Source organism: Pagrus major, chromosome 9 (assembly GCF_040436345.1).
Source record: "Pagrus major chromosome 9, Pma_NU_1.0".
In the NCBI taxonomy this organism is placed as follows: Eukaryota; Metazoa; Chordata; class Actinopteri; order Spariformes; family Sparidae; genus Pagrus; species Pagrus major.
Genome location: NC_133223.1, coordinates 11,809,421 through 11,936,397, shown reverse-complemented (window position 1 = coordinate 11,936,397; position 126,977 = coordinate 11,809,421). Strand labels below are relative to the sequence as shown.

The following is a 126,977-nucleotide window of genomic DNA, read 5'->3' as shown; positions in this document are numbered from 1 at the left end:
CAGTTGCTGCTCTCTGAGAGATAATTTGGAAGAGATATCACCATGTGACATGATACATGAATCAAACTTTGATCTCAGATGGAATCAGAAGTGTATCAGGCTGTTTGTACACGCACATCACTGCCAATCATAGCAGCGCTGGGCTGTTAGTCTGTATGGATATAGAAATCAGGATTTGTTGTTATCCTATTGAACGATGAGCAGAGAGAAATCAGAGTGTTTACATGCATATCATTGCCTTCCATCATACACTGCAGGCTGTATGAATTAGGGCCTGCAAACACAGTCTCATTCTCCTTGCATCACGCCAAGAGTCACTCCATTGATTACCCTTCCCCGCTCCCAGGAAATGGCTCATGCATCTCGTGTACATTATAACAAATGTTCTCTTTGCATTACAATTGAATTGTGATTGTTATGTTCAATCAATGGGGAAAGGTCACGGGATCGCTCCTGCCAGCGCTTTAATGGAGAAGTCGATGAGGATTCATTTTAATCACTGCGGCTGTGGCAGAATGAGCACAACACTGAGAGACTGTCAATGGCCCGGTAATTACCGCTGTTTATACAGGTTTCTGCTTTAGCAATTTAGATATCCACAAATCTCTCTGTTTCTTGCACCACAGTTATATTGGAAGCTGCGTGGCATCAAATGAAGTACTCTAGGATGTGGGCCGTGACTACTCTAATTGTGGGACTATTGGTGAGGCAGGCTATTTGAAAATGAAGTGAGCTCCATTTGCTCCTCTTTTGAGCAGTTACATTACCAGAAAGCTGTTGCATACTTTACATACTTTATGTGAAGGAGCGTTCTATTAGCTCAGCTGAATCCAAGTCCTGCCTGTAGCAGCTGTATTAAGAAGTGGGAGATTGTGTACATCACCCATATTTACAGTGCATGTCTGTCCAGGTTAACCCTACTGTTAGTGTGCAGATAGCTACTGGTACTACATTTCTTATTCATATTCTCTTGAAGACATTGTGTTTGTATTTGGGGTGTGCTATATGACTATTTTAGGTCGTGACACGATCTACTTTTCAGGTGAATCGTAGAAAGTGTGGTATTTAATTGTGGCCCTCTTGTTTTTTCAAACTTAACAGAACCTCATTGACAAGCATATCTGCACTATTTAAACAAACAAATAGAGTGAGGGAGCCAACTAGTTGGCTATGCTCCGCTAGCAAGTGGCATGGCGGATGGGGAGCTTGTGCCAAAGTATTGTGTTTCAATGGTGCAAATATAGAAATTGGCAAAGGCTATTTTCAAGTCTGGCTTTAGTCTGCGAGGCATTTTGAAATTGAGAAAAAATTATGCAATTTACAACTTGGATCAAGATTGCGATTAGAAAGACTGTAATTGTATTTTTTGGGCCAGATTGCCCACCCCTTGTTTGTATACATAAGCACCATACCTTAAAGACACTGCTGACACTTTATTTTCTGTTTCCCTGAGATCTTTGGTTGCTATGGTCATCATGAGATGCTTTAAATATGCTTTACACATTAAGTGACTTGACTATAAGTTTTTTCTTTTTTTACATAAAACTTGACCATAAAACTGGTCAAAAGTAGTTGGCAAATTACGTATAAGCAACAACTATGGAGCAGAAATGCAGTTTTATGTAGACTAGTGCTGCACCTAATGATAATTTATTTTATTATTAGGGATTAATCTGCTGTTTATTTTCCTGATCAATCATTTGGTCTATAAAATGTCAGAAAGTTGTCCTAGAGTCCAGGGTGGTGTTTTCATATACCTTGTGTTGTGCTTACCTTGCAAGACGAGTCGAGATAAGGATCACATGAGCAGGTGATCTCACAAATTCATCTGGCCAGACTTCAAGCTATGTGCTTGTGGCCAAAACACAGTGGTTCCAACCAATCAGCGTACTATGAGGAACTACTGGCAGCTATGGGTGTGGTTAAGGTGCAATGATCAGGGAAAGAAGAACTGTTTGTTTGAAAACAACAATAGCAGCTTAAGGAGGTAAGCGTAGAGACTGCTTTAGACCCACTAAAGGATACTAGCACAGGATGCTGAATCAGAGCCAAAGCCACATTTTTAAATTAGTTCATTTTATCGGCAATCTGACAGAAAAAATCTCTGATACTGATAATCAGAAAAGTGCTGAATATTGGCCCGATAATCGGTCTATCCCTAGTAACAAACCTTCTGGCACGTCAGGTACATGTTGTACAAAACCGAAGAGGTTCAATTTGCAATGATATAAAACACAGAAAACAGCAAATTCTCTAATTGGACAAGCTGGAATCAGAGAATGTTTGGAGTTTGTGAATAAGAAAATGACATTTTACTGCCGATCACCTAATCAGTTGCAACTTGCCTGTCACATTTCGATAGTGACTACAAAATGTTAGTGGTTGTCATCAGCAGAAAACACTCAACACTCAAGTTAACATCATGAGAGTAGTTATATAGGCTGTGCAATATGACAATATATCGATAATAAAAAAAACATCTATCATTTCATATAGCGCACTATTGTTTATTTTATTGTGTTGCAAATTACACTCTATTTTTTGTGACGCCTTGCGTTTTTCGGCATGGAAAAGATGCAGACAGGAACTTTGCATGAAGGCAACACAAACAAACCTGGAGGCGAGTGAATGTTACACAGAACAGAGTTAATTATTGTGAACAAGTAAGGGACTCTGACCACCAAGACAAAACATGGAGGTGGTACCTAAAAGAGGGGCTTCTTCTGTATAAACTAGTAATTTATTGAATTTTAAGAAAATGTGCTATATATAGTAATATGTGTCGTATCTGAAAATGAAATAACCTAAAGGTATATCGGATATGAGATTTTAGTCATATCGCACAGCCATAGTTATCTGTAATTAATAAGAAATTGATGTGGCCAGTGTAGAACATTATCACACAGCCTCCACCATCAGTGTGCTCTCTGACATCTCCCCTTCACCCCAAGTGGCATGTTTGTGTTGGACGGTGACTAAGAATAGATGGGGTCAAGGCAGTGTAACCTTGGAGAAACAAATATTCATGATCAATAAGTGCTTTATTCCAAGCATCTAAATGATTCTTATGTCTGAAGTGGCTTTTCTCCCCCCATGCGGAAAAGCAGTTTGAAGATTTATGCGGCCTAGGTAAAAGGACATTTTAAAAGACTACACAGTATCATTGCTTTCAAATGTCATGTAATCATAGGTTAGGGGAGAGTGCTGGGCACAGAGAGCTAAGTGATGTTACGGATAATGAATTGCCTCTGAAATATAATACATCGTGAGTATGATTCTTTGTTCCAAGCTCTGTACACCAACTCTGTTCAATTAAAGTTATTTATCTCTCTTGTTTTTTAAGTTCATCAATTATATTGTGATACACTTAATGTCCATAAGAGGATGATGTATGATTGGTCTAATTATTTCTTATTCACCATGCTTTCTAAAGCATATCAATTTTGTTAATACCATGTAATTAAAACACGTCAGTGCGCTACAAGTTGCTGGCTGTATTAATGACTATGAAAATTATTTTAATTAAATAGCCAATTATAGAAAAATCCTAACCATGAGAATTGACATTTAAATGAATTCAATTTAAATTGCTTTTCAACATTGTTTTATCAAAGCTTTATGGGGTGAATAAATTATTACATCAAACAATATACTGTGTCATTGATCATACACAAGTCTTGTCCCATATCCATACATTTTGAAACACTTTCCTGATGCCATTCATCATCCTGGGTGATTACATTTTGACATAGTCATTTGTTTACCGCAATCTCATCCACATGTACTGTACTTCTGTGTACTTTCAGGAAAACTCTGTAAACTATTTATTTTACTAAGGCGAATCACCCCAGAAACTTCATTCGTGCCACTGATTTCCAACTATTTTAACATGAGCGATTTGAAACTATCACTTCTTACTTCCACCATGCCTTAAGAAATATATTACATTTTTGTCATAAGTAAACAGGCATTCTCCCGTTGTTTCTCCCAGGGCATGAGTTTTACATGCAGCAATGATTTTTGCATTTGTGCTGAATTAAATCAACACAGTATTGTGGTGTAGTGTACAGCACCAGTATACAGATGTTATTTTTGTGTTGCACTGTGTTTTCATAACTGGGGTCAGGCACATGCAGCCCACCCAGTTTGTTGAAAGGCCTTTGTATCTCAAACATCATACATATCCTGTGGTGCCTTTTAATACCTATTAGGCCACTCAAGCTCATATATTTTCCCTTTTTCCTGCATAATGTTAATGAAAGTCATTTTTCAGACATTACAAGCACAATGATTTGCAGTTAACCCATGCAAACAAGAGAAATAGTGGGCAAACTGTTGTGACATTCATTGTATATAATGAAATCTTAATATGGTGCATATTTAAGTGAAAGGTTAGCAACATAAAGGGCAAATGGATTGCCTGGCAATGAATTTTAAGCAGCTATTGATTTTACACTACAAGCTACCTCTTTCCCTGAATGATAATTTTGAAATGGCATACTGCTTATCTTAAAGCTGATCTGACACAACAGGACAACACGAATACACAGAATATTAAGGCGAACACAGACTGTGATAAGCAAGTCTTTTCTTGGTGTGCGCCACACTTATTCAACCTAAAGAGAACACATGGCAAGTGATAATGCTCTCCACAATTCAGGTAATAAAGATGCACCTGACAGCAAACAGACACTCCTGATAGAAACTGTGCAAAACTCTGTTAACACTAGGAAAGCTGTGGCATACACTTTTCTACATGTCAACAAGAGCCACTGGTCATTTGTGAATCACATCTAATCTGATCAGTGCTCCCAAATTGGGGAACGGAAGGTAAAAACTCTTACAGTTGTGCTGACTCAAAACAATTTTTAAACATCACTTCGATTTCTGCAAAACTTCAAACAAGCTTCCTGCAGGTCCACTTATGTTTTGTTTTTTTTGCATACCTTCAATAATAAATAAAAGCTTTTTTTTATCTCTACAATCTAACACATATAAATCCTTATTACAATCTATTAGTGAATTGTCTAAATGAGGATTATCTAGATTTATATATTTCAGTGTTTACAGAAACTGATGGTTGACTACAGTACATGTAAAGCCTATATGGGCTTACTGTACATGAACTTGACCCTGAAACACAGTGCTTTATCTCCTCCCCCTCTGCCTTTATCACCCTTTCCTGTACTGTCTGAGAGTGAGAGGAAGTTTAGGAGTTCATCCTCTACCTAGGTTAAGCTTAGTTCAGTATGCAGCATAACAAAACAGCACAACTCTTCAACAAGCTGGTGTTCTGTCTGGAGGTATCAGTGACTAAAGAAGCATCGCTGTGCCAGACACACGAAAAAATAGACAGTTTCCATGTTCGAGGGCAGTGTTTTTAGTGTTCACTTAGTATTTGCCAGTTTAAATTCTTTCATGTACTGGGCTCAGGCATAAGAAGGTAGTGCCTCTTTATCTACAGCAAATTTGAGCTCAGTAACACTTTAAGCAGTGTTGATATAGGTCACATTATTTGACATGTGTCCCAGCTCACCTGTAATTCTAACAAAATAAAGCCATAGTTATGGGTATTCAACCAGAAATGGACAATCAGTGGAAAACAAATACTGACACTGAGATTTTGGAGATTAGTAATTATAGTCAAACTTTAATTAGTAACTGTACTTTCATATATAGTATTTGCAGTATATACTCACTGAAATCTTAAGTGTGATTTAGTTTGAATACTAAAACAACCATTGTTTCATGTTGTGTCAGGCTGTCTCATCATACAAAAAGCTGTAGTCCCATTGGTTGTGTAGATACAGTAATCAGAGAGGACTAATTAAATGAGACATATTTTCCTTTCTCACAGACAGGGTATACTTTGGAAAGTGACTCATACTGGCATGCTCAGTCAGAAAATATGACAAATCTGATATTAGAATAAAAAGTTTAGAGCAAGGTAACCCTTTACAATAAGGGTACAAATCATATTCTTCTGTAATGCTTAACTAATGCAAGATTCATGATGATTTAGTGCAGGATGTATGGTGAATTCTTATTGCTAACCACTGACAAATGATCAAGTTACAAAGGTTTTATTAGATTAGTTCACATTTAATAGATCATCAGTGTGTAAGGAATGTTAATTCACATTTACTTCATACATTAATTCCAGTAACAAAGAACTTTATATCAGACCCATGTCTGAAATAGGAACAGTACCAGTTCTCATAGAAACATTCAGCTAGTTTTTTTTAATCAAACTGGGCATCAGATTTTAAACAATAAAAAGTTACATCAATAAACTTTTAATGTAACTTCAATCCAGCTAACCTGATGCATATCAATTAATGTAACTGTGAATTAACATTCCTTACATACTGATGATCAAGTGCTTAATGATCACACAAATTCACAGTAACTTCATTATTTTAACGGTTAACGACGAGGAATTTATGATACCTCCTGCAGTAATTCATGTATTTATTCATCATTATTCATTACAGAGTGTTAAAATACAAGCTTTGCAGTTTGAATGCCTGAATGACAGAAAAATTACAAGTCTGCAAAAATGCTTTTAACAGTTGCTGGGATGTAAGCACACACAAAGAGCACAAGTTTTTCTAAGCATTTTGGTCTGATGGCGATGCACTCTCAGTGAGATCTGTGAGACAGCAGGTGTAACATGTTTGCCTGTTTAGAGTCAGAACTGACTGTTAACTGAAACATCAGATACACCTTGTGTGAGTGCATTTTTTTTTTAACCACACAAAAAATATAGGCCTATGCAAATTTGCACACGATTATGATCAGGCTCAACTGGGTTTCTCTCGTGTGGATTAAACGATGCAACATTTAACAGACCTGCAACATTTCAGTGGTAGTCCAAGCCCAGTTATCTGTTCTTCAAAGGCTTCCACTGTCCCCTAGCTCCTCCCTCTCTGTACCGTGTGACAACAACAACTCATCCACAGAGCGGAGCTGCACTTTTCAGCTCATTTTCCTCCTGTCATTCCTCCTCCTATCTTTGATCATTGTCCCGCTGCTCAGCCCCCCCAAAACCCTCACTCAGCACGCCTTTTTTCGGCAGCTCTTTTTACTTCCCAACTTATCTGAGGAGCTAAACTCTCGTGGATTCTTTCATTTCGGGGTGTCTCGGCAGGCTGGGTTTTATACTTTGAACTTCGGCTACTCTCTTCCCCTCCTGTAGGTGACCATGGCCGTACCGGCTGCTCTGATCCCCTCAACTCCTCTTGTCCCACCGCCTCCGATCTCGACTCCCTCCGCGACGACGTCCCCGCCGTCGACAACTTCATCACCGTCTCCATCCCTGGCCCCCCCATCCGGACCCGGACAGAACCTGTTCAGATCAGAGCTCCTCGCCACCGGCAGCCCGGGCATCCCGACCGCGGGTCTTCCCCCCGGCAAACCCGTGTACTCGACCCCGTCGCCTGTTGAAAACATACCGCAAAACAATGAGTGCAAGATGGTCGAGTTGCGCGGTGCCAAAGTGGCGTCTTTCACCGTGGACGGCTGCGAGCTCATCTGCCTTCCGCAGGCTTTCGACCTGTTCCTGAAGCACCTGGTCGGCGGACTGCACACGGTCTACACCAAGCTGAAGCGGCTGGAGATCACGCCGGTGGTGTGCAATGTGGAGCAGGTCCGCATCCTCAGAGGGCTCGGCGCCATCCAACCCGGGGTGAACCGCTGTAAACTCATCTCCAGAAAAGACTTCGAGACTCTGTACAACGACTGCACCAATGCGAGGTTAGTGCAGAGCTCTGTGCGGCATTTTGGTTTAAATGTCTTTACGGACAGGCGTGCGTAAAGGCGCGGGAGCAAGGAAGGGGGAGACATTTTTCCCTTTTTTTTATTAAACAAGTGGTTCAGACGATGTGATGAACTTATCAGGCCAATTTTAATTGTCGCTTGTTACAGATTGTGTAAGCGTGAGAACATGCGTGAGCGCACATCCAGGCAATGTGCTCGTAGCGGTGAGTTGGACGGGAAGAGGCCAGCGCGCAACATCAGGGAAAAAGTTCAGTGAAAGTTTTTTAACACGTGCAGGGCAAAGCTGTGCCATGATGGATAGCCTGTCTGCCTCAGGACAAATGAATCGATAATGTAGGCTACACCTCGGCTGAGTCTCACCATGCTGTTGAATAAACTTCAGGTGTAGAGGTGCCACTCCAAAAAAAAAACAATTTCAGAAACAAGAGCCCAGTCATCTATTACCAGCCTTTTCTTTTTCCGTAATTCCCCCTAATTTGAGGAAACTTTTAGCTCAACTTTATTGTGAAATCTCTCTGGAATAAAACTAGGTTATGCCTTGGTTTATGCCCTTGCTACAGGGGGAATACAACTTCAATTATGACAACTTTGATTTTTCAGAAAGTAAACAAGGCAAACCCAGATTATCATAATTAGATGACATGGAATAATTTTTGCATGAACTGTTTTTTCATTTTTTAACAGCCAGCACATTTCTTAAGGAGGCTACAGAACACTCACGGCTCCTGTTGGAAAAAGAGTGTATGGAGCCATTTTTTTTCCCCACACTGTAAACGCTCAGGATAATTGTCACACACACATGAGAGGATGTGCCTTAATCAAACATCCTTGATTTCTGTTAGACAAGGAAATTAATATAAGTGAGGGAGGCAAACAACCACACGTGAAAAATGATTGCATTAATAACACACATTGCCAAATCAAATATTTTGAGCTTTATATGTTTTAATATAGAGTGATTTAAGTGGGGATCAATATTTGATTAAAAGCCATTTTTTGCTGTCCTGTTGCTCCTGGCTTTGATGTATCGCTCAGTCTCACAGGATGGTTCAGCCTGGTCAAATTTACCATCTTACCTGTCACTATGATTGATTCCATATTGATCTCCTACCCAGAAATGAGCTGGAAATGCAAATATGATGGAAAGGCTCACATCAGTGGGGAATAGCAATAAACACTTTGAGTCACTTTGGTTATCTCGGTTTAAAAGCACACAGGGAAATTGTAGTGCGAGATTAAACTCAATTCTGACTTTTAGGTGCATGCTTGATATCATAAGTGAATAAAACACTCAAGCATACATACAGAAGTTGCTGTGGAAACAGACATTATTTATGTACCATTAAGTATGTATATATATATATATATATATGTGCATAAGTATTGCTTTATCTGCAAAGTGCTCTATTAGGCCTGGTGAGAAAATGCAAAATCAAATAACTCACAGAACATTTTGAGGAAGACTTTGACATGGATGTTATTACATTGAAACATTTTTCTGAAGCTTTATTTCAATTTTTAGTAGCCTGCATTTTTCTCTATCAGCAAACACAGTTCCTCTTCCCTTTATGCTTGCTGTGCAACAGTCAGCCTCACACGTCCTCATACAATATTTGGAGCTTATAAATATGCTTCAGCTCCATATTTCCATTGCAATGGCAATCGTCTCAACAACTCACCTGTGCACTTTGGTGCTTAAGCGTCATTTACATAAAGCATCAAGGGAACAGAACAACCCCCCCTCGTCTCTCCCTCTCTCTATAGAGAAAGACATACAGTGCGGTGATCCTCCTCTCAAGCCTGGCGTGGGGCTTCAGGTGACAAAGTATGTGGTTGAACTCTCCGGGTTGTCAATGGGGGGATGGCCAGCGATGGGGTTAAAGGATAATGCAGTGCCTCGCGTCGCTTTAATGACGCTAAAGTGCTGGGCTATTACGGGCACATGGACAGGACTGTAATTGTCTCTGAAAGCAGCCAGGTACTCCCGGTGCTGGGCTGAAATCAATCACTCAGACCCGGCCTGCCCGCCTGCCTGCCCCATTTGGAGAATTACATCATGGAACAGTGAGGCATCCGCTGGATAAAAGGCTTCTGTTACTTAGAAAGAGTTGATTTTATTTGCGGGGATGTGTGTGCTTTACACCGTCTGTCATTGAATTGCTGCTGACAAAATGATCAGTCTGAGTAAACAGGACGCAGGTTGCCCTGTAGGTGAAAACGAGTTCCCTCTTCCAAAGTCGATGCTCCGTTTTGCAACGACTCACTGTCAGGGAAAAAGTATCTGAGTTCACCGGTTAACCCGCTCAGGTTACACAACAACAGCCTGCTGCCTGAGATAGTTTAGCTTTTCATCTCGCCCTATTACCACAATGTCACTACTCTTTTTATACAGTGGCGGAGTGGTAACAATGAAGTGAATAATACTGAGTACAATGGGTCTTACTATTTCACATGCTGTTTTTTTCCCCTCCCGCGGCCTATTGTGTTAAAACAACACTACTCTCATTTTGCACACAGTGTGAATGTGAATAGCATCACAGAGCACTGCTGCATCCCGCTGGTTTAGTTTTGATGTGGACACAAACAAAGCTCCAACCAAATTGTTCCCTACCATGCTTACTTTTGCATAACACTATTTGAACACATTAAAGGTGCAGAATTGTAGTCTCGGATAGTTTTTGGTGCTGTGGTGATGCATTCAAAAATGCGAATTTATAATTAAAATTCCTTCTACATACTTTTCTGTGATTGAACTATGTGTGCTTGTCTAACAAGCATTACAGTATTTTAGTAATTACTGTTCATCTTTAAAGATACTAGGAATACAGTCATTCTTGACCCCTTCATTTTCTTAAGGACTCTCGTGCCAGATTAGCAGTGTTCACTCTTCGCTCCCGCACTGATCCAGGTTCAGTAATCTCCCCTACATTATGACTCTGGCCCTCCAGGAGCCCTCCAGGAGCCCCCCTGTTCCAGCTACTTGTTTTCCTTTTCATTTTCCCTGCGGTGGGATGGAAAAGGTTCTTATTGCTTTGTGACACTTGAACTCTCTGAAAGGTTATTATAACACAGGGGGCGGTGCAGAGATATCGCATATCTCTCATTGGTCTGCTTTGTGGAGGCAGGCTATCCGATGCTGGGGCGCAGAAACGCAGCAGTTAATTGACAATCATTGTCTACCCTTGAAGGTTAACCACACGCCCCAGACAATGTCCCACCACTGGGAATGGGACGGCTTTTCACTTACATGCCCTTCTTAAATAGATTTTCCCCGGCTCGTTTCAGTCAAACAGATCTGACTCCGAAAACGTTGCGAGTGACAGGTCACAGTGGAACGACTTTTTTCTTTAAAAGATATATTTAATTGATAGTGATATGACAGAGAGTGCTACGAGAGCTATCACCTCTTTTGTTCCCATTTCAAGAGTGTTTATGCCTAAACACACATATTTGCAAATGACGGTAATTGTTTTGTTTAGCGCTCAGTGTGAGCTGCCACTGAGGGTGCCAGCTTGTCTCTCTCCCTCCTCTCCTCTGCTGAGCTCTCTTATAATATATTTGTTTTCTACAAGGCACGGATGTGTTTACAGGTACTCAGGGGAGATTTCTGGATTCCATTCAAATCATTCCCAGTCAGAGTGGGTGCTAAGATACCCGTCACCCAGCAACCACATCCAAGAGGGAGCTTGGGCGATAATAACTTCAAAAACAGAGTGACAGATGCCTGATTAGAGAGAGAGAGAGGGAGCGAGAGAGAATGGTATACAAAGCTGTTTAAAATCCAAATCTATTCAAGTACTTTCTTGAAAGTCAAATTGGCCCTCATATTGTGTGTTGTTTCTTTATTGAAGGGAGAAAAAAAGCATTTTAAGTTCTTTTTTTTTTTTTTTTTACATTTTTAATCCTTCAGTGAGGCTCTGCTAAATTTGATTAGGTACAGTACATGTGCTCAAGTCAACTGTGCAGTTGGCAGATGGCGGCAAGGTGTTTTTTTTTTTTAGCAAACAAATAGTCTCCTTGAAAATCAGAATTGCTTTATTGACTTGACATTCATTCAGCTGGAACAAGTGCAAATTAAAACATTTTTTAGAAAAATCTACACACCAGCTCAGTGGACTAAAGTAACATTAATTTTCTCCTCATTTCTTTTAAGAGGAGTTATTTTGCAGCTTACAATGAAGCTGAGCCAAGACGGTGGAAATCACAGATTTCACTTGTTAAAGAGGCTTTGTTTGACACTGTCTAATGTCATTTGTGGATTTAGAGGCTATTTGCATGGCAAAGAGGCCTGTATTGTTAATTTGCCTGTTGGAAGCATTAGTTGTCCAAGCTCCTATCTTATTTGCATGCCTTTACTGGATCCGCAACAGCAATTGAATTACCAATTAATTCTCCTACCAAATGAAATGGTTCGGAATCGCACATCGACATCAGGTCTTTCCACGTTGATCAGTGTATTAAAATGACCTAATTTTACTGTGTTCACCAACCATAAAGGGGTATTAGCTTTGATTTTTATAGACAACAGACGTAAGCTGTTTAAAATCTATCTGTCAATATGACTTATCTGGCATATTAAACTAGATTTGTTAACAGTGATTTTACCGGATGATTTTGCACTTGAGACTGATTGCCTGACAGGCCAGCAATAGATTTTGGGTCACTCTGATTTCCGCTCTCCCCTCTGCCCAGTCAGAGCTCCCTTGCTTGTCTTTACTCACGGGCTCCTTCACATTAAAGCACATTTAGGGAGCATGGCGGAAGTCACTGACGCTCGTACCAGGATGTTAAATGCTACTGACAGAAGTTAGAGGGAGCAGATGAGATTTCCTGATTGGAGAAGGAATGCAGGCCCTTGCCTGGCTCTGTCTAATATGGTCACATAGAGAAATTGATTTTCCTCAGAAATTAATTAATTTTTCATATAGCCCAAAGCTGGAGTTTAAAAAAGAGTGCACACTTGCTGGTTTCCTATTTTCCCCCTTTTTTAAAGAATTATTGCCTAATCATATTAATACTTTTGCCCCAAGGATGAAAAGATAATTGTACAAATGCATTTGGAAATATGTATCACTGAGTATTTATGATTAAATTATGCAAATAACTCCGCTCCCATCCTTCGTGGGCCCAGATTGTCTAATTAGGATTGATATGGCGAATAGATGTTGGGGAATCTGAATACAAGCATGTCCAAAGAGCAGAAAATTGAAAATGACAAGGCTGGAATCCTTAAAAAGTGTGTAGGTTTTTTTCTCCCCTCTCTGTCTAATTCAGCGTAACTGTATCAGGAGTTAATTTTCCCCGGCTTCATTTCTCGTCTGAGCTGACAGGAAAAGGAATCCATCAGGGAAGCAATCTCAGATGGGATTCCACAAATTTCCTCCACTTGTTTTTTCTCCCCCTCTTCATTTTCGTGGAGGCTATCAGGGATGAATCTTCTCCTGAGTAAACATGCAGATGTTATTCCTCCAGTGTCGATGTTTTTGGAGCTCTCTACTCAATACAAATGACTCCCCCTTATAATTGAAGTATATTAAGAAAGGAATGTCCTTTCTTAATAGCCCTTTGTACTTTTGGAATTTGAGTGAAGTCATGCACATCATATTATGATAGCACAACTTTCTTATTTCACTCAAAGTTAAAAACACTGTATGCAGATGCATCTTCATTTATAGGAAGAAAATATCTGTCCCTTATCATCATGCAAATGAAATAACATCTCTTGTCAAGTTTCATATGACAGTGTTAGGAGTAGAGACTCATTATTGGTTTGGCAGATAATCAGATCCGATATTAAGCATTTTTCCAGCTATCAGAATCAATGTTCTTTTTGTCTGATTGCAGATAAAATAAATTAATAGCATTAATCTACAAAAAAAATACTAGTAACTAAAGTTCTGATATAGATGTAGTGCACTATAAATATTCAATACTTGCCACCAAAATTTAGCAGAGAGGTAGAAAATAGAATGAAAGTACAAGTGGCTCAAAATTGTAGTTGAGCACAGTACTTGAGGTAATTGTACTTAGTTACATTCCATCAATGGTTATTCTAAATTTTGACAAGGTTTTCATTTTTATGGCTAATGTATATCGGTTCCAAACAGAGCTGCATCTCATTATTTTCATTATCGATTAGACTGACGATTACTTTCAGGATTACTACGATTCGTCATTTAGTCGACAAAAACGTCAAAAGTTATGAAAAATGCTCATCACAATTTCCTAGAATTATCCAACCAATATTCAAAAACCCAGAGAGTCTTCATTTACTCTTATAAATGACAAAAAAATAAGTAGATCCTCACATTTAAGATGCTGGAACCAGCAAACGTTTGACATTTTGGCTTAAAAAATGACTTTTGACAGTTGATCAGTTATCTAAATAGTTGATAACAGATTTTCTTTCAGTCGACTAAACAATTAATAAACTAATTGCTGCAGCTGTAAATCCAAATATTGGATATTGGTTCCTGTGATTACTGATAATCAGTATTGGGATCGGCCCTGAAAAAAACATCAGTCAGTCCCTTGTTAGTGGTTAGTGTTTGTGGCAGGCGATTGCACTTGATGCATGCAAAGACTTCATTTCGTCAAGACCAAAGTAATCAGATATTTCAAATAGATGTTCAAAATGTCTTCAATATATTGCAGTATATTCCCATTTAATAAACCCCACACTAGACTGTGCCATTTTTAAATTCTTGTTGGACCTGCCCACACACAGACAGACACACTGTACATTGACACTAGTTTGAGCCAACAGTTACATGTAATTTAACAACAGCCGTGTTCCTTGCTGGGCTCAGCGGTACATCACAGAGAAGAAATCAGGGAGGAAATGACATCGGTTTCCACTCTCTCTTCTTCTGTTGTTAGCTTCAGATGAACGGCGCAGCACAGGAACGGCTCCGGTGCCTCCAACAGTATCTATTAAAGGGCTGATTGTTATCTAATCTTTACCTGGCGCTAGCTGGAAAAGCCCCGAAGCTAATGACACTTGAGACTAGCAGCACATTCTATGGTGGTTCAAAGCATCTGCTCAGTCAATACCTTCTGATGAAAAACTAAGAAAACGGCCCCACAGCTATTTATGTGAAGTCTGAATTCACTTAAAACACCAGAAACACTTTATGCAGTCAATTTGTTGCATTGAATTATAACTAACAACGTGCATAAAATGAGTTCCTGTTGAGCCAGCAGGCTAGACACTGAGCTGCTCTCCTGTGCCTGGGTCTGGAGCTTATGAGACTCTGCTGTTCAATCAGGTTTTAGATTATCTGCGAAAAAAGAATTTTAAAAGTAAATAAATGAAGTTAAAGTATATCAGCATAAGTAAATAATTATAATGTGAACAATGCTGATGTCAAAGTAAGTGATTCATTTTTAATTTACTCAGAGCAGCATGCTTCTTTTCATTTTTACAATTTTTTGTATGATCGTGTTCTATAATGTCTGTCACAAATGCTAAAGTACCAATTTAGATGAGATTGTTCTCGTAATACATTTATGGGTCATATCTAGACGATTGGTTGGAGCTACAGAATTGGACACTGATCAGCAGATTGTTCCAGATCTGTCTTTCAAATTACGAAAAAAGAAAAAAAGAAAGACATCACTGTAACCTTGCTAAATCCACTCAATCAAAACTCATTCATTAATCTTAAGGTCACTGTCAGCTGAATATTTCTTAAATTAGAAAAATCAAGAAAGAAGTAACAAGTAATAATCTCCCTCTTAAATCGTTTTATTAGTGGATATATTAGCTTTCTTTAAACAACCTCATGGTTTAAAATAACAAAAGGAACATGAATGTTTAAGACTGCGTATGAGTGTGTTCAGAGCAGTAGTGCTATTTTCAATACAGAATCATTTCAGTTGTCAGCAGTTCAAAGTGAACGAAGCAGCTCATTCGGTGTACTGTAAAATGATAAGGTCTGCAATTTTGGCTGTTATCCATAGAGATAGCCACACCCAGAGCTGCTTCCTGACGGCATTGCACACCTGTAGAGGTTATGAGCGGGGTATCAATATCACCAGGTCAACACATTTTCATCTAACACTGACATCTCTCTTTGCCTTTCACCCTCTCTGTCTCTCTCCCTCTAAGCCTAGTGAGAATATTGGTGGGAGTCTTTATTGGTTGCAGCGCTTGGGTTTCTCCCCTCGTAGACTCAAATGTCACCGTCTCCCTGATGTTTCTTTAAAATCGCCTGTGCCACCACTTGCTGTGGCGCCCGGCTATTATTACCCTCCTCTTAAAGAGTGACAGTCGGGTCCTCGGAGACGTGACACAAACCTGTGTGGATGGAGCTGTAGTGCTGTGTCAAGCCAATGCTCGCAGCCAATCAGATAGCACGAGACAGAGCACTGTACACCTGGTATGCGACGGGGTTAGCAGACAAGTCAGGAGTCAGCTCAGTTTTACACATTAAAACATGACTTTTGCTCGTCTTAAAGATACACATTGAAATCACAGACCTGTAAATATAAACGTAATCACTTCCACTGTGATGTTAAATCATCAAACTTAAGTTTGTGCTATTGTCTTGAAAGCAATGTGTTGTAGTATATGTTCCAAGTAATTCCACAGTAGTGCAGTAAATACAGCGAGACACGTTCTCTATGGAAATAAACATGGTTATGATAATAAAGCAGCCCCTGGCTGAAATGTCCACATACATTAACCCTCTGTAACTTTCACATGAAGAGTGTGTGAGTGTGTTTTCTTGTGTGCATGTGTGTGTGAGATGCTCAGTGAGGGAGTATGTGAGTGAGTGAGAGAGAGAGAGGCAGAGAGAGAGAGAGAGAGAGAGAGAGAGACACCCTCGCACTACTTCACATATGAATGGTCTTGTGTGAAAAGGAGGATGAATTGAGTCAAGCTGACATAGCATGCCAATAAGCTTTGTCTCATTTCCAATGCCGTATTCATTTGTGCCACAGAGAGATTTATTGCATGATTGACAATTATGAGAGGGTGACCTAGTTCTTTGTGATGGAACAAAAATGGTTTTCATCAGTTGCCTTTGCTGTCTTTTGCATTGTGTGTGCGTATGTGACGCTCCCTGGTAAAGAATAGGGATAGCCCTCCGTGCAATGAAATTCTTTTCCCCCCTCTAACTATTGAAACTCGTGCATTTTTCTCGTAATGGCTTCATATATTTTGCATAGAATCACATCATCCACTATGTCTGTTCCACAGCAGAAAAAATGAATTTCCTACCCCATTAAGCAATGTGAGCTGTCCAAATGGATCACGTTAAAGTGACGTTTTTACGAATGCTCTTCAATCTCCAACTTTGGTGTGGAAATAAAAAGAAAAAGGAAGTAATTTCGCTGTCTGTGGGTATCGTCAGCACACGCTGGGCCATTTTCTATCACTACTTACTGCACTGTATCACTGGCTGTATTATTATTATTGTTACCTGATCACCCAAATCACAAATGCACTCATATTTTTACTGTTGTGACTGTCAGTAAAGGGCTTCATTTGTGCCTTACATTTTCTGATTCCTTTATTCCTTTATGGTTCATTCTACCTGTCTATTAGCTGTGTGTTTTCTGTGTGTGTGTGTGTGTGTGTGTGTGTGCGCACCCAGTCAAGCTTAGATTACTACGACTGTGAGGAGGAAGTCTCTGCACCTCCTGGGACTCCTGCTTGACTGGCCCCACAAATGATACAAGCCAGGGTTTAGTTGGGAGTTAATATCCTGCAAAATTGTCCTGCACGGCCTCGGCAGAATGTGGATGATTAAATGACACAAGCATATCAAAAACATTTTTCTCAGACTAGTGGCTGTTAAGTGTTGCGCCGGTGCAGCCCGTCTCCCAAGGTTACCATTAAAAAGAAAGGAATATTCAGTGGGAAGTGGGTGTCATTGAGCTGTGATTGTGTGTGTCTGCATGTGTGCACCTGTACGAGCGTGTGCGTGGATGCTTTAGATGTTTTGTGTAATGCCCTGTTTGAGTGGTAATAATATCTCAATAGGATTTCAGGGTCTCATTGAGAGGTTTGGTAGAAGGTTGAGAGGACATATGCTAATTGTGCCTGAGAAGACTCGCCTCTCTCAGAAACACATCCCACCAGAGTTTTTTTTCCTTGTACACTGGATGCCAGACTTCCCCCAGTGACAAAAAATAAAGGCTTGAGGCTCCAAAGCGATCCATTTTATCCTTTCTTTTTCAAAGGATGCAATGCTTTGTTTTAACCTCTGCAGGAAAGGAGATGAAAGGCAGTGTAATAAAGCCAAAAGGTCTTTCTGTAGTTATCAAATGGCCTTTCACTCCTGACCTTTAAGATGCCACAGTAGGAACTGGAGACAATGCTAGAAATACAGATCGGATTTCGGAGATCAAACACCTCTTTGTATGGTTTACTTGCACAGAGAAGAAAGAACAACCTTTCACAGCCCATCATTTGAACGTAGGGAAAATAAAACCAAGAAATATTTGGAAAAGAATGAACTGCCGTGTCAGCGCCTGCACTCATCAAAAAAGTTAAAGTAACGCTGCAGCAACATACGTTCAGGTTCTGAGGCATTTCTTTACTTCTTCCTTTATCTGCTTTGTTCTTTGCCACAGGAATGGGCTCTGTATGAGTCACCTGGGACTTAGCTCCTGAATGTGTGTTCACATGTATTTACAGTACAGTGTGAGTTGTTCTTTATATTACATGTCATTGACATATTATAGAAACCTTTTCACACAGCTGTGCCGTTTGCTTTTCATGTTGTTGCATGTTATGGTAATATTGTTCCAGTTGACGCACCAGTAAGCCTTTCACAAAACAAAGGATGGTAAAGCTTTAGATTAATTTTCTGAGCTGTACATACTTCACTCAATACTCAAATTACACATATAATCATTTTTGCTTTAATATGGCTACATGTCACAATTTATAATTGATGGCTGTAGGTTTGACGTGGGAGGTTCAGGTTGGGGTTATTTGAAAGCGGCTCCATTTGAACTGACAGGCCTACGATACCCAGCAGCCCATTTTTTCAATCACGTCTATAGACGGGTTGACTTCAGAGAGCGCTAATCATGCTCTTAGACGTAGAACGTTATCAGAATCCATGATGGCACCCAGCATTCCTGTCATTCTCCACATTCTACCGTGCGACACTCGCACTTAGAGCGTGGAGTGTCGGTGCCTGTGGACCCTGAAGGGCTCTGTGTAAGAGGCCCGGTCGGGGCCCTGCTGGGCCCAGCCTGTTGACAGTTCCTTGGCACTGTTGTCTCAGCAGGAAGACATCAGTTGGAGCAACAGAGGCCGTGGACGAAGGCCGTCTGGTCAGCATGGAGAATGGAGTTGGAGAAGATTAGGCTTCACCCACGGGTCATTGTGTTCCCAGAGCAGGCCCAAGCCCGTCGGCCTCAGTATTGTTAAAGGGAAAGGTCAGGTCCTACGACCAGGCTAAGCCTATTAAACAACCCGCACCGCTTCTTCCTGGAAACCTGACTGTGCTTTCTCTTAACTACCGAGCAGGGGGAAAAATCAGCTTTGAACAGCTGAGGTCGGCCATATCCTGATGCGAACTGGAGACCACAGCTAATTGAAAAGAATATAACTGTACACTCATATGAAAGCATTGCAATCATGCTTCTTTATAACACCAGGCAGCAATTTCATATTGCATGTTTCATATTTTAAAGCACCTCTAATTGTTTTCCAGAGCCCTCAAGTTGGTATGCTGTGCAGTATGTGCGCTAGGCTGCCAGAGGTTTGCTCTGACAGATCTTACCAGTGTCGAACAAATCCTCACATTTATATCCTCTCAGTACTAAATGCTTATGTACCGCATTCATAAGGTCGTCTGAGCCCCAACACACTCCCATAAGTCTCCTTTAGCTGTAGTGATGGCTGATGTCAGGGATGTCTGCTGAATGAAAGGAAACACAGGCAGATAGCGTTTGATCCGTGATGGAGATGAGTCCACATAGGAGTAGAGCGAGTGATTAATAATGGTGCATCTGGGTAAAAAGGATGTCATCCCCTGGACGTCTAATGAAAGCTCTTGAACATATCTGGGAGAGGCGATATGTTGACAGTGGATGATGCAAATGAGGCTAAATGTGAGAGGAAACCTGAAATGAATCACCCCGCTGTCTCCGTGGCGTTTGTGTGTGCGTGCGTTGGCGCGCGTGCGTGTGTATGTGCCCCGACTAGCAGCCAGCCGTTTACACCGTACAAAGCTCGGTGTGACACTCTCCCTCCTTTGTCTCAAACTGCTAACTGTATTTAATTTCACATCTTATCGGGCCGGGCTTTGTCTGTCTGTGAGTCTCTGCACAGTGGAGGCGACCCCCGGAGATAAACTCTGTCAGGCTCTGGGGTGATTTATTAAATTCTGATTTCTGTGAAGGACTTTAATGTCGAGGGGGTGGGAAGAGCGGGGAGGGTGGACGGGGGTGCGGGGGGGGTTGGTGTGGGGGAGAAAATATGTCGCAGGTGTCTCTGCCAGCCCCGGGCACTGTTCTCTCTCCATTACCAGCATTGTTAGGTATAGAGAGGCAGGAGAAAAGAGAGAAGTAGGAATCTATGCTGAATTTCCTGTCTTTGTTGTGGCAGTGGGCTTGTTTTTTCCCTCTGTTCCAGGCCAGAACAGCGGTATCAAATCTCACTTGTTTGGACTGGAGATAGCGACTCGAGTGTGGAACGTGGGTTAGTTTCAGTGAGGGCTCGAACCCAGCTTGCTTTAACGCTTATATTTTCCCCGTGACACCTGAGTGGGGCTCCAAATCTATTAGGTAAATCCTTTGACCTTATCGGGTCCTTATCCCCATCCCCTGATATTTGAATAAAGCAGCATGTCAAGACATGTGTGACACTTTTTGACGAGTTCAGCAGATTTTATGGGCAGCTATTACAGCCTATCTGGACCCAGCGCTTCAATTTAAAATATTTTCTTGTTAAGCACACTTCATAGGTCAATTGTGACCGCGCCGCAGCTCAACATGTTAATTTTAATATCATTTTATTCATCTCAAATGCATCAGCTCCTCCCCCTTGAAACCTGTTTTACATTTCTCTTTCATATCACCTTAATCTAAATTGATGTGTTATCATACATGGATCTCAGAGGAGGGGATCAAATAATGGCTGTCAGCCGTGCACAGTGAACTGTGTTTTTGAACATAATTTGGTCCTCTACATTATAGAACATGCTTTAAAGCCAAATCACAAGGTGATTTTCATGTGACCCCTCCCTTTGTGAGAATTGTTTTTTAAACAGAGAACAGAGCTGTAAAAGTGATATGTTGCTTCCTCTGATTTCTGTGAAGCAGTTTGATCAAAAGGTAATATTGGTGAGGGGCGCTCCTGGTTCTTGTCTCCTGCACGTTACTTCCCAAAGGGCTCTTTTCTCTGTGACACCTCGATTCTCTAAAGCGATGAGTGGATGATAAAGAGTTGTGGATTCCATATATTTATTTATTGCTCGTATTGAAGAAGTTAATAGAAGACTGTGGGGCTGTGATGCGTGAAGGGCTGCACGGGACAGGACTTCTTGTCTTAGATGCAGAAGTATAGAAAGCCAGGCTGAACGCATACATCAAACCACACAGACGTGCGTGTGCACAACTACCCAGACACACACAAGCACCGATGCTCTATATCAAATAGTTTACCCCCTCTCTTTCTTCTCTTCCCATTTTTCTTCTCAAACCAGGGCATATCCCATTCTGAGGGTAGCTTTTAAATCAAACCTAGAAGATGAGTTCGCAAAGCCAGAAACTCAGTCCGACTTCTACAAAACTAAAAAAAACATTCAGAGCTCAGGAGCCCCCCCTCCCAAAAAAAAAAACAAAAAAAAAAAGGAACCTCAACAAGATCAGTTTAAATACACTTTCTCTCCTGCTGAAGCAGAGTTTGTTTGACCTAGTATGCAAACCCTGGTTAGCAGGTTTGATTGAGCGGAGCCGGGGATCTTAGGGCCGGCTCCTCTGATACCTACGTCTCCCTGTCTCCATTGTTCTCTGCAAGTCAGCATCTTTTGTCTTTGCCACTGATTTGTCTTTTGATCTGTGCGAGTGATTTATCTGCATGGAATCGTTTTTCTCTCTGTTCCCCCTCAGGAAATTTGGAATGAGGCTGGCCTAACCTTGCCAGGGCCAAACAAAAGCCCGAGAGCTGATCTCATGTATTTTGATGCTGTTTGTGAAAACGACACACACACAGAGCTCAGACTTTGAGAGGGATGAAATAAAAAAGAGAGAGAGAAAAAAGCAGCCGGATGGTGTCCGTTGTTTTGTGTTTTGCTCCAACAGATGTAAGTACCTCCAGCGAAAATTTCCATTTAGAAGTGACATGTTTTTCAAACTCGAAATTATTAAATGGTAGTAAGTGGATTTAAGTGGATACTTCTCATGCAGGCTACTAGACCGCTCCACAAAGACACCCTGTGGGAGCGTAAGCTCTGCTCGCTGTGGCTGAGATCACCAGGTAGGGCTAATGGAACGGAGACCCTGATGTCTTCCGACTGCAACAGTTTTCCCTCTGTTTGCCTGGTTAAAAAACGCCAGAGGTTGGGGGGATTGGAGTTGACAACCCTGAGGGGATTGGAGCTGTTTGCCTTGTGCGCTTTTTTTTTTTCCACCCGCCCTCATGTGCAGCTGTTATAGCATCCTCCCTCCTCTTACCAGCTGCCAGAGAGAGAGACACACACATAGAAAAGACAGAGAGAGAAAGGGAAAGAGAGCCTCAGTGAGAGGGAAGGGTAGGAAAGAGGCGGGGGGGAGTAAACACAACCACTCAACACCTGCTGCCCGGTGAAGAGAAAAGGTGTGTGCAGGAGAGAGGGAGAGAGGGGGGGGCAGAGATAGGTGGTTAGGGAGAGGCGACATGAGTACAAAAGCCTGAGAATGTGTTAATGTGGGAGTGAGGATTGTGAAAATACAAAGATTAGAGGAGAGACAGGTGGGAGGATATGCAGGTAGGCTACAGTATCACACTCTAAACCTTTGGTATTCTAAGTGCTCCCTCATGCGCGCAGTCTGGTTATCTTTAGTGGTAATCTTGGAAAAAAATATAAATAGACATCTTTGTTCCGAAGGCTGTAGTCTCGTCGCTCCAGATGTTTACGTGCTTTGATCAACATTGTTTTGGGGTTGAGGCCCAGCGTGTTTGTCTGAGATCTCGGAGAGAGGAAACTTTTCCTCAGCAACGCTAATTATTTTTCCATCACCACGCCGTCACCAGTGAGAACTCTTCACGTCCACATCGCCCTCCCGGGCAGCAAATAGAGCACGTAACACTAGGAAAGCATAAAGCTGTTGTGAGCGTGTTTGCACAATTAATGATTTGGGAGATAGCTTTCTTTCTGTAACATTTTACTCTCGAATTTAACAAATACTACGGCGTGATAGCATTCAGACATTAGCGATAAGATCGGCAGTGAGAGTTTGTGCATGCAAAGGTATTTGATTCCTGTCCAAAATATGCATATGCATTTAAATCAAATGAAGTATGCAATCTTTTTAATCAGCTATTTTCTCTGTATCAGAGAAGTGCAGAGTTCCCCCTCCTGTTCCGTTTGGGACCAAATTGTCAATTGGCTGACATTATCTAAACAAGAAATATTAAAACTAATTAAAGAAATGTCTCTGTAAAATCTTGATAAGGCGGAGGTTATTTTTTTTCTCTTTCTCCCTCTGACTGCTGCACTGTGCTCTGTTAGGAGACTTGCCACAGGCTTGTCTGAGCAGAGGAAGTTATGAAACTCCTACTGCCATATCATTTGCACAAGGAAGTTTCAGCCTGTTCCTCTGGCTCTGTTGACTGGAGTCCATAAAACAGCTTTATTAAAAATGACACCATTCCACTCTGTATTTGCTCAGTGGCTGCTCATCTAGATTAGGTCACATGTTGCTGTGTAGTGTGGCCAACAATAGCCAGAGTTTATGACAGATAGCAGCTGTCTGGGCTGACTGTGTTGTGATAACATATTGCATACTGTACATCTCTAAATCTGCTGCCTTCCCATCGAGATAATCTGCTTCTGTTTTCAACAGAAAACTGTCCCGACCGCAATTCAAAAGCAAGTCTGCGCTGTTCCAATTTCCTGTAACCAACTGCACATGATAGTAAATCATGAAGCTGAAGTGACTTGGCAAACGCTGTACCACCAGCTCCACAGAATGTGAGGCTTGTTCTGCAGAATTGATGTAACACTGTTACTTTGTATTGCTCAAGTTCAATACTTCAATGGGGAAATACTCCTGTGTTTCTCAACCAAAGCGCAGTTTCATCTTGATAAAAGGCCCAAAATCTGTACAATCAACGTGGCACAAAGCATATCATGTGTCTGCATTGTGCGCGCTTACAGGAGTGCTTGTGTGTGCATGCCCATGGATGTATAACATAACACCACAGAGGGAACACAGAAAGGGAGGGGCGAGCATTCAGAATTATGTTATGGCTGCCTCCTGTTTAGCTTTTTCCCAGAGCCCCAGGCGACTGGAAGGCATCAAGGACACCTGGGTGCGACTTTATTAAAGTATGAAATGAGAGGTCAGTGACGCGACGGTCCCACACATGACATCCTGCTGCTGGCCCTTTCTTCCCCGCCTCCTCCCCTCAGTCCAGGGCTCTGATGACTCCTCTATGAAAGTCTGTTTCATTAATCCCCCTGAGGGACCCCTCAACTGCTCTTTCTGCCGCTGATACAAATTTAATTCCTGATAGGTCTGTTAGATGGAAGCCGTGTCTATCAAGGCTTTTAATTAATGTGGCACTACTCTCTGTGTATCACAGTGTTTATCTGAAATTCATGACCAGGGCGAGGACGGACGGGATTGTTCAAAGATGGCTTGTTTTCCCTTTTTGGTTGAAATGTGAATTTTAATTAGACACGGTTGTTACTCTGAGGGGCTGTAAAAGGGGCTCTGTGCTTGTTACAGGGAGGCATGTATGTGCGTCGTGTGTGTAACTGAGCTTCATCTATTCACCTACTGTCACACCTTTCCAGTGTGTTTATTTTTCTTTATTAATGCTCCAGTATTTTGAAGCAAAACAATGTCGTTAACAGGTTCAGGAAACTACCTACAAAGGTGCAGTTGACTAAATTCTTTGGGCTGCACTGTAAATCCAGAGGCTGACAATGGGCTGGCCCGACAACTGTTTGTACTGGCAGCCTATTTCCAGCCTAATAGCTGTACAGCATCATTGTCAGCCTCTTATCATGGCAGGCACAGCCCTTTCTGACACACTGACACCTCAATGATGTGTGTGTGCCTGTGTGTATCTTTGTGTGTGTGCACTTGTTTGCATGCATACATCTACGCTACAAATTATTGGAATGTTTATATGTACTTTGTTGTTTATATTTATGTCCACTGCCAAAATCTGTTATTCTAAGAAAAAAAGATTAAGAGATTTTCTCCCCTCGTTAGCAGACTTGCCCCTCAGAGAAAGTGTCACAGAAAGGAGAGAGCATGAAAAGCCCATCTCCAGCTGTATATTCAGTCTCTAATAGCATGGACGGTGCCTTGAGATGGTTCTGATGGAAGATTATCATTTGCGCAGCACACTTCTTAGCACTCTTATCCTTGTCCCTGAGTCTAATTCGTGTTGAGGCTAATTTGTATGCTGTCCTTAATGGTTGTGTTTGGGTTAGTTCTGAGTAGCACAAAGCCTTTAATTGTGAGGTTTAACATTTTGCAATTAAAATCTCCCCTCATTGCTCTGAGGAATGAATGAGCCGTCTTTGATGTGCTTTAATCAGCCGAGATGTATTGTAGTTTAAGAAGCATAAAGATGCCAGATACATTTCTGATTTTAAATTGACACACTCTTCCACCTTTGAAGATGATATTTTTTTTTCTCTCTTCCCCCCGCTGGCTGAAAGCAGCGAAAGCTCGGTCCCTTGAACCCCGCTCTCAGATTCTGGGGCGCAGATCTCTATCTCCCATTCTAAAGTGGCCAAACAGGATTAGGAAGAGGAGCGCTTCTATTTCACCCAAGACCAAGGAAGCGTACACAATGATTCACCAGAGCTTGACTAAAGATCTTAGATGCACGCTGTGACTGTATCAGCTGTTATTTTCTCACCTGTTACAGGGGCTTTTAGGCATCCTCTGCAAGACATGCTGATGGGATCAAAAGAGCATTTTTAAAAAGCAAACTCCTATTTAGATGTTTCTATTTCCTCTCTGTGTTTTTCATTGCTAATTTCTGTTGCACCATAAGGAAATTCGGGAGAATTTAGATTGTGGCGCCACTCTCCAGAGGTACCCTTGTTTTGCCGTATTGTTGTCGAACAAAAAACCTCATTAGGATCAGAGGGAAAAAAAGAAAAATATTCTTATTGGGGAAAAAAAGAGGTGGCAGTTTGATGACGGCTGATTGGGAGCATCTGGAGGCTGTTTTCAGAGGACGCAGCCCTGAGTGAGCAACCCTGGCATTTAAGTACGGGCCCGCTCCTAGAAACTAAAAATCTCCCAGCAAGCAAATTAACGGGAGCAGGGATTTGGTAATAATGGAGGTTCTCGGCTTTTGTTTCACCGTGACAGATGGACAGTGTGTGCTCAAATTGAATTTGGCTTTAATTGCATTGTGGCGTTTATAATTTATCTGCTCCACAGATTTTGTTTACAGGTTTATGGGGGTCTTGAATGCGTGCGTTTGCTCTCTTTCCCTCTCTTCTGCTTTTCTTCACTTTTTTCTCTCCCTCGTTCTGTGTGTGTGCGTGCGTGTCTGTGTGTCTACGTGTCGGCCAGATCCTTTTTCATCCTCCACTACAGCAGGATAAAGGACACTGTAATTCTCTGAGAGTGTGGTGTTCATTACCGTAGCAGTTTGCCCTCCAGGGTGAATGTGTTCAATAAGCGAGATTGTCTTTTTTCCAATATACACTTAAACGGTATAAGATTGCAAATGTAAGCTCCGTAGTGCCCGTCTGCTCCAATGCTCAATGTTCAAATCATTTGGATCACTTGGATAGGTGAACACAATATAATCAAATATCTCTCCTTTTGAATAACTTCACCACGTGCACACAAGGACACGCATGTTAGCAGACAAGAGGGCACACACTGGCACATGTATATGCACACAAACAGACCCATTCAGTTGCACTGAACAAGAGAAAAAGAGCCCTACTTGAGTTATTTTTCTCCTGGGTGCCTGAGTAATTCTACATATGCTGAAGTGCTTCTTCTGTATCCAGGTGGGCAGGGTGGCCGCTTCCATCCCTTTCATGCAAATAGAGAGCTAACACTCGAGAAGTAGAAAAGCCATTTATGTTTCTTGAGAGAAAGGGACACATGATAGTTTGATAATGGATTTTTTTCAGCCTATACCAGTAACTGATGATTACCTGTTCCTCATGGTCAATACTGATAAGATAACCAATAATTTGTAAAACCTGACCAACACTCGATTCTCGGGGCCGATGCCAATACCCATATTAGGGAGTAAAAAATTCAGATATCGATATATTGGCCGATATACCCGAATATATTGCAATGATCTCTCAAATGTTGTTATCAAATACTTGTAAATAAACTTCATTGCCTATAGTGACATCTGTGCACTGAAACAGCAAACTTCACAAGGAATTTAATGATTACAAATTACCCCAAGCAAAACAGTCTTCTTCTGAAACTAAAAAACATCCACACCAGTAATGACATATTTGGCTCTCTAGTCTACACTCAGTCTTCCCAGCGAACAGTTTGACGTTATGAGTGCAACATCAGAGAGCGTGATCTTCTTCTCTTTCTTCTTCTACTCTTGGTCTATTGGTGGGTCGAAAACCAGCTTTAAAGGTGCTAATTTGTTCAATATTTTTAGCTTTTTCTTTGTCTTTTTTCCTTTGGCCAGACCTCCTGCAGCATCTCACAGTGGTGATAAAGATTATATGCTTGTCTCCTGCTCCATCTAGCTCTTCTCTCCTCTCCTTATCCTAGCCTCTGCCACCCTCTAATTGATGCACCCCTGCCAATTTACACTTCAGCCCTGGCTCTGACCCCTATTAACTACCTGGCCTCACTCTCCCAGGGAAAGCACTGTGTTCAGGGAGAACCCCCCCCCCCCACCACCACCACCCCCCCACCAATCAACTTCTCTTAAGACTGCTGCTAAACACATTTCCATACTTAGCCAGCGAGAGAACACCACTTCACGCTCTGGCCAACTTTTATCTGGATGAGTGAAAAGGATAAGCCGAGCTGTGCTGTTTCTTTTTCTCCCTAAACACACAGTGTCCCACAACACAGCAGTTTATCATGGGCAAGCCTCACGGTCATTTGACAAAGGTTATTTATTTTATTTTTTTTCTCTCCTGTCCTCAGATTACTGTGTTAGTAACACTGCACCAGCCACTTGTCACTGTCTGTTTTTCACTTGTCCTAGATCGGGAGTATTTTGAGGAATGTCCGCTCTGTTCCCTGTACCTGTCCCAGAAGTCAGCCCATGTGGGTTGTGTGGAGAAAAGAAGAGAAAGTGGTCTGTGTGCTCCTCCAGCAGCATTCAAGCTGTGTGTCTCTATCAGCCGTGGCTTATTTGTGGTGGGCTTAGCCTGGCATATATACTCCGGGTTTCACTTGACCCGATGTTATGTCATCATGAACATTCTCCGGGGGTCCAGAGACTCTGTGCTGATTAAAGGACAGCAGATAATCACGTGAATGCGCTTGTGTGTGTGTGTGAGCTGCTGATTGTCTGTGTTTATATTTAGATGATATGGCCAACTGAAGTGGACATATTTAGAAAAGGATTTGCAGGGATGGGGACACTTCAGAGGGGTTAGTCACGTAGTTAAATTTTTGCAGCAGACATGGTATGTGTACAGGGTAATGAAGTAGGGAATCATTCTGTGTTCTCGATTAACAGTAATCACAAAGCAATTGAAGCGTGAAAAATGAATTTGTTTCTACCAATGCAGAACAGCTTCAGAACACACACACACACACACAAACTTATTAATTATACAGCGCTGTTGAGCTAGCAGAATAATATTTTTAAATGCTGTCATGTTTTGTCTGCTTAATTGTAAGGTATTGCACATGCTTTCTTCCTGTTAAAGTTGAAGAGAGAAAGAAAACCCGGCACTTGGTTTTTAGCTTTTTTTCTCCTCCCCTCAGCTCCACTGAGTAGCATTGCGGCTGTTTAGCCACTTTTCTCCGGGCAAATTGTTTTTGTGACCCATGGAATGTTAGAGGAAATGCTTCTTTCTCATTGGCGGTCCCCCGGGTGTGGAGGCCATGGCCCCTGTCATCGGCCCCAGTGCACACACACAGACGCACGTGCACGCAGAGGCACACACACACACACACACACACACACACACACACACACACACACACACACACACACACACACACACACACGGGATCACTCTTTGCAAGAGGAAAGCAATCCACCACAGGAGAGGGACCTCCAGGCCTTTTTATAGCACCAATGCCCCCCCTCCCCAGACTCCCAGACGTGACATCACAACAATCAGAGATCATTTTCAGTGGTATCATCATAACGCACACACACACTCAGAAAAATACCCACATTCTCTCTCATGATTTCTTTCTGTATCTTTATTTGCTGCATTTTTTCTTTAGCTCTCAGTGTGTGTACAGAGTTATCATTAATTAACCCTTGCTTTGCACAAATAAACAGACACCAGACAGTGATGATTTTTTTTTTTCCCACCCCCCGTAAAGAGACGTTAAAAAGTAATCATGAACGGTCCCAATTCGAAAAGGATTTCCCTAGAATGTGCGGTGAAATATGCTCCTCAGATCAATTAAGTGTTTACAGCCTGTAAGAATCAGCAGCACAATAGAGAAGCTGTCTCTTCTGGACCCCGGAGGCTACCGTAGCAATGTTTCATTAAGTGCACTCACTCCTGTGGCCCCCCTATAAACACACATTAATTAAGGCACACAGAAACACAGTCTCTGAGCTTGCACTATGGTAATGATGATATGACCCCAAAAGGAGAGGTGCACCAGGGGTCAGGGAATAAAAGCAGGGAGCATTTAATGCCAGAGCCTGGCTGATCTGCAGAAACACGGTCTTAACTGGTCCAATTCAAATTAGGCCAAGATTTTCTTAACTGGCTAATTTAGATGTGCATGAATGTAGATTCATTTTCCAACACTGACTATGGCTTGGGTGTGTTTTCTCCTTCCATAAAAATAATGATAAGGGTCAATGACAATTTTCTCTATGTCAGCAGTCGAGGCCTGATATGATAATTTATAAATTCCGACAAAATGACCTCATAATAATGTGCTAGCCAGTGTTTTATTTTCATATAAAACTGGGAAAGTGTATTACACACTGTTACATTGCCAAATTAATAATCACATAAACACCAAACAGATCTCTCAGACTTTTAATAAACAAAGCTGAACATATGTTCTTTGACATGCTGCTACGTGAGACTGAAGATTTCCAGAACCAAGAGCTGTATTTATACGCCAATACAAAACTTTCCCTGTAGACATGCTGCAGCTGACCTAAGATCAGAGCTTGCTCATCCCTCAAATCATTCTGGTTTCAATAGCAGTCACCTCCCATAGACAATTTAGGTAGATTTGACAGTGGCAAATGGGTGTCATCAATATGATCCCAAACATTGACATTTTCTTTGGTGGGCTAAGTGGAAAGTCCCATCCCATCCTCTCAAGATCTGCAGCTAGAGGCCAGGGGGCTGGTATCCATCTTCGTAACAGTGACTATGTTGGAGGAGGAGGTGAAGGAAGAGGAGGCGAAGAGATGGAGGGGAGGGAGGCAGCATGTCAATGAGCCTGCCCAGTGTCACTGAGCACCACACAGAACAGCCATCTGGAGAATCAAAGACTCCTACCATCTGGCTGCCTCACCCACTCTCTACCCCCACAGAATAAGAATCAACCAGATAGTACTTTGCCATAACACTCCTTGGCCTTTTGGAGGAAAAAAAGTCAGGTAAAACTGCATTCAAGTTATAAAAAAAAAAAAATGACCGCCTGTCATCATTCATGATCCCGGGAAAAGAAAGCTGGCTTTGATTTGCCTGTGTGTACACCTCATATTTTCTTCAATGAGATACAAAAATTGACCCTCATTCATCAAGCCATCATATGTTAAAATCAGACTTTAAAATGAACATATGCTCATTCTAGTGCCAAGCCTAATATCGACTAATTCCATCTTTGTGTTGCGCTTTAAATCAATCTCACATCTGCTTAGAAAACATATGAATTTTTTTAGATCTGCAGTGTATATTTCAAGTTATCATTACCAGTATTTAAAATCTGCCCTCATGCCTTATAACAAAGAATAACAGAATTTTTTTTTTAATCATATTCCAATTTTGAAATTTCATATTACATGCTCATTTGCTGATAATTAACTTAAATTTCTAAGTAGATCAATGCTTGCCAAATGTGCAGAATTTAAGGGATTGCTATCTATAAACGACTTCATACAGTTCTAACATCATATTCATGCCCAAGGATCATTCAGCTGTCGATACTTTCCTGTATTCAGTGATGGTTTTGTCATCGATTCTTTGAAGATATTAAATGTGAGTCTTTAGTGAAACCAGAACTTCTCCTCAAGGAGCCAGAAACTGTAACGCAATGAAAACTTAAAGCTTAAAGGAGTTCTTTAACATTGAACCAGTCTTGCTGAGTGGACCTTCAAAGCCTTGATTTAAATTATGTATGCTCTGTAAGTATGTATTTGGCAGGAAAGAGTGGGGAGAGGCGGAGGGATGAACGCTGAAAAGTCATCAGCCATATTCCAAAATGCCATTTCCGTGTTGCTGAGGTACCATTGTTTACAGGGCTTTGATGGAGAGGTGCCCTGATCGCCACTAGCTGTTTCTCTCCCTCTCTCTTTTTCTTCCCCCTCTTAGTTTGAGAGAAATCTCCTGACGCTGTAAAATGGGCAATGATGACATATGTGGATGCAGGCCTGTTCATATCTTTGTGGGGCCTTTAGGGAAATAAATATCTGAGAACATTCAGTGAAATGAAGCTCACTCAATAAATCACCATGACACAATAAACACTTCTGGCACATGAGCACCCCCCTACCCACCATCCCCTGGTGCCCAGCCCCCTCACACACATACACACAAACACACACACACATATGTACACACACACACAATCTCCTCTCAGACACCACCTACCTCTCCCCGCCTCTTCTTGTGCTACCAAATGGTGCCTCCCCACAGGCCAGTAAATCAAATCCCAGCACAAATACAGTGGGAATTTATTTGGAATGGGCTTTTGTTCTCTTTAACGCCTGATTGTTAGGCCGACTAGGTCGCATGATAAATTTTGAGCAGGTTGTTTCTCGGCAATAGCTGTGTGTTTGTTGCCCCCTGTACCTAACGTGAATCACACTGCCTTTAAACTCCACTCCTTTGCCCATTTAAGCTCCATGTAGAGAATTGCTTTTCATTGGAGAAATTTTAAAGGAAATCATTTGGCTATTATTAGAAAAGTAGGGTTTCCATCCAGCAGTTATTTGCGCAAAAAAAAAAAAAAAACTGAACGGAAACGCTTGATACTTAAAGGCAAAATATTGAAAAACGTTTTTTGCATTCTGCCGAGGTAGAAAAGTTGGTGTAATGATAAATGCAAAATGCAACAAAGTGCAGCAGAGGCAGACTGTGAACTGATGATTATGAACTTGATGTGATGTTATCATGTGAGTGAAACATCCACTGATACCGTTTTTCCACCAAAATTAGCGGGTCTACACAGATGTTTTAAACACCGGTCAACCCGCTAAAAATCGGCTATTGACCCCATTGCCACTTCTCGCAGACAAGGCAGTCCGTCTGTGATTTTTATCTGAAGTGTTACGTTGTATGTCACTGTTGTACGTCACTGTTGTAATGGTACACGTAAAAAACGGTGGATAAATATTTTTGAGTGTCACAAACCCCGCAATGACTCATTTCACTATGATAATTTGAGCCATTCAGTCCAATCACAAATGGAAAGTCTAGAAGAACGGCACGATTAAATAATTTTATCCCCCTTCAAGGTAGCCGCGTGCTAAACTGGAAGTTAGTTGGCTTAGTCGGCGATCCAGGTATTTTCATAGCCAGGAAGTCAAGCTTTTTTGGCTTCAAAACACCACTGAGCTCCACCTCCAACACTGTGTCCAGTAACAAAACGTCCTTAATAGACCGCATCCCAAATTCCTTCCTTATTTACATGCCACCACCGGATGTTTATAATGCGTCATCACTTCGTGTGGCGGAATTTAGCGTTTTCGCCTTGGTCTTACGTTTAGATCAAAGCCGAGCTGAGGTGATTAATTGACCCGGGTGTAAATGCAGAGTTTACACATTCCCACTGCACACAAAAGCCCCATCTTAGCAGTATTAAGTAAGATTTTTGACAAGTGGAAAAGGGGTATGAGGCTTCCATCGAATTGCAGAAGACCAAAAATATCAGATCTGTTTGGCCAGATATTGCTTATCTCCGTCATGTTTTCCACATTGCTTTTGTTTGTTTCAATGCTTTTTTTTTTTTTTGCAGCGCCACCCGGTGTGCGTTTGAGTTGCCTAACTCCTAATATAACAATAGCACACACATTATTTTGCATTCTCTCTTGATCATTTTTTAAATTTCTGTTCAGTTTGGATAGAAACTTGGCTATTAAAGTCGACAGTTATGGTTAAATGTAGGGATGCATGATAGAATTGGATAGTCACTGGCATCAGCCGATATAGGCTTTAAAATAAAATATTGGCCTGAAATGGAACATTTCTGTCGATATGACAGGCTGATAAGATGGTGCCTTATTTATGCTCACGCAATGTGAATATGACTAAGTAGTTTTCTTACCATTGCCCAACATTGTATGTCTGCACTGCTGTAAGAGTAGACAGAATAGTATCTTAGTTCCACTACAGGATGGACTTTATGTTCTCTGGAATTAGATGGAAAAAAAAAAAGTATTAGCAATATGCTTAACTGAGTTGGAAAATACTGGAATATCTGATATCATCAAAACAATCCCAATATCGAGCTTAGTTACTCTAGAAGATATGGTAAATTTAATGCTATTAACCTCTTTTTATATAATGAATTAGTAAATGGAAATAGAAAAGAGTGGCTCTTGGCTGTGTTAACAACGTGTCCTGACACCTCCTGAGTGACACTGAGAGGGATGGAGGGCTCAGCCTTTCCCTTGGCTAATAGACACCCAGTCAGTCTCCTATGGCAGCCGCTGTTTATGCAGAGGTAATAGAAGCAATAGTATAACAGACTCTAATTGGTTTATCAGTGTTTGCTATGGTAACCCACATGGAAACAGCCCCTTAAACAATTATATTTTTAAACTGCTGGCCAGGATATATTTTGCTTTATCTATGGGCACTGTGGATATGATTGCTCACTGTTATAAATGGCACATAGTTAGTACACGGAGAGAAAGACATTGTTTACACTAGGCCTCATGCGGTGAATCTGTCCAGTGTAAGGTAATCTGCAGTAATAAGCCCCATTTGTTTTGTTTAGCTTTTAAGCTGGGGGAGAGAGGAAGGGAGAGGGGAGAGCGAAAAAAAAAAAATCTCATTTCAAATCCTACCCACCTTCTTATCTCTATTTGTTCAGTTGTTTTTAATGCCACATACTGAAAGAATTTCAATGGCTGTTTTGCCATGAAGTCATTTGTTATCCTTCAGCGGGCTTTCGTCTCCCTATTGTGTGACAGCCCCAGAGTGCTCGAATCCTCCAGATGGAGCAGGTCAGACACACACAGACTCACAGACTCACAGACTCACACACACACACACACACACACACACACACACACACACACACACACACACACACACACGCACACACACTGGCAGGTTCACACACTTTCTTTTCAATGGTTGACATAGATCTACTTGCCTTGTGACATATACGGAAACAATAATGTCATTTCTGGCAATTTGTCTTTCCTCTACTTTTCTGTTAGTTGGAAATGTGGCAGTTAAGAGCTGCCTGGCAGTTACACAGCCCATGTCATGTTTACAAACAGTCAAATAGAAAATGTTTCACAACAGTATTCTCGCTTTACGCATATTCTCCGACAGTCTGTTATTCACTTACAGATTTTTCCCCTCCAACAAATTTGGGGACGCCTCACAGAACAGATGCACGTGCTTTGTCTTATTTGGCAATTACACTCATCTAAGGAGTCATGCCCAAAAAAGCAAAACACAATGCGGAACTCTTTATTCTGGAGATGAAACACATTATGGTCCCTCTCGTTCACTAAGTAAATGCAGTTAGCAAGTTTTACGCTTTGGAAAAAAGGGTTCTTTCATCATTATACTGACTTTTTCTCTTGTTTGTTCTCCGTTTTTCTCTTTTTCCATGTGGCGTCCTGCTCTGTTCCTGTTTGGATCGTCGGATATACAGGTTAGTAGTCTTCATACTACCAAAATATAAAGTACTCCTTACTACACCTTCACCTAGTTCTCTGATTTTGTTTACTTCACATTTTTATGTTTTAAAAGTAATTATATTTCATCAATTTATTTTCTTTTAAAGATAGACATCGACCGATCTTTCACTCTACTACTTATTCCATACTTTCATCTTTTTCATAAGCCACTGCCTCAACAAGAGCTGTGATGAAAAAGGCTCTCTCATTTCATAATATAATATGTACATTATGTTCTCTGAATGTTTGCAAGAGACAGATGGCTTGCAAGTGCACAGTTTCAGTTTCTCTGCATTAGGGACAATATGAAACACAGTTCCAGGAAAATTTACAATAAGGTTTTAACATGAAAACAACAGGTGCAATCCAGCGATCGTTCACTTTCACTTGCCAGCCATGGTAATAAAGGTAAGAGCAGGTTCCATAACAAGTGGAACGTAATAACCGTAACAGCCATCCTTAAATGATTTGATTGACTCACGCTAGACCTCATCGCTCTATTTTAAATCTAATGGAGTCTGGGTATAATTTGACCAAGCTTTGATTGACAGCCCCTTTCTCTATCTCAACAGTAACCCCTGACGATGTACATTAGAGTCGGATTAAGGCAAGGTGCTAACGCATATTAAAAAATTAAGCCAAGCCAGTGGACTGGCAAAGGTCCTTCCCCCCCACCATTTTTTTCCCCATGTACCTCCTTTTGGATGGTCTAACATTAAAATTTCAATGGCATCAAGTAGTGATAGCGACTTGTTAATACAGTCGCAAACTTGCCCTTGTGGAGGAAATCAAATGACACAGTGCAGCAGGCCACAGAGGAAAAGACTGATAGGACATTATACTGCTCGCACAGAGCCACAGAGCCTTGCAGTAGAGAGGCAAGGATACAACATCAAATATAACAATGTAGCCTTCATAACTAGGTGCTTAATTTGTCAAAATGCCTCACTTTTGTCTAGGGCATATTTTACAGTGCCTCGAGCCCTTGGCATATTTAAGAGGACCATGGTAGTTTTTCCTGCGGCAGGATACCAGCCTTATTGTACTGCTTCAGCTGCTGTAAATAGTAGTAAATCTTCAGCGTTGCATTTATTCTAGCATGACACCAAAGCCTCCCACTCAGAATGATTGAATGTAACTTATTTGATTCTGCTTCCCCTTCATTTGGGGGATTTTGTGAAGAGTTTGGTTTGAAGACAATGAACTAACAAAAGATTGTTTTAACAGCTGCATGTCTTTGATTACACGCCTCTTTGAAGTATCACTTTAACTTAGCCTTTGAACTTGGATAGAGATCAGAAATGAATCGAGCTTCTTTTTGATGTAAGAGGAGGGGATTTTATTGTTGAAATGTTCATAAACTGCTTCCAACCGTTTAGAGAACAAGTTCAGTGTTGATTTTTAAATTGAGGCAGGAGAAAGGGAGGGGAGGCGCTGTCGGGGGGGGGGGGGGGGGGGGGGGGGGCGGGTGCGGTTGAAGAGAGGAAGGGAGGGAGGGTGCTGGTTTCATGTTCACGTGCTCCCAATGACAAGGGAAGGAAAACAGCGGCTTTTATTCCCCTCAGTAGAGGAGAGTTCTTAGATACAGACCTCAAGTCTCGAGCTCTACATTCGCTCGTGTGACTTATTAGGAAAATATGCTTTCCATATGATTCACCAGATGATCGTTACATTAGTTTTCCCACTTGTAAAAGACATGCACGTGCACAGAATCTAAGAAATTAAACCTTCCTGTAACAGTTATACTTAATCTGCTTGTTGCTTTTGACAGCAGTAATAATGTGCATTTGAGGTACTTTGTTGTTTTGGACAAAACTCAAATTCTATTAAAGGATTAAGTAATTGGACACTAATCTAAAGGACTTGAGGTTTCTGTTCTTTGGTAATGCCTTTAATCTTGGCACAGTTTTAGAAAAGGCAGTGAAGTACTGAGTCACTGAGGGAAAAGCAGATTAGTTCAATTTCATGTATTTTAGGGGAGAACTACACTAGCTTAGATGGATTACTGTTGAATCAGTGAATTGAAATGTAATGACGCAAAAATGTATCTATTTGCATAAACAGGCAGCTGTGTCAACTTTGCAAATTAGCAGCAGAAACTGAATCATGGGAATTATGTGGGTTGTCTGTACTGTGTCACGTTTTAAAAACAGTAGCCATGGTGATGTATTATTTTTTGTTCAAAAATAAAACCATGCGTGCTGAATTTGGATCATGAAATCCCCAAACTACAAATTTCACACAATACCAACTTTAGAAATATAAAACAATCAGCTGTAGGCTGTTGTATCTTTTTTTTTTTCATCACTTCCAAATTAATCATGCTCCAGATGCACTCCTATTGTTCAATTTTACTGTTACCAGTAACAATAAAGAAACAAAAGTTGAAGGAATTGCTTGCCCTACATCTGTCATTGTCACGGAGAGACTGGCCATAATACTTTATTTATATTCTGCTCTGGAGATATGTGGTTTCTGTTGTAAATGTTCATTGATTCAAGGACAGACAAATATACCCCCAACACCCTACATGACCCACATAGAGCAATATGTGCTATTCACCCTCCATTAAAATAACATGATAGACGCAAATAAAGTGTATTATACATTTCGTTACCCTTGCAGCTAAGTCAAATTACATTTTTAATGTCGTCCACTCAATCTCCTCTCGTCTTTTGTGCTTTCTTTGATATAAATAGACAGACATTCAGGGGTCTGAAGAGTGGAAGTTAGAAGAATAAAAACGGAAGAGGAAATTTAGATATTTTTAAATGATGTCCTACATTTTGTCAGCTAAAATCAGGATATTGCCTGAGCGGGGAGAAGCCATGTTCTTCAGTTGTCAAAAGGCAGTAAGTAATGATTAAAATAGCAGTGTGAAACGCGGGGAGATTAAAGTGATGCTAATGATAAGTGAGAGAAGAAAAGGGCAAGCTATATTTTAATTCCTGGGAGAATGGTTAATGACTTCTATTGCCTGAGATTAAACTAAACCTGTCTCATCAGCTTTTTCTGCTCGCTGAGGAAAAAAAGCCCCCTGCACTTTAATTTATTAAACTCTTTTAAGGAAGCACATTGATCTACATAGGTTAAACTTTCAAAATTTGGGCAAAAAGACGCCCCATAAAGCTGTCATGCAGGGCAAAGCTGTTGAGTTGCTCAAGGCACACTATAAAGAATTCATTATCTCCAAACTGCCACATTTAATCAGAAAATATCAATTATTTAAAAGGGGAGGTTTGCTCCTGTTTAGAGCATCAGGTTTTACTGACACACTGGATTATACTGACACGTTGAATATATTTTTCTGCGGTCACTGTAGGGATGCTGTGAACTTTCCATTTTCAACACCCCTTTTTCTTTCTTTTTTTTTATACCTTTGGCTGAGTAAATGTGCATTTGGCCACTGCAAATGGGTCCGTGTAATCACATCAACAGTATAATATCATCCAACAAGTAAAATGTTTATCTCCTGTTTTCAGCTTGTTGGAGGGACTAAGTCTTGTGCTGTGGAAAATTTTTTCGCATGGCATTAACACAGAAGCACTGGTGACCTCTGTAATGAAATGTATGGTACTGTTGACATGGCATTACAGCGATTCAACACTGTTCATTAATCTTTGTTTTGCTAGAACCCTTCTGGCATGTCCTTCGCCAAGGTGCGGAGCAATGCCAGAAATTGTAAGGCTCACCACATATTTCTGATGGCAATTAGCATGCATTCCGATCCACTGAGCCCCTCGCATAACAGCCCAATCCTTACAGCGGCCAGAGTCTTTATCAGCACCCGGGTGATAGGAGTCATTGAACATTCTGCTGACAGCAGATTATTTTTGTTTTTATACAGATGTCAGGCTTGAGTAGGTGGTGTTTTCCACTCTTTCTGTGGGACTACGGGCCCCGTTGTAGTCTCTTTTTATCCACAGAGGACGGAGATTTCTCACTCTCAGTCTCCTTATTTGCCTCTCCCTTTATCTTTTCCTTATCTTCACCTCTGTCACTGCAGGTCTGGAAATAGGTCTGATATTTAAAGCACTTGTAAAGTGTAACTGTCATCCATTAGAGGACAAATAACAACACTCCACCAGCACTGAATCCTGCGTGCCTCTAAATCCTCAGTGGATCTGTCAGCAGGAAGCAGGCGTGCAATTAATGAGCCTTTTACCTCTAATATCACAGTTCTGCCAAGTGGGAAAAAAATGAAGGGACATTCACACAGATATAAGAAAAAAAATCTGCAAATCTCTTTGAGCATAGGAAGCACATTTCCACAGGTCCAACTGATGGCCCCATGTACAGTCATGCTAGCCCTGATTCTGATCGATATCATCAATGGCTACTGCTGCCGTGCAGAATTTGATCCAGGAGGCTCATGCTAATGTTCACGCCTGTGTCAGACACAATGTAATCTCTTCTTTTGAATCAATGACACTTTTTTATAGTCTCATCGCTTTTCCAAAACGTAGATGGTAACACTATTCTTGAATCACCCTCAAAAAAGGCTTTGAATATGCTGACAGCTGACTTAACTCTTTAATCAAACGTTGCACAAACTCGAGGAAGGACGGTGTTCTTAACAGTCTCGAGATGATGTACATTAAAGAGTCGAGTTGTGCCTCCACAGTGTTCGTGGCACTGTGAATAACCTCTAGCTTTTCCTTTTGACTAATTCAAATTTTTCTTTGCAATGTTAATGATTCAAATCTGTAGAATTGCCTGCAGCCTGAGGAAGATGTCTCCGTATTATTTTGTTGACATATTCAGGATGAAATGATTTTTCAGCCTCCCCCCCCTCTCCTTGTTGCATGAAGTAATATCTCTGTGTTTCTGGGGACACGTTACAATAATGCATTAAGAAATCACATTAATAATGCACATATTTTGTCACATATTTATAACTATCCCCCAGACATCAACATGTCACAGTTGTTGTTAGATCCCCTTTGGTTTCAATTAAAATCTCGCTGAGGCAATAAAAATAGCCAATTAAAGTGGAGCAGGCTCTTCAGAGGTACAATTGGTCTGATTAGATTAACCTTGAACATCAATTAGGGTTAAAAATAAGCTTAAATGTATTTTAATAACTGCCCACCATATTTGATGCTAAACTATCCTACACTTGTATCGCTTATTGATTCCTTAAGTGTCATTATTTTCACTTGATTAGCCTGCATTATCAGATATTTTCTCTCGTGTTTATTTGTAGCTTAATTATATAGACCAGAGTGTTTTTTTATGGTGCTCTCGTTGTGAAACTTCATTATCTAATTACAGGAGTGTGTTTCCAAGTTACAATAGACAATAGAGATGTAATGATGTATAACAGGCTTCGTTGTACATATCAATCAGCACGAGTGTTGATGGCAGGGTCACAATCCAGCTTTCTGCAGCCACGCAACTTCTCTCTCTGTCTCTCTTCTCTCTCACTCTCTGTCACACACGGCCGTACAGACACACACTCTCTTTTCTTCCTTAGCAGTCTTGTGTCAAGCTTTTCTCACCACCACCACTGCCGCCCGGCTGCCGTCACTGATCTCATCCCCACCTGGTATCTCAGAGCTGAGCATCCAGACGCTAAAAATACGCCTGACGCTACTGTCACACCCCCTTGCCATTTCTAGCACCCGGTTCCCAAAGCCCAGGCTGGTGTGAAGGGAGGGAGCCGAGCAGACATCTTTGTAATTCTTTTAATAACATGTGTAAATGGGCAAGGGGCCTATCGGTCTTTATCAGGCCTGGCGAGCGGAGCAGAGCAGCTGATACCACCTAGGGGCTGGGAAATGCCTGATTCATCTAACAGCCCGTGAAGCTGATTAATTTCACTCTTCATTAAGAATGTGTTGTGGTGTCTTCTCTGGACTTCAGCGTATCTCTCTTGGTCTCCTGGTCATCTTTTCTTCTTCTGCAGCCTGTTCCCTCGCTCGCGCTCGCCTCCCTTCTTTTCCTGGGCAGCGTTAGCAGCAGCGGCCACCCTCCTCCTCCTCCTTTTGCGCCCTTGGCAAATGAAAGGTCAAAGACGCTGCAGTGATTAATGAGCAGTAGACTCTGGGATCTCTCTGTCAACCCCCCGCCAGTCCCACCATCCCTCCCCCCCCCCTACTGCCCTCCCCGCTCCTCGCATTATTTCATCTGCTAATCTCACACAACACTACTTAGTTAGAATGTCGTGGAGAAAAACGCCGTTGCGTGTCTCGGTCGCGCTGCGTAGACACCAACTCCGGTGAACTTTTCTGTGAGGCATAAAAGCAGGGCATTATTGAGGAAGAGGAAGGAGAGGCGGGGAGGGGGGAGCGCTCGCACAATGTTTTTGGGCCGAAGAAAAGGTGCTGTAGTGTAAATGGTTGGCTCTCCACTCAGCTTTTCATCTCAAGATGTTGCGACCAAGTCTAATGATTTAAGTAGGGTGCTCTCAGCACAAAAAAAAAATCTCCACTTCAGAAGCTTGGCGGATTTTTTTTGGTGTAATTGAATGTGAACGTCAGCGCTCCTTTCATAAAATAGACGACACTTCATGGGCTCAGACCAACTGTTTATTTGAAAAAAGTAATGAAATATTTACTCTCCATTGCGGTACAGATTAGCAGCAGTAATTGACTGCGACAGAGGTCCATGCACAAGTATGTGTGCATTTTATAGGGAGAGAGAGAGAGAGAGAGAGAGAGAGAAAGAGAGAGAAAGAGTTAGAGGGCCCCTCATGTTTGAATGCAGATCTTCAGCACACAATAGGCCTGTTAGTGAGGCTGAGTTTCTGCCTGTCACTTTCTCTCCACATGTTGCTTTTTCTTTCAGAGATAAGTGGGCCTAATGCTGAACAAATAGTGGAAATCAGAAGCCACTGAGAATCATTTGCCTCTCCTTTTCCCATGGCTCCCAAATAGACACCCAGACTCACAGACGGAGGGAGTGACGATGCGAGAGAGGGAGAGCGAGACGGAAAGGGGGTGGTGGTGGTGGGGGGGAGTGTGGGTAACAGAAGAAGAAAGAAATACTCAATGAGCAAAACAATTTTGTCACCACAAGCAGATCCAATTGAAAAGTCTCCTGGATGGGGAAGAGCTGGAGTTGTCAGATCAGGCCATGGCAATGAATAGATCCAAGCGGGCTAAATTGGCATCAGGTGTGGGCTTCCCCTGGCCGGTGATAGGCTCCCACATTGTGCTGGCTAGACATTTGGCCATTTTCAAATATAATGGGAGAAATGAATGCAAATGAGTGAGTGGACTGAAATGTATTTAAATGCAGATTGAATGGGGGGCTCTGCGTAGCGCCTGATAACAAGTTGCTTTAGGAGAAGGGCCACATTGTGTTGGATCATCCCTCCAACCCCCACCGCTCCGATCCCCACACCAGCAGTCCTGTTCTCTCTCCCTCTGTCGCACTTGTGTCTCATAAGGGGCCATTGTTCACTGGGTAAACTCTCTCAAAAGTATTTACATTACTCATTTATTTGAATTTCAAATATTTTGGGTTCTTTCTTTCTCCCGTATATAGCCGACACACATGCAGCCTGACGCCTTGGGCTATCCAGTAAAACAGTAATTGCAAAAGGGACAGGGGGCTTGTGGCATAAAAAGAAGGAAAAAAATGAAGAGAAAGCCGGAAAAGGAGGGGTTCAATCATTAATGATAATGTTGCTTATGTCCATAGCCTCATTAGAGGCACTATAGCAGCTAGTAGCATGTGTTTCACAAACAAGTTCCCCCTGCCCACTGCCGGTCGACCGCTAGCCCACGGCGATCCATCTTCTCAAACGTCTCCTTCCCATATTTAAGGAGCTCTCGTTACAGCCTTTCCCAGACCTGTGAATTTATGGTGCACTCCAAGCGGTTAGCATAATCGCTGGGAATGCAGTCATTTCAGCGGGAATGTGGGAATTAGGGCAGGAAAGAAAAGGAAAGCTGTTGGTGTGTTAATTGAATTTCATAAGAATCCTTTGCAGCAGCTTTGCCTCATTCACAGGGCAGTGTGAACATGTAGGGCTCTCAATCAAATTCTCTTTTAATATTGTTCATTTTTTCCCCATTGTTTTTTTTAAAGACCTAATAGGAAAAAAAAAACTAAAAAGAAACCTTAAATAAGAGAGCAGCTACAGACATAGCTTAATTTTACAAACTGTTCATTTTTCCCCTCTCTGATCTCACCAAATAGAACAAGTGAAGAGTAACAAGAGGGTGCGTTCTCCTCCTCAAAATACAGCTTTTTTTTTGTCCTCATCTGCATTTAAAATACAATTTACATACAATTAAATTTGATTAATTAGAGACACTAACCTCTGCCCGTCCTGTGTGCATATAATGTATCATGCATTTCAATGTCAACCAACTCATGTTTACTTCAACTTTGTGTTTATCAGGAGCCATCATTATGTTTAGTTTCCACAAAGACATAATTTGAGGCATTTATAAAAATTGATTTCCACGTATTTGACTTCTTGAACCCTTCAACGTAATGACAGTGTTGGCTTGAGGGAGTTTACAAGTTGTTTTCCTGACTTGGTATTCAAAGCGGACCCCGACTGCGTTAGTAACTTTAAAATATTACAAGATGATTTTCAGAATGCCAGTTATTTAAAGTTGGCCCTGTTAGCATAGGGGGGCAGCTGGGGCAGCGACTGCAGAGATGTTTCAGTGTCCAGAAGTTTCCATGCGGTGATTAATAGGAGGGGTAATGTAGTGGGGAAATGAGTAAACACTCCCTTGCTCCTGGCTTTGTGCTTCAACGGCTTGATGACAAGGGCAGAGCAAGGTGAGAATTAAACAGACCCGCAGAAGAAGAGAAAAGGAAAAAAAGGGCAGCAACGGGCTGGAGGGAGGAGTGAAGCATGACAGACCTGGGCAGTGAGTGGGAGTGAGGAAAGGGCGACTGGGAAGAAAGAAGGCCGCCCTGACAAAAGTGGAAGTGGAAGTTTCTCCTGAAGAAGAATAATTAAAAGCGCTCAAGGGAGGGCAGTTTTAATTTCACATGTAAGGGGCTAAAGATTTCATTTAAAGGCGCGGCGAGCGGAGAGGAGGTTAATAAGATGAACAAAGCAGGGAATGTGAGAACATACAGTGTGAGGAAGCACGTTGGACTTTCACCTGACACGTTTTTAATTATTGAACCTCTGATATTTCTCTGTTGAAGAGAGGGGGTAAAAAGAGAAGATTAACTGATTAATGGTCATGGTAACCAATTACTCACTCATGGGGAAATAGATGTAACTTCACCCACCGCAGTAACACTTCTCTTCAGCGCTAAACGTGTAGCATCGCTTGCAACGCCGAAGCTAAAAGCACACTCTGGGTTGTGCTGGCGGTCTCAGTAGCTGCCTACTGGGAACACAACCAGAGCATTGCATAATAACTCCTTCTAAAAAAAGTGAACTTGCTTCTACAGTCGAAAATGCGCTCTTGATCACTGAAATCTCACTCCATTAGTGCTATCTGAAGTTGATGTATCCCAATTATCATAATAAGATCGGCTTGGTCCCGTACTCCATGGGACTCCAAACTCTCTTACTGCCACAAAATGATCAAAAGGACTTTGTGAACTAGACCCAGAGTCCCAGCTGTGGGCTGATTTGTTCAGTAGTGGCGAAAAAGGAACTTTAATTGAATATGATGTATTTCTTTTTCTTGTACTTTTGGGCCCAGTATGCTAGAAGAGAACAACAGAGATATGCCAGCTTGTCTTATCCTCGCTAGATATCGACCCAAGAATACTTTTCTTTACTTAGATCACCGTTCAAGACCATAATGCAATTCAATGTTTGCCAAGCTGCACCCTAGTTGTAAACTTCATGCTCCACAGGTCTTGATGTGTCCCACGCATCCCTTCCTCCTTGTGGAATCATTAATACTGTCTGCGTGGAGCATGGGAACGACTGCTGCACTGCAATCCCAAAATCCTGTCCCCCTCCCGCCACGGCATCACACTGCACACACACTGTTTGACACTTATGTATTATATGTTTATCAGTCTCTAATGAAACACTGACAAGTTCTCTGCACAAGGGATACTGTGTTCCATTAATAGCCCTTAAGGAACCTTGGGCACTCACAAAAAGACCGGTCCTATTGCAGTTGACAGCAGAGGGGCCCTCAGCCCCGGCCCCCTGGAGAGGGAAGATATTAGCAACGTCTGCACTCTCTCCTTCAGTCTCTCTGTCATTCCCTCTCTCTTTCTCTCTCTCTCTCTCTCTCTCTCTCTCTCCATATATGCATCTGTCTCCCTTGAAAGTAAAAGGTGTCTCATTCTATTTCTTCAGGCACACGTCACTTGACCACAGCTTGTTTCGCATGGAGCTTGACAAAGAGAGCCGTGTCAGTTAATTTGTCAGAGATTGTTTGTGATTGATTTATTCATCTAGGGCTCAACAAATGTTTGTACTGTGATGAATCCCCTGAACCATAGTCTCCCGCAAATTAAACTCAGACCTCTAATTGCACAGCTATGTGTGTATGTGTCATTTGATTTAAAAAAAACGATTTATTCTGAGGATTTAATAAGCCTAAAAGTTACAACAGATATTTCTGAATATGTTGTGAGATAATGATAGATGTTTTTATTCCCATGCTTTTCTTTGTGGACCTTAGAGCTGCAACTAACACTCACTTCCATTGATGATTAATTCTTTTGATATAAATTGTTTTTGTCTATAAAATGTCTTTTCCCAAAGCCCAAGGTGGCATCCTCAAATGTCTTGTCTTGTCCACAGCCTCAGTTCAGTTCTCTGACATAGAGGAGAAAAGAAACCAGAAAACATTCACATTCAGAAAAATTTGACATATTTATTTTCGTACTAAAAAATGTCTCAATCAGCTGATTAATCAATTATCTAAATATTTGGCGATTAATTTAATAGTCGACAACTAATCTTTTAACTGCTGCAATTCAAGTCTGACTGTTTTTGTCAAACAAAATTGGACTGAGATGAAATTCAAGTCTCAAATCTCTAATTGATATTGTGATTGAATTGCCACCGACATCTGCAGCAAACATCGTATATTTTCACATTTTTTATCTTCCAAGTGTGAGAAGCCCTTTTTTCTCCCCCACGAGACCCGCCATCTCTCTATTAGAATGTGACAAAACATTTGTTCGCACCAGAAATAATGGTCTGTAACATCGTCTAATGTGATTCACAGTTTATTTGCAAGTCCATCGGCGTGTTGAACAAGGGGTTACGGGCGCGTCACACATATGGATAATTTTAAGCAGATGCATCTGGCGTGGCTACCATGCTATGATTAGTTTCCAGAGCGTTTGTGAGTGTGTAAACCATCGCCGACATGGATGAAATATAGCTTAGGTTCACTGGGAGTGCAGGGAGAAGAAATGTACCCCATCTGTAATACACTGTGTAGACTAATATCAGCTCCTTTTCTCTGATATTGCAGTGAGATATCGATCTGGTAAAATTGTCCCATATTGGAGCTGTCTGTTGTGATATTCATCATGCTGTCACCTCTCCCCAACACCTACGCGTTATTAGAAACCCGGGTTTGAAGAGGTTGAAGGGTTTTAGTCTCCGAGATGTAGCAAACAATTCATCATGGGAGAGAGAAGGGGAGAGAGAGGGGGAGAGAGGGGGAGAGAGAGAGAAAAGAATTCAGGTGAGGTGATGCTTGGGTAAAGATTTATGTCTAGTCAGGCTGTACATTAAGAATTATATCATCAAGCAGGAGGACACCAGCAGCTTCACTGCTATCTGCTGAGCAGGCCTATTTGCTCTCCTGCCAGGCTTAAATGGAGTTTTTTTTTTTTTTCTATCTCTTATGAAGCTTTTAAAAGAAATCTGAAGTCTGAGGGAATGCAGTATCTCACCCAAACAGAGTTATTTGTGAATCGCGCGGCAGCTTGTCGAAAGCCATTGTTATATATGCGGGGATTTCAGTGAGCCTGACATTATGTTCAGTGCTCAATGCCAGTCACTCATCAGGAATAAAGCCTGTAACTGGTACATGCCACCTTCAATTTGGTCCACTTCAGGGTGGGACTCTAGTTTGTGTTCCTGTTATTTCCTCTCTTTCTCTCGCAGTCAGAGATGCTTCCGGGAGGATCACAGAGATGTACACAGACGGAATCCAATTCTTCCGTGTCTCGCTGAGGAGTCAGACTTTGATTCGTCTTTAACTCAGTACAAATGCTCGTCTGGGAATGTGCAGGCTGGGGGCTTCCTCTGAAGTTCCCCCTCTCTCTCTCTCTCTCTCGCTCTCTCTCTCTCTCGCTCTCTCTGGGAAGTGTGTTCGTGTGTTTGCACGCTAGGCTCTGCTCTGTTAGCCTCGATGTTATTGTTGTAAACAGCATTTAAAGCACAGCTGGCCAAATTGATCAGGGCTTGCGTTGGAGTGAACTTGAGCAGCAGAGAGTGGGGCTGCATAAACAGGGCCGCTTGTATCTAAATATGCAAACACTCTCACAGCAGTCGACACTCGGGGGAACAGACACTGTTACTTCTGATGGGGAAACAGTGAGAAACAGTGAGAAACAGGCTCGAGCCCTAACCTTTCCGTGTATACAGAGAGAGAGAGAGAGGGAAGACAGGAACATTTTTTCTGATTGTGTAAACATTTCTTTTCCTCCCCAGATCATTTTTGGACTCCTCCATGTATTTACTTTTCATTAATTATTGAAAAAAAGAAAATCGTGAAAAAAAAAGCGAATAAACAGTAGATAATTTTTGTTTAATGTTTCACACAGGATTCCAATCCTCAGTGCAATTAATGCTAATCACCATGGTCTTCCTGTTTAGCTTGAACTCGGAGCGTGTTTGTGAGTCGCTGGTATCTCTCTCGTCTACATCTTTTGCTTGGGTCCCCCCACCCCCACCCCCCTTTTTTTCGCCCTCCTCCATCTCTGCTGTTAGTCACTGTGTCTCCTCGTGTTATGATTACATCACCCTTTCTGTCTGTTGTGTCCATTTAGACCTGAAATTAATCACATCCGACAATCTGGTGGTGCTATTCCCAAAGTTCAAAAGCTTTAGCGGTGAGAGAGTGATAGAGAGAGAAAGCTGGAGGGAGAGACGGAGCGAGATGGAGCGCATCAAACATGTTGGAGGTACTTACCATTTGTAGAGTACAGTATATTAATTGCTTATCGGTTTTTGATTTCAGAGTCATTTAGAGTCAATCGAACGCATAATTTTCACAGCTATTGTTCTTTGGGGTTTGTTAATTGTCACCCCACTGGCAGAATTAAAAGCAAATTAAAAGCCTTAACTATTGACTCTATCTGAAGTCACTCTCCACAACAATTTCACAAAACAATGGGGAGGATTAATGAAAATGCAGCTTGATTTCTGTTCTCCAAAGCTTTTGCTATGGGGAACCAATTAACTACCCTTCAGGATGACTTTCACTTCTAACTGCCGGTCTGTTCCACTGCCAGAAACTGGGATTAATTCTCAATTAATCCCTCCACCAGAACAACTCTGCCTTTGTCTGCTGGGGAGGACATGAGCATACAACACCGAGGTTACCCCAAGCCTGTTTGGTGGAGGAACTCCACCCCTCCTAAGATTGATACACCCTGTAGACTAGCTCTTCTCAAGCTGAAAATAAGAGCCATTAAAAGGGAATGGTTGACAATGATTTTTGTTTTAGGATTTTGAGCTTTATTAGCCATGCATATTAATGAGTCAATTAATTCCATTCGTCCTCGCGAGTGGTCTGTTTGTTTTCGCCTGACCTTTTATCTTAGATGCGTTCACGCTTCGCTTGGTTTAAGCACTTACTCCATACTGTGTTTCCCATAGCCTCACGTCCAAAAAGGGAGTTTTTATGTGTTTAGCACTAAGATTCTCCCCCTCTCTTTTGTTTTCTCTCTGCAACTCTCCCTCTCTCATCCGTCCACCCTCCCCCTCTATCTTTTTCTCGCTCTTTCTCCCTCTGTCAGAATGCCTGCTGGATGTATTCCTCTCTAAATGTGACAGGAAATATGCTATTATAGCATGCAGAATATTTGCCTGATGGGATTTGCAATAAAATTACTACATTTCCTTTCCATTAGGATCTCTAAAACCCCTCGCTCTAATTTATGATTACCCTGGCAAAGAGACATGTTATATACATAAAGACTAAAGTAGCCCCCAGTCCACATTTAGCCCGTCCTGCTTTCAAAGTTAGTTGAGAGGACAGGAGAAATAATTGAAAAGTGCAGCTGGACTGTGTACAATCTTGTAAGGGATGCCTAGAAAATGAGATTAATCAGTGCACAGACATTGTGGGGAAAAGTTTGCAGTGAATGCCTGACAGTCGTGCTCTTTCTCTCATTTCAAATGTTGGCAGGCTAGCAGGCAGCTCCAAGGGAAATGCGCTCCTTTCATACTTGAGTAATTGATGAATTGTATGCAATATGCAAATGAGAATCCATAAATCTTATGAATGACAGCTTAATTTATGTGAGCCTTAATGAATGCAGGATTAGATTTTAATTAAATATCCTCAAAGGCACCCTGACTGGGTAAGTTTTTAAAGCCTTGTTTTGAAGACTTGTTTCATATGCATCGCAGTTCATGAAAAAGAGAGATCAGTGAGAGTGGTTAGATGAAATTTCCTCGCAGTTTGAAGATAAGACCTGTTCTGTTTTGCTAACCAAAGGCACTTGCAATTAATAAATATTGGAGCAAAATCATATCTACCAATCTCATTTAGGCTTTCCTGGAACTGCTCATTCTCATACATTTGATTAACTGCATTTACTTTAAGCGCTATCTGATTTCTAACATTTGGTACAGTATCTTTTTAATTAAGAGAATCATCCATTAGGCATGGAAAAGTCAACCAATTAGGCTTTCCTCATCAGTTCCCGCGATGTAGCAAGTCTGCTTACTCATTATCAGAGCCTGTTGATGTGATACTAAACAATCTTGGACTCTGTAGTTATGGGACATACAATTATGAAATCAGCTTTTAACATTAATGATGCATGGGAATAATCAGCAATTTATCGTGTTTTAGATCTTTTTTAGATTCTATTTCACAGCTGAGAGGCTTCAAACAGCTCTAATAGAATGTGATTACAAGAGCAAGCTCTTTGTAGCTACTGTAACAGTGGTTTTCTCCCGAAGCGCGGCTGCGGTTTCATGACACAGACTTGAGGACAGCGGAAGAAGCGTGACTGGCTCAGAGTTCCTCAGTACCATCAGACTCTGTGATGGCCTCACCCAGCGTGGTTCTAGTCAGGTCTGAGCCCAGACAAAGGCACCAGGAAGGCACCCACTCTCTCAACTACTACTGATCTCAACCCTGCACATTAGTCCACACAGGGATCAGAGCGCAGACAGCACTTTAAAAGGGGTTTTAGTGGGATTGATGCTAACTCTCTCCCTCCTTTGATTTCACACCATTTGATCTGTGATATATTGTTCCGTAACAAAGGTTCCCAGTTTGCAGGCGGATGCAGCTGTTCCTACCCCTAATAAATAAAAGTGTGTTTTTTTTCTCTCTCTCCTCGCACTCACAAACTCGCTGTAATCCAGCTATCTAGATCAGATAAGCGCGATGTGGCTACCTGTGCGAGGCGGTGTTTGACAGGTGCAAGGGGAAGCTGATTGAGATAATCCAAGAATAGGTTCAATGCAAATACAGATACAAGATGGGGGTGAGGATAGATGGATGCATGAAAAAGATGGATGAGTGAAAACATTCCCATGTATCACACTGTGACTCTGAGATTATGATCATCACAACCAATAGACTGCCAAGGTCAGCAGGAAGTATAAATCATCTTTTTTTCCCCTTTTTGTTGAAGGCAACATATATTCCTGTCATTTTCACAGGTTTTGTTTTGTTATTACGATCATGATTTCTCATCGCTATTATGCAACAACTATTTTCATTATCAATTACTCTGACAATTAAAAAAATAATGATAATTGTTTGGTCTATAAAATGTCAGAACATTTAAAAAAAAAACAAAAAAAAAACCCTGTTATATTATTATATTACTTTGGGTTTGCACAAAGTCTTCAAAGTTTGGAAAATGTTTAATTTGAATCATTATGCTTTCAAGTGTGGGAATCTGCTTGAATATGAGTATGCTCCTATGATTTTCAACAAAGTCTGGTGTTTCATCTACACAATCACTCTTAATCTCTTAATATTTGAAATGAAATGTTCCTGTTTCATATTGTTTATTGTCTCCTGGCAGCTAAATTAGTGAGAATTACATGATTATAATCAAAACATACGATCAAAGTTAAGTTAACATCTGGTACAAAACAAATTGACAATATCCATTGATTGCTGTGGGTATAAATGAGTTCTGTACACTTTTGTACATTTTTCCCTTTGCATTTTTAGTAACAATTTAGATGTAATGATAAAGATTTCAACAATCTAGAAAGTTTTTGGTTGAGGTACATTGAAAAGGCTTGAAAAGAGCTTGAATTTTCCTATTATAAAACTGTACAAACCTTTTTACTTTTAATTTTCTGCCCATCCATACTAAAACTGAAAGACATTCAGTTTATATATCCATACAAAAACAGAGAAAAGCAGCAGATCTGCACATTTAGGACACTAAAACATTGGACTTTTCTGCTTGAGAAATGAATTAAACGATGAATCATTTCAAATCATGTTTGTTATTGCAAGACATTTCAGAAAAGATATCCTCTCCAAAAGGAACCACGTATGTTATTAATAAAGTACTTCTTAGTTCCTCATCTGTTAGTTTGCATGAGCACTGTGTTATCTGTGCTTCTGTGTTTGCTGACACAGTGTTCTCCAGTCAAGGTGGGAATCAGAGAACTGAGATCACATTCAAATCAGCTGATAATTAATTAGACAATATGTTATCACCACAAATCCACAGTGGAGAATCAGTATCTGTTGATTATTGACTGTAATGTCATTTGTACACTTGCTTGTCAGTCTCCCTTTGAATGCAACAAGGCAGCTGTTTCTTCAGAGCAGAGAAAACAAACAAAAATAACTCATTCAAGGAATTAAGTTAAACATTTCATCTTTTCGCCTCAGCCATCCCCGTTGTCTTATCTGTGGGGATTTTAAATTGGTAGTAATACACCACAGCCATGTTATCCCTGTCTTTCAACAAACATAGTTAACCTCTCGGGCGAGATGCGCGCATATTGTTAAACTGTTTGATTGAACCAAATACTGAAAAACTATAAACTCAGCATATTCAGGCCCCCTGATGGTCTGAGGCCTCTGAATTTCTGCCTGACCTGGCACTTAAAAGGTAAGAAGCTGCTTTGTTTTATCAATAAGACCTTGTTTTCATGGCTGGTCACCACCCCAGCAAACCAATCAATGGGGCATGCTCTGCTATCGCTGTGAGAGAAATGAAAAATAAACCCCAGATAATCCTTCAGTTAAAAGGTTACTCAGGGCGATAAAAGCTATTTTGTTAATTTATTTACTCTCTGCAGTGGAGAGATAAAGAAAAGGAACAATTAGGGAATTCTAGGTGAGAGATTTTAAAAGGGCAATGACATTGGGTTAATATTTTATAAGGCCTGATTGGCAGAGACCTGGAGAGGCCTTTTGTTTACACAAGCCCCAGACGGAATGATTCACTCGCTTGTTTTGGCCGACTGGGCGGAAATGGAATAAATATCTTCATCCTTACCTTTTAGAAACGTCAAACAAAAGACTGAGATAAAAGGTTAATGGCTCAATCATAACCACCAGGAAATAATAATATTCCCCTTTTCTGCAAACCGGAGTCACTATTGACATAATCAGGTTGAATTCCTAAAGATATCCGAAGATGGGAGGAGCAGACGATTTTTGTGTGTAACTAAATCCACTAAGGGAGTGTGCTCACTGGGCTAAACATTACATTTGTGGTTTCAATTGATTTATAACAGATCATAATCACTGCATTAACAGCGTTCTGGGTAATAAGATCTCAGTCACTGCTTCCGTCGACAGAAAAGAGTCTGATAGTGAGATGTCAGAATTTTGCCACGAGATCAGAAAACGTCCTGATATCTCATGCGATATTATACCTCTTATTATACCTATCACCTCGTGTTGGCTTCCTGTAAACGGGGTGAGAACGTGAATTTAATTATTGTGCTTTTATTGCATTGTAGCGCTGAAATTGGACTCGTGTGGAGTGTATTGTTGGGCCCCGTGTAATCTGATTGCCTGCGCAGTGTAGTGTGTTGGATAGTATCAGGTTCCAGCCGACTCTGCTGGGTCAACACACGGCCGGGCCATTAAAGGAAGTCTGGTTCAGGGAAAGTTCACCGCTATTTTCTTTTCACCATGGTAGCGAAACAAAAAAGAGAGAATAGATGTGTAACATATTTGTGGCCCCAGCCCAAAGCTGGTGGGGCCTATTTTGTTTCCCTAATTGAAGCCAGAGTTATGAGGGCCCTGAGTATCTTTAGTGTAAATATAAATAAAGCAGGGAATAAAATTCTTTCATGATTGACCTCCAATACAGAAATAATATTGTCCAAATAAGTCCAACTCTAAAAAGCCAGAGGTCCGTATTTGCTAAAACACGTGAAGTAGAGAAGAGAAAATGAAAAGAAAGCGAGGGAGATTAGAAAAAACAACAGCGGATAAGACATGAGAAGTAGCAAAATTCCAATCATAAATCCAGTTGTGCTATCTTTTTTGTGCAATAATGGCCTAGTTTGGAGTAGTTTCTGTGCCAGGCTATTTAGGGAATCAGCATCTGCTGCTTGATAAATAGCCTGGCTCTTTTGTTTGAGGCCAGGTTCAGTTCCTCTCTGGACCTAGCTTATTAGCCTGGATGGCTCTGACCAGCATTAGCATGCACTTCTCAGCTGTGGCGTTTCAAGGAACTAAATAACATATTGTTAAGAGACGTTAAGGCTAAGCTAAATGAATCACAAGGCTGTGAAAACATGGAATAAAAGATTAAAACAGCAATGGCACACCCTGTATAATAAAGTCCATGCATAAACCCACTAGGTCATAAGAAAAGGAGACGATAACCTTCATTTCTGAGAGGCTTTCCTGTTGCTCGGAGGTTCCTCAGTTCAAAGCTCCTGTTCAGTTGGTGCATCGCTTTCATGGCTAGCCAGTGTTATTTGTGTGCAGAGAGTAGCTGAAATGCTATCCCTTTAAACACACAGACAGATTCCCTTGCAGCCTATCTAAACATTACCTTTACTTAACTGGGTCTTTGTACCTGGGTTCACATCCTTTGACATGATCTAAGGTTGATGTGACATTTTTTTGTCCATTCGAGGGCCTTTTTGCTTTTAGTATTGTTGGTAAAAAAGCCTTTTACCCATCACATACCCTCTATTGAGGTCTTTCATAAATAATTCAGCCAGAGTACAAGTGAAAGTGATGACAGCAAAACTGTGTGCGATCTCTCCCTCTCATAAGATCAAAGAGGTGCTTCTATAGAAATAGGAATTACATTTCCAGACGTTCCTGGGTTGAGCCGGCACTCATTTCTCTTTCTGCCTCTCTCTTGCTTTCTCCCTCTCTCTCTCCCTCTCCCTCCTTTCACTTTCTGCCATCCGCTCTCCCTCTCGCCACTTCTTTCTATCACTTTTGTATTTTCCCTCCAAAGGGACACAGTTGGGTGGATGTCTGCTTTTAGTCCTAAAACCTCCAGAGCCGGTATATGAGAAGAGTCAGCACATTCAGACAGATACAGCGAGTGCACTCTATTAGCAGGACTGAGGTAAATAAACCTCACAAGACACGGCTGAATAAATTCAACTACTGAGGCTGTGTGGTATCTGAACTAAAACGCTGCATCGCTCTGTAGATACTGCCTTTGGGAAATGTAGTGAAATGTGCTGTAACACAAACAGCCTCATATACTGTGCTGGATGATAAAGTCCAGAATGAGCCTTGACAAATCAGAACAGCTCATCAGTTGGTTACATTAATTTCATTTTAAACATTTGTTGGTCGTAAACAACTTTTTTCTTTAAAAAAAACGATAAATCAGTAATCATCAAAATTAGGGATGGGAATTAGGGTAACTCACAATGCAATACATGTCACGATACGCTTCCCATGATAATGATGGTATCACCGCACAGTGCTCTGGCGATACTCGATACTCTGCAAGAGAATCATCTACATCACATCGCCTGTGTGACCTAAGAAGAAAAAATACCCCTAAAAAAATGAATAATTATACTGTAGTGTCACAGAATTTGGCAACTGTGATGAAGCAATGTACAAAAAAATGCATATAGTCTTAGCTCAGTGTCTCTTTAACACACACACTGACTGCAACTTGTCCATGTCCATGTGTGTCGTCAGTCCAATGGGAAAAAAGGGCCAACTCCCGGAAAGCACAACAGCTGGGAGTTAAAACGTTAAATGAAGGACACAAATATGCCTCACTAAAACCTGTATAAAACCCAGGCTAGGTACATTAATTTTACAGAGGTTTAATACGGTATATATCTGTATTGATATTGTGTCACACACCTAGTTTATCATTTGAGAAACATTCCGATCATGAAAAAGTAACACTAAAATACCATTTCATGCTTCTTGTGACCACAGTGATGTATCATGCCGCCAAAATAATCAGCACATATTTGGAGGTATTCGTTGAGAGATTTTGCTCAAAATTAGCCAAAAGAATGGACGCCGTGTAAGCATGTTGGCACAGCCATTAAGACCTTATTAGCAGAATAAAAAAGAACTTGAATTACATTCTTCTAAAGGAGCCGGACAGACGCTCAGCCAACACGTTGCACGTTTGATTTCCGGCCCTGTCCTTTCTTTGTAAAACTGACACCCCCCGTGGTTTCAGCACGTTACAGAAACCCTTTGGTGTTTTAAAGATGGATTAAAACTCAGTTCATATTAGAGAGAACTTAGTATCCTGGTAAAGCTTGGAGATGTACGTGAAATAATGTATGAAGCCAATATGTCACCTGTGTCAAGTCACCATAATTCATCTTCAGCTGAGACTCCTTGTCCATAAAGAATATACCTCTATAGGATCTTGGCCCCCTCATTATGTCCTCATTGCATTTTTTTTCTCACCCTGTAGGCTTTTCTTTGTAACTATAAGCCAGCAAAGTAGGTATTGATTGCAAGTCGAAGCTGTATTAATAAGCGAATGAGTAAGATGTGAGGAAAGTCAGGTGTGTATCTGCTTTGAAGGCCCTTTTCTCCTCCACAGTAAGGTGGCACAGTCATTTATCACGGCTGGATCTGTGCCCCTCGTTTGGTGTAATAAAACTCCCCCATCAGAACCGTCCAACAGGTCTGAATCACTCTGTCACACCACCTTCCAGCTAAGGCACGCATTAAATCAAGCAAGCAGAACATTTCCTAAGGCAGCCATTGCCTTTTAATTTCCTGAAGAACCTTAAAATATCATTCATTACCAGAACTACACATATTTGGTTTTTAAAAGTCTCATAAATCAATAGTGGCCTGACTGCAATAATTATAACAAGTTAACATGTAATTTCCAGGCCGAGGGCCGCGCACTGGATTTTAGCATATGCAAACGAGGCAATTCAAATAGTGTGGGGATATTAATACGGAGGAACAGGTAACGAGGTACGGGTTATGAATTATGCATCAAAAAGTGGTTGATCTTCAATAAAGGAAATGAATTCACCGTGTAATCTAATTAGTTATGGAAGTCTATTATGTTGAGCTGCAGAAAGCAACTGTCCTTGAAAAGAAATTTATTTACAGTACATGTTAGCTGTTTGGAATGGAATTGCATTCTGGAGTGCTTCAAATGTTAACACCCCCCGCCGCCGCCACCACCCACACCACCCCTCCTCCCTCTGCCAATCTCCTCTTAGTCTCTCACCCACGTTCTCCTCCTTCTCCTCTGCCTGGTGTTTTAGCTCCAGACCTGGTCGGCCTCCGAAGAGGACCCAGAGTGTGACTTCGCCTGAGAACCCCCACATCATGCCCCACTCAGTCCCCGGCCTCATGTCCCCTGGCATGATGCCACCCACAGGTATGGTTGGTAGCACTCTGTCATTGTTGCTAAGGCTCTGATTCACTATGTCTGGGTATTTTCTATCTCTCCCTTTCTTCCTTTCTATCACACACACACACATACACGCACACACACGCTCATGCACACACATACACAACCTCCCCACCACCAGTGGCCTCCCCGCAGCTTGTCCTCGAAATGGCAGCCAGTCCAAAGTGACACATGCACCCAACCACCAGACACCAGCCGCTCACTCGTTTACCAAAAACAGATCCTCTGCTCAACCCCCCGGAAACCAAGAGGGGGGGAGAATAAATTGGAGTGGAGATCTTTTCTCTCAGATTATTCCAGTAGATGTTGCATTTTGCCGTGAGTGCATTCTAATTAGTGCGATTAAATCCACTCCACTGGTATATGTACATAGGCAGTGGTGATGCTAAAGCAAGCTTATCGCCACAAGAATCAACAACAACCGTTTGTGCCCTAACTTAGCCCTGGGCCGAGTCTTATTGCAACTAATGCTTTTGTTCTATTTGTGGCTGGCTTCATTGTGACTGCTTTGATGTTGGTGGCTGTAAGTGCTCTGATTTGCATATTTTGCTCTCCTTCTTGATATGTCTTTAATGATATTGTGCTGTTGAAACGGAGCTCTTTGAATGCTCATTCGGTGTACAGTATACATTGTAGTTGACTGTTTTTTTCACATGCTTAACTGAAATGGCAATGGTAATATTATTTCATTGAAAGGCAAAATATACAGACATAGGTATAAACATGAGAACATAGAAAGCATAAGAAACACTAGTAGAGCGCATACCTCCACCAAGTCCCAGCAGTCCCCTTTAATTCAATCAAGCCTAATCCAATATCAGACTCGACCGCCCTGTATCACTCTAAATTTTAAACCAACTATAACCGCTTAACCATAATTTAAGATCACCATATCAGTAACAGCTAACTAGGCTGGAGTCATAATCTCCATTGGGTTGCAGCAGAATAATTTCATTGTTTTATTAGAATCTCACTCATAGATACCAGCCAGCCTGACACCTCATTTTTTTTTTCATCAAGATCTACGCATTATTCCCTGAGAAATGAACAAAAATTCCCAGATCCTCCCCAAAAGTTACTGGGTTCTATTCTGGGTCGAGACATGTCCTCCATCCAAGTTTTGTGGAAATCCGTTTAGTAATTTTTGTGTAATCCTGCCGACAAACCAACAAACAAACGCGACACGGGCGCAAACCTCCTCCTTATAATAAGGACCTCCTTGGTGGGGGTAATAAATATAAGAATACATGCATTTGTAGCATAGACCTAACATACAATAAATATACCACACAGCAATTACAAAAAAAAAAAAATATCAACACAATCAAATAGAAACCCCTGCCCTGTCGCATAGCCACACATGCAAGCAACTATGTACCTTCAGTGTATGGCTGCAACTAACGAGCACTTTCATTATAAATTAATCTGCTGATTATTTTCGGGATTAATTGTGTAGTCTATAAAATGTCGAAATTTTGTGAAAAATGCTTATCACAGTTTTCAAGAACGCAAAGTGATGTCTTCAGATTGCAGTCCAAAATACAAAGACTTATCATTTACTATTATGAAGAACAAAGAGAAGCAGCATATCCTCACATTTAAGAGGCTGGAATCAGCAAATGTTTGACATTTTTGCTTAAATGATCAATTCATTATCAAACTAGTTGGCAATTAATATTTTTATTTGATCGACCAATTGACTAATATTTGCGGCTTGACTTCAGTGTATAACAAGTTTAACAGACGTGTAAATATCCTACCAAACGTGTTTTGCCATCTCTGTAAAAACAGTCTGGAAGTGTTTTTTTCTTTTTCTCCAAGAGGCAGCAAAGCAGCGTCTGTGAGGTTTTTGAAATTCAATATTAAGCACAGATTGGGCCATCCTTGTGATTCAGTACAATGGAGGCTCACAGGCTAGTGCTTTGAACTCTGGGAATAGGGTGAGGTCACTGGCTATCTGCGCTGTAGTATATAGAAGGCGAACTTAAAGGCCGAAGTGAACACAGAGAAGGACAATGATGAGAAAGAGCCGTGTTATTTAGTGGAACATAAAGCAACAGAAAAGCCTTTTGATATCATCCCCTTTCAGCCCAGAGGGACTCTGTGATCTTGACATTTAGTCAGGGTATTCGGGGGGCAGAGATAAAGTAATTGAGGTTTTTGGTGTTCTCATAACTGCCTTAAGCTTCCTAACTGTGGCAAGACAGAACTTTCCCATCAATTTCTATGTTCTGATTAAACCGTTTATTGTTTCGATGATGGTATTAAGCATTGAACGTCAAGGAATTTACAGATTTTGACAGATTAATAATTAAGTACAATTGACCACACATAAGTTAGCATCCAAGCAGGCGAATAATTGATCTCCCTGTCATGTCCAGATGTACTGATTGATGATTAAAAAAACGACATTGAGAAACTGTCTTAAATAGTTACACTATCATGTCATGTCACATTAGTTCATTTCTCAGATGAGTTAGCGCCTGAACACACAGGCAGAATGTGGGCAGACGGCCTTTCCCGAGGCTTCACCAATCCCTCCAAGACTCCGCGAAAAAGCCACTGCATCATTTAATTTGGGCAGCAGAGAGAGAGCCAACACTCGATGTAATGTTTTGTTCACACAGTTGCATGTCAGATCTCTCCTGGTGTTACACTTGCAGATTTACAATGCTGGTTCTTCTTCCTTAGCTCCTTTTCACTCAGGCTGACTACAGCTCACACTTGGCAAAAGTTCTCACTTTGTGATAGAAATACATTTTAAAACAATTTGATAATTGATTAATTGTTATTTATTGAGCAAAAATGTCAAACATTTGCTGGTTCCAGCTTCTTAAATGTAAGGATTCACTGCTTTTCTCTGTCATTTACGATGGTGAATTAAACGTTTCTGGGTCTTGGACAAAAGAAGCGAATGGCAAATTAGGCTCTGGGAAATTGTGATGAGCAATTTTCTTTGACGTTTTATAAAATAAATGATTAGTCGAAATAGTTGTGAAAAAAAAGGTAGATTAACCGAATATGAAAGTCATTGTTAGTTGCATCCCTACAACCAATGAGGCATTTTTCACTCATTTAACTGTGTTTTAGGAATTCTGTTTGAATGTCTGATTTGTTCATGCAAACTGTAATCAGCTAAATTGTTTTGAAACATATGAGACATATCTCATATGTGACTCAAATCACATTAGATTCAAATCAATGACCATATTCAACACAGTGGAGAGATGTCTTCTTCACACTCTAACAGGACCATGTGAGGCCTATGTGAAACACATTGTTAACATATGTATCTTTGCCCTTGACACCAGTTCCATTTAGAAAAGGACATCTTAATATGCTTAGGTTTCCATTTAAGGAAATACCCTCATATGTGTGTGAAAGCACATGTGTGTATGTGTGAGTGTCTGAATGCGTGCATGCGTTCATGCTCCTCCCGGGGGGGAAGGCGGGGGGGTTCGCGCTGGAGCCTTTCCAGTTGCTGATGCATTACAGGCAGATTGGCCCCCAAATCGGATTATTTGCTGTGGACTGACACCACACTGAGATGACATCTCCTTTAAAGTGGAGAGGGCCTCCACTCACACTCTGGCCACTACTTAAGCAGCAGCTTCAATATAATTCATTTATGTCCTGGATATGGCTTCAACCTTTTGAATAACGCAAGAGTACTGCATTTACCATTAGAGAAATGAATGTCACCTACATCTAACCAGGGTGCATCCTGTACTTTACTGATAAAAACAATATTTTCTAATGCTGTCTGGCTCTTACTGCACAAGCGTGTGTGTGTGTGTATGTGTGGATTCCAGTGCCTCGGAGAGCTGGTTCTTCATACAAGTGCTGTAGGTGGAGACATATTGTAATATTTATGTCCTTTTGATGTACAATTAGCACGTCAGTTACTAGAGTGGATCATCTAATCCGGTGCCACTTCAAGCTGCTTTAAAATAGATCCAGTATGCACCAGGTAATTTAGTGTCACTTCTTTGTGTCTCTACCCCCTCCTCTTTCAGTCCGCTGCTTGTCATAAGGTTAGCGCGCTGTGTAATTGATACTAAATTTGTCATGATGTGGATAGCACAGTTCAAGTGGTGCAGTGTACCTAAGAGTCGCGTTGTTCCCAACCCCAGTTTGTCATTGCTGTGCTGCCACCAGTCCATGCATAAAATTAGGCGGCCATGCTCATTGACATGGAGTGTCTCTTCCCTACTTATCCCGCTCGCCCGATAAATAAAGTGTGTTTTCATTGTTGCCCATGGTGCACTCCCTAACAGAGACAGAACAGAGACACAACAGATAAGCTCTGGTTATTTTCTCCATTTTTTTGTAATCGCTGCTAGAGAAAGTCGTAAAAGTCAGTCTTTTGTGTGCTGATGTGAAGTTAATCTGATTTTAATTTAATTATACGAGTTAGTTGCGGAGGGCACAGGCATTGGGGTGTTTGTTGTAAGAATGTTCTGACATTGGCGCAGGTATGGGGCAGCTAGCATGTTAATTAATGATGAAGATCCTGACAATATGCAGAGGCATGACAGCGTTAAGCCAGTCGGCTGCTGCTTCCTTTGCATATTAATAGATCCTTCATTATTATTTAATATGACAGCTGCTCCAAGGGCTACCATCAGACCTTGTCTCTGTTATTTGCTGTTTTGTGCTCCCCATGTGACAGTGCCATGCTATTCTCTGTTTGTTGAAATGTTCCCTTTTCTGTTCTTTGACTGGTGTGGCTCTCTACATGCGGCCACGATGCACTGTTTGTTTGGCACTCAGAGGATTCTGACTTGCCCGTGCGTCTATATGAGAAAAGTGTGTGAATCTAAAGGTGACTTTGAAAGAATATATGAGGCAGGATTGTTTTGTTTGCATAGTAATGAATGCAGATTAGCACTGAGTGGGATTGGTCTTGTTGACGTTTAGACTTCTAGTGGCTTAATAGACTTGTTGCTGGGCGCCAACATCTCCCTGGCTTCCTTATTACATCCACTCTACTGAGGTGTGTGTTATGTGGATATGACAATTGATCCGGTGAGATGAAACAATTATCAGAACAAAGATTTCGATTTATGGAGTGTGTCATTTAGTCAAAGGCGGGGGGAGGTTGGAGCGGAATGATGAATGAAAAACGGAAAAGTGATCATTTCTTTTGTTTCACAATAGTGCAAATCAATGTTTTAGCCTTTATTTACTTAATACACATTATATCAAAACCTGTCACCTTCTTCTTTATGGATCCATTTCCTTTTGTTTGTCTTTCCTTTTTTTTTTTTTTTTACAATATAGTCCAATGTGCTTTCCGCAAAAAAAATGGTGAGGACACACAAGCTGCGGTGCAATAAACAACAGCGTTCCCACAGCTGAAGTTAGAGAGCATCAGAAGGCACCACTGCGGCACTCCTTTGAGCGGCACCTGATTTGTGGGGGGAATTTATCACACAAACAGCCCAGAGGTGATTTCAATATTTACTCGGCAGTCTGTTCTGCATACGTCTCATTTGGAAAACAGTTGACTCTTGCCCATTATACACAAATGAAGGCTGACCTTCAGACTGGGCAGAGGCCACATTCATTATGTGGAGAAGTATCACCTTCTTATGAGGCAATGGCGCTTTTTTTTTCTCCCCCTGCTCTGCCTATGCATATTGAACAGCAGCCAGGGCCCATTGCAAACGAGAGGGACCTGGCTGACATGATGTATACTGTACGTCAATATGGTCCTGATGTATTTTAAGATGCAAACAAGGCTTTAAATTATATGCACCTCCATGTCAGTGGCTCAGAGTGACTCTCGCCATCTGCCTATCAGCTGGGGATGAGAGGAAAGGGGTGCCCAGGCCGGTACGCTCTTGCGTGCATGTTTGTCAGTGTGTGTGTGTTTGTGTCTGTGTGCGCACATGCTCGCATGTATCTGTTAGAGCCACATGTTCGATTTCTGCCTCTCCTTGTACTCACGTCTCCCCTCAGATGCATGGCTAATAGCTGCTCTTGAGTCCCATCACGGAGACGTGACAGCTTAGTGATGATAAACGCAGACGTTGCCTTGTTCTGCGTCAAACGTAAGGCAAACCTGCATATCCACTAGAAGCAGCCTCTGTAAAAGGGCAGGTGATACACCATATTGTGGTTATGAGTGATTCCACTAATAGGTACACATCTTTTTCTCGCCTTGCCTCTTTGATTTTGTTGCTGGGGTTGGCGAGAGGAGTCGCGGGACTCTCCTGAGACACGCCAGGCCTAGAGGAGCTTTAGCACTATCTGTCCCTGCTGTTTGAGACCAGCCTCATGAATAAAGATTTCAGTCACGTTCGACACACCAGAACCCTGGAAATACCACAATGACAAACCAATGCTTTATGATCTCTGCAGTGTGCTCAGCATACGCATGTCTATAATCTCAGACTTAACTATATCAATCACATCAAGTCCGTTTTGATCGAGGTGGACGGCCATGTTAAATATTGCTATTCCAGTATATAGTCAGAGATTGCAGGGGAAATGTGAATGATCATTTCAAATGTGATGTCAATAACCGTTTAGTCTGCTCATGAAACGCTTTGGGCCTGAGGAGAATCCATGTCAAACTCTCAAAGATTTTTGGCATGTTGTCAGAATTTTTCAAGTGATATGCATACTAAAGAATGTATTATAATAACTGCATTATCGGAACTAGTATGATCATTTACACAGCCTTACAGAGTGCAGAGGCAAGACTGTCTGGCCTTAAAATAACTATTACTAAATATATTTTAGGATATATTGCAAGACATGATATGCAACAAAAATGTAGAAATGACTACTGATACTTTCACAAAATATTAACACAATTAGAGTTTTGATAAAGAATCAATGAATTGTGGATATAAAGACTACATGGATAAAGGCAAGTAATTAAAACAAGTACAAAAGTCTGGTATGTTCAGAAAATGACATCACTTTACTTTGATGCAGCCCTTAATGCCAGGGAAAGACAACGCTTATACCATATCACAATATCTAAAATCTGATGCGACATATCGTCACATATTACAATAGCAATGTAGTGTCTACATATCGCCCTTACAGCCCTACAGTCATGGCACAAACATAAAAAAATATATATTTCTGTTTTTTTCTGTCAACTGTTTTCATGTTTAATGTGCAGTTGAAAAACACTTGTCTTTGTAATGTCTTCAAAACAAAACAAAAAACACCACCTTGTGTTTTTGGTGCCCACATCCCAATAGGGTCTCTTTGCCTGATGCCTCGTTACCTTCCTACTTCAAAGGTCATGGGTATGTTGGGTTTTCGTTCTTTCTTTCTTTTTTTTTTTAAATGTAATGATATTGAATTGCTTAGATACTTCACACTTTTTTATGGAATGTATTTTTTTGTTTCATTTTCACACATGTCCCTCCAAGTATTTAATACACTCAAAGCCATTTACAAGTATTAAATGACTTGAATCCTTGCTCCATTGTCTATAGTTTTCCACCATCCTACATGATGACCGGCCTTGACTCCCATAAGAGTTATTATGAGACACTACAGTACGTACAGTAGCTGTGAAGAATTTGAATACCAATGTTAGGCATTATTCAGGACGGTGTGATCTGCTGAATACATTAGAGGGTATCATTGAAATACTCTAAATGAGAAGATTTTTAAGAGACAGTTCTCTGTGTATTTGTTCACTCATTGAACCTGTCTCACTTTCTTTCTCACTTTTTTCTCTCCCTCAACCCTCTGGTGTCACACCGTATCACGGTGCCTCGTATTATATACACACATACTTTCTGTGTTATGAGTTGTACACACAAAATGCTTGCATCATGCACTATTATCTTGACTGCATCTGTTCCCATCAAGGTACAAATACATCAATATAGCGGCCAGGAATACCAGAGTCGGTGATACATTCATAAAAATCATATGCTGCCACACACACAGGACCCATCAGCATGATAACCTGCTGTGAAGATATCCCCTGTCAGAAGATGAAAAACCAAGCTGTGATCTCATAGGCGCTTATTCCCCATAGTGTATAAAATTATTCATTGTTTTATTATTTCAAAAGTCCTTTTTCTTTTTTTTCTTATTTTTTTATTCGGCAGGGCAGGTTTCTGAAAGGTTCTGCAGGTGCAGTGGCTCAGCCCCAGCAGACATGTAGTGGGTCTGTAAGCGCTCTGTCTCCTCTGCCTCCTTTCTCTAGGCCTGACAGCAGCGGCGGCAGCAGCTGCCAACGCAGCCATCGCAGAGGCCATGAAGGTCAAGAAGATCAAGCTGGAGGCGATGAGCAGCTACCACAGCAACGCCAACCACCATGGGGCCGACGGAGAGAATGGAGACCTCAGCTCCAGCGTCGGTGAGGATGCCCTTCACACACACTGTCACAAACACAAACACAAACACAAACACATTCACACTCACTTGAACAGAAGACAAATGCCCACTGCAAAGTATTTTATGTGCCTGTAAACACACACACACACACACACACACACACACACACACACACACACACACTAAGATTTGCATACTTAATCACCCTTTTGACACACACTCAGAACTCCTCCAAGGCTGCAGATTATCTATGTGCTATATTAATAATAGATGGAAAATGTTTAGACACTTAAATATCTGCATCTAGATCAGCATCTGCGTCAAAATAAACATATTGATTTTAAATAATGCAGAATGACTGGTCAGCAAATCTTAAATCTTGTCTGAAAAATAGGGGGTTTTAGAAAAAAAATGAATTCAGACTCCTGACTTCTGAGTTATGGCCTTTTAAATTAATCGAATTTTGTTAGCACCACCTATGGACAGAATAAAGTCAAATTTGGCAGGATTGCTTGGAGTAAATGTGTGTGCCAGTGAAATACATTGTTGTGTTGAAGGGCTAAGGCAGTTTCTGTTAATTAGGCTACTTACAAGAAACTGGCAACCAATTATTGGAAAATGGTAGGGCGTATCATGGAAAGTATCTTTTTTTTTTGTTTTCAGGGCTCATGCAGATGTTTAATGAACTAACAAATGGGGGCAGTGGGTGTATACTGGTAGATTCATCCAGAAAGAAATACAATTGTTGCTACATTCAGTGGCTCAATAGTTATGAGGCAAAAAGTGTTTTGTTAACTTCCCCAAATCATCACCTGTTATCTGATCCATTCAATGACTTTCATGACTAACATTTCATTGAACTTATTCTTAAAGGGCCAGTGTCTAGGATTAAGTGGCATCTAGCTATGATCAACCACCATCCTCCTCCAAGTATGTGGGAGTAAAATGGACTGGGGATGTCACTGGTTAACCATTAATCGGTTAACCGTTGAGAATATTTTTTGACCAGTTGAGAATGTCGGTCGGTTGGTTAATTTGCATACAGACACAGTGTCTGCTAAGGGCTTTGCTAAAGCATTCGTGAAGTGCATTAAAAGAAGCTCAGTGTAGGAACATTTCCTCCTGAAAGCAACAAGTCAAATGTAAGTTCAAATGTGTTATGCTACTCTTTAGTACTAAAGCACTATGCTATACCCCATTAACAACAAACACCCTTGTGCCATGTCCGTGGATGGCTCACAGCTTAAACATCATGTCGCTGCTAGCTGGGAGGAGAAAGTGTGCGCACAAGTTGCAGGAAATACATGCGGTGAAATATTGCACTTGTGACATCCAGAGAGTTTCCGTCCACATACCCACCCACTCACTTGCTGTCAATCATACTGTTTAACCCCCTTTTTATAGCATCAAAAAAATATTTAAAACCCATACTTATCAGAAGTAATGATCACTTGATTATATATCAGCTCCATGGAAGCGGACCTACTCCCTCTGTAAATACAAAAGACTCATTCTAAGGTAACGAAAACACAACGATTCTTAGTTTCAGGTGATTATACACTAACAAAAACATGATTATGAATATTATATTCCATTTCTGCCCATCGATCCCCTAAATCCTACACACTGGACCTTTAAGAAGCAAACTAAATACACAGGACCAAAAAAGTAGCACCTCTTTGCCAGAGGTAATAAACAATCCTTAACATACAGCTTGAGTTAAACCAAAGACTTGCAAGACTGTCTCCACTATACTGCTGTTTTCTTAATAAAATGGTGAAATATTGCTTCTCTTCAGAGTGTATGCACTGTAAATATCCACCTCGGTGAGGTAAGTCTTGTTTTCCCTCGAAGTGTTACACTTTGGTGTTGAAAAGAGAAAAAAAAATTCTTAATAGCTAAGTGAAACTGTGAACACAGTTTCCCAAAGCTATCAGCTTTTAACAAGGTCTAATTGAATTGCTGTGAGAGCACTGGTTTTTCACTATGTGCCGTTTCAATTAATTATTAGGCCTAAAATGCAGAAGGATTTTGGTAATATCACACAGAACCACTTAGTGCATTAAAGAGAATGATAATGTATGTTAGTGCGGATTCATGAGGCCATTCCAAATTATAAACCAAATGTAATCCCTGTAGCTTTGGTTGCTAAATGGAGGTTTTGATTCACTTACTGTAATAAATGGCCCGACTGCTGAATACATTTCATCAGTAATACTTGACACCATGGAGCTTATGGTGTGCGAGATGAAAACAGGATGCGTTTCTAAGCAGATTTAACAATGCAAAATGCATAAAGTGTGAGGTCATCACTCCAAGAGAATGGAGTATGTTAAAAAAAAAAGAAGAATACGAGCCAACGAGGTCACGGAAATAAAGATAAATGTGAGTACCAACAGCAAGGCTATGGCAGTGGAGCTAATAAGAAACTGTTTTATCTTTTTACAATTTAAATTGTAACCTTGAGCCCACAGCCAGCCACACAGGCTCCCAGTAGAATCATAATTCTGGCAAGGGGGAGCAGCTCTAGGTGTGGGTGCATGGGCCACAGCATTAGCTCTCTGAGTGAAATATATGGCAGTGACGCCTCTCGGCCCATCCACAATCAATTGGATTCTTTTCCTTTAATATTTACTCGCAGCGATGAGATGCTCGTCTGCATGGTGATGAACAGTCTGCCACTGGCGTTTGAAGGTGACCTGTCAGTGAGTATGGACAAATCTCTCGCTCGCAGAAATGTAGAAAATAAATCATTAGGGGCAGGCAGTCAGACAGGGGCCTCTCTCTCTCCCTCACTCTCCTCGGATTTAAATCAGCTCAGATTTATGATTTGAATTAATGCTTCGTTTGGTCAAAGGAATGGTCGCAGAGACAAATGATGTTTGGTACTGAAACCATCCTAATATTGATTACTGGGTGTCGCAGCAATCTCTTGTTTATATCAAGCACTCTCCTGTGACAGGGTGGCCAGCAGGAGTCATCCTGATAATACGCCGGAGAAATATGGCCTGCTCGGCACCGCGGGGCCATGAAACACAGCTAGCAGCATGCTGTCTTCTTCATCTAGCCCCTGGGCTTCCACTCACATGTTTATTTTTAATGAAAGCGTTTTGGAATTTCACAAACTATGAACTGATGCACGAGAAAGAGTGATCGCAGAATTATTTAACATTTCAAGAGTGTCTCAAACTGGCCTGCTTTCACAAACTATTCTGGAGTGTGAATGCCTAATATATCCATGTTATCCAATAGCAATCCAAGCATATAAATCACTTGACCGATATAGCATGGAGTGGGCAGAAGGGGAACTGTATTTGGCTGGAGCTTTGTTAGGACTGGACTGACTGTTGTTTCCCAGTGCTGACTGGGGCATGACTTCATGCTGTTTTTAAGAGACTCAGACCACAGCTGCTCTGAGGAAATGGACTGGAGTTTTATAATCATCTAGCTTTAAACTAAGACTCAACAAACGGATGTGTTTACTTACACAAATGATGTTACCGACCACGACAGGAATTGATATGATAATGAGCGTGCTTCTGATAATACCACTAAGGACACGCATCCATTTAATCAGAAAGAGCCACTACATAAACCCATTGAAAAAATCCTCCTCGGGGCTAAAATACAGGTGCCTCATCTCAGTGTTTGTCTGAAGCAGATCTTTGTGAAGCGCTTAAAGCAAAGCAAACCGGAGCCAGCCAGTGAAGGACACTCTGTTCTGTTTGTAGAGTTGGATTGCCTGTCGCTGTCTTTGTGTTGATGTAAATTGAACAGGCTAATATTTCTCCCTCGCATTAAATATTCATCACAATTAGACCTTCCTGTTTGCATCAATGTTATTAATTATAAGGGAAAAACAGCCAAATAACCAAACAGCCTGAGTGAAAGGAGAGAAAGAAATAGATATGCTGAGGGAGAGACGGAAAAAAGATAGTGAGAGAAAGAGAGAAATGTGGATGGAGTGACAAATAATAAAAATATAAAAAGAGACGCAGTGAGATGTGTGTGTGTGTGTGTGTGTGGGGGGGGGGGGGGGGGGGCTTTTTTTGGCTTTTCCCTCGCACTCTTTAGTCGGGCAGAGGGAGCCCTCTCAAAGCACAATGTGGATTGTTGCTGCGCCTCTCAGGAAATGCCACAATTACAGATCACAGACCAAGCAAAACACGTGTGGCGCTGGGCCTTGAGGGGGATAAACAGCCCGCCGTTCCCTCCCAGTGCATTGACCCCAGCCACAACCTTCATTACTGGGAGAGAAAATATTGTCAGCTGCCCACTAACAAACACCTGCCAATTTCAAGAGAAGGAATTGCTTTTTTTTCGGCCGTGGAAGGAAAATAAAGTGTTTCTTCGACCTGCAAAGAAGGAGTGGGAAGAAAAGATAAGACGGCGTTCACCCTTGTCCTCTTTTCTCTGTCTCTCTTCTTTTTCTGACTCTGTCTCACTTACTTCCCCGTCTCTCGCCCTCTTGTCTCTCTTTGGCCACTGGGTGCTGCCCTGCCACTCATCTGACTCCTCAACACACAACTCTAATGGAGCCGAAATCCTGTTTGTAATTAGATATGGGAATTCCGCTGTCATCAGCCAGATGATGCCTCTACAATGCCGACCAAATAACTCGCAGACAGACAGAGCACTAGACGGAGGAGACACAACAGCCTCTGCTTACTGTCAGATCCGACTGTACATTTTGAATGAATCCTCAACCCTCAACACCACAACTTAGCAGTATAAGCAGTAACATTTTACACAAACACTACTTCAAAACCTAAACGTCCTCTGTATCACATCTGCGGCTTCGGTCCAGGCTGCCTGTGCCCAACAGGGAGCCGAGAGCCACATGCTAGGCTGAGGCTGGACGAATGGTGACAGGTACCTGGAGTGTTGCCTGACTGAGAGTTGAGAGAAGAGGTTCTGGGTGAGATGATGAGGAGGCATCATTCTCTCTTCCCAGGGTCATCAGGCTAATTTCTGCAAGCCCCACCCTCACGCTTGTGTGTTTGGGTGTGTGTGTGTGTGTGTTAGCGTGTGCACGTGTGTGCATGCTCGCATGAGAGAGAAAGAGGGGGCCTTGGCCCCTGAGAGCGCTCTGTGAGGAGACCACAGCTGTACACTCCCAGCAGCTAATTGGTCCTTATCTAGCTGTCCCATTCATCTTCATTTTTTACCAATTACTGAGCATTATCTGTGTTCTCAGTTGGGTATGGGACTTAATCCTTTTTGGTTAAGCTGGTGCTACAGCTTGCAAATTTCAAATGGAGACGGGGAGGGGGGTGTGAGTCGGGGGGGAGAAAGAAGGGAAAGGTGGAGAGGAAGAGGAGGGGGGGCAAAAGTCATAGCAAAAAACAAATTCTGAAACTTCCCATCATCCCTCGCTGGCAGGAAGCAATCAATAAACAATGACATCACACGAAGGAGGGAGGAAAAAATGGAAGAGATCAATTATTGGCGTTATAATTCAAGTCCTTGTTTGCAAACGTTGCAGCCTCATTGATTAGGCTGTTCTTGTTGCACTCACCATTATTGACTTGTTAAAACCATATTTTCTCATCATCAGTGGTTTTGCGTTCGCGGTCACACAGATAACAACGCTTTAAGGGGCCGTCATTAATTATTCAAGATGTATTCATTTTAAAGCACAGCGAGTCCAAATCATCCTGTTTACTCTACAAACAATACAAGTATAGTACATTGTTCATCCAGAAGGTACATCAAGATGCCGCAATCTGGGGCAGTTAGCCTTAATTTTCTAAGATCAATGCATAACTAGGCTCCTCTCTATATGGGGTCCGTGCTTGGCCACGCTGCAGAGCTGAGTGGAGTCAGCCTGGAGACCACGCACTAATTACTGTAGTGTTTACTGCTCTGCTGGATAGCATTTGTACCATTTTGGATCGTATCAGTGAGTCAATGTGCTCTGCGCTCGACAGATAAATAAGACATTAAGGTGACAGTGTGTATGAATGCAATTACAGTGGAAAAAATAATAGTCATCAATTACAAAATAAACACAAGTTCAAAAATGGGGGAAATTAACAGCCACACACGAACGTATACTTACAGAACACACAGGCATGCGTGTCATCAGACAGACACAGCCGTGCACACGAAAGCAGGACACATATAGAGACACTGCTCCTGCACTTTGATAGGGATCTGTTTGGTCACACTCTCTGCGCCAGCTGTCAGCCCAGCTCCACTGCTGCGATTTAATTAGTCTGTTTATGTCCTTTCTAATAATAAAGCTCTCTGGGTGGAAGGACACATCCAACTAGCTAGCTGCGTGCTCCAACCTGCTAGCTGTACTAGTGCTGGTGGTGGCCCAGCGTAGCTAAATGTGGGCCATGATGGAGGATGGTGGCTACTTCCTGCTCCTCTAGACAGAACAATGGCCCTCAGGCTCAGATCTAGTATCACCCCCTACTCAATCCTAACCTTAACCATTAGGGGATAAAGCACATACTGACCTGATATGAGTGTCTAGGGGCAACTTCATCCATCTTCCTCTCTAGCTCTCTTGTGGGAGCCTTTGTCAGCCGGAGCTCTTGAGAGAGACTAGATTGTAGCCATGGGCTGAATAGAATTCATTCCACGAACATATCATAACACCTCTTTGACTGCGACGGATTATGGTCTCGCTTGATTTACGCAAATTACAACGCGGTTTGTTTTGATTTACCTTTATTCTGATATCGAGGCTGCGCTGGACAAAATAGGGTCCGTTTAAGCTGCAGTTGTTGGAAAAGAGGGGAGTCGTGGCAGTAAGTGAATCAGACACACTGAGCTAGACAAGAGAGTGGCAGAGCAGACAGACAGCCTTCCAGCCTGAGTAAAGAGCTTGATGGGTCTCTGTCTCTCTCTTGGGCTTTGGCCCTCACCATCTCTCTATTAGTCTGCCAGGCTCATGGGAGCCAGGTGACAGATAAGTGAAGAACGACACACACATTTTAATAGACATTTCAAAAGATAAACCTGATAATCATTTCTCTTTTTAATGAAGTCTAATGTCCTCGTTCTAATTCCGGTTGCGTCGGCTGTTAAGCATCAGCGTAACACTTGAATATGCATGATTGGGAAATTGTGAGGCACACTGATGTAGCTACAAAATACACAAACGCAGACAACTGCAGAAATAGATTACAATAACAGGGGGAATTGATTAAACATTATTTCCGTAATGATCCATATCAAGTTCTATCATCTTTGAGTGGCAGCGGAGTTGCAGCCTTACAGAGAGGAATAGACACGAGGAGGGACCAGACAAACCTCGTGTCATGGAAATATTTGTTTGATTGTCTCTTGTGGTTAGTTCACAATAGCAGGAGCAGAGCTATAAAAAACAACTGACCAGTCGAGTTGTCATCCCTCATCAACATTAGGCCTCATTCTTCATTAATTGGATAGATTAATTTGGAGCGCTTTGATGCGGGGGTGATGCATGCGTTCGGCTGTCCCCTCCTCACTATTCTCTGTCAGGTTGAATTTAGCCAGGGAAGGGGCTGACCTTTGAAAGTGAAGAGATCAACACAATTTGAAAAGACAATGTCACTTGGTGTAAATGTGATACGTGTAATAAATGACATTCAACCTTTCAGTGATGATGAGCTTTCGCAGGTTGCAGTAATGTGAAATATGCGCGGCGTGTAATTGCATCGAATGTGGAGCAGTTTGGACATACACCGCTAAGATGGTGCGGCATTAGAGTCTGGATATCATGTGCTCTCATTTCACCATGATTATGTCTAAGAGGCAACATTAGCATAGAGTAATAATATTGCCGTGTACACAGTAACAGTAATGACAGTACAGTGATGACAACAACAAAACCACAATCTCTTTTACTGTGATTACCCAGTAGAAATGTCCCACTGCCCGGCCACGCCGCAATCAGGGGGAGAATCAAAGAGCATTTATGTGATCGAAATAGTTGGTTCTGTTCCACGAAAGCACTCTGTCGGTTGCCTGAACGGAAAGGTGTTTCTTCTCAATTATGATATGGGAACCCTCATCCAAATAGAGCTATCAGCCACGCTGAGCCCAGACATCTTCACCATCACACAGCCTCTCCTCTGGGACCAAGATAAAGGGGGAGAGAGTGAGCAAGTTCAAACAACGTTAAGGAATTTTCACAATCTCAACATGTCCTTCAAAGCGTGAACAAACACAGGAAGGTATTTCTTGATATATTGTGTTTAGAAACCCGAAAAAAATAATTGAAATAACCTCAATGTAATATTGTTTTTTTGTTTTTATTTATTCTTATACTTAAATCTAATCCAAACTAATAACATTTTTTGGACTGCAGTGATAAAATAAAGTTTCCATGTTACAGTCAGTTCACCTTGAACTCATTAGCACTGCTGTAAACTGTAAACTATACACTGCATTACTGATTTTCTCTCATGAGGTGATTGTAATGGAGGATGTGAGAGTACAGGCAGTAGTGATGCTAATTTTGTAATTAAAACAGATGATCTGATGACCACATGCAAACTGATCCCCCCCATCCCTCCCTCCATCCGAAGTGATATGACGGCAGAGTGGGCCGTGATTGATAACGCTCGTCAATATATTTCATTTCAGGAGCCTTGGTCAAATGACAACTGGTTGTCATTGACTGAAAGCAATCTTTTTAAAAGGGGAGCCTTTGCTAAGTATCAGATGAAAATGATTCCTCTGTCTGCTTGGGTGTCACTGTCTGTAGGAGCTTTATTGATTGGGCTTGAATATATTGCAGCCGCAGTAGTAACAGCTGCTAGTAATATCTCTCCTCTCCTTCTGCTCTCCTCTTCTGCTCGCAGCACTTTCTGTGCCGCGCCGTATTGTCAGCGATCAGATGTTGCTGCTATCGCGCCGATGTTGCCGTATTCATCAAGAGTGATGTGTGACAAATGTAAAGTGAGCCTGGTTCCGACCCAAATTAGAGGAGCGAACTGCGTTAGCTAATGTGTCCTGAAGGCCTGGCTGTCCTGGCCACCCCCAGCCATGTGCATGATTGCGTTAACTAAGCCCACCATTGTCCCCCCCCCACTCTATACGCTCTGTGTTATCAAGCACAAGGATGTTGGCATTGGTTGGTAAAGGTCATTTACTGTAATGAGATTTGCCACATGCAAGCATATGGCTTGATTATTGCCCTGTTCGTTAACATTTTCAACAAAGAGACAAATAGACAGCTAAAAACGGGGCTGGTGCGGGTGGGGCAATGGCGAAACGTGTTTAGCATTTTCTCTTCAAAGATAGGAAGAAGTTTTTTTTCACAACAGATCTGCCACAGACATGATTGATCTTTCAATTTTCATAAGGAATGCGTGCCATTAGAGCCGCGGATTTAAATTATCCTATAAAAGTTGCCTGCCTTAGATTTTGTACACTTAAAGGACAAACACCTCTGTCTGTCTCCTTGATAATTTCTACCACATGTTACACTCCAGTGGTTTGGGTAGGAAAGCAATTATGTTACCTCATCAAACCAGAAATGTTTTCTTATCATGGTTTCTCTTACATTAGGCATCTTGGCAGGAAATCTTTGCCCACCTGAATCATTGGGAAGTGTATCTCTTTATCCTCGCATGCAAAACACATTGTGTTTGTCGATGCGAATTAGATTGAAATGTGTCCAATCATCGTGGCTCTTGGAACGTAAAAAGAAATTGTTTTGCATGTGTTTTTATGTCTGGCCTGCTCCATGCGCATACGTACCTATGCGCAATTATCTATACGGCATCACACTGTCTGACTGTAAGCCGTATGTTTTCATGTTTACCTCCCCTTGTTACCACGCGATGCATTCTTTTTATGTGTCTGTTTGCTTGTGTGGGTGAGCGCGTGCGTACGTGAGTGTACAGCAGGTATTTAACAAAGGCAAGATGTTTGCTTTATTATCAACATTAACTGCGTAAACACAAAAGGCTTCAAAGTTTCATTCAATGACACTGAGGGGCTGTGGGTGGCTACATCAAAGCTCAATACCTTCCTCTCTCCCCCCATTTTAATGAGAAACAGGACTCACCAGCCTTGACTGAACCTGCCATCTGTGTGTGTCTGTTTTTTTTTTCTTGTTTGCATGTGTGTATGCGTGTGCGGTTGTGTGTGTGTGGAAGCATTTGTGTTTCTGTGCATATGGAAGCATGTGCTCGTGTTGTGTAAAGTGGCACCGCGATGCCAGGCAACATATTTATGGAGTCTGTGTCGTATGTTTGATCTAATGGCTGCAAGGCTCCCCTCCATCTCACATGGCAGGGGCTTCAGATTTTGGGGGGAGATTAACAGTTATGGTAAAGATGAATAGCTGATTAGTGCTATGGAGAGACCTCTAAATGTCTTGCCGCATGACAGACACTTTGTCATGAGCCATTCATTTCCTTTAGGGACCGGTGTGCAAACCCTCGATACGACCACAACAAAGACTCTCCATGTGTGTGCACCGCCGTCTCACCTTTGTTGGAGAAACACATACACGACATGGGGGCATTTTACAAGCGCAATTAGGAGGAAAACCGAGATTAGTTTTGCAGCAGCGGACTGCATATGCATTGTGCAGTGAGTCAGTTCATTTAGCTGCTTGACTGGAATGGTCCTGTTCAGTTTGACAGATCAGAAGAGGAAAAAATATCTCAACGCCATGAAAACCAAAGGCTTAGGGCTGAGCAAATCAGCCCTTTGTCTTGTTCAATTCAAATCAAAGGATAACCAGGAATGTTTGTTTGACAACAGCATTTACAATGCATTGTTCTGAAGCCCAGAGCCTCCCAAACAAAGACAGATAGGCTTTAAACAAGTCATTTAATTAGCACCGGATCCCCAGCTTTGGCTGCGCCAACCAATTATACATTCCTGAGGCATGTGCAGGTCCTATTTCACGGCAGCGAGAGGCAGATCCTCTCCAGCCCTGTCTCCTACAGTACATCTCTCCCCTTCCATTTAAGAGAAGGTAAATAGCCCAGACAGACAGCTTCATTAGCCAGCGTCTGAAGAGCGTAGGGCCGATTGTCGCTTAAATAGTGCGCTTTTACTGCAGGCCCAGCCGGCGACCTCCGATCAATTACAGCTGACATTATTGTTTGTCGGGAGCTTTTTTCCTGGACAGAGGGAGTAAAAAACGAGATCAAGCCTGAGCTTTGGCTGGAAATGTAATCTTCCCCCTCTCTTTGGTTCTTTCGCTCCACAAACAATAAATCATTCAGTTGAAGAGATAATAAAGTGCCAAGTAGGAGCTAGTTTAATTTTTGTCAGGGGAAATCTGTCCACAACAGAGTTAAGGGTAAGGGGCTGGCTGCTACCTCCATACCATTTTCAATGACAATGGCTTAGTTCCTTTTTTCTTATTTTCCTCTGTAGGGTTAGACAGCCAGAGAGGCTGAAGTCCTGTTTAGATGAAGATTAACTGCTGCACAAATCACTGCAGGTTATCATTTCTGTCATCAAAATAAATTACTGCTCTCTTTTTAATCATTTTAAAACATTCAACATTCAATCTTTTTTGCGGTGTGATTCTTTTAAGTATCGGACCTACCGTCAGCCGTGCCGTTTGGGTCTGATGTAACAGCTTTTTAATCATGTTGTTACCAAGGGCTGTTTTAATTCATTCAATTCATCCTCCGTGATTCAGATCTTTGCTTATCCATGCGTGAACTCCCAAGCACTGCACGACATAATAGCTGAGCTGTTTATATTGGTATTAAGTGATTTGTAGTTTTAATGATGGTAAATAGGAGTTCACCTTTGCGGGTCCCTCCGGCTTACTTCAGGTAAATTACTCCAAATGCATTGTTTATGCCCTTCAGGAGAGAGGGGGGGCTTGTGGGAATTCACCTCTCATCAAGTCTGAACTTCTGTATCGGAGATAAACACAAACTGACAAATATGTTTCTAACGGTTTGCCCACTGGAATATCTACACAATATCTAGGTGATTAATGAGTCTGACTAAGGCTTGTTGATTCTGTTTTTGGCAAAGAAAAACACAAAAATCCCTCCTTATTATTGTTACCAAGTTACAAATTGTTCAGGATTGTGGACTGCAGTTACTCATGATCCTTTTATTTAGCGAGAATGAATCTAACAAATGGGAAGAAATTGCATATGAATGAAGTGAAAAACACTTGACTGTCCGGCAAAAATGCCAGATTCCTTGAATAAACCAATATCCTCCTCACCTGGCTCCTTTCAGCTACAAATAAAGGGATTTGGTGGACCCTTGTTGGTCTGTGGCACATTCCCCTACAGTGGCCTGAATGGGCTTTTATGGGAGAAACACCGCTTTGGGATGGGGTGACATGAAAGGGGCTGGACAGGCACAGAAAGCGAGACTAATACCTCTTAGAGCGAACAGAGGTCCAGTGTTCCCCCACCCGGCTGTCTGTCAGGTGGAGACACATCACTAAAATTCATACAGCATCAAGGACAAGATACAACAAAGATACAAGTGGACGTGACCCTATATTTTTTTCCTCATATTTTTTTTGATCTGGTGGAAATTTGGCTGCTTAAAGTCAATGTGTCTTATGAACGTAGCTGTGTTTGATTGGATGGGTGTAATGTATCCACCTCAAAGGCAGAATAAGTCTCTTCACTCTGGCCCTTGAGTGGCCTTGAAAGGCTGATAGGTAGCCTAAACCTCTCCATGTTGTCCTACAGTAAGTACCCCCGCAATCAGGCCCTCTGTGGTGTTTTTTAATTGAGCTTAGCCTGCTGAGTGGTAATTGATTCAGTCTGAGCTACAGCAGAGGCGCTGATACAAGGTGCTGCTTGGCTTCCGCCTTTCTTTAATCTCCCCTGCTTTATATTGTTTGGGAATACTCGCCACTGAGAAACTGCATGCCATCTTTCTTATGGAAATCAATGCTTCTTTTGGAAGGAGGGGAATGACACAGAGGAGTACTTCTCATGTCCTTTCATTTTCAACCAGTGTCCTTCTCTTTAGAGGCTTCGCCATGCAGATCTCCTTGCCCTTTGGCTACTGATGTTTTGTCAGAAAAGAAGAGTGGAGTTGTTTTGTGGATCAGCTTTCTGTAGTGCAGTATCTTTTTTTCTTTCCCTCTTTCTTTCACGCAGCTTTTTTCTTTCTTTTTTCTTTTTACCTTGAACTGGGCTGCCAAGAAAAAGAGAGAAAAAAAAAGGAGTGAAAAATCAACAGAGAGGCTCAATCAGTTCCAATAGTGTCTATGAGGTTTTCTTTAAAGCATTTGAGGGAAAGCATCTGAGTGGCGGAGGAATGAGACCAAACTGTTCCCAGTCACTTTTGATCCTGCCAGTTCAAAGTCCCCATAGAGCAGAGGGTGGAGGGAGGGGGTGTCGTGGTTGGGAGGGGGTACAGACACCTAGCTTTGACCTTCTGTCTGCGCTCATGTCCTTTGAAAGTTGGCTTGTTTTCATTAAGCCATTCAGAAGCACAGTGCAGGGCCACAGTTTGACTAACTACGAACCCCCTATGGTATCTTTATTAGACATTCTTTACATTTTCCGACTACTAATGGTTCAATTTTTCCCAATTAGGCGTCTATTGCTACGCAGCAATTGAATAATTTAAAACATTTGTGAGATATCTCTGATGTTGTAATGGAATAATTTCTAGTGCATATAAAAGAGAAAGAAATGAAAAACCCCATTATTGTGCGAGCTGAAAGTGACTTTACTCCTTTTGGTCTCGCTCTCTTCTTCTTCTCTCTCTCTCTCTCTGGTGGAGAATATAGGCTGCTATAATTAGCTAAAAGTCATTGCCATACTGTGGTCTGACGGTACTTGTTTGTCATTAGCACATTTAACTAGTCATTTGGGTAATGGCTTTCAAGATTGCCTTTGTTTTTACAGAGATATTTTTTATATGTAAATATTGAGATAATTTCCATAATGTGCCCTTTTTATTCATCGCAGAATAATTGATGCATCTTTATTGCTGTGTAAACTTTGGTCTTTGAATGACTGTGTATATAGTTATCATCCCCGTTTTCTTTATTATTATTGCAGTAGTATCTATTATTAACGTGTGTTGTAAAACATTTATGTGTATTATGTTAACATGGAAAGATACCAGAGAAGCGATTCCACTTTTTTTCTCTTCTAATGGATGGCAGTGTAAAGCTTTAGTGTTATTGGAGACCAATTTTAAAGGGTATCTCAGTGGTGGGAATTACTGATTGCTGAATTAACAGCAGCAGGTTTTGAGTTTGCAGCCAGACCCACAGAAGTTTCCCCTGTGAATATTTCACTCATAATATGCATCATTGAGTAACCAACGACCTCTTCATGTGTCTCAGGCCTGGAACTCCCCTTCATGATGATGCCACACCCCCTGATCCCAGTCAGCCTGCCCCCAGCCTCTGTCACCATGGCCATGAGCCAGATGAACCACCTCAGCACCATCGCAAACATGGCCGCCGCAGCACAGGGCCAGAGTCTGCCCTCCAGAATGGTCACCTCTGTTATAAAGGTAAATTTTAATACGGAAAGCAGCGATATCACAATATTTTAAACATCAGTTTCTCCTTTATGTTGTGTAATGTTTCAGTGTACACCAGGGGTGGGACAAAATATCAATACAAAAATATTATATCCCTTCCTCTTCTCTTGAGATAAGCCTATCAATACACTGGCTACATATATGATTTACTGGAGTCACCACTTCATGACTCCTTATGGTGTAAATTTCTGTAAAATGTATTAACACAGATTGAAAAGATTTAGTGAGCCATAATTGTTTACTTCCTGTAAACAGTTTGGTGCCAGTTGGACAGGGACAGTTTACAAAAAATTCTATGAAACTGACACCACAATGCAGTGAATAAATACATAATTCCTGCACTTGGGGTCATTCTGTATTCTTTAATTAGACGGATATAGTGACGTATCAGTTATTGCAGAATCGCTGTGATGTGATGCTCTCGCTATCATTGGCACTATATCTTGAATCACATCGTATCACGAGTTACTCTGTGCTTCCCACCCATACACTCGATATTTATATTGCGTGTGTTTTTGTTTCTGTTGCTGCTGGGGTTGCAGGAGCGAGTGCCGGACAGTCCCTCACCTGCTCCCTCCTTAGAAGACCACAGGAGGCCGGGCAGTCACCCATCGTCCCACCGCAGCAGCAGTGTGTCCAGCTCCCCAGCCCACACAGAAAGCTCCTCAGACAGGATACGTACGTCTCTTTGTAACCTCACAACACAGTTAGTCGCCCAAATATGTGGTGAGGAAAATACATCTTCTGAGTGATGTTCCCAATGTCACTCCTTTTTTTTTTATCATCCTCTCTCCAGCCGCACACCACAATGGCCTGTCCATGAACCACGCCCTGCTAGGCCTGTCCCCCAACATCCCCCCTGGGCCTAAAGAGGGAGACTTGGCCCACGACATGATCCATGAAGCAGCTGCACACAAGAGGATGCACACTGACAAAGGTGAGTCAGGTTTCATTTAAAAGGAAGTTTGATATGGTGTTCCGGCCCACATGATCCACCATGTGCTGACAAGAGTGTTCAGTACACCCTCTACAATTTTTTTTTTTTAAACGTGCAGTATCAGAAATTAAGGACTCATAAGTTCAGTTTTAGTTCCCTCTATTCAGTGTTCACAATGTATGAAAGGGACAGATGTTATGACAGGCTCTGTTCAAGGAGCCTGTAATAAGTTGTATTTAAAAAAAAAATGTAATTAAGTCTGCTAACAAAGATGAAGACCTCATGGAGAGCAGAGCAGGTTTGTTGTATGCAGTGAATGTCACTAGAGGCAGGTGGACCAATTGAGCTAACAGCAGAGACAAGGAGCCTGTTTGGTTTCTGTGTCACAAAAAGCAGAAGAGCTCTCTGAGACGATTGTTGGTCAGGTTACCAAGTGTGAATGAACTTTGATATAGGAATGTTCTTGTACCAACTGAAGTGGAATTTCAACTGCAGACCCACCAGAAAATATTCTGCATGAAACACTTAAGATTTCTCAAATTTGAGACCTTGAATATTTATAATACAGTTTCATAAATGTTAAGCTTTTGATGGGATTTGCATTCATCCGTCAGTTTGAAGATCATGTCTCTATAATAATAATCCTAAACTTTTAGAGAGCAAAAATCAAATGTGCACTTCAGAAGTGATAACCTGAGTAAGTGTAAATGTGTGTCGATGTGTAAAAATGTTTGGATGTACCAGCACATATTTGGCTTGTTGGAGCAACCTCCACAGAATCAGCATTACTGTGTTTAGATGCCTTACATTTACATTTATATTACACATAATATGATGATACTTAATGTCAACAGCTTAGAATAAAGATATATAGAGAAACAACAACATTTTTAACAGGCTTCTGAAAAAAAAATATTTTGAGGGGCTCAGATCACTTTTTTCACTCCGATTTTACATTCCCATACACCCATGTGCTCTGCTGTAGTAGGACGCTGCGTGTTACGAGTGTGGAAAGCTCCACAATATTCTGTTGACAGAAGGAAAAAGAAAAAAGAATGTAAAAAAGCATTTTAAAAAAACATATCTCAAGAAGTTCTCTGAAGTAATTACAAAAACAAGTGTGCAACTACTCATTGTTAGCACTGGAAATAGGTTTCAGACTTTCACACACATTTTGCATTATTGATTTTTTTTTTAAAACATATATTTATATATACCAAGTTAGTACTGATATCAGTGCATAAATATCTCCAATAACAACTCAGAGGGTAAAATATTCAAAATGCTGAACCTCAAGCTCATTGTCTACAGTAAATGTTTTTTATATTAATTGCTGGCGTTATTTCATTAGAGTTTTGCAGTGCTTGGAGAAAAAAAAAAAGAAAGGAAAAAAGATAGAAATCTACTAAGCAAGGCAGATTAAATACAAAATGAAGCAAATAATAGATTTTAGTATTCTCTGTTGGTTTTGAGCAGAGCAGGGGTGGGCTGTGCTGTGCTGTGCTGTTCTGTGCTGGGTGATACAGGGTGGGGTGAGGCTGATAATGATATTAAAACCACTATGGAAATCATTGGGCTGTATGTTCCCAGTTGGCCGGGCTGACGTGAAGATCAGTGTTAGACCTTCACTCACAGGGTGTGAAGCAGTGAATAGTAATAATTAGCGGGATCATGAGCTGAATTTATGGGTCACAAACTGTCTAGCTGTCTATGCGTGTGTGTGTTTGAGCATGTGTGTGTGTGTGTGTGTGTGACAAAAAGAGTCAGGCAAACAGAGCAACACAAACAGAGAACGGAGGAGAATTAACCAAGTATCCACATAGTAAATCAACTGAATGTTTCCTCAGTAGCGGAAATCTTACTTCTTCACTGAAGTGCCTCCTCCACACTCAGATAATCAACACAAATGGACTGTAATTTCTTTGCAATATTAGAGGAGAAAGCAAATGACCCAGCAATCTACACCAATTCTAGCTAGTTGACCCACACACATCTACCCGCAAACACACGCTGTATTATCTTTGAGATTGTCAATTCCTAATATGTCACTGGACTTGATTAGGATTCTGAGCTCTCCAGTGTGTGCACCAGAGGTCTCGGGCTGTGGAAAACATTTTTATAAAATAACCCATTAATGCAGAGGAGTGCAACTAAATTAGTTACCAATTTGCTGAGCATGAATTAATGAAGAGAGCTTCTCCCGGCTCCCACAGTTGTAATTTTCATAATAACCCCAGACCTTTATTTGGCAGGTTGTTTAGTTTTTTCGTTTGAAGGTTTTCATTAGTCTAATGAGGACTGTGCAAGGGCGAGCAGTCAGCACAATTTACATGAGGAAGCTATCATAATAAATGAGGCAATTTGAATAACATGCACAGGTTTATGCAGCGAGATAAGAGAGATTGTAGCAGCCAGATTCAGAGGTAACCAATACATTAGAACCAACTAATAACCAAAGTAATTCCAATAAAAGCTTTAAGTGAAGGGAATAAAATTAATGATAGATATATTGAACTGTAATGATATGATACATGATGCATTAGATTAATAAAATAAATGTGTTCCATTGTTAAAGAGGGGAGAGGCCCCACCATCCGAAGCTTTGTTTATGGTGAGCTTTTTAATTAGGCTTGTTCATCGCATCAGTTTGTTTAGATAAATGAGATAACATTCCAATGGTTTAATGATATCTCTCCACTTGTTTGATCTTTATGATCCTGGCAGAGCATTAAATTAATCTCTCGCAATGCACTTTTGGAAGAGAGCACAGTGGGCGCAGAGGAAGGATGTGGTGCCCCGGCTCATATGGAGGCTATTTAAATAGCCAGACACCTCAGAGACAGACACTATAATGTCACATCACTCATATCCTATGAACATGTCTCATCTTTTTCATGTCATCTCTGCTGATGAAGGACAAAGGCTGTTTGTTGTTGTCTAAAAAAGACTGTTTTCTAAAGTTGTGTCACCCAGAGCAGAGCAACCAGATGGTTACTCCGTTTTGTTTTTTTATTTTTCGGGGGCTGTTGTTTGAACTTGATTATTTTTTGTCCAAATTTTGCCAGAGAAAAAGAGGCGAGATTAGATGATGTGTGAGAAAAAAGGCTAGTAGAAAGCTAAGTGTTATCTCACATGTGACTAATTGAATTGCTTCAAACAGAAAGTCTGTGGCGATAGCTTCCGACAAGCCTCTGTCTCGTGAAACAGCAGGTAGCTGACAAACAAGGGGAAATTTGAAAGGTACGGAAGCCTTTGGCTGTAAACTCACTTTGGACATCAAACACTTGACATCATTTTATTTCCTCGGGGAAAAGGTGTTTGAAACGCAAGCCATATGTATGTACATCCAAGTATAAGAGTTTTCTGTAAATACCATGTGGCAGTTTCAGCTTTTTGCCAACAACAAATTTCACCACTTTACCCCAGCCCTCCCACTGCAGTTAAACATGCCACATCTCTTTTACGCTGAGCTAAAATGCCTGACAGGAGATTCGGAAGGCTACTACAGTATGTAAACTGATTCTGTAAACCATATTTTAAAAGTGGGTGATTCACTGGTAATATGATATTGGCACTTCCCCGGTAAACGTTATATATCCTTGTTGACACAACAGGAGATGCACTCATAATGTCCTACCGAGCACAAATGGATGCTTGTGGTGTATTATGTCACCTAGAGATGCATCCGTTCATACCTGCTATCAACTGGGCAATCGTTGATGCATCGCGCACCCGTGCGACCACAATGGGCGAAGCTGATTTGCCACGCCTTTTCTTTGTCAGGATGCGGCCTAGATGTCCAGTTGATGTGCTCAGGGCTGCTGCACTGTCTGCAGTCCCAGAATGTCTGAATGATGAAGTGAAGCAGGTACCAGTGTCACAGTCTATTACGTACAGCTGCTTTGGGCAAGGACCTGTGGACCATGATGGGCTCATGTAGAGAGGAGGATATAGTTTGAATAAAAAAAAAAAAGATGAAAAAGACAAAAAAGTGATTTTGAGCCTTTGTAGTCTTTGTGCTGTTCCTTCTTTGCATAAGCATTTGCAATGATAAAAAGGAAGTTTGAGGACTTTGGGTCAGGCAAAAGTTTGGGCATCAGTTCCTGCACGCTTTCTGCGGTGTAAATATTTCACTGACATTGATGGTATCTCCGTACAGTATCATTAAAAGTTGGATATGTTCGGTGTAAGCTCCTTCTCTTCATCTTTCTGACTTTAATGCATAGTGTTTTGTTCAGTCCTCCCGATGTCCTTGGCGTTGCAAGCTTCAAACACATGCTGACTACCTGACTTTCCCTAAGTCAGGAGGCAAGATCATTAGCCATCACAACCCTGAAATGTGACTTGGCAGACAATAATGCTTTATGATCAAACAACTTGTCAGTGCGTCCTGTTGAAATGAAAGAGTGCAAAAAAATAATTCAATAGAGGATCAATCAAATTTTCCCCAGCCCATGTGAGAGAGATTGCTGATGGTGCAGAGAGGGGCTATTCCTCGAGGACACGGGAGTTCATTTGGATATTTGTTCTCCCCCTCATGAATGTTCCATTGCGTGACACCATCTCCTGCTAATCACATTTCACTGAAAAGGGGGGATGCTTTTAGGGACGTTGAAAAGAGAGAGGTTCTTTTTAATCTTTGAAATGCCTCAAAAGTGACAGAATGCTTTCTCCTGCCAAGACGTGAGCCTCGGATGGGGAGATAAATATGCTGTGGTCAGCTAAGTGTATCTAGTGAGCAGAGAGGCAAATTTAATAATGCATTATCATTCACTGGCGAAGGTGAAATCTCCCTGTCCATCAGAAGGCTGAGGCCTGTTTCATGTTACCCTTCACTGCAAATGAACAAGTGCTTTACTCAGCCATACCAGAGATGCACAGTAGGCACCAGTGCTCTACTATATACGCTGCTCTGGACTGTCAGGAAAACAGGTCTGTAATCAAAGCAATCATCTCCCGGTCTTGACTGGAGACATTAATGATCAGAGTCCTTATTCCTGATAAAAACTGTTTAGAACAATAACCTTCCTTTTTTTGTTCTTCCTCTGTCAGAGCACAAGGTGCGTTTTACATATCTGAGCATCTGCTATTATGCAGATTACGGCAACGTATTTACACGAATGCCCTTGGACAACGGCGTTAAACAATTATGAAGATTATGTACAATGCGGAAAATTTGTGATTCAAAACAATTCATATCTTCGCAGTGGCAACTGTTGCAGACAGATAAGGTTGACCCTGAATATGTATTTCTGTACTTTTGGAGACATTCTGTGGGGTTGTTTGTATAATTTAATATTTACATGTAAACAGTAATTAAGTGATGCTACCGACATGCCAGGGCCAGGCTCTGCCAAGGTAAACAGCAGCCCTAGTAGTTTGCCACAGTCCATCATGTTTACAGACTTGCAGAGCAGAGTGCTGTTTGTGTGCTCTTTCTTGGCAAAGCCCATAAAACACAACCAATTGGACGGCGAGCGTTGAACACAGTCACTCTTATCGTCTGGCAGTCTACTCGCTGACTTGAGGACATTGTGAGTCAAACCTTTAAATTTTCACTCTGCGATAATTACGCCGCTATACTTGAGCTTTTATATCCTTTCACTGAGAAAGTAAATCATTCCTAATAAAGAGAGGAAGAATAGTGGGCGGAGGGAAAAGTGCTTGAGGACTAATTCTCTTCACTCCCTCCCTCTCTGCTCTCTATTCTGCTTTTTGAAAGCCTTTCTCTGAGTATTCCAGTCACCTTGACTTTGCAGCTGCAGCCTTATAGTCTGTTGCTTATCCTGCCTAACCCCAGCCTGTCAATTAGGTGTTTAAAAATTAATCTCTTTAACTGGAAATACCATGCCAGCTTTCTTCCGTCTGTAAATGAAGTGTTATTAATTCACACAGCGCAAAGCCAGTGTTATGAATAATGTTATCAAAACAGATTTCCACACGTTTAACACGTCGCTCCTATTAAAACCCCTTAAGTATTTTTATAACTGTGAAACCAGGACTACTAATGGATTTGCATCCATTTTTGAGCTTCTACAGCAGGCAGCCATAGAGCAAGTGCTCCTAAGCCAGGCCTTTTAAAGTTTACATTTCCCATTTCCTCTTTTGTTCTTTCATCTTCATTTAAAAGCAGCTCAGTATATCCAGCCTGGATTAGCGCCAGCCGTCGTCGACACTCGTTCGGCAGCAACAGAACGGCGTTGCCTCTCCCTGTAGGATTGCAATGCCAGGCAATGACACCAATGTGTCTCCCTGCATCCCCCCCTCCCCTCCCAAACCCAGAGAAGCTCTGATGTAGCAGCAGGCTATCTGGCCAACCACACCAAGCTAATACTTGTTCCATTAAAACCTAGTGATTACGGGGGATTTCCTCTCTGTTTGTTTGTTTGAATGCTTAATTATCAATATGTAATTGGCATGTGTATTGTGATGTCGGGTGCATATTCGGTGGCATATTTTACTGGAATGCACATTGCTATCGGGTAGAAACAGGACTCCCCAGTCACTGTCTAAGTTAAGCTGCATGAGAAGTTGCTCTAATGAATTAATAAATGCTAAACAAAGGAGAACTAAACAAAGAGTGGAGAAATAAATGGCTCGATGATTAGTGGGTCAGAGAGATTAGTGGGGTATACAGTACAAATGATCCCCCTCTGAAATGGGGAATGATTCAGGCAAAATACCCAATCAATAGTTTAGGCCAATTTAATCTCTGGGATTCTTCTGTCAATAACTGGACCCGGTCAACGGAGGTCAATATGCAAAGACAATCTAAACACCTTCAAAGTGCCTCACTATAATGTCCTTCTCTCAGTATTATCTTCCTGACAGTTGGGGCTCACAGTCAATAGGTGAATTACAGAAATCTATTCAAGTCATTTTCTTTTCTGAGCCACAAGTTTATTTTTGCTCCTCCAACCAGAGCCTTACACACCCACCCCACTCACACTTGGACTAAAAGACAAAGGTCGTGGATTTACTGGGATCTCTGACCTTTAATCACCTTGCCCCGTTTCAATGTCGACCGCTCTAACCGCGATCGTCTCTCTACAAAATGCCATTTTGTCTCCACTGCTGTTCGCTTTAAGAGCTCATTTGAAGGTGTGCGCTGGCAGAAACAAAAGTCCTGTATGCTTTTATGCAGTCATCACAGTCAGCCAAGCCTGTAATCCTCAGAGGTCCGATAATGACATAGCCCCTGCATTTATTACATGGAGGAGAGGAGAGAGGGAAAACGCTGACTTTGAACAAATGAACACTCTGACCTTTATGCAATAAATATGACATGGGCCGCATAAAAAGACAAGATATCTTCCTCCTGAATGGAAGTCAACACGATTCTGCTCCCCTGCCTCTTGCTCTCTCTGTTTCCATTTCTCTTCCTCTCTCTCTCTCTCTCTCTCTCTCGCGCGCGCGCTTTTCCCCCTCCTGCTTTTTCCAGCTAACAGTTAAACAAATGATGAAATCTATTTTAATTGTTTTGCGCCATAATATTGTAATCTATGCTCCAAAAGCACCATTTGTAGTTGATAATTTCCTCTGCTGTGGCAGTGTTGTATAAATGTACTTTGCAGCATATCAACGGACAATCATTTGTCAGTATTCTAATCGTCATGCATGATTAAATTCTCGAATTTAATCACAAATGGGTGTTTTCTTAGCAATGAAAGCAGTGAAAATATTCCTAATCATGCCAGGAAACGACAGATTTAACAGAGAGAATCAGCCTTTCACTCTGTCTTTTGTGATCTTGGTGGGATCCCAATTGAGCATCGCGATTGTCTCCTTTTGTCACCTCAGACCGCCTCTCTGACAGTAAAGGATTTATGGTTATTTCCTGCATGCAGCCTGTCCATCTGTGGCTCTATCTTCATATGGCCTTGAGAATACGATTCAATTTATTAAGGCAAAGCAATGGACTCATTACTTTAAAAAGGTGGCAAGAGAGGGAGTGAGAGAGAGGGAGAAGTGACACACTGAATTGGTTATTAATGGAAAGGCACAGCCATAGGGCAGTTGAAATTTAATGATATCCTACAAGAAAATATGAGGGTGTCACTCTCCAAAAAGTCATGCTAAATGTCAACATTTTAAGGTCCTGGCGCTAATTTTATGCCTGTGCACAGTAATGTTTTGGAGAGCATTTAGGAAACACGGCCCAGTGGCCAGCCTGATTATCCCGCTCACCTTCTCTCCTCTCTCCAAATGGGTTTGTGCAGCAAGCGATTTCATCTCTAAGTGAAGGGAACATTAGGGAGGGGAGAAAAGAGAGAGCGATAGAGGAAAACACGCGGTTTGATTTTCATGCTGTGATAAGAGAGTGGGAGCCAAATGTTACCTGTTAATCTAGCCCAAACCGACCGGGGCTCTTGACTTTGTCCCCCAGCAGGGATGGGGCAAACACTCATTTTCCTCTCTCCGTGATGAAAAGGAAATTAGCTTAAATGTGATGAGGGCACATTAGTGTGTGCGCCGTGCGTGTGCCTAATGAGTGTGTATGGGTTGGAGAGGGTTTGTTTGCATCGAGTGCGTGCGTGTGTGTTTTCTCTTCCCGCCCAGTGTATACAACGCATTATGCACACATGTGGACAACATATGCAAGTGATAGTCATTCTAAAGGAATTTGTCTTATATGGAACATCACACGCATTCTCGCAGTATGTCCTGCAGGCTCTTATTTAGTAAAAGAAAAATGTGGCTGCAAGTCAATACAACCCTCCAGTAGTTGGATGTACCCACCAGGGGCTGAAACTAATGATTTTTTTATTATCGATTAATCCGTTCAATCATTTTCTCAATTAATCAATTAGTTGTTTTTTCTAGTATATGTCAGAAAATGGTGAAAAATGTTGATCAGTGTTTTCCAAAGCCCAAGATGACGTCCTCAAATGTCCGGTTTAGTCCGCAACTTAAAGATATTCAGTTTACTGTCATAGAGGAGGAGAGAAACCAGAAAACATTCACATTTAAGGAATCCGAGAATTTTTCTTGACAAATCACTCAAAATGATGAAGCAGTTATCAAAATAGTTGGAGTTAATTGAATAATTGACAAAAAAACAAAACGGTTAATCAAGTAATTGTTGCAGCTCAAATACCTGTGTGTAATTATTAGTTATTATTAATAGATGAATTTCTAGCCCTTGTAAACACTTGGAAATCTGCTTTTACAATGTGCAGATATCCCAATTTAGAAACAAGAGACATATAATAATATCTACAGTTATTAAAATAAGCCTATGATATGCTGTAGCACCTGTTTGAAACTATCACACAGTTATAGCTGAATTTATTTCGCCTGAAAGACCCTCCAGAGTGCAGACATCGTTTGCAAGATAAGCTTAGGCTCATGTTTTTTTAAAGTGCTCAAATTGCATGCAACCACTTTTTTTTTTGCCCAGCTCTGCATCGCTGCATGCGTACCAGAAGACAGATATTTCCCTTGACAAGATTTTTCCAAATCCAGCGCTTTAAGTGCAGGCGGAATAATGCTGCGTTAGCTGCTAATGGCTGTCCGAGAGGTCATAACTACTCCATTTGAAGGAGGCCGGTTTCTCCGCAGCCCGGCAGGTCAGATCAAATGTAATTGTGCCGTGAAAAAGCAGCGTCTTTGCTTTGTGTTGGCTGTGCTGACAACCTCCAGGTTTAGCATTCACTTCTCCTGCTGGGAGGAACACAGGTTTGCAAGGACAAAGGCTTCACCTGTCAATATATCACACTGACTGGCCAGCCAAATGTACCTCTGCTCTCCCTCTCTCTTACCCCCTCTCTGCTCTATCCCTCTTCCTCTCTGTCAGTCTTTCATTCTCTGCACACCCATTCTATTCCAGCCTCCTCTTCCTCAGACTCTGCCTCACCTATCTATCCATCCATCCATCTTCTGTCTTCAACCATCTATCTCTCAGTCCTGGCATCCTTCTCGTCCTCTTTCTCTCCCTCTCTCTGTCTTTGTGTGTCTTTCTGTATCTTCCCTCTCCTCCCCGCTCACACTGCCTCGGTGTGAGGACTCAGCTGAAATGTCCTGAGGGACCCAGTTTCAAACACAGGAACCAGAAACATATGGCACATTTTCAACTCCCAAGGTCAATTACAGCTATTTATCCAGAGATTGCAGCTAAATTTCCCAAGGTTTCTTCTAGATTTACCACAGATTGCAATGTGTGTCTGTCACATTTTAAATCAGGCCACTTTCCACTGCTTCTCCCCGCTCGCTGTGACTTTCCATCAAATATTTCAAAGGCTTTCAAGTGGGTTTTAGACATGTTTTATCTCTGGTTATCATGTGCCCCATCTTTTTTTGCCTCAGCTTTGCTAGGTCCAAGTGCCGCTTGCAACACAAATCTAATAACATGTAAATTGGAGATAAGCCCAGATCCCTCCAAGTGATATTTTTTACATTCATAGTTTGTCAAGTCAATTCCTGGGCCCCTGTTTTAGCAGCACAACACATGAGGAGTGAGAAAATTAACTGGATAGGTGATTCATCATTGCTAGCACACTGTCAAGGACTCCCTCTGCAGCTATTGAGAGCAGGGTGGAGGAGGAGGACGGAGAGAGGGGGGGGCGTTGTTTTAAATTATGGCATTTCATTCAGAATGCATTGTATTTACAGCGTCCCATTTTTATTTGTGGCTCCTATTATCCGCCGAAACAGTTGTGCATGAAATGTTATTTGTGACAGGGGTGACCCGCGAGTGTTTTTCCACACAGTATTTCATAGTCGGGGGGCGGGGGTGGCGGGGGGGGGGGGCCTTAACTGTACCTTTACCGTACGGTAAGCACAAGAGGCTGTCACAGCTGCTGTTGGCAGCCTTGCTAGTGGAGAAATATCACCTGGAAACAGAGTACTCCATTCCACCAGCCCCCATCACTCCAACGCCTGTCGCTGTAATTAAGTTGAAGTCAATGATTCTGGAGCGATGGTGAGAAATAAACATGCAAACACATGCCAGCGTTTGCAGCCAGGAACAGAGAAAAAGAGGGGGGGCAATAACATTAGAAGCACGGAAACCACAGATCTAGATCGTGTACCGCTGGAATTTACATTTGAGTTTCATTAAGCCACTTTTGATTATATTGATTAAATTAGTCACTTATTAGCTTCCCGCTCCTTTCTTTGAAAACGCCTGTATTTATGCATCGCTCCTGGTGGAAATGTTATCTGACAAGGGGTGCTGTACGGTAGTTGGAGTCTGTCGAACAAAACACGCTGTTTGCTTTTCCCAGAGCATGACAGGTTGTTTCCCCTGCAACAAAGCCATCAAATATTCCGTGTGATCCAACATTGTGTTGGAGGGGAGGCCTGCTGAGTGGGAAGCCGGAGTTTGTTAAAGCAATGATTTATGATTAATGCCAACACTAAATAAGGGACAAAGTGCCTACAGTACAAATCAATTACAAAGCTACAACAGCAGACCTTTCCCCGAGGTCTACTAACGTCTCTAGTTGTTATGGTGATTTTATTGGAGGTGGGTGATGCAAGCATATAATGCATGCAATACATCTATATCAACCTGAGCTGGAGCCAACTGTAATGCTTTTGATCTTTGATTAGTTATTTTATTGAGATAAAATGGGACTTTCATGTTGTGCCACTGTATAAGGAGAGTGCGTTTTACATCTCCACCCAGACGCCCACCTCAAAATGCAGACAGGACTGCAGCGAACAAAACAAATTACCACAGGAGTGGCTTCTTAAAAGTAGGCAATTCATTATTTTTATGAAGTCAAATTATAAACAAATTTTAATCCATTAGGCAACCATCCATTCTAATTAATCAACAGGAGTGAACTCCATCTGAAAGAGGAGAAAGGTTGTTTACTCTCTCCACGGACCAGCGGTGCATATTTCACCATCTTCCCCTCTCAGAGAGGAAAAAAAGGGTTCTTCAAATTACAAACCTAAACTGTGAATCCTAACACTCGACTTTTGGCGCAGAGATGTTTCCAGGGCATTTGCAGATGCTTGAAATAATCTCCAATGTTTTTGCTCAATCTGCTCTGAGGATGGGTGAAATAAATACTTTAAACTAATTAATGTAAGACCAGCTGTTCCCAGCACTTGGCTGGCGTTGGTGAATATTGATGGGAGGGAGAGGCAGGGCTGTTCAGCTCCACTCGCTGTTTGTACAAGATTCAGCCTGCCACATAAACAGATATGAATACTGGATGAGAGCAGAGAGGTGCTGTGCACAACACAGCCAGGGTTCCACATTACAAATAAAACTTTTTTCCCCCCTTTCATTAAATTAACAATTAAACAGCTGATGGTGCAGACTTCCTGCCGAGACCTTTTTAGACTGGATGCATTTAATAAACTCGCTCTCTGCAAGATGGTAGCACTTACAAATTGTTGGCTTCATAAAAGCTCGCTGGACAAAAACATGTGTCAGATCTGATGGGGCAACAAACGGCAGTGTCTGACATACTGTTTTAGTTTGACCAGGCTGTATCTGTGTCTGCCGGTCTGCCTCCTGCTTTCCCTCCCTCCCCTCCTCTGCTCCTCTTCCCTCCTCTGAGGCCTGGTGGAGAGGCTGGACAGCAGATGGCAGGGCCCTACCCCTCCGCCAGTGATGAATGGAGGATGATGTCATCTTAGGTTTGACAGGCACCCGTGCGTGCATACACAAAGGAAGCCCGAGCCTCTGGGGTCGAACTGCGTGCCTGCTCCTGATTTTGGAGTCCGCATGACATCTCTTAAATGGGGGAAGCTGGATTTATGTCCTGGTTGATATTGTTTAACCCCACACTCAGGCCTTGAGAAGAAGCAATACAAAGGAATCTCCAAGGGACCAGTCAGTCAGTCCACTAAATTTCTGCGAGGAGGGGGGAAAGCCAGGATTGGCTACTGGAGATCAATACAGACCAGGTCATTGCTGCTGTTCAATGCAAGTCAGGATCGATATGTGTCAGCATCGCCAAAAACTACTCACATATTCTACCACTTAGTGTGCTTTGCAAGTTTCACAAATAATGTTCTTCAGATGACTAATCAATCTCCAATGTTATTTTCTTTGCAGAGGACAACTCAATGTGTACCCCAACAGCAAGAGATAGCTACGAGAGGTTGTCATTTGCTGGACAGGCTCTACCCCCTGGCTTCCCCTCACCATTCCTCTTCCCAGACGGCTTGTCGTCAATAGAGACTCTCCTCACCAACATACAGGTAATGTCTACTGACATGAGTTGTGCCCTCATAACAAGACAGAGTTGACTGATTTGACGCGTCTTGCTTCTGGTTTACTTACCCACTCTAGTAACTCCTCGTATACCTGCTAGGACTCAATAGGCCAGTCTCTAAGTATTCCTTAAATAGATGAACCATCAGTAGGCGGAGGGGCCTTCTCTTACCAAGCTCCTCCTCTTTGGATTCGTCTTCCTGTCCAAATTCGAGAGACTAGCTCAGTCGACTCAGACGCTGACTGTCGACAGTCTGCCCTAAATTCGTAACTTCTGCTCTCCAACATTTATACCCAGTCTATGTGGGCATGGTTACGTATATGTTATACAGTACATGTGTTGTATATGTGCTGCCTGACGTCTGTACGTTTTTGTATATTTTGCTAATGCATCTCATAACTGTTTTATTATATGTATGGTAGCTATACTCAGTTTTTACACGCTTTAGTGGTTTTTAGTACTTATTTGCTGTGTTTCTTATATGTACAGTCCTTTGAGGCATGCTTTGGATATTTGGCTATAATCAACTTTAACTTGACTTGACTTACCTTTAAACCCACTGGGTCGCAATGAAGTCTGGAAAAACATGCACAAAAAAATATTGTTTCGGCTCTTCTAAATGTAAAATTTTAATGTGATTTTTGATGATTCGGATAACACTGAAGTGTTATATAGAACAAGAAGACAATCGAACTCTGTGTCTCTGTTTTTAATACCCTCTGAGGGGCACCAAAGAGGACCATTATTAAATTCTTTCCATTGTGACTATTTTTAAATATATACTCTAGATCAAGACTGTATTCTCCAGGAAAACAACAGCTTTTGTTCAAACAGCTTACAACATATTTACATCCAGTATTGTTACATTCTCGTGGTGAGAGCATTGAGTTTGGGTTGCAGAATTAGGCTGACAGAGTATTTGACTTAGACAGCAGAGACCTCCCACCAGACAGGTTTTCTCCTCTTTAGCCATTGTGGAAAATCTTCCATTGATCTACTGTAGCATTCTTTTCCAAACATTACCCAAGTAGGGCATGAAAGTTTGTTCTTGACATTGGAGACAGTGCTTTGACTGTATCTCAAAGTAAGGTCCACTAACTACTGTACCTTTTTCCAAAGTGTTCAGCTGCTGCTGTCCGTGACAGTTGAACAAAGCTATCCGCTGCAAAAGACCTTCATCAAAGAGATATTTTTGAAATCTCCAAATAAAGCTAGCAAGATTAATTTTTGTCTAACTTAACCTAGTAGTAATGCTTCCCTCAACTAACCGCACCATCCACTGACATCTGTACCTAATCAGTAAAATACTCTATTAGAGGAAACTAAGGTGTTTTTCTTTATTTTTTAATGGTATTTTTGACAGATCTCTGTCAACTTAATTACTCAGTCCGGCGAATCTTAGATTTGGTTGTTAAAAGTAATTTGCATGATGCGGACTGTACAAAAGCTCATTATTAGTCAATAAATGTGTCTGTCATCCACATCGTCCTTCCAACAGAGTTAACATTAGCATTTGGACTACAGAGAGACCAATCTGTAAATCTGCATACCTTAACAATACCCATCTACTCAGAGTGCCATTTAGGCTTCAGCTCAAACACCCTCAGTCAGAAAGATGAATGTATTTGCCTTGTGTCTGAGTGTAATGATGTGTGCACACTGCTGCCCTTCTCATTGCACTTGTACCGTTGGCATCAGAGTCCTGCCTCTCCTTTGGCTCCGCGTGGTAATTAGAAAGCCACAAGTAAAACCCGTCGCGAGCTCCCAACACTCTACTAAGTCATCTTTGATAATGATCTTCGCCTTGAATATTTATATACAAATCAACAAAATGAAACCAAGCAGAAAATTAAGATAAAGCAACTTAGAATAAATTGGGGTCAGAAGAATCAACAATTAGTAAGATATAGCCCAGTGCATTTGATATAATTGCGTGTGGACGGGGAATAATTGTGAGGAAAATGACTGCGTTGCTGTCGTACAGCTTTCACGTGAGAACGCACTGTCTTTCAGTCCAGGGCTGTCAGGGGTGTATTTGGAATGGCAGTAATGTAATTGATACATGATGAGATACTTGTCATTCATATTATTCATTTCTTCTGATTGAGGTGCTTGAAATTGTGCCACAGAGACTAATTCTGTATATTTATACCAATCCAGTTACAATCTTCAGCTGTGTAGGTAAATGGGAAGACGTTAGAGAAGTATAGAAAGAAACTCTATAGAGTAAAGATGCTCACCCTGCCCATAAACCTTTTACCATCTACTTAATAGACCAGGAGGTGAGCTCCATCTTAACCTTTCGTTTCCTCCCCTAACTAGCTGCGGTTACATGGACAGTAATTCTTAAATCTGACTGTTTACATGGACGCATTTTAAATTGATCTAATAAAATGTGTTTACACACCTAAAGGCAATTAATCGCAATATCATTATTTGATAATATAACAGAAGAAGAAGAAGAATAAAACGTTTTTTTCGACTATATTGAGAAAACTCAGTTCTTTGTTTTACGCCACCTGTTAACACAATTTTCAAGATGGACCCACATCGTGTCCCAGGAACAATATTTGTGTTTCTGGTTGGATGGATTCCAGCTTCATTAATGTTTTCAAAGTCTTTCGACAATCCGTCAATCTTGAAAATCTCCAACAAAAAAAGTTGTGTCAGCCTCAGACCAGTTCCGTTTCTGTCCCTCGCGAAAGCAACATCACCTGATGTTACACACATGTGAGGCGAACATGCACAGAAAGAATATAATTATTCCAACCGGAGACATCTGCTTATCTATAAAACTTTTACATGGTTATTAGGGGCCAATATTTTCTTATTGAACAGATTATCAAAGGTTTACACCACCTCTCTCGATCTGATAATCGAGAAAATTAATTGATATCGGGGCAGATCGGATCAGTTTCATCCCATCGAGGTGGATGCGTGAGGCATTTTTATTCTCATCATCCTGTTATTACAATTACTGGTGGAATATTAGGGTCCTGTCTCTATTAAACCAGCTCTCTGGTTCGGTTCAGATGGCTCTGAAGTGTAATGTCTATCTACACTTGTATTTCACAGCTTTGACCAAAAGGGGTCAGACATGCCCAGCACTCTCACATCATCATTCATTATATAAAAAAGATGATTATTCCAAAAAACTCTAAGCACTAAATCCACGTTCACGTTTCTAGATCTTGTGGGAGCTGTGGAGCTGCTAAGAGATAAAGACATCTTCACAGATAAAAGGACCCGCAAAGGTGGTAATACGCCTGAAAGGAATCATGTCGCAGCAGTCAGCTTTTGGCCCTGTGTTCTGCTTCGCTACTGTGGGCAGCTGCACAAAGAACTGCTGTGACACACTTTCAGTGTGGTTTGCTGTCACTTCATCTTGAAGCTCTTAAATAGCCCACATCACTCTCTCTTTCCCCGCTCCTCGCTCTCCCCTTCTTCTGTACATCTCTGTGTGTATATACTCATATGTGTGTGTTTGTGTGTGTGCAGGGCCTGCTCAAAGTGGCGATTGACAACGCGCGGGCTCAGGAGAAGCAGGTGCAGCTGGAGAAGACAGAGCTGAAGATGGAGCTGTTCAGAGAGAGGGAGCTCAGGGAGACTCTGGAGAAGCAGCTCGCCATGGAGCAGAAGAACAGAGGTACTGCCTGACGACTGCCTGGCACTGAATCCTCCCCGTCAGCCCTGTGTGTGTGTGTGTGTTTGTGTGTGTGTGCGGGCATGCAGAAATATTCGTGTTTTCACAGAATTCACGGGCATACGTTGTCTGATAGCTCCTGAATGTTCGTACACACTTCTGCATGTATGTTTAATGTTTCTTATTGCATCCGTGACATAAGCTGCTTTCTTGCTTACATATGCAGTGATCTGCTCAGCATTGGTATTCCTGCTCTTAGTCAGTTAACGTAATTGGTAATACACATTAACTTAGAGAAATTCACTCTCGCGCTCATGTTAAATGCAGCAGCTTCATACGCTAACTGTGTCGTTTATGTTTAATGAGAGAAATTCATGAAAAATATCCCAATAAATTTTTCAATTTGCTTTAATTCCCTCCAGCAGTTTGTTAAGTCACAGCCAATATTTTCTTTTATTAAGGGAGATCTTCATATATTATAAAATATTAAGGTTTAATTGATTTCCCATTTTCTTCTATTACTGTGTGTTACATTTTAAAAATGGGGTTATTATCTCAATAATCATTTTTCAGTCTAAAATATGGTGATGCTAATTGTCGCTTTGGTCTTCCCCCATTCTAGCAATCATTCAGAAGCGTCTGAAGAAGGAGAAGAAGGCCAAGAGGAAACTCCAAGAGGCTCTGGAGTACGAATCCAAGAGGAGAGAGCAGGTCGAGCAGACTCTGAAGCAGCCCTCGCCCTCTGACAGCATGCGCTCGCTCAACGGTCAGATGCCCCACAGTGACACACGGTTACTGTACATTTCACATCTACCAGGTTCAGACATTTAGTGTGGTTTTCTAATGGGACAAATGTGGGGAAAATGTCAGTGTCTGATAGGGAGCTGCAACTATTAGTTGGTTAATCTATTAGCCAATCAAAAGAAAATGAGTTGCAAACTATTTTGTCAAGACACACTTACTGGTTCCAGCTTCTTCAATGTGAGGGATTTGCTGCTTTTCCTTGTTATTTCTGACAGTAAATGAAGAGTCTTTGAGTTTTGGACTGTTGGTTCGACAAAAGAAGCAGTGTGAAGACGTCACTTTGGGCTCTGGAAATTGGAAAGAGCACTTTTCACACTTTTCTTTAAACATTTTCAAGACTAAACGATTATTTGATTAATCATCAGATTAATTGATAATGAAAATAATCATTAGTTGCAGCCATAGTCAGATATGATTTTTCAGGAAATTAAAGTTACCTGAGCCAAATATCTTGAAGGCACAGATGACTCTTTCCTTAAAAACATGATTATTCTATGAGAATACTAATAATATAACTCACATCTTAACTAGAGTCTTACCATGATCTTCATATATATAGCATTAAAGAAATTCTCAAGATACTGTATATTCTCTAAAGTGCAACTTCTCAGCTGTTAAAATGTACGTTTGCATTCCATTCTTATTATGTCCAATAAAGTATTCCAACCTGTGCAGCTAATGAGACATTTTGATAGAAATGTAAATTAATGCCCATTACACTCCCTCAAAGCCTATGGTCACACCTTCACATGCCATGTTTTGTCCAAAAACAGTCCAAAACCCCAAAAATGTTCAGTGAACAATGATAGAAAACAGAGAAGCAGGAACAAGAGAGTGATTGTCATGTTCGTTTTAAAAAATGACCAAATGTTTGCTGAGTATCAAAATGTCCCATCCCGAGTTAGATCATGTGATCCATGTTTACAGGGCATCTCAATGATTGGTAGAGGTGTAAAGTTATGAACCACTGATAGCACTAAACTCAAACACAGTCCTTGTTCATTCCTTTTATCTGACCAGAGCTGCTGCTTGGCAGAGTTTAGGTGTTGCATACAAAACATGCTGCGCTCATAAAATATGATTAACTGTCAGAGTTTAAACCAGTCAGGAAATGTCATTTTAATATGTCAGTGAGTAATGCAGATTTATTTTTTTTCATACGTGAAATCTGTCAAATCAAATGTGCATGTGGAGTGATTGATCATGAGATCACTGGTGGAGTCTGCCACTTTCAGTACACAGTACAGAGTTATAAGACCAGCGACAAAATGACTGTTAATATTTAACATGAATACAATTTTAGCGTTGACACTGCGGTGCATTTTACCACCCACGCGTCTTTTTTAAGCAAACGTTTGAATGCAAGGTCACTTTTAACGGATAATTATTCCAAAGTGTTAAATCAAGAATTTAAGTATCTTTTTACCCACCCCTGATAAAAATCACACAGAGAAGCAAACAGAGCTGCAACTAAAGATTATATTCATTACCAGTTAATAAGGCTGGACAATATGGCCTTAAAATAATATTGCCATATTTTTAAGCTTTATCACGATAGACAATAAATATATCTCAATATTCTGAAATCTCCTAATGCGCTTCATAAATGCTAGAACATAGCAACAAAATCAAATACCAGGATATTTTTGGCCAAATACCTTGATAACGATATTGCAAAAATATTGTCGGGATGATTATTGGTACTTCCACGAAATATTAACACAGTGAGATTTATGATAGATAATCATCAGTAATGTCGATATAATGACTGAGTGGGTAAAGACTCGTAGAACAGTCTGGTAAGTTCAGAAAATGACATCGCTTTACTATCATACAGCCTTTAAATCAGGAAAAGATGCTTATGCCATATCACAATATAACAAAGTCTAAGACGATATATAGCCTCATATCACGATAATGATTTAATATCAGTTATTTGCCCAGCCCTATTGATTATCTGCAGATTATTTTCACAATAAAATGATTGATCATTTAGTTTATAAAATGTCAAAAAAACATTGCGAAAACTGCTCATTACAATTTCCAGAGCCCAAAGTGACGTCTTCAGATTGCTTAATTTGTCCAACCAACAGTCCACACCCAAAGACTCTTCATTTACTGCCATAAATGACAACGAAAAGCAGCAAATCTTTACCTTCTTTAACCTTTTAAGAAGCTGGAACCGGACAATGTTTGACACGTTTGGGAAAAAAATGACGGATGAATTGTTTTTTTGTTGTTTTTGTTTTTATCAACACATCGATTAATCGTTGCAGCTCTAAAGCACAGTTCATCCAACGCACACATTCGCTTCCATGCAGGGCAGATACGGCTTGAAGGCTTAGCCTCTTGTTTTGAATGAACGATGCTGTGAAGCTGGCATGGTGATAGGTGGATGTCAGAGATGTTTAACGGCGGTGATCCCTCTCTTCTCCCAGACTCTCTGACCCCTGAGATGGAGAGTGACCGCAGCAGTGGAAGAACAGATGCTGAAAGGACAATACAAGGTACAGGGGCTCAGATGAGACAATAAATCTCTCTCTCTTTCTCTGGCTCTCACTCTTGCTCTCTTTCTCCCTCTGCCCCCCTTCTACCCCCACCCTGCTTCCTCTCTCGCTCTCCCTCACACACACACACACACACCGCTTCAGTTTATGAACATTAGTGTTTCTGTGCCTGCTGTTCGGGCATACAGCTCACCATCTGGGCCACAGCACTAGGTCAAGATCATTGGTTTTCTGCAGAAATAATATTGTTCTTTTACTTGACTTTTAGTGGCTGCGATGCTTTTAGGAAACAGATCTTTGTTGGAACAAAACTCAGTACAATACAGTAGATACAAAAGTGAAACAACTAGGCCGGAGACGGAATGAAAGAAGCAGTTTGTTTACAGCTCAGGAAGCATTAATGAGTCATAAAACCACAAAAAGCAGTGGAATCCCCCCTTTGATAGTAATAAACGGGGCAAATCAATCCATTTTATGAATAAGCCTTGTACATTTTTAATGGTTTGTTTGTTTGTTAGCCTTGGGGGTGCAGTATGTGTTTGGGGAAGGGCGCTCCAGCGATAACCTCTGTAGACTGTCTGCTATCTGTGTTTACCCAGATACAAGACACCTTGCAGAGGTTGAATATCCTCATTATTACTCGAACGTCTTTCCTCTAATACGCCTCAGCTGCGTCTGCTCAGAACCGCCCTTATCAGTGGGAGAGGTCCCAATTTATCCGACGAGAGAGAGGAAAAGAAAAAACGCTCCGTGTAATTTGCTGTGAAAAAGTGGAAAATATTCATCTTTGTATGCGAGAATAAGTTGGCTCCCTTTTAACTCTTTAATGTTTGATTAGTCTACTTGAACTGATATTTTGTGAAAGGGCAAAAAAGAAAGAAAATGTACTGAGAGAAATGATGACTCCTCCTTAATTAAATGTCATTCAGTCACTGCGGGGATCTGAAACAGTTTGATGTCCAAAAAAAGGAAATCCATATGTCATCATTTAAATACAAAGATAACTTCCAGATACAGCGTAATTATAGCCCCCTATTTCATACCAAATTAGTATATTTAGCCGCTTTAATTTCTTTACACTTATGTGAAGAGCCAGCCCTTTTTGTAGTCTAATCGTATCAAATTAAATGTGTTAGAGCTTTGCACTTACAGTGACAGCAGCCATTGTCCCGCCTAAATGTATAGTCTAGTTTTAAATGAAACCGACTTTGTCTTTTATGCATGTTTTTTTTTCCCTGTTAGAATCAGTGTGATGCATGCAATTCTCTCAATCACTCTGATCATTGCCTCAAAGAGTGGTGTGAAGGAGGAAACTGAATAACAGGCTGCATTTTGTGTTTTTGTTCAATTAGAGAAGCATTTGTCTGCCACCCATGTCTCCTCTGCTCTACTCTGCGAGCCTCGCTGTATAATTAACCTCAAATGGCAAAAAATGATGTTGATAAATTACACAAGCAGAAGGGGGAAAAAACAAGCCTATCACTCGCATGAAAGCCGAGAGAAATGTGTGGGTACATTCTCAACTCCGAACTAAGGGAAGCCAATGGAGGAGGAGAAGAGAGAGAGGGGGAGAGAGGGGAGAGAAAAAAAAATAATGAGGGCATAATTTTAGAGAACTAATTATTTCTATTTGTCTTTTGTCACACTTCTCTAATTCTGCGATATTAACACAGTCTGTGTTTATTAATTGCTTTTACAGTGTTTTGAATCGGGTCCAAGAGGGAACGCGGCTCTTTTCACAGGCAGGCGAGCTACTGGGACTGTACCTCGCCAGTACTGCCTGGCAACGGTGCACACGCGAATATCTTCCCCCAGTATCTCCTCTGGTTCCCTGCCGCTTCCCACTCGATGTGTTCGGCAAGTTTACACGACCCTGTGCGCAGAGATAAAGTTCTTTGTTGCAAGATTAAACATCAAAACAGTTAAAGTGAAATTAAAATTAAATGAATGAATGTCACTGAAGCAAAAAAGACTGTAATTAATGGATCCCTTAATTGTCTTCATAAAATATTTGCATGGGCATAATTTGCATAATTTACATGTATTAATTAATCTTTCAAAGGAATTTTATGCTGAGAGAAGCCAAAAATTCCCTTTGTTTTATTTAGCATCTAATGAAATATTTATTCTCTTTAATGAACTTTTCATCTTGATTTGAATATAAAAATACTAAAGTTTTAACATATTTTAATGAGACGCTCGTTCATAGAACAATGTGTCAGGACGTCACAGATTTTTCTAGTCACATATGTAAAGCAGATGTTTCAACATTTGCTCTAATTTTTGAATGGCTGAGATTTCCTCATCAGACCTATCAGTCCTTCACGAGGATCCGATCTATTAGAAGTAAAAGGCTTCAACATCCAGCCCTCCTCTCGACGACGTTATGATATGTCATCATCCGTCATATAATCAAATTGACTTCGTTTTCATTAACACCCCTATAAACTGCTCCAACTGTGAAGCTGGACAGGCAGGCAGGTAGACAGACTGTGAAGTGAGCATGTGATGTTTCATCTGCTCGTGCGTGTGTGTATCAACTTCCCGCCTCACACTCCTAGCGCTCTCCGGCCCCGGCCCCCTCCCCGGCTGTCTGCGCTGCGTAGCGCTGCATTCATGCTGTAATGACTTTTACACAGAACTCGCTGGTTGTTGCTTGAATAGAGGCAGCCAGAGTGCAATGCCTTTGAGACCTACGGCAGTGCCGGGTAATTAGCCTGTGTGTTTGTACGCCACCCAGCCCTCCCCCTCCAACACACACATACTGTAAACACACACACACACACACAACAAGCCTTTGTTGTCTCCACTCTCCATGCATGGAAATACATAAAACACAGGCTAGAAGGGAGAGCAGTAATTGATAGAATATTGATAATTTAATGGGTGCAGATTTTGAAATTCAGCTAAATAAGGACAAAAGTTTTTAATTATAGAAAAATAACCTGATGCTTTAAGTCCCAGCAGAAGTAAATACACCTTCTAGACATTGTAAGGTTGTCTCTGTGCACAAGGAGTCAACTGTGTCTCTGATGTCCTGCGCCGCTTGTGTCATGTCCAACAACTTGCGCTGCTAAACGTCGTTGTGCGCGTTTCTCTTTAACACTGAATTATTTAGATGCCCTGCCATAGAGAGGTGTGCTTTCTTAAAGGCATTACTGTAGCATTCTCCCCGGCAGAGAGGAATCGTGAAGGTAATAAACGTCAAACATGCTCCTGAGCTGTGCCTAACAGATGCTTTTACCAGCTCAGCGTCGGAGCAGCACTGCTCGCTCAGGCGAACGCCTCAGACAAGAGCGTTTCGCTGGAAATGGACAAAGCTCGTTAGGTTGGAGGTGTCTGGAGATAAGGCGGCGGAGGAATGTCTGCCGTTTTCAATAAACACTATTTCCATGCAGGGAAATGTCACTTAGAGAGCGCACAACATCATGAGTGCAGTATTATGTTCAAACAAGCGTATCAGTAGAGATGTCTTAAACACATGTGGCATACAATTCTCATGCCTGGAGTGTGTTATCATAGCTGCTTTTACAGTGTTGCTAATAAAATATGCATGTAACTGTGTAATTATATTGATATGTACTGACTGGTGTACTGCATGATCTTAAATACAGACCTAAAAGTATTATGGTTAGTCTTTATTTTTGTTCGACCTGACACCATCAAGATTCTCCAATAAATGATAAATATGTGTTGCATGTAATAAAGTAAATGATTTTTAATCATATTTGTCATGGTTGCTAACCTAATCTCACTCTTAAATCGGTTGCTGAATCCATAGTAACACTGCTGAAATTGAAAGACTAGAGGGCAACATTTTGAAGTTAGCGTTTCATCAACAATCACATCCTGAATAGTGCATTTGCGTCAGCAGGATGTTAGCTGTTGGCTAATTCTCGGCTCCTGTGTGTCCTCTGTTGCAGATGGAAGACTGTTCCTGAAAACCACAGTGATGTACTGATAAGGCCGCGAGGAGCTGGAGGAAATAAAAAAGAAATTCTGAAAAAAAAAGAAGAAAAAAAAGAGAGAAAGAAAAAAGAAAAACCCATGAAGATTCTCAAGAGCCCTTATCCAGGCTGATTTAGTAGAGGAAAGAAGTCAAGCTGCTTGTAGGAGTTCAGTGGAAATGCTGTGGTCACCCCCAAATGCTGGAGGAGATTGTGTCTGAATGTAGAGTAAGAAGAGGCCGACATTAAATAGTTTGATAAAGCAGGTTTTGACGTAGCGAGTTGGCCAGCGTGAAGGATAAACACATATATTGAGCACAGTAAAAATGTACCCGTGGTACACTGTTGGTAATAACTCATAAATTCTCAGCACTGAAGATTTTTATACTGTATCTCAGCCAGCGAGAAAGCTTCGAAAAACGAAATCCGACTGAAGTTTTGTTTTGTATTTCAAATTGAATTTTGAGACGTTAAAAAAACGTGGAAGATGAACCCTGTGGAGAAAAAAAAAAAAAAGTGAATCGATCCATGTGTTCATCAAAAAGAGAAGACTGATGTTTGATTCTCATGTTTTCTAAATTAGATGACAATACAATCAAGTTTCCTTTTTACCATTGTTGTATATACAAGATCCGATGATAATGATAGGAAAACTCACTCTATCGAGCCCGAGTGGATTGATAAGGTATGTGTATATAACGTTAAGAGGTATTGTGTATGCAGTAGAGCTATTAGGCAAACAATACCACCATTTATATAAACCTACAGTTTTGTTTTTGTTCTATTTCTGAGCCATCATTCTTTCCTATAGCTGCCATTTTTTTGGTGAGAAAGCATGCAGGCATGTAAATGTTTGTCCTGGAATTATGATATTTAATAAATCCTATATTGTGCTGAACAAATACTAGGGTTGACTCACTCAAGCCCAGATGATTTTGAAAACATAATTATCAAACATTTCACTTTCAAAATGAAGACTTTTGCTGTCAATAGTACTGTAATCTTTGTAACAGAGGTAATATTTCTTGGAATTTACTGTACATTTTTTTGTCATGAGACACACTCGAAATCAGCACCTCTCTATGCTTTTTTAAAGAAAAAAAGATCCAGACTAATGACGATCAGCTCGAAAAACAACTTTTTTGAAAACTGAATGCCATTTAACTACATTGCTCAAATCCCTGTTGAACCTACGCAAACACACTTTTCTTTATTTTCGAGTGTTTCATGATATCCTGAAAAAAAAAGCTCATAATAAGTTATGATTTTCCTTGTTTCTTTCCCTAAAGACTTTTGAATTTCGGTGCTGAGAAACACCTGTGTATATTCTCTAGACATAAGCTGATGTCAGTCCTTTAACTGCAAAACAGTTTAGACCTTATGTGTTACAATCAGAAGGCGGAGGAGGAAGAGGAGAAGTGTCCCATGTTCACAATGTGTTTGTTCTTTATGTTCTCAATGGAGTGTCTAGGTCTGTTGTCACTGATAACTTATATAGCTTCTCGAATCATCTCTTCATTGTACTTCAAGTTCAAAATAAAGTTAACATGTTGATGATAAACCCTGTGGGTTGTCTGTTTCGCCTGAGGTCTCCAACACACACGTCCTGTGTCGCACGTCTGATTGATCTGACGCTGTATCAGCTGGATACAGGAAGAGGCTTCTAACACGTCAACATGTCACCAGTGAGATGGCTAAAGATGATCCGATACAAAGATAAGCAAGTGTATGAGCTTATTGTTTTGAATTGTTGTTTTCGCCATTTTTGAGAACTTCAAAAATCAGCCCTCTTCAACTCATTTTAATGTATTATGAATGTCCTACAAACACTTTATTAAAACATCACTAATAAATGGTACATTTATAGTTAAACAAACTTTGATTAATTGCTATTTGACGTTCATCAATCAATGAGATGCTTTATAAACCATTTCTTAATAATACTCTGTAAATGGTTATAAAACACTGTAGTTCATTTATAAACATTATTTGGCTGGCCGTTATAAAGTTTCAGCTGATGTATAAAAATCTTTACAACTAGTTAGTAAATGGTTTATAAAGCATTTAATTGTTTATTAACAGTCAAACAACCGTTAGCTAAGTTTAACAGTCAGAGAAATAACCATTGTTCTAAAATGTTTAATAACTTTTGAACAGCTAAGGAGTTTCTCAGCTTTTCGGTGAAATCACACGTGTCTTGTTTGGGCATTCAGGGGCTCCGTAGCGAACATGATTATGCCATCACATTCTGCAGCACTGACTCATCAGGTGAAACCCACATAGTGTCTTCCTCTGAGCCTACGGGCAATGGTTATAGCCAGTCTACTTCTGTTGTTCATGTTCAGTGGATAATATATTTCTCTTAAAAACGGCACTTTTGCTTCACTGTCTTCTGTTATGATTTAAACACCCAGAATATTGATTATATTGATTTTTTTTTCCCACTGAAAAGGACCCAAGATAATATAATAAATAGCTGTTACTTGCTTGGGAAAGGTCACATGTAGACAAAAAGAAATCATATACTGTAGAAGTCTCGAACATCCAAGTACATCTTTTTAAATAAATAAAAAATGAAAACTTGCTTTGAATGCCATTTTTTTTTAAAATTCTGGTAAATTCAACCATTCTCAGATAAAGCAAATGTAAATTGGGGACTTTAAATGATCCAGCCTGAAAGTTAAGGTTTTCGTGAATCAAATGATGTATGACGCTTGTATGAATAGAGCAAAACAAAATAAATACAGGAGAGTCAGCTGCCCCAAAAATTGTTCCAGATCTTTGAGGGTTAATTAACCTGACTGGCCATTTATTAATGATGGATATGTTAAGATGTTTTGAATAAAAAGAAACAGGTATAGTGCAGGTATACTGTGGTGTGGAAAAAATAAATGAGCATATTGTAAAGCAGAGAAAAAAATAATATCTGGTGTATGTTTTCCTCTCTTTTCACCGAGTGTGAAAATGAGTGTGTTTGCAAGTGTGTGTGTTTTATTTTTATTTTTTTAAATGCGTAGGCTCATCTTAGATCAGCTATGTAAATGAGGGTGTGACCAAGCTCGCTGTGGATAAATTATTTCATGTACACTTTCACGTGTATGACACTAATTCACAGTATATCACCATCAAATAAACAAGACCCCTTTAACCAGCTGTACGTGCTGCAGGGTCATGCATCATAATATCCGCTCTATATAGCACTTAAGCTTCGGGGAAGTTGTTAAAAAAAAATATGAAGCTGCATGTGTCAGATTATCCTGTTTTGTAAATGAATTTTGGCACTTCATACATTTTTCTGTGTGTGTTTTTAATGATGACTTCCACTGACTGTTCTGGAGTGTCATTATTTGTTTTTGCTCTCGAGACGCAGCACTTATCCACAGGGATCATTTCACGACAACTGTAACAGGTACAGCTCTTAAAACGCATTAAAAAAAAATACGAAATCGACATGGAGAGACAAATCTCTCTAGTAAGCAATTCTGAGTGAAATGTGTTGACACAGCATGCTTGGCCCATACCCATTTTGCATGCTTTTTAAAGCATGGCCGCAACACAGCCACAGAGATGAATAATTGACTGATTGCTGCATAATTCAATGCTGCATTGTAAAAATTCAAGGCCTGAAATATTTCAAGCTTTTCTTCTTTCTTTCTTTTTTTTTTTTACATTAAAAATGAGGTTAAAGTTTCAATCAACCTTGAAAGAACAATATGACACACAATGGGCAATCAATCATGAAGCCACGCTTCTCGTCGAGTTCAGACTCTCCAAACTTGAGCTCGCTCTGGAGTGAAAGAAACTCTGACATCACGTCCACTTTATCCATTTAATGACTCAATCGTTCCTTCCTCTTTGCTGCTGTGAAACACTCACTCCGCTCGCCTCCAATGAGCTTGTGAGACGTGGGCTGTTTGCAGCTATTACTCAGATATTCTGCTTATTTCTCCATCTGATGCCTTTTTCCTGCACTGGCATCTGAGAGGCCCTGCAGCTACATGTTTCATATCACTGCACATTTTGTAATAAATTCAATTCAGTACAAATATGACCATGAGGCACGGAGACTTTAAATACCAAATGTGCATTATAGCTGTGTTGTTACATTTCACTTCACTGTAGTGTGGAGAGCACTGCGCCGATTGCATATTCAAAGTGTTCAGAGCCGTGTGAGTTGTGTGTTTTATGTCCTTGGCTTGACGCTGAGATGTGCTCATGAAGACATCATCCAGACGTGATCATTCCGCATGATCCTGCCTCTTATTTCGCTGTTTGCCTAACGTCACATTGCACAATTTGTTGTTTTTTTTGTGCTTGCTTGACCGGCTGAAGAAACATCCCAACACTGCTGACAGATTTTTTTTTTTGATGCACTTCGAGGGTGCTAAGGTTCACAAGAAAGAAAGGTTCACAAGTTTATTAACACTTAATAGTAACCATCAATAATCAATGTTACATTTATAGTTAGTTAAACTTTAGTTAATAGTTATTTCACTGTTAACAAACAATAACATGCTAATAATCAGTTTATTAAGTAATTCTAAAGGTTTATAAACATCAACTGCAACTTAACAATAAACAATTGCTTAACTAGAATGTCTCTCAGTAGAGCGCATACCTCCGCCAAGGCCCAACAGTCCAATTTAATTCAATCAAGCCTAAACCCATATCAACCTTGATAGGCCTGTATAACTCTAAATTTTAAACCAACGCTAACCTAAAAAAGGCCATTGAAATGTTAAAGCTGCTGTAAGCGCTGTCATTTTTTGCTAACTTCCTGTCTGTTTTGCAGTTAGCAGTCTCCTCCCTCCTCTCTACATCACCACATGAACTCTCAGCAGTAATCACCAGACACAGCAGCAAACGGGAAGATTCAGCTCTCTGCACGTTCATGAGCAGTTATGGAGTTCTCTGTCCTGATTGGATAAAGTGGGCCGAGATACCGAACATTTCTTTTTTCTTTTACTGCATGAGCAGGAGGAGGAGAGATATGGGTCACTGACCAAACACTCTAAAACGGTGATTAATACTGGACTATAGAGTTGGAATATAACCAGCCAACCACCAACAAACAAACAAACAACCAAACAAACAAACAAACAAACAGACACAGGTGAAAACATAACCTCCTTGTGGAGGTATTTAATGGTTCATAAAGCATTTCATTGTTGGTCACTGTAACGGTGGAATAACTGTGAACTAAAGTTTCATTAACCACCAGAATGGCACTCAGTGGAGCGCATACCTCTGCCAAGGCCCAACAGTCCCCTTTAATTCAATCAAGACTGATCCAATATCACATCAAACATATCTAAATCTGCTAGATCCAGATGATTATTTGGATCCAAATGAAATTGTACTCACTCATACTGTAGATACCAGCCACCTAAACAGAGCAGATTTTTTTAAAATAACAAAAATATCTTTAAAAAAACACGCCCTACCTAGACAAAGTAAAAACATTCACGGATCCGTCCCTTTATCCAGATCAACACCAAAAGTTAATGCGGTCTGTTCTAGGCCGAGACCCATCCTCAATCCAAGTTTCATGGAAACCTGTTCATCCTGCTGACAAACCAACCAACAAACAGAGAGAGATGAAAACATAACCCCCTGGGTGGAGGTCATACATTTACCATTTATTAATGGTTGTTATAAAGTGTTACCTGAAGTTGAACTCATACTTCAGCATGGCGTCGGTTGCATTGTTAACCCCGACTGAGCTGATTCCTTGCACGACATTACGACCAGGAGATGGCCATTTAGTGAAAGCAGTGGCACTGCATGTCTCTTGATAACTGAGTGGTGCCCTGAGTCTGTGGAGAGACATTAGGAGGGTGCAGGCTGATCGTCTGAAAGATAGGACTAATGTCACCTAATCAGATAGACCATTATGTATTAGCGAAACTACAAAACAGTTTTATCTGACAAGGGCCAGGCCACATTACCTAAATTAACATTTTGCAAGCGTGAACATGGAAGACCACAGAGGCGAGGGGTGGGCTTGGACTGCGGCCTGCGCTTAGACATTCGGCAGTAATTATTAATTTATGATTGTCTCTGGTCTTAATGAAAATGAAAGCCAGGAAAGAGAACAGGGAGGGATAATGTGGCGTGAAATTGAGTTTCATTTGTACAGGGTCCACCTTTTAACTCTGCGCTTCTTAGGCGGAAATGGAGCCGAGCGCTTCCCCCTCTCTCTCTCTCCGGAGAATGCATTTCAGTGTTTTCCTTTTTTATCGGGCTCTCCCTCCTTTCAGTCTTTCAGTCAGCGTGTGTTCATATCCTCTCATCCTTTTGTGATATTTGGGGGCCAACATGCCCTTTAACATCTCCATTACTCTCATAAGGCCCTTTCAAAATGACACAAGGCTCTTTGATGTCTGATAACTATGTCAACAAGTTTCTTGAATGGAAATGTCTCGGCGCAGTGCTTCTTTAATGTCAACAAGGCAGCGCAGAAAGGTCTCAGACCAGGTTGGCATGAGATGGAGAGAAGGTAGACAGAAAGGTAGCTTGATTTACACAAGATTGTATGAGGTATAATGCCTTGTTGATATAATAATAGACAGATTTTTTTGTGCAGGCAGATACCAGCCATGTTGATCTCTGTGAATTTGTGACAAAAACTAAAACTTGTGCAATCCTGAAGTGATAATGGTTTAACAGCAGGAAGGATGGAGGTGAAAAAGGACTTTGCACAAACATGCAGAGGTGATAGGCCTTAGATATATTATTGGGTAATGATTTAATTTAACAATTATCCTAAATATTGTATTATATGTATTGTATAATATTGCATCTAGCTTGTTCATAACGATTAATTTTAGTTTATGGGTAAACCAATGTCCAGCTTGTCCCAATGTTAACGACTGCCAGAATCTTTGACAGAAGTCATAATACATTACATACAATATAATACATCACTTCTGTCCTTTTATTTGAATCTTCTGTATATATTCTGTATTCATATTAGATAAATTACATATAGCTACAGGAATTGTGCGCATTGTTTTACCTGCAATAACCAATTCATTCTGGCCACTGGGGGTCAATAAAAAACAGTACAGTACTGTCTGCTCTTGAGTTGATAAGGCAAACTTTTTAGTGAGCAGCTTTTTAGTGAGCATTTTGTACATCCACAGACTCATTTGAAGTTGTGTCTCTGGCCAATATTCACTCTCTTTTAGCTCTGTTTTTGGTCATCACATGGAAATATTGGTTTTGTTGCTGCTAAATGCTGTGTTTAGCAGCTAGTTACTGACTTTGTCTGGTGTTTTGTGGTGAGTTAGCATTTAACAGTGTTTTTTTTTTTAGATGTTTCACTAAACAGATGTCTATTAAAAGCACTGACAGTAAATAATGCATTAAAACCCAAACAATTAGTGAACTGATGCCACAACTACACTACAGCCCACTACAACTACCTACTACAACTGGGGAACTGCCGAGTCAATTATTCCCTGACAAGTTAACGAAAATGTCAAAACACCCTATCTTGCAATGTTAAAGTGAGAAACAGATCCTGGATCTGTCCCTTTATCCAAAAGTTAATGGGGTCTATTCTGGGCCGAGACTCATCCTCCATCCAAGTTTCGTGGATACTCATTCAGTAGTTTTGTGTCATCCTGCTGAAAAAAAACAAACAAACAAAAAAAAACATGGACACAGGTGAAAACATAACAAAATCTAAACCATTCAATATTCAAAAGGACTTTTTATAATAAAAAAACATATATACTGTTAAATATTGTTTGGTGGTGGTGCTCATTTCAGATAGTGAAGCTGCAACAAGCACTGTTACTGTACATAATACATAATAAAGGATTTATTAAGCCTAACCAGGCCCTTGCTTGAGATCCAGTAGCTGCAAAAAACATAGTTAACTGTTAATAAGTGCATAGTTAACTGCTGTAACACCATCATTAATAAATGGTAAATTTATAGTTAATTAAACGTTAGTAGTTATTTCACTGTTAACAAACAATACAATGCTTTTTTTTTCTTTTAAGCAAATTTGAAGGTTTATAAACATCAGCTGCAACTTTATAATGGCCATCCAAATAATGTTTATAGATGAACTACACAGTATATATTAACCATTTACAAAGCATTACAAACATTTGTTGCAACTTTACAATGGACACTTGCTTAATAAATGGTTTATAAAACATTTCATTGTTTGGTAACAGTGAAATAACTATAAACTAAAGTTACACATACATATAAACTATACATTTACCATTTATTAACGATGGTTATTATAAAGTGTTACCTCAACTGCTACTAAATGCATGATAAAGTATGTATTAAAAATGAATGAAATGAAAAAATGTTTTAAAGGTTTAACAATAACATAGTAGGCAAGTTATTCTAAACTTCTAATGTGTTTATAATGCTATTATAAACCATTATAAGAAACTCATAAGGCTTTTAATTAATGTTTAATTGGTCTATAAACAAGTTTTTATAAATGTCTTATAATACAACAATAAATGTGTTTATGACACTATTATTAACACTTCAAGTCTTATTAACACATGATAAAGTGTCTTATAGGGTCCTTATTACCACTCAACTAATGCTAATTACAAGTTCAGCTACAGTATCAATGCCATAGGAATTTTCAAACAGCCACTTTACATCATGATACATCAATGCAATGCTAGACTTTGAGGATGCTTCAATTCTGAAGTGGCGTCTGGACGCTTCGACAAAATTACTCACAGAGTTTCCAAATCACCAGGGTTGGTTATATTAAGTCAATTACATTTTTACAATTGTGAGTGAGGGATGGTTAATTTAGTTTGACCCAAGAGCCCCAGACACTCCCCCAGATAGCAGATGGATGAGACAAGTGACCACAGGCGTGAGGGAGTGTGTGTCTGAGTGTGTGTGAGCCCACCGGATTAGTCTTCATTTGGTGCCTCTGTCATAAGGGAGGGGAAGACTGAACACTGTGTGGCAGAGCAAAGAAAACACACAGGGTCAGTCGAACACACACAAACACAAGCGTGCGCTATTAACCTCCCCCCCAGCTCATCAACTTTATTTTGCAATCTTCCCTCAGAACCATTAGAATACCCTGAAGAAATGACTTTCCAATTAAAGGGGATCTTGAAGAAGAGAGTTTCTTTCTCTCTTTTTTTTTATCTCCGGCTCCTGGAGTTCTTTATTCCAATAATTTAAATTGGAATTGATTTTTCAATTTACCCGCTGACTGCTACGGACACAGAGCGCGGGGCCAAATACTGCTTCGTTCCCGGAATATTTGTCGTGACAGCGCGCTACATGTAAATTTGCACAGGCCTCCTAAATAGTAATATATATCGTCCCGTGAGAACAATCAGGTAGAACAACACATTTAGACCGTGTGTGAATAAAGCTTCAGGTATTATTTCTCACTTTATGTGGTGTTTTGTGGAAAAGTTCTTCTGATTTCTCTTTAATAGGTTCATGCTAATTAGCCAAGGGAGCCATTTTATAAATTTTTGAAAACAAACACGCACTATCCAATTCAATTTCAGAGTCATAATCCAAGCACTTTCTCTGTATCAGACCAACTGCTTGTAGATTTAGTGTTTATGAGGTTCTCTGTACTCAGGCCAAACTTTAGCATTACACAGCAGTTCCCACGTGCTCCCAGAGCAGGAGGAAACAGTAGTCTATCCCAGGCAGGGAGCTTGGGCCTCACATGTTTAAGTTTGACAAACTATGCCTATGAACTCCGCAACAACAGCAGCTCCAGCTGCGTTCTAATGAGCATTTATTGTGTCTCTACTACAGCGAGCGCTTTGCAGAGCCCGCTTCAAAGCCAACCAGATTCTACTCGAGCTGTTTTACAGATGCGTCGAGAAATCCGAGGCCGTTCTTCTGTGGACGAATGGTTCTGTCTTTTGCTCCTGACAGCTGCGCGGGCTTGTTGTTCGCTCTCTCCTGAGTTGTTTTAATAAAGTTGTGCTGCAGGAGTAGTGAGAGAAGATTAATGGACGCACAGGAAGTGTGGCAGTTGTGAGAGGATGCAGGACAGAGCGGGCCAGCAGCCATCTGTTCCCTCTCCTTTACAGCTCTCTTAATGGAGAAGCAAACCAAACAACATGGATCTGAGCCCTGCAGACAGACACACATGCACACACACACACACACACACACACACACACACACACACACACGCACACCTCAGTTGCACACAGCTAAACACAAAACATCACTTTATGTGACAGAGATGAGAGCTAGGCTTTTGTCATTGTATTCCCTGTTGTTGGATGTGTGTGTGCACATGCTTGCCTGTGTGTGTATATCTGTGTCTGTGTGTGTGTCTGTGCGTGTGTGCATGCACGCGCGCATTCCTTTTTTTCCCCCTACCTTTCAGCGAAATAAAGTTGGGTGTGAGCCACGGCTGTGAGATTTAGATGAAAGACGCAGCCTGGATGGAACGTGATTAAGAGATATGTTCTTGAGGCAAAACAGGACTTGGCATTTGCTGAGACAAAACCTAATCAAATTAAAGCAAAACATGGCCATTGTTGTGGAGTGTGTTCTCTGCTTGTGTCACGTTTGAAATAAAACAGTGTAAAATAGATATGGGCTTGTGTCTGCGCAGCATCACCGACACACTGGTTTTATTCACATTTACACGCAGGCACTGACTAATGACGGTTGTGCCCAATGATGCCTAAAGCACTTTATAGAGCTGTCTGGGTTATAAAAAATGTTTACTATGATGGAGCTGAATGGCTCACTGAAAGAGTATTATTGTTTACAAGTTATTGTTTTAGATTAATTCACTCAGCAGAATTGTTAAACTCTCTATCTAACAGGCATGGCCACCTCCAGTTCACTCTGCCGTCAGTGAGCATTTGCCGTTTCTCCTCCTGTGAGTTCCCACTCTTTAACCGCTGCTCCATATTTATTATTAGCCTATAATGAAATCTATAGTCCAACTGTTTCTCATTTTGTTTGTTTTGAATGAACGCAGACCGTGTCACGTTAAATGACAACATGCGTCGTCTCCCTCTTCCTCCCAGTGAAGACATCTGTACGACATGATGAAGTTTCCTCTCTGAGTATCAATCCTGTAATTGAGCTCAGGGAGAGGAGACGTGATGTGCACACAGAGGAAGTGGAAGGCCTCTCTCTTTCGCTCTCCCCCTCCATCCCTCCTTGTCTCACCCTTTCCCTCCCTCATCCTCTCTGTGTCTCTCTCTCACACACACACAAACACCACAGGCTAAAGCAGTGTCCTCCTTTTCTCTCCTTCCCTAGGCACACACAACCCTTCCTCTCTACCTGCTTTTACATTAAATTTGTCAGTCAGCTCTCTTTAGATGCACATCAGCTGAAATGAGTGCATTAGCATTAGCTGCCATAATATCACTCACTGTTCGGGGCAGGCTGCACAATGGCCCAGGCCTCGGCAGAGAAGAGAAACACGAGCGGAATTGCATAATAGTGTCTTCACAAGCTTTTCACAACACTACATCCTGAGTGCTGGAGCTACAATGTCTTCACTCGTGTCTCTTTATCCGTCTCGTAATGTCTCTGTTCTCGCTCAGCTCTTACAATACAGTGGATCATGAGAAACCTGAAGTGAGACTGGATTAAATATTAACACAACCTGACGCAGACCCCACCGGAGCTCCTATTCCACCTCACATGATACAATTAAAAACATTCCCACATGCATTGAGCGGAACACTTGTCAAGAACGTGCTGCTATACTGACTTAAAATAAATCTCATACTAATCTATGGAGATCCTGACAAGCAGGAGGCCAAGGTTTCCATGCAGGCACTTAGCTGAGTAGAGAGTTGGAAAAAAAAAAAAAAAAACAGAGAGAGATGAGGGCCTTACATTATTTATACGTGCTAATGGTGGCTGTCTGTGTGTGTGAATCAGCAACAGAACAATCTGCTAAAATAGACACACAGCTGTAATCAAGGCCATACATTTCCTCTGCCTCTGCTGTTCTCTGCTAACTGCAGGGTCAATTGGAACCAGTTTAGGAGCATTTGAAACTCTTGCTGCAGATTATCTCCTTTTAATGGAGACGAAAGACAATGCGGGAGTAGATTGCAATTGCCAAAGGAAAAGATTACCTCTGCCAAGCTATTCTGGCTAAACAAAAGGCATACCTCACACAGTTTCTACTGTACATAAGATATCATTGTACATCTACCACAGATAAGAACAATAGCTCATGTGCTTAACCTAGTTTTGTCCACAAAAGGAATCCATTAGTCTTATTGTGCAGCCCTTAAGCTCAGCATCACAGGGGGGAACCCACTGTTGCGCCGCTACATCCACGCACATGTGCCTCTCATTTCCTATGGCAGTCCAGAAGTATCCTTCAACATCCTATTGTAAAGTTTACCAGGGGAGAGGTTCAGTGTATTAAAGTGCCCTGAGAGAAACGCTAAATGATGTAAATGCAGGCAGCTGCTTGTTGCTAATGCCGTACAGTAGACGAAGGAGGCCCAGGCAAGGCTGGATGTGTACAGTATCTATATAACATTATAGGCTCTCTTTCATGTCCTCGTGCGCTCTAATGGGAACAACATGAAGACTAATGGTATAGTAAAAGTGCAGGGAACAGTGCTCCAAACCAAAATGCAACTGTTTCTGCTGTTGTTTCAAACACATTTGGGTGGCAAAAACTGCTTCAGTTGTGTGTTTTTGCGGTTATAGTATAAATGTTTAAAGTCCCCCTCCAGTCAACAATGTGTTTTTCTTCTTGTTCCTACAGCTGAATGTCTGAGCGCCACTGTGTAGAATGATGTATGTGCAGAGTTGGACACTACAAGGGTGTTTTCACATTCATTGCTCATTGAAACTCTGATTTTAAGAGGCAGGTCAATGAGCATGATTTGTGACATCACAAATAGTTTGAACACCAATCGTGGTTCAATATCCAGCAAGTGGAGACTTGGAGCCTCCAGTGCAGATACATTGAGAATGGACTTAACGCTGAGTTAAGAGTTGTCTCGGGTCCAACAGTTAAACTTGACATATTAGAGACACAGTAATGCAACACTTCCTTATACCTAAATGAATACGTCATTTTCCAGTCACTCCCAAAAAGACATAAATCACCATTCCCAAAATAACATGACCGTTGCAGCTTTCCAGCGACAGGCGTACTGTCGCACTGGACACAAACTGCAGTCTTCTAGGTGAAAAGTCCAAGCACAGGACCCCATCTTGGTCTTTATACTACTCTGCCCGACTTCCTCCTTTGCTGCTGTAATAATTACTACAGCCATTAGAGGTTGCTGCCTAACCAGAAACATCAATGTGGGTCATAACAAGCTGCTTTCACAGTCAATCTATATGGTTGTTTTTTCTCAATTGTCTTTGTATGTCTTAACACATTTGTGGAAGGAATCTTTAAAATCGTATTCTTCATATCAAATGTTCTTGTAGTAACAGATGACTTTTGGCAGTAAGTTTTACTGTTGACCAGTGCTTCCCAACCTTTTGTAAGTGTTTAGGCTGGTTTGGTCAAGTTTGCATTTGTACTACTGTATTGTCTCTTTGACCGGCAGAAGAAAGACATTGCAACCATTTATCCATTATCTTTATACTATTTCCACCAGTAATCAATTGTTTGTAGGAAAAATGTATCAAATATTTGTATCTGAATGGTTTAAATATTTTGCCTTTGGCTTTCATTTTAAACCAACTACTCATTATTCATTTCAACCATTTTATTTTATTCATTTTTTTACTATCTAAAAAATTAGGTATTATCTTAGCCATTAAGAAATTGATTGCTTACTCATTAGTATATACAGTATACATACATACATACATACTATATATATATATATTTGCATATATATGTGTACTTTATATATAGAACAGTATTTATATAGATATAGTATAGTATATAGTTTACCCACACCTCCTGGCAACTACAACAGTACCCCTGATTAGGATTCACAGCTGTAGACTGTTTACTGCTGTACCACATTTTCTTTTTCATATTCACAGGGGACTTTTGTCCAAAATCTGTTTCAAATAGCAACATAAATGAACATGTGAGACACAAACTGCAGAGAAACACTTTTAATTGTGATAAAGATAAATAGTCCAACAAAGCACTATTTAGAAAAACAAACACAGCAACACTGTCTCTGATCATCATTTGATGGTGTGCTGACACGCAAACTCTATTAAGCTGTCTTCAAATATGCAAAAATGATATGATTTTACAATGATTACATATTCACTTCCCCAGCTGGCTGGCTCCAAGCGTCTCCATTTGTCATCGACTATTGTGTCCAATTATATGATTAGCTTTGAACACTCCAGCACTTCGAGAGCTCTCGTGTGTTCTGCCGCGGAGAGTGATTCACAAACAAAGTCATTACAACATGTATTCACACATATCAAATAACAAAACAGATGGCCACTGCGCTCGCCGCCTGATTTGTTTTCCACACGAGTGGTAGAAAAAAAAAAGTATTTTGTGCGAGCTGTGTTTAATGCTGACTGTTTTTATTCCCAAAGAAGAGCAGCTGGCTGTCGCGCTGTTAGATCAGCTCCTATGAAAGACAATCTTGTTTTCATTAATTTCTCTACAACAAAGGCACTTGTTGGGAAGATTTAGAATTACAGCGGGTAAAGCTTCCGGATAATTCATCACAGGGACTTGACAGGAAACTTAATTGTTTTAAATGCCAGTTGCTGTGAGCAGCGTGGCTGGTTTTTCTTTGATGTCTAACAGGTGGGACAGATAGACGACGCTCTGATGTTTCATTTGACCTTTGACCTCTTGGTTATAAATCTGCTTGTAGTCCACCGGCCAATAAACCTATCATCATGTGATGAACTGCAGTTCCCAGAATTCCATGTAAGATGGAAATCAGGTAGTCTGCCTCCTCTTATTAAAACAGTGTAAATCTAGCCTGTCTGTATCCTACAGCCTGGCTACTTCTTGACCTGTGAAGACCGTACAAACCGACCAAAAACCATATGGAGCGCAGTTTATCCTTTAACCACTGTATTATACTAACTTATCTCAGGGAGAATTTAACTGGGCTTGCTTGAGAAGATGTGAGAAAACATTAAGAAATTGCACAGTCTAAAGCAGTTTAATTAGCTTTGTTTTCAATTGATCATCCGTATGATAACTATTCCAAAAATGTGCTATACATGTGGTCACACTGCAGGATGCCTTGACTGTCTAATTGCATGAGACACTACATAGTTACTCAGCTACACTGACTCACTGTCTAATCCACTTAAGACTGTGTAGGTGTGACAGACACACTAACTTGATTATTTTAGCAACTGGCAACACAGAATCAATTCTTAGCACGGGTGACGTTTGTGCAGGACACCTATCAAAACCAGACTTTTTCCCCCTTCATTTTTAAATTAAACAGTCTCTTCATAGAGACAGAACTGTCACACATTCAGTCCCCTCTTACTCATCACTTGTCTGCCATTTGAGGAATAAATTGAGGATAAATTGCAAGATCTTGCAGAGAGCTGACATTAAAGTATCCCTGTGCACAAAAGGTTTTCTCTTTTAAGGTTAAGGTTGCTTTAAATCTAGTAAATAGCCTCGCTGACATCTCTCGAGGATGTTACTGTAAATGCACTTTAAGTGACTGAATCATTTAACATCTAATCAATACGATTCGCATTGCACCATAAACACACTTTGGTCTGATTCGCGGTTGAGGAAGCTGTTACGACTGTAGTTAACAACTTCTCTGTGATGAGGTCGCATGGTTATTTCACAGGGTAAAAAGTGAAATGTTTGCTTATATAAAGCGGCTGAAATGTGATAAACACAGACACAAAACGGTATAAAGAACCCTCAAGTAGCCCCAGAAATGTAGCACTATCCACTTCATAAGTAAAGACAGGACTTGTTTTGTGTTGCTCTGGCAGGAAGATGGGATCTAGCTGTGCCATGCTGCCATCACCTGGTCGATGGGTTTACAGCAACTATCAGGACGCTTCTGTGTTATAATGATGCCCTGTATCGAGTGTTAGGCTTAGACTCCACAAATATGGCATTGTGAAACTTGAGTCATTTTCACCTGATGTGCATGACATCAGGCAATAATGGTGCTTATATTTAAGTCATGACATTCTCTGAGGTGCTGCAGAGGCGAAGGTGCAAATATGGTGCAGCGACCCTTAAAAACCCACCATCATTTCCTGTCGGTTTTCCCCTGCGGAGGCAGTCAGGCCTTTTATAGATCTTGGTTGATGCCTTGACAAGGCTGAGAAGAGTTTATACATAATAACAAGGCAAACAATGAGATACTGTGGGCTATGTTTTTAATGATCATGAGCTTTATTTACGCCTGCATGTATTACACCTGAGCCACAGACACCCGTGCTTTGTCTGCCAGAGCAAAAAGATGCACAGAAAACATCTCAAGTCTCATGGGTGAGTCAATCAGCTCTGAACACAGATGTTTTTGCCACAACAGCAGCACTCCCATACTGTGAGTGTAAATTACACCTTGGAAAATTAATTGCAAGTTTTGATCCTTTTGATAATGAAGCGTGTACACAGTGATGCATTCAGTGTTACATTGTGCCAAAAGTGTGCACGGAACATACCAGCGTGCTGTTCTACATAAAAGTTTGACGCTTGTTTCATATCATGGCGCTGGTCATGTTGCTCATTGAACGGATGCTGCCGGTGTGTGTGTGCCTGCTCTTACGTCTCACGCTCCGCAGATAGTTCCTGTACAGAATCACGCTGATCACTCTGTCCTGGAACTGCTTGGAGACGATGTAGTACAGAATGATGTCTAACACCGTGCTCAGGTTCATCAGGAAGGTGGTAAAGACTGCCCATGTGCTAAACCCCCCATCCAAGCTGTCCCCCAGCAAACGGAGCACAAGACACACATGGAAAGGCACGAAGCACACCAACACTTGGACAATCAGTGTCATGATAATCTTGATGGACTTCTGCTTCACTTTAGGTTTGAGCTTAGATGTGCGGCCGTGGATCAGATTATCCACAATGACAATATAGCAGCCGATCATGATACATATGGGCAGCAGGAAGAAGAAGATGAGTCGCACAAAGTTGACCAGATTGTCGGGGCGCATGTAGATGATGTCTTGCATTTTGATGCAGGTGGTGAAGTTTGAGATGCGATCAGGGTCTTCCCCAGAAAAGAGCAAGGGTACAGTGCAGCCCAGAGTCATGAGCCACACCCCGAGACTTGCCACAACAGCCTTCGGGACGTTCCTCAGCTCTTTGCCGTGCTTCGGCTGGACGATGGCCATGTAGCGGTCGGCACTGATCAGAGCGAACAGCCACAGAGCCATGCAGGGGTAGAAGATGGTGAGAGCTCCACTGATCCTGCAGAAAATATCTCCAAAGGGCCAGTAGTCCTGGTGGTGGTAAACCATTCTGAAGGGAAGCAGAAGGATGAAGGTGAGGTCCACCACTGCCACGTTGATCATGTAGACAGTGACAGAGTTCCTCTTCTTGGTGGTTAGGGCAAACACCCATAAAGCAGTCAGATTGACGATGACTCCTATGACGAAGACGAAGCAGTAGAAGATCAGGCCCGACAGGCGGTACTCCACCGGTCCCTGCTCCGGCTTTCCAGCATCCACAGACATGTTGGAGAAGTTTAGATCCAGATTCATTCTGAAACTTACAGAAGACAGCAAGATATTGGTGTTTTTCTCAATAGACCATTTTCACATGGTGGCCATTTTCCTCTGACGTAATGCTCAGGGTGGGAAACTCAAATGTCCTGTTGGTTTGTTCCAGGTTAGAAGTCATATAAACGTAGGGAATCTTACAAAATATTATCATTTCACCACTTCCTACTTGAGCAGCATAGGAAAAGTCAATGGATAGTGAACATCCAGAGGGACCTGGGCCAGATTTTAAGGTTAAACAACATATCTGATGACTAACATTAGCATCCAGCCACTTCCTAGCTAACATTACTTTGATAATATTCAGCACATTTTACTTCCAGGCTTAAATAAACGTGTCCAAGACATGTGTTGGTATTTTAAAATTCATTCATACATTTCCTATTGTATCGTGTCACACTATTAAACAGTAATGTTTGCGAGAAAGGAGGTTTTATGCTAACAGCTGTTGTCTAACGGAAGTTCTAATCAAATATGTTGTTTTACCTTGAAATTTGGCCCAATTCCACCCAAATCTTTTCTTTTCCATTTTCCTTTGAGTTACTTATCAATCAGGAAGCAGTGAAATGATAACAATTTGTCTGATTCCCAACATTTATACAACTTGCAACCAGGAACACACTGTACAACATTTGAGCTTCAGAAAAATGGCCACTGTGTGAATATGGTCTATTCAACAATTCCTTTATCATTTCTTTTTGCCCTTTATAGCCCATTTGTTTTCATGATTTGAGTTAAAGTCCTAATAACTGACTTATATTGAAAGGTCATGTGCTTCTAGCAAGGTCTTAATTAAAGGCACAGGATGTAATTTCTTCTGCTTAGACATCACTATCCCTGTATCAAGGAAGCTGTTGAATTCATTGTTAAACAACCACAACTGCAAATGAAAATCAATCTGACGTGACTCAGGCAGAAATGGTCACAGGTGAGGTCATGTTTTAAAGTGTATTTCATGCTATTTTTAGTCATTTTCACAGACTGCCTTCCTCGCTATTCTACGCATCATCTGATGTTTTCCCTAAAAATAGTGACATGCAAAAAAATTAAACACACCATTACCTTAAATTACATTACCTAAAATTACAGATTTCTCTCGGTTTGAATTCGTTGGAAAATACTGCGTTTCACTACACTAAATGTCTCATATATTTACTGAAAGTCATTTTGACCAAAATGATCTTTTCAAGACCAGGTAATGCAACTTACTTTTGACCATTATGCAGAAGTTATCCTTAATCAGTCCACAGTCAAAAGTTCTCTGTTGATAGGGAAAAAAGAATTAGGAGAAACGATAGTGTTGAATTAGCCAGAGGCTGCTTCTAATTAAGAACATATCTGTGTGTTACAATTTGCAGAAGCTGCTGCTTGAACATTTGAATAGTTATTTTTAAAACATGTGCAGCTGCACTGTGAAAGACAGAGGAAGAGAAACAGACCATCCCTGTCTGGATGTGTCATTTCATAATTAAATGTGAACCTGAGACCCTTTTGAGGGGGTGGGGGGTGGTAATCTGGGAGAAGAAGTGTGGTTGGACATTTTAAAGCACAAATGTTCTATTTGTGCCAGATATGGTCTTATTCAATGTAAAGTTATTCACACTACACAATGGCTAGGTTGTCTACAATCTATGACAGTGTATCACCAGCCTGTAAACATGTCAGCAATCTCCTGCAGACCTCTAACACATGTTTTGGCTTTGTCCATCCCTGGACAGAGATTTTTTATACTCTATCAGAGATAAATATGGAAACCAAAGCTTCTCAGTGTATTGTTTGTGATCTTCCCCTCATTTCCCTCCCTTCTTACATCCAAAAAAGATGTCTTAGCCCTTGACACCTTGCTGGCTAGACGACTAATACTGGCCAACTGGAAATCAACAGTATCTCCTTCTGGATAGGAGACATCCTTTATTTTCTTAGACTTTTGTTAAGTGGCTCCGCTAACAAATTAGGGAAAATATATAAATATATGGTAATAATATGGTATAAGTTCACCTAAAAACAAAAATGCAGTCATTATCTACTCAACCCCATGCCAATGGAACGTCCGGTGAAGTTTTGTAGTCCACAAAACATTTCTGAAGCTTCACAGCAGAACAGCATTGTAGTATTCTCCTGAACAACTGAAGTAGCTAGGGACTCATTTTAACATGTAAAAAACAACCCCAAAAAAAAAAAAAAACATAAAATGGCTCCATACAGCTCGCCAAGTTGGCAGATGTGTAGAGTGATCCAAGTTTTCTCAATCTGAAGTGGGTGTTCTTCTTTTTTAAGTTTTCAAAGAAATCCCTATCTACTTCAGTTGTTTAGGATAATTCTGCAATGCTGTTTTACTGTGAAGCTCCAGAAATGTTTTGTTGGACTATGAAACTTCACCTGACTTTCCATTGGCCTGGGGGTGAGGAATGATTAAATTTTAATTTTTGAGTGAGCTTATCCTTTAAGAGAATACATTTCCACTCATTTCTGATTGCAGCAACTTTTGTGGTTTGGAGAGGTACTATCTTTATGTTGTGTTATGGTGTGGGTGATGTGCTGCTGTCTTGACTTTTAGTGTGTCAGATATTTTTGATGTCTTTGATTACAGTATGTTGCATTATTTAAGTTTTGTTAGTTTTTTAAAGCTGTTTTGGTGTTTGACAATATGTGAATTTTTACTTTTAGAATGTTTTTTTTAGAAAGGGAATATATACTCTTTTACTTTTTAAAAAAATGCTCTGGTAACACGTGTGTTCAATAAACAAAGTATGAAATTTCATAAACAAGCAAACAAATAGAACATATGCATTAACAGTATATATACAGTAGAGTGTAGAAACAATGGATTTACTGTAATCTGTGGTTAGGGTTAAAAATGTGGAAGTGAAATCTTTCACCCTGAGAAAGTGATGTGTATTGATATAAATCATGTGACTTCTGACTTTCACATTTAAGGATTCATTTTTTGTCACTCTACTAAACTACTCTACTGTGTGTAGTTTGAATTGTGGGTGATGATTTTAAACCAGGAAACTAATTAACATAAAGTTACAGAATATTTTTATTTTTTTAAGTTGAATGTTTGAAAACTGTTTGTCCCAAAACACACATACAGCGAGTGACCATAAAACACGTCTGCCAAAATTACTTTCCCCCTCCATCTTAAAGGTCAAACAGAACTGGTAGCCTTGCCTGAACAATAAAAGACTGCACTTACCACAGAAATCACACAAACATCTTGACAAGTGTGCGCCAACAGGTTTATGAAGCAGCACAGCGATTTATCTGAGCACTCAGCCAAAACAGGGAAGTGAATGCTTTCTCAAAGGGTAATGTGATGGAAATGGTGGCGAGACTGTGCACAGTGTAAAGCCCCCATCACTTCCTGTGTCTGCCGTGCGCTGTTTTTTCTGTACTTTAGATTCCTTTACAGTATCTACGTAGTTGGAACACAAAGGGCTACAGCTTTCCACCGTCTGCAATTACACCCCCTTAAAGAAAATGATGTGCCATTAGAAGTGGGAGTGTGTTTGGCAGGCAGAGAGATGGCAGATTTAGGGCGAGTTATTGATTGGAAAAGTGGGGTCTGTCACAGCACATTAGTTCTCAGGGGAGTAATCCACAGCAGGTTGCTGTGAGAAGCATCTGCTGCTGGAGAGAAGTAATTAAAAACAGGATGTTGAGGCAGTTGCCATATAAACAGGAAATAAGACGGTGGTAATAGACACTTCACGCTGATGCTGTGAGATGGTTTTACACCACGTCGACTTAATGGATGCAAAGCGCATACCTCAGGTGAAAAGCTCAAGGTCAGACTGGACTCGGACTGAATACAGATTAATGTGTGTGATTAATGTGCGTGCGAGCTGGAAACAACTATGAATTAGGACATTTGGCTCAAAGAACGTTGTGCAATCAAAACTTCTTCCCCTTCTCTCCTAACTCGTACTTTCCATTCCCATTATGCAGTAGATCTCGTAAAACAGAGAGTAAATCATACTTTCCCACGACTTACAGCATTTCCTGATTTGACGCTGAACTTCTTTCCACGCTCACTATACTGTTTTTCTTGATCACAGCGTTCATATGGAGGCTGCTCATTCAGTCTAATTCTTATTCCCGGGAAATAATTATCTATCGGCTTGTCCTCTCAATGTGTCTTAAAAATCTCATGCCAGATGGTACTTTGTGTTCATTGCAATATGTTGTTATGACAACAGTCTGTGTGATGTTTTCCTCTCTTTGATACTTGTCAAGTGGTCGCCTCAGCAAGTCCTCCGCTCCATAATAAATCCTCAGTCTTTATTGTTCACCTTTATCATAAACCATATACTGTAAGTGCATTTAAACTTACAGATATCTATTTAGACAACGTCAGGTTCTGTCTTTTTGTGCCTCCCTTCTATGTTTTTATTTTACACTCTGTCCCCCTTGTTTCATAT

The 126,977-nt window shown here is 41.1% G+C and overlaps 2 protein-coding genes across 2 annotated transcripts; one reads left to right on the top strand and one right to left on the bottom strand.

Moving 5' to 3' along the window:
* Nucleotides 1–6,981: 6,981 nt before the first annotated feature.
* On the top strand, nt 6,982–106,459 carry dachd (dachshund d). Its single transcript, XM_073474386.1, has 11 exons — nt 6,982–7,755; nt 56,955–57,070; nt 65,292–65,444; nt 79,680–79,852; nt 80,425–80,560; nt 80,679–80,819; nt 93,838–93,983; nt 97,496–97,643; nt 98,263–98,406; nt 100,883–100,951; nt 104,875–106,459. Exons 1-11 carry the CDS (start codon nt 7,205–7,207, stop codon nt 104,910–104,912), a joined length of 1,815 nt encoding a protein of 604 aa, XP_073330487.1. The 5' UTR covers nt 6,982–7,204; the 3' UTR covers nt 104,913–106,459.
* Nucleotides 106,460–121,184: 14,725 nt separating this feature from the next.
* Nucleotides 121,185–125,851, bottom strand: gpr18 (G protein-coupled receptor 18). Its single transcript, XM_073474332.1, has 3 exons — nt 125,753–125,851; nt 123,763–123,814; nt 121,185–122,542 (listed from the first exon to the last, which is right to left on the bottom strand). Exon 3 carries the CDS (start codon nt 122,533–122,535, stop codon nt 121,522–121,524), a length of 1,014 nt encoding a protein of 337 aa, XP_073330433.1. The 5' UTR covers nt 122,536–122,542; nt 123,763–123,814; nt 125,753–125,851; the 3' UTR covers nt 121,185–121,521.
* Nucleotides 125,852–126,977: the final 1,126 nt, after the last annotated feature.

What these genes read in the sequence shown, in the direction of transcription:
- dachd (XM_073474386.1), top strand. Translation starts at nt 7,205, where the DNA reads ATGGCCGTACCGGCTGCTCTGATCCCCTCAACTCCTCTTGTCCCACCG. An exon ending in AACGACTGCACCAATGCGAG is followed by an intron (nt 7,756 to 56,954) that starts GTTAGTGCAGAG and finishes CTGGTGTTTTAG; the next exon opens with CTCCAGACCTGGTCGGCCTC. An exon ending in TGGTCACCTCTGTTATAAAG is followed by an intron (nt 79,853 to 80,424) that starts GTAAATTTTAAT and finishes CTGGGGTTGCAG; the next exon opens with GAGCGAGTGCCGGACAGTCC.
- gpr18 (XM_073474332.1), bottom strand. Translation starts at nt 122,535, where the DNA reads ATGAATCTGGATCTAAACTTCTCCAACATGTCTGTGGATGCTGGAAAG.